This window comes from Haliotis cracherodii, unplaced genomic scaffold (assembly GCF_022045235.1).
Source record: "Haliotis cracherodii isolate W230 unplaced genomic scaffold, xgHalCrac1.p SCAF_8, whole genome shotgun sequence".
Classification (NCBI taxonomy): Eukaryota; Metazoa; Mollusca; class Gastropoda; order Lepetellida; family Haliotidae; genus Haliotis; species Haliotis cracherodii.
This window is the reverse complement of record NW_027266341.1, coordinates 30,313,036-30,457,214: the sequence shown is the minus strand read 5'-3', so window position 1 is coordinate 30,457,214 and position 144,179 is coordinate 30,313,036. Positions and strand designations below refer to the sequence as shown.

Sequence of the window (144,179 nt, the reverse complement as noted above, 5' to 3'; positions counted from 1 at the left end):
ATTGCTTCTTACATATGATCTGTGTAGTATCATCTGTTTCTGTAGTATGTGTGTAGTATCATTGCTTCTTACATAGTATCTGTGTAGCATCATTTGTTTCTATAGTATATGTGTAGTATCATCTGTTTCTGTAGTATATGTGTAGTATCATTTGTCTCTATAGTATATGTGTAGTATCATCTGTTTCTGTAGTATATGTGTAGTATCATCTGTTTCTACAGTATATGTGTAGTATCATCTGTTTCTGTAGTATATGTGTAGTATCATCTGTTTCTATAGTATAATGTAGTATCATTTGTTTCTGTAGTATATGTGTAGTATCATTTGTTTCTGTAGTATATGTGTAGTATCATCTGTTTCTGTAATATATGTGTAGTATCATTTGTTTCTATAGTATATTTGTAGCATCATTTGATTCTGTAATGTGTGTGTAGTACCATTGCTTCTTACATAGTATCTGGACATCATTTGTTTGTGTAGTATATGTGTAGTATCATCTCTTTCTGTAGTATATGTGTAGTATCATTTGTTTCTGTAGTATATGTGTAGTATCATTTGTTTCTATAGTATATCTGTAGTATCATTTGTTTCTAAAGTATATGTGTAGCATCATTTGATTCTGTAATATATGTGTAGTACCATTGCTTCTTACATAGTATCTGTGTAGTATCATTTGTCTCTGTAGTATCTGTGTAGTATCATTGCTTCTTACATAGTATCTGTGTAATATCATCTCTTTCTGTAGTATATGTGTAGTACCATTGCTTCTTACATAGTATCTGTGTAGTATCATCTGTTTCTGTAGTATATGTGTAGGATCATTGCTTCTTGCATAGTATCTGTGTAGTATAATCTCTTTCTGTAGTATATGTGTAGGATCATTGCTTCTTGCATTGTATCTGTGTAGTATCATCTGTTTCTGTAGTATATGTGTAGTATCATCTGTTTCTGTAGTATATGTGTAGTATCATTTGTTTCTATAGTATATCTGTAGTATCATTTGTTTCTATAGTATATGTGTAGCATCATTTGATTATGTAATATATGTGTAGTACCATTGCTTCTTACATAGTATCTGTGTAGTATCATTTGTGTCTGTAGTATTTGTGTAGTATCATTGCTTCTACATAGTATCTGTGTAATATCATCTCTTTCTGTAGTATATGTGTAGTATCATGTGTTTCGATAGTATATGTGTAGTATCATTTGTTTCTATGGTATATTATGATATTTGTGTCTGTAGTGTATGTTGAGTATCTTTTGTTTCTATTGTATATGTGAAATATTATTGTGTAATATCATTTGTTTCTATCGTATATATATATGTATATGTATATATATATATATATATATATATATATATATATACACATACATACAGAGAGAGAGAGAGAGAGAGAGAGAGAGAGAGAGAGAGAGAGAGAGAGAGATTCTTTATTTCCACCAGAAGTTTATCCGAAGATTATACATAATTAATCAAACGTATTCACACAAATTCATATTACCTGTACATCTATACAATATCAAACAGTAGCACCAGTGTCATGCCATTCACACAGTACAAAAGGTTAGATCAGATGACATAATCAAGGTAAGGCTTTAGTGTAAGTACATAAGCAGAACATATCAGTATAACAGATTGTTACTTTATCAATACATTGTGAGTGAGTATCAGCACCATAGAAAAATAACAAGATATCTTCGTACGTATGATATCATTTGTTTCTATAGTATATATGTGATATTAGTTTCTGTAGTATATGTGGAGTATCATTTGTTTCTACAGTATATGTGGAGTATCATTTGTTTCTACAGTACACGTGGAGTATCATTTGTTTCTGTAGTATATGTGCGATATCATTTGTTTCTATAGTATATGTGTTTTATTTGTTTCTGTGGTATATGTGGAGTATCATTTGTTTCTGTAGTATCTGTAGAGTATCATTTGTTTCTATAGTATATCTGTGATATCATTTGTTTCTGTAGTATATGCGGAGTATCATTTGTTTCTGTAGTATATGTGAAGTATCATTTGTTTCTGTAATATATGCGGAGTATCATTTGTTTCTGCAGTATATGTGGAGTATCATCTGTTTCTGTAGTATATGTGTAGTATCATCTGTTTCTATAGTATATGTGAAGTATCATTTGTTTCTGTAATATATGCGGAGTATCATTTGTTTCTGCAGTATATGTGGAGTATCATCTGTTTCTGTAGTATATGTGAAGTATCAATTGTTTCTGTAATATATGCGGAGTATCATTTGTTTCTGCAGTATATGTGGAGTATCATCTGTTTCTGTAGTATATGTGAAGTATCATTTGTTTCTGTAATATATGCGGAGTATCATTTGTTTCTGCAGTATATGTGGAGTATCATCTGTTTCTGTAGTATATGTGAAGTATCATTTGTTTCTGTAATATATGCGGAGTATCATTTGTTTCTGCAGTATATGTGGAGTATCATCTGTTTCTGTAGTATATGTGAAGTATCATTTGTTTCTGTTATATATGTGAAGTATCATTTGTTTCTATAATATATGTGTAGTACAATCTGTTTCTGTAGTATATGTGGAGTATCAGTAGTTTCTGTAGTATATATGGAGTATCATTTGTGTCCATAGTATATGTCTGTAGTATGTAGTGTATGTGTAATATCATTTGTTTCTATGGTCCATTTGTAGTATCCTTTGTTTCTATTGCCTATGTGTAATATCATTCGTTTCTATAGTATATGTGTAGTACCATCTGTTTCTGTAGTATATGTGTAGTATCCTTTGTTTCTATTGCCTATGTGTAATATCATTCGTTTCTATAGTATATGTGTAGTACAATCTGTTTCTGTAGTATATGTGGAGTATCATTTGTTTCTATTGCCTATGTGTAATATCATTTGTTTCTATAGTCCATGTGTGGTACCCTTTGTTTCTATTGCCTATGTGTAATATCATTTGTTTCTATAGTATATGAGTAATATTATTTGTTTCTTTAGTATATGTTTTAGATAATTATTTTCTATAGTGTGTGTAATATCAATTGCTTCTGTTCTATATGTGTAATATCATCTGTTTTCATATTATATATGTGTAAGACAATTGTTTCAGTAGTATATCATGGTTTATGTGTAATATAATGTGTTTCTATAGCATATGTGTAGTATCATTTGTATATGGTATACGTGTAATGTCATTTGTTTCTATGGTATATGTGTAATATAATTTGTTGCTGTAGTATATGTGTGATCTAATTTGTTTCTCTAGGATATGTGCAATATCCTTTGTTTCTATAGTTAATTGTTTATCATTCGTTTCCATGGTATATGTGGATTATATCTGTGTGTAATATCATTTCTTTCTGTAGTACATATGTGTAGGACAATTTTTTCTTATATATATGTGTAAAATCATTTGTTTCTATAGCATATGTGTGTTATCATTTGTGTCTATGGTATATGAGCAATATCATTTGTGTCTATGGTATATGTGTAATATCATTTGTTTCTATGGTATATGTGTATTATCATTTGTTTCTATGGTATATGTGCAATATCATTTGTTTCTATGGTATATGTGTAATATCATTTGTTTCTATAATATGTATGTGTGGTATCTTTCTGAAATATGTATGGATGACGATTTTGTTCTTACATAATATCGGTGTTGTATCATTAATTTCTTCAATATATATGCAGTATCATTTGTTTTTGCACATGTAATCTATGTTGTATCATTTGTTGTTTTACATATTATCTGGGTTGTATCATTTGTTTTTTACATGGAATCTATGTTGAATCATTTGTTGTTTTACATGTGATCTATGTTGTATCATGTTTTACATGTAATCTATGTTGTATCATTTGTTGTTTTACATAGTATCTGTGTTGTATCATTTTTACATGTAATCTATGTATTATCATTTGTTGCTTTACATATCATCTGTGTTGTATCATTTGTTTTTTACATGGAATCTATGTTGAATCATTTGTTGTTTTACATAGTATCTGTGTTGTATCATTTGTTTTTTTACATGTAATCTATGTTGTATCATTTGTTGTTTTACATAGTATCTGTGTTGTATCATTTGTTTTTTTTACATGTAATCTATGTTGTATCATTTATTGTTTTACATAGTATCTGTGTTGTATCATTTGTTTTTTTACATGTAATCTATGTTGTATCATTTGTTGTTATGATATATGTGTAGCATCATTTGTTTCTTTGATAGTTAATGTGTTGTACCATTCGTGTCTGTAGTATCTATGTATGATTAGTTTCTATGATATGTGTGTGGTAGCATTCGTGTCTTACACAGTATCCGTATTGTATCATTTGTGTCCAAGTTATCTTGTCGTTTTATCTGTTTCTGTAGTATCATTGTTGTATCATATGTTTCTACTATATGTGTACTATCATTGCTTTCTCGCATATTAGTTTTGAAGAGTCCTTTGTGCCTCCTGGAAATGTGTAGGAAAATACTTCTTGCCACTTATCTATGTCGCATGGTTCTTAAATATTATCATAATTCTTTACGTGTGTATCCACAGTATTTGTATGGTGGCATTGATGTTTTATCTCATCATATTTTTTTTACTCAAAAACTGGTATAAGTGTGAATTTAGTGTTTCAAAGTAAGAAAAAAGGAAAAAAAACATAATTATGTATTCATATAATATCCCCACGTGTTACATCATCCATAGAATCGCAAAAGTGCTTCGTTCAACAGCCTTGTTTATGCAAAAACCAAGGAAGTGGCACGTTAACATTAAACATCATACAGCTAAGGGAGCTGTGAGTTCTACTTTTGATGTATTTGTGGGATTACTGATTCAAAACTTGTCAAAAATGAAATATAATGTCAAGTGCAGTTTACTGAGAAAACAATATGTAAAATACTTGACATTGTCATAGATAATACCTGTGTGAAAGTTTGAGATAAAGAATTATGGCAAGGACAAGCATCTCACATAGGCTCCCCTCCTTGCTGATCTGTTTTGGGATGGCAAAGTCAAAACACGGCAATTTGGCCTTCGGGCATATCGATGACCGCATATCTGACACTAGCTTAAAAGTTGTTTTATCAGGGTTACAACAATCAAGGCATCATCATTTAGGTGCTTCTTACATACTAAATGTGGTGTATCGTACAGATGCTTCTTACATACTAAATGTGGTGTATCGTACAGATGCTTCTTACATACTAAATGTGGTGTATCGTACAGATGCTTCTTACATACCAAATGTGGTGTATCGTACAGATGCTTCTTACATACCAAATGTGGTGTATCGTACAGATGCTTCTTACATACTAAATGTGGTGTATCGTACAGATGCTTCTTACATACTAAATGTGGTGTATCGTACAGATGCTTCTTACATACTAAATGTGGTGTATCGTACAGATGCTTCTTACATACTAAATGTGGTGTATCGTACAGATGCTTCTTACATACCAAATGTGGTGTATCGTACAGATGCTTCTTACATACTAAATGTGGTGTATCGTACAGATGCTTCTTACATACTAAATGTGGTGTATCGTACAGATGCTTCTTATATACTAAATGTGGTGTATCAAACATATGCTTCTTACATATTAAATGTCATGTATCAAACAGATGCTTCTAAATAGAAACAGACTATATGTTGAGAGTCATACATTTGTTTCTTACAGACTATATGTTTTGAGTGATACATTTATTTCTTACAGACTATATGTTTTGAGTTATACATTTATTTCTTACAGACTATATGTTGGGAGTTATACATTTATTTCTTACAGACTATATGTTGAGAGTTATACGTTTATTTCTTACAGACTATATGTTGAGAGTTATACATTTATTTCTTACGGACTATATGTTGAATATCATCAATGATGCGTTGCTTACAAAGTGTCAATACACGGACGCAAATCCTACTTACATTTCTTAGTTTAAGTAATGTTTCTGCTTAATTGATCATGTATCTGTGTGGTACGTGTATACGTCTTTCTTTTACATTCAATTAATGTAGGCACATGTAGACGTCTCTATGTTACGCTTATGCTGCAATGCAGCAATATCAAGTATGTATTTATATCCACATTATGATACTGTAGTGACATGCTGTAGAACGCTGATAAGCTTTTACCACAACATATTCATATTCAATTTGGCCTAGAGAGACGTTAGCCTAGTGTTACCATGAATTCAGTGTTTCAATGCATTCAATGGATTTAGTGTTTCCATGCATTCCTTCTTTCTGGTTGTGTCTGTTAGGTAACGCGGTTCTATTTGGTTTCTTTCCTATTTTATATTTCTTCCGCGATGAATACAATACATATATTAGCAATCGTTAATTTGTCATGTTATTTAAACGTGCGCGTTGGTATTTGTAGTACGTGTTTTCAAATGGAACACGGTTCTTCTCAAACAAATTGCAATTCACAAACCATTTCCTAAACATAGGCGTGCAGCTTGGAACGTTAAAGTACAAGCCTCTGATCTGGGGTTTATGTCGGTGACGATCGATCCCTGAGCGTAAGAAGGGACCGCGAGGTAGCGACCGATTCTACCGGTACACCTACTTCAGTGAGTGTCCGCCAGATAGATGCCCCATATGTTCTGATAATGGTAATAGCATAGCGCAATCAATAGCATAAGGAGACATGTCACTACTCTCCAACTGATTATAAGAAGCATTGAAACATTATACATAATATACATTTCTTTGGAACGGCTTTGCATTAGGGACCTAATTATTGTAGACTGTTTTGAATGCGGAATTGTATTAAAGTGGTCGAGTTTCAATTTGTTTCTATATCCATGGGAAAAGTATATATCAGAACCAAGAAGCTGACAAAACCGAAGGGGCAAGAAATGTTGGAATAGAAGCGATTTGAAAAGATAAATATAGTTTTTGATAAAAGTGAGTGAGTGAGTGAGTTGGGTTTAACGCCGCTTTTAACAGCATTCCAGTTTCATCGCGGCGTGTCAGCTTAATGTGGGAGGAAAGCCCGAAGTGATGCAGGTCTCAGACGTTTACCACTTCGGTGAAACCCACGAGCACGGGTATTGATAAAAGTGGGTTGAATCCATTATGAAAACATTTTTTTATGATAGTTACTGAGATTTAGTATGAAAAAAAGAAAGAAAATATTTTAGTTTGTGGAAGTGAGGAGGATGCATGTTGGAAAGATAATGACCTTTCTTTACATTGAGTGGGATGTTAAATGGGATGCAGTACGTAGAGATAGCTACAGTTTTTGAGGTAGTGAGTTGGATGCATTGTGTGGAGATAGTTTCATTTTTTTTGTTCTAGAGTGTGGGATGCATGGGTGTAAAGAAAGATTTTTGCGATAGTAAGTAATATAAAGTGAATGAGTGAGTGAGTTAAGTTGTGCGTCGATGCAACGTTGTATCCGTATTGTAACACGGCGAGACAACAGGGCTGGGTTTTACACATTCTGCTTATCGGCAGGTATTTGTTTTGACAACTCAGGCGAAACATGTACATGCAAACGGAACCTTGACCTTTCTTTTGGAACGTTTTTTTCGAGAATGAAGGCTAGCAATTTATAAACGGAGAGTATACATTTGTGATGGGAGTGTATAGATATTAAATTGAAGCAAAGATGTAATTTTTATAAAAGTGGAAACGTTTCTGATCGAGTTGAAGTTTAATATGTGACATTTTAATGTCTGTGTGGCCAGAATCTAGCATAAGTGATTGTTTTGCCTCACTGAATGTCAATATAGTGGTTTAATTTATGGGTTTGTAGGATGTGAAATGATCTTTAATCTTTAACACATACTTTTTTGCCGTGATATAACTGTATTACTGTTCAAAGCGGTGTTAAACCCAACCCACTCACCTTTTGCTTCTGTTTGTAGCATTCAAACCAGTGTCTCCGATCCTGACCTCATGATCTATTTCAGTCAGCTCTAGCAACAAGCATAGTTTGCTGAGGACCAGTATCATAACATGAAATCCTCGAGGGATAAAAAAAACATAAACAAAAAAACATCATGACCATAAGATGATGAATAATTATAATAGTATTAATCAAACAACAATTAACCTCAAAACTGTTCTCTGTGTCATCCAACGTAGATAGAGTTAATTTGATATAACTCTCAGCTTCATCGTGTAAACGATATTCTCTTATATGACTGGGGAGAATCTAAGTGAAGCGTATTGATCAGTTATCGCAATAAACAATACTCAGAAACTGCTGAGTGCGGCGCTAAACAATAGACAAACAAACACTGGATCTACACCTGACATGTGCTCTGAACTGTGTACCAAAGTCCTTCCTTGCAAGAAACATTTATAAGAGAGCACGTGTGTTGCCTTACGTTTGAGATCATTTCATCGTTGATGTGTAGAAATGCGTTTCCTTATTATTTAATTAACGCTGCACACAGAAATATTCCATCTGTATGGCGGCTGTCTGTGAATTATCGAGTCTGGACCAGATAATCCAGTGATTGACATCATTAGCATCGATCTACGCAATTGGGATTCGATGACATGCATCAATCATGTCAGCGAGCCTGACTACCCGATCCCCTCTCACGACAAAAATGAGTTGCTGAAGTCAATATTCTTATCCGAATCTTTACGAAGGTTTGGATAATGGGAATTGTTCTCGTAAGACAAGCCGTGAAAACAGACGGATGTACCAACTGGTCGGTGATTTCAAACCAAAGGCTATCTCCCATAAGCGGTAGCGAATACTATGACTTGTGTTGATAAACCAACTTCTGGAAAAAAACATTCTTTTATCCGTGTCAAGTGTCATATTGATGAGAAAAGTTGTAAAATGTTGAGATTAGGAGTGTTCAGTAAAAGTGTTATTCTATCGAGGTACGTTTTGGTTCAGGAGAAGTGTCATATTGTTCAGTAACGCGTTATAATGTATTGATACTGTTTGGTTCAGGAAAAGTGTTAAAATGTTAAAATGCAGATACATGTATATGGTTTGGTCAGTAAAAGTGTTATGTTGTAGAGATACGATTTGTCCAGTAGAAGTGTTATATTGTAGAAATACGGTTTGTTCAGTAAAAGCGTTATATTGTAGAGATACGGTTTGTTCAGTAAAGGTGTTATTGTGTCGAGATAAGGTTTGTTCAGTAAAAGTGTTATATTGTAGAGATACGGTTTGTTCAGTAAAAGTGTTATATTGTAGAGATACGGTTTGTTCAGCAAAGGTGTTATATTGTAGAGATACGGTTTGTTCAGTAAAGGTGTTATATTCTAGAGATACGGTTTGTCCACGAAAAGTGTTATATTCTAGAGATATGGTTTGTTCAGTGATGTGTGATACTGTAGAGATACGGTTTGTTCAGTAAAGGTGTTATATTGTAGAGATACGGTTTGTTCAGTAAAGGTGTTATATTCTAGAGATACGGTTTGTCCACGAAAAGTGTCATATTGTAGAGATACGGTTTGTTCAGTAAAGGTGTTATATTCTAGAGATACGGTTTGTCCACGAAAAGTGTTATATTGTAGAGATACGGTTTGTTCAGTAAAGGTGTTATATTCTAGAGATACGGTTTGTCCACGAAAAGTGTTATATTCTAGAGATACGGTTTGTCCACGAAAAGTGTTATATTCTAGAGATACGGTTTGTCCACGAAAAGTGTTATATTGTAGAGATACGGTTTGTTCAGTAAAGGTGTTATATTCTAGAGATACGGTTTGTCCACGAAAAGTGTTATATTCTAGAGATACGGTTTGTCCACGAAAAGTGTTATATTGTAGAGATACGGTTTGTTCAGCAATGTGTGATACTGTGGAGATGCGGTTTCTTTAGTATGGTTTATGTTTTGTAGAGAAATGGTTTGTTCAGTAATGTGTCATAATGTAGAATTACGGGTTGTTTCAGTGGATGATTTTCAATGTGGACACACGGCGTGTTGTCAGTGACTCAGATATCTTACTGACTTTGCTTGAAACACGTTAAATGTGCAGTGAAACAATATGTTAGAGGATGGAGAACTTGCACCTTAAGCACGGGTCTCCGACATGACGAGCTACTCCCATTCACTAAGTTAGCGCGCTTTGGAAATGTTGTTGCCAATCACTGGCCGGTAGTTATTCAGCGTCCGGAATGTCTGCACAATGCCAAGTCTGACACTTTGTGGGCCTTGTGAATGGCATGTACGTGTCACAAAGACATCCATCCACGTCATGGTGGAACGATTATACACTCAGTTAGCAGGGTCAATCAATCAATCTTTATATCTAAACACCGAGAAGGTCATATGCCTATAGTTCATCTGTACAATAGAATATACATCAATAGCCATGGTAACTGTTAAATATCATCACGTCGTTGAGTATGTGCATGTTTTCATGGCATGGAAAATGAACATTGACACATTTAAATTGTAACAGTATTTTTGTCTTCAATAGTAAGTACAATTAGAACAAGTAAGGATCATTAAAAAAATAATATCATTAATGAATTGTTTTCTTGTGTCAACATAGAATGATAAACAAGTAAAAAGTGATATTCATATTCTTTATTATTAAAATGACACAGTTAACAGATTCTGTTTTCTCTTGAATTCTGCAGTGTCTCCCTGATTCAATAAGGAAATCTAAATCGGGCTAACCCCACTCGGAATTGAAACAAATAGTTAAACATTCAATTGAAACAAATAGTGCTCTATATTTAAGTTGTTTTGTTAACCGAATAGTGTTTCATTAACACGCGCACAGTCAACCGTCAACAGCCACATGTTCAACCAGTTGTGTAACCCGTTAAGAAAATCATGGAATTGGCGAACTCTGGAATCCCAATTCAACTTGAATTCAAGGCAGTATTGGCCACTAGGACACAAGCTTATTGCCAGAGTGGACCACAGTCGGGTAGCAGTGCGTGACCAGGGTCCCGGTCACGTTCGCGGCGTTACGACCTATTGTAACTACATAGTTCACCATAGTCTTACGAATGGCTTAGAGCTACGAACGCTTTGGGACTCTGGGCCCAGTTTGATTGCATTCGTCATGAACAGATGGCAAGGATCGTTACTCATGATTTCAACCATTTGTTTGATTTCCCTGTATCCAGTCGGGCGTTATAACAAATAGTTTTGGAATTGGGGTCGTACCGGAAGTACCCAGATGAATCCCTTGAAATAGGTCAAAATACTCGTTTCCTGTTTGCAGTCACAGAGGTGATACCCTGAGGATCTCAAAAATGTATTTGAAATTTGGGTGTTTTTTCGCGCACACGTCCGACAGCCTAAACGTATGCACGTGGACCTTTTTTCACTCTTTGCCCCATTTCCCCCTGGCCTTCTGTGTCTGTATTGCGATTGCTGCCCAGGGTCTGCTCTTTCCGCAGATATCATACTGTTCGGGGTTTTCCGCATTGGTCTTGAAGTTTAAGGGGTTACTGATAGACAGTTAAAATCATTGATATTTTAGATTTTTCAAATTTCAAATGGGTACAAAGTAATTATTTTGGTGGTTTTGATTTGCTTTAGTGATATTGTTAATACACCTTTCTAAGAGCGTTCCATATATCTTTAACACAAGGTATGGTTCCAAAAGGAGTCACTTGACCAACCCCTAATTCATTATGGTTGGAAACTACGTTTGAAGCCCATTTGAACGGTTAGGGGATATGTGATTATTTGCTGCCGTCGTGATGCAGTAGAAATATTGCTGACTGCGGATTAAAACAACTTTCATTCACTTGATGAACAATCCAGAAGAGTATTCAATGGGAGTAATAGTCAATTGTTTATATAATGCCGTAGTTGCTGTGCTGCGTCAGGCAACAAACAAACAAACACTTACTTTTTTATAAATTGTATGAATCGCGGGTGTTACCGGTAGAGCTGCCCATGACTTACCCATTTCGCGAAGACCTAGCGCCATCACTGATTTTCAGTGATCCATTCATATAATTTTCACCACTATTTTGCCTTTTACGCCGGATAATGGAAACTAATTATTATCGAGCGTTAATGTTTTCTATTTACTCTTGTGTGAGTATGCATTAGTACAAATAAAGAAAATATAGTAATAATACAAATCAGCATGAATACAAATGGCACACAAACATACAGATACGGTTGTTTATTTGTTGTACTTTATTTATTGCCTACCAACTGTGTTGATAAATAAATAAAAAAGGCGCTTTTATGTATGCAATATTTTCCCTCGCTATATTGGAAAACATATTTCTCTTTAACCGATGACAATTCAAACAAATCCTATTTTTGAAAAATGTGAATATATATAACCTAATTTGTCATAGAAATATAATAACACAGAGAGCATTTATATATCTAATGAATGCATAAATACCTTTGAATCATAAATGTTACCACAATGGCAGTGAATTATTTCATTGGAAATAATAACAAAATCAGGAAAAACATTTGTATGCATGCAATGCTGTGCACGCGTTTAACGACTGGGCTATAAATCTTAGTACCTTTCCAATAACACATTAATATGTTGACGTAATCCATCAATAAAAATGAACATGAAAGAATACGAAGCTTTTCTATTCTGTTCAATGACATCACTTATCCTATTTTCTATGACTAAACGTTCAAATGTCGCCTGTCAAGATCTATTCTGTCATTACAGTTAAAACAATTTCGTCATCATTGTGAAAACTCATTCAATGCCCTTTTCCACTGATGCCTTTCTCGACCATCAAGCAAATTTGACAAGTTGTAGCTCCTTTTAATACGTTTTACAGTTAGCGTGGCGAAAACAAAGTCCTTTTCAATTTGCAGTCGTAACCTAAAGCAATGCTAACTGATAAAAACAGCTCACAATTACATTTTTCACATCTTCAACGACGTTGCTGTCACACCTGGAAATGGCGGTATGATTGTCGCGGATTAAGAACTTTAAATCTCGTCATAACTGGTATTAAACGAGATAACGCGAGAGTGATTTACGGAGAGAGCGGTCACTGTGCTGAGGCTCGCCTCGGGTTTTACATAAATATCACTCAGTAATGACCCGCCATCATAAGAGGCCTTTATTCCAACCCTGAGAAAGATGAACAATTACTGCTTCTAATGAACCCCGAAAACCTTTCCCAAAGGAAACCTCGTTGGATTATTTTTCTATATTTTCGATTTAAAGCAGATTTGGATAAATTCTGTAGTTTTTCCGTCTCGCTACTTTCATTTTCTCCTTGACTTATTTTGTCTAATACCAACCCCATCTCCTGGGCGGCATAATGTGACTATGTAGGAGGGATTTGTGAGGATGAGAGCGTTAAGCCACCTTGGTTTCTGGCTAGGCGTCAGTTCGGACAACAATCAAGTCAAGGCGGTCGTCTTTGATCCGCCAGTATTCGGATGTCGCAAATAGCTCGATTTTTTAACCACATTTGTCTGCCGAGGCCCTAAGAGTTGCGATAATAAAGAAGTTATTAACTCCACACTGGTTCTAATGGCCGACGTCCTATACTCTGATGATAGGCAGGGGACGAAACGGTAAACAGCAGCTGACTGTCGTCACCATGCCATCATAGAATAGGCTATTGACAAGCTTAATATGGATCAGGGTAAACTGATGTCTGCGACTCTTCTTATAGATCGTGCATGTTCTGTGAGGTAAACGGAATATTGTTGCGATGAATGGCAAGTGGTTTGGTGTCATGACGATGTTTGTTTGTTTGTTTGTTTGTTGTTTGATGCCGCACTCAGCAATATTCCAGCTGTATGAAGGCGGCTTGAAAATAATCGAATCTGGACCAGGCAATCCAGTAATGGACATCATGAGAATCGATAAACGTATTCGCGATTTGACATGCATCAACCAAGTCAATGAGCCAGACCACCCGACCCCGTTAGTCGCCTCCGACGATAAGCATGGGTTGCTGAAGATCCATTCTAAGCGGAGAGGGTTTAAAATGAGGATCGGTTGGTTATGGTTTGTTGTGTGCCTTCGTGCCCCGACGGTGCTACGTTGCTCATAATATCAACCAATGGTTTGTGAGTGAGTGAGTGAGTGAGTTGGGTTTAACGCCGCTTTTAACAGTATTCCAGTTATATCGCGGTGTGTCAGCTTAATGTGAAAGGAAAGCCCGAAGTGATGCAGGTCACAGACGTTTACCACTCCGGTGAAACCCACGAGCACGGGTATGGTGCAGACAAACCTAGAAACATAATCGAGGCGAACCGGGATTAGAACCGACAATCATAGGTTTCTGGTGTGCCTAAGGGACGCAACTCTGCACAGCGAATTGCTAAGACGACTGGGCCACCCGTGCCCCCCCAATGGTTTGTGTGATCTTCACTCAATTACCAACAGGCCGATGTCATACAAGGAGAGGAATGGTGTTACGGTGTAAAAAAAACTTCACTAACTCATCATGAAATATCAGCAGTTGATGGCTAGTTCTAGTCCGGAAGCGGGCATGGGTGGCCCAGTCGTCTAGGGCACCGCTATTCGCTGTGCAGAGTTGCGTCCCTTGGGCACGCCAGAAACCTATGATTGTGGGTTCGAATCCAGGTTCGCCCCGATTATGTTTCTAGGTTTGTCAGCACCATACCCGTGCTCGTGGGTTTCACCGAAGTGGTAAACGTTTGAGACCTGCATCACTTCGGGCTTTCCTCCCACATTAAGCTGACACGCCGCGATATAACTGGAATATACTGTTAACACTGCGTGGATCAATGCCGGTGATATCTTGTGGAGACGCGATTATTGACGGACCCCCGTCATATAACTGGAACATTGCTGCGTGCGGCGTTAAACAACAAACAAACAAAACAAAGTACATATGACCCTCACTGTCTACAGAGTTATCACCCTTGCGAAAATACAGCGTATTAACCGTTTGACTGACAATACATAGCACATACACCCTTAGACACCCTGTTTAGTTTAATAGTTTCAGTTTGGAATGTGTTGCTATTTATTATATTAGACAAGGTAAAACAATGATAAGTGATTTTGGTCCCACTGGAAATGCCAAATTTCAAAGTGACTTTGGACAAGCCTTGTTCTTTCCAGTAAGTTTGGAATTCTGATATAATCAAGTACATTAATATAGCTACATGAGCGAAAAGTCCCTTTACCAGTGAGGATGTTTATACCATGTGCATGATCTGTCGTTATCAACATATTCAAGGAAAATCAGCTTTGGTCAACGACGTATGTCCAAATATGAGAAATAATTATAACGTGCCTTCTTTAACCTCATTTTTTACCTTTACCTTATGAAGTCCTTATTTTACCTCCTCTTAACGCCAGTTTACCTCGCAAGTGTTGAAAAGAACAAATTCTATCCTCATTCACACTAATACTGATGACTTTCATAGCCATTTCCAAAAGTGTTGTTTATTTCTGAAAGTATTCAGATCCTGTGGGTATTACCCTTCGTCTTGGTCTCCAAGGTTGTTGTTTTTATCAAATATTATTAACGCATACTCAGCTGTTATGATAACTACATTTATACGATTGATGCGTGCCAAGAAAGCCATATTTATAATTTAACGAGCGTCTATCTTAATGGACACTATCGGAGTCGACTAAAAGGGAAAATAGCAGTATGTTTGCTTTCCCAAGAGAAAATTGGCCTTTAAATCAACGACCGTCATTTGATATACCTAAGGGACGTAACTGCCTCGTGGTCAGTCAATTAGCATCCCTGAAGTATCCAAGGGGGCGTAACTGCGGCCATATCTTTGGCTTCGCGTCCGTCAGTTATAAATTATAGGTAGCCATTTTAGAGAATCTGTGGAAAAGAAGCTTCGGAGCGATGGATGGCATCGCGTGATGGATGCGGGACGCATGCGTATGTAAAGAGACTGTTAAACTAAATAGGGTCTAAGAAACAGAAAGTAGGACTTTTATTCACAGAGAATTGACTACCATCACTAACTGTGATCCGATCAGGGTGAAGCACAAACCCGAGGCTATTATCCAATGAAACGTAACCATTTGATCACGTGGTCAGATTTATAGCCCGATACTGCAATTAGTTCAAGACTGCATGTTGCACGTGCAATCCATGCAAAATGTGAAGTTTGGCCGTGACCTCACGACATCAGTTTTTGACAACGCTTAAGCTAGGTGATGTGAAATGGATGTAACGCCGGTTTCAAGATTATTGTACTTACATAGCGACATGCATTTTGGTTTGTTGTTTTATTACAGCTATATGACGGCGGTCTGTAAATAATCGAGTCTGGATCACACAATCCAGTGATTGATATCATGAGCATCGAGCTACGCAATTGGGATACGATGACACGCTTCAACTAAGTCAGCGAGCCTGACCACCCGATCCCGTTAGTCGCCTCTTACGACAAGCATCAGTCGCCTTTTACAGCAAGCAGTGGTTGCTGAAGGCCTATTCTACCCCGGATCTTCAAGGTGTGTGTGTGTGTGTGTGTGTGTGTGCGTGCGTGCGTGCGTGCGCGCGCATGTCCTAATAAAGACTAAAGTATAGTGCCAGGCCCACTGCGATACACAGTGCCAGGCCCAGTGCTATATGTTAACATGGATACCCCACCCAGACACGGTATACTGACTCCGAGCCGACCAGTATATTTATAACATAAAATAGTTTGTTAGATAGAAAGCATAGCATGTATTACTATCTGTCTCAAATACGGTTGCACGTTTCGAATATACACTACTCAACTTCCGATAGGGATATTTGTAGTGTCCAGTTTGAGATGCAATGTGACTGATTTCTGTGAGATGTATTCATTGATGGGACGAAAATGAGTGGTTTGGGTTTTACGGTTCTTGCAATATTCCAGCGCCATCGCGACCGAGAACTCTAATCATGTACCTATGTGGCGAAGCGTGAGTGAGTTAGTGAGTATGGTTTTTACGCCACTTTTAGCAATATTCCAGCAATATCACGGCGGGGGACACCAGAAATGGGCTTCAAACATTGTACCCATGTCTTCGGGTACGGCGTGACGAGCGAACACTTTTACCACTAGGCTACCCGACCGCCCCATGTGGGGAAGCGAACCCAAGTGTTCGCCATGATGACACTGTAACCTCTAAGCTACCTCACCCTTTGACTTAAGATATACACTTTGTCCCATATATGACAGGTCTTAGATGTCCCTACCCGTTAAGATACAGGGTAGAATAGGTCTTCAGCAACCCATGCTTGCCGTAAAATGCGACAATGCTTAGCGTATAAGGCGACAAACGGGATCGGGTTGTCAGGCTTGCTGACTTGGTAAATGCATATCATCGTATCTCAATTGCGTGGATCGATGCTCATGATATCAATCACTGGATTGTCTAGTCCAGACTCGATTATTTACAGACCGCCGTCATATAATTGCAATATTGCTGAGTGCGGCGTTAAACAACAAACAAACAAACAAACAAAACTTAGAAGTCCCGATGTCTAAACGTAGTTAAGAATATCCACATGTTTTTTTTATAGTGCGCTTTAAACATGTTCTTGTGAAGTAAATAACTCTAAACTATTACGATGTTGCTGTATTCATAGTCGCAAGGATATATTTGAAGTATATAGTAGTGAAAAAAGAACAATTGATATGTGAAACACATTCGAAATATCTTATTGAGTATTTAACAAAATGAACATTTTGTGATTTCGTAATTTTAAATATATCCTATCATTTAACCACAAAATGTATTTAAATCAATCAACTGTGTAGTGTCTCTATCATACAATAAAGAACATTATATATAATTTAATTAACTTATATGTTTTAACCGATAACCTTATTCTGACGGTCTACGCACAAAGGGAGGTAACTCTAAATCTCATGCGCTCTTTGTGGTTGGTTGGATGACATTGATTTGAAATTTATACGGCTAGACTATTGATTGGTCTTCGTGTATGTTGTGAGAAGGGGAGATATTTATATGCGCCGAGAGGAAGGGTCGTATAACACATCGTCAAGTTTGCTGACGTATAAAAGAAATATGCAGTTTAAATTTCAAGCTCTTTCACTTCATCATGGGAGAAAAGCTCAAATAAAATGCTGCAATTAATTACAAATAAAAGGCGGTGTTCTATAGTTCCCAATGTACCAACATTACAGTAGCACTGCAAGATGTATGATAAAGTCAGGGACGGGTATTGTTTCAAACACTAATAATATAAAACTGCTTTATCATAGAGGAGCTACTCTCATGGTGGAATTGTACGAGTCTGCATTTGGTTGGTTTGTTGTTTAACGTCCCACTCGGCAATATCGCAGATAAATGACGGCTGTAAATAATCGAGTATGGACCAGACAATCCAGTGATTGACGTCATGAGCATCGATCCACGAAATTGGGATACGATGACATGCATCAACCAAGTCAGCAAGCCTGACCACCCGATCCCTTAGTCGCCTCTTACGACAAGCATAGTCGCCTTTTACAGCAAACATGGGTTGCTGAAGACCTATTCTATCCCGGATCTATACGTGTCCACAGCGTGTGTGTGTGCGCGCTAGTACTAATACTGTTAGCCTTTAACGAAAAGCATGGGTTGCTGAAAACCAATTTTAACCCGGGTCTTCACTGTTACTACATTTGGATTAGTATGACTTCAACGCATGGACAGGTCGCATCTATATCGCTTTAAAATATTACAGTGTAACACCAGCCAATGAAATCTTCACTGAAAAGAATGTTGATAGTTCTACCACTGTGGCAGCTGCAATGACAGACCATATATTAAGTGTGTGATATGTGTATGTGGTTGGCCTTTAGATGTTGTGGTGGATACATCTATATTCGCATGTATACGACGCTTTACGACTGAAATATAGCTAATGTGACGTAAAATTGTACTCACTATAATCATGTTTATACGCACAAAAAACGCGGGGATTCCATTTGTCCCTAGCGACCTACGCTTGTCGTACCTGGCGACTAAATGGATCGCTTGGTCAGGCTCCGTGACTTATATAATGCTTATAATTGTATCCTACTTGCGTTCATCGATGCTCATGATGTCAAACACTGGATTGTCTGATCCAGGTTTGATTGTTGACAGTCTACCGTCATATGACTGGACGACTGCTGAGCGCATCATTAAACAGCAAAAGGTAACGGTAAATGCGTTAAAGGGGGCTGCACTCGAGCAAATTGACGCTCCCAGCAAAATTGATTTACTCTTTCAAATTAGAAGTTGATTATTACCCAAATTAGATAGACAATGTTTCTGATTAACGCATGGGTTGTATTACAATTAAGTGTCCAGAACTGGTAATGTGTACCAGACCGTTGACTACAGGAACAGTATAAATTATTTTGATGTAATATTATGTACTTAAAAAAGACGAGGCGAATACATAAGGTTTTGTATGATCGTTTGTTTTTTAACGCCCTAATCAGATTTTGTATGGCGGTCTGTAAATAATCAAGTCTGGACCAGGCAATCCAGTGATTAACGTCATGAGCGTTGGTCCACGCACCTAGTATACGATGACATGTTTCAACCAAGTCAGCTAGCCTGACCACCTGACCCCGTTAGTCGGTTCTTACGACAAGCATGGGTTGCTGAAGACTTACTCTAACCCGGATCTTCACGGGTTGAACAGAGAGTGCAGATAAAACAATTATTTCATTGAATCCATTACTGGGAGGAGATGAGACGTAGAAGCTGCATATGTGGAACTTGAAACCCAACGTTAACTGTTTATTTCCTGCCCTTTAGTATCACTATAAAAACTACTTCTGAAATTACTTGGAAAACATATGATTGACAGAAGAGCAGCAATAAACACAGCGAGCACTATAATGTGAAAATTATACAACGTGTTTCCAGTCGCTTACTCTTAACAAATACACGAGAAATTACTGATGTGACAAATGGGACACTTTAATGTATCACACATACCGACTAGAATACAGTACGGAGGTTGTTAAGTAAATAGGTAAGGAAGGATACCCTTAATTCTCTTGCATCACATATAGTACAAACAATTGATGCATTTTTTCAAACACTTTACACAAATGTCGGAACTCGTTCGCCCTTCTGCCTAATTCCATGATAAATCAAACAGAACTTTATTACGATATTGAAAAGTAGAAACCCCTTTTCCAGCTAGTGTCAATTTTAAGTGACCAGGGCAATGAATTTATTGACTCGCTGAACGTAGCTTAAGAGAGTTGACCAGATTTCGCATTCAAGTACCGCCAATGGCCCAAGTTGTGACGAGAATTGTCGATGTTTTGTGAAAAACAACACATTTATAGATTGGATTAGGAAATTGACAATTCATCAAGGGGTGATGCGTTAATCAACATTCCTCGCAGCAGGCTAGTGTTATTCTACCAACCATTCCAGATCGTTTCGGCCATTACAGATTCCGGAATGGCAACGGGACATTACAGAGATGGCTCTATACTCATTTAGCTTCGTTTCGTCCTCACAATGGCAATGGCGTCTGTTGTTTATCGCCCTGGGAAATCGTTGAATCCCTTTCTATCATAAAAATTAAATATTTCTCAAATTTGCGCGTCGTCACACGTGGTAATGGCGGACTCTAACAGGGATAATTGAAAAGAATTAGCCACCATCCCAAACCATATGCACTGCTTTGAGAAAAAGCCTTATAACTCAAGCGACCGATTTAGGCGCAGAACGGAATACACAAAATGGCGAAACGGGGCAATAATATAGAAAAATCTATTAAGACATAGGAGCGAAGTGCTCATTTTGACTGAGGCCTGGTGATTAGGTCTAACTTCAAGGGAAGACGTTCGTATTTTACTTCCATTTTAACAGTGGGAGGCCGCTTGCTATTGATCTGTAAATGTTTCAACTTTCATGGAAACGCTTCTATGCCGTCCTCCCCTGCAATACGCGGTAATCAAAGAGGCAATATTATTGGGAAACAAATCTGCCAAACCGATTCTCCAAAATATTTCATTTACGGGGACTCTGTCGGGATGTTTTGGTGAAGCAAATGCTTCGAAATGCTTCCAACTGGAAGCATTTAGTAGCAGACGCGTCTGGCATCAACATCAAGCATCAGCATCACCGCAGCTTATACGGCTGGTTAAATAACGTAATTATTTCGCAAAGTGTATTCAAACACACAGAAAAAGTCATTCAAAACATGAATAAAATCGCCTTCCTTTGATGGTTGCTATCATACACGAAAATACACAAGAGTTTTAGCCAATCAACACCGACTGGAACAGCGTCTAACAATAAAAGCATTCAATGATACAGTTTTCAAAAGACCAGGAATGTGAAAAAAACGTTTTATCACGAATGTTGAGAGGTCTCTCAAACGGTGGTCCTTCAGTTGTGATGTGAAAGAATTACACAAACGTTTTGTCAGCGTATTCTGCAATCAGCGGTGTGGAAAGTTAGCTCATTTGCATAATCCGCATATGAATCCCGCCTTAAAATGTTAGCCACGCCCTAATTAAAACATCTTTGTCAAACGTGTATAAAAAACGGTATTTCTTGTCGTGACATGAAACATATTATTTTCAACTTGGTATAAAAAGGGCATCTGTATATTCAATTATTCGCTTGTGTGTTATTTAATTATTCATTTATTAGTTTCAAATTCAGCTTTTCCATATTAGTTCAAATAATGTTATTGACATTTCCGAAACATTGATAGGAAAGTTTAAATGTCAATATACTATACATCAGGTATTTCCATTTGCATGAAAACTTTACAAGTGAGACACACAAGTTATAAAACATTAAGTAATTTTATTAGTCATGCATCATGACTGTAAACATGTGTATTCTGGATTTACGCAAAAGTAGGACAATCATGACTCATTATCAGGAATAAAAATAAGGAGAGAAATGTATCGTGTAGTAAAATATTTCACGGACTATATGTTAGTCTATTATCTCATTTGATGCATATATTATTCAAAACGTGCTGACACAAGAATCAGAGCAAATATCCTGACTCTCCATTAAAGAATGTCCCGAAGATTCTAGGATAGAATGTGTGTGTGTGTGTGTGTGTGTGTGTGTGTGTGTGTGTGTGTGTGTGTGTGTGTGTGTGTGTGACAGTTATATCGCGGCGTATCAGCTTAATGTGGGAGAAAAGCCCGAAGTGATGCATGTCTCAGACGTTTACCTCTTCGGTAAAACCCACGAGCATGGGTATGGTGCTGACAAACCTAGAAACATAATCGGGGCGAACCGGGATTCGAACCTACAATCATGTGCCGAAGGGACGTAACCCTGCACAGCGAATTGCGGCGCCTTAGACGACTGGGCCAGCCGTGCCCCTTCCGGGATAGTGACATGCTTACGGTGAGGAGAGACTATCCCCGCGGGGCTTCTGAGTTTGAAACGGTCCCTAGCAATACTGGCCGGTCGTAAGAGACGACTGAATTCAAGGCTGAATAGGCTTGGTTTCGTGTCATCGTACCCTGACGGCATGGGACGTTGCTCATACTACCAACCACCGGTTTGTCTACGCCAGACTCGATTTATTTATTTCACTATTTCATACCTCGAGGGATGTAGCCCTAGATATATACGTGTGAGTTCATGTTTACACTGACAGCCGCGGAATAAAAAGGTTCCCCCAAAGGAGAGGTGACACGACTTGATTTACAGAAACATGTGTTGTAGTTTGTTTACAGAAATTTGATTAAAAAAATATCATCATTGGGAGAGAAAGGCCTGTAATGAACCTGTGGAGGTTACATGTGTCAGTCATCATTGATCAGTTGGCCGATCATTGAAAGTTGCAGATCTGGCTTTTTTAAAAGGGACGGATTCAAAATATCAAAATGCTATCTCAGATAACTGAACTATGAACTGTTCTCGATACAACGATAGTGGATGTTCATTTCTACGTTTTGTTCATTTGGATGGGTCGTAGCGAGGAAATTGGTGAACGATCATCTAAAACGCTGAGTTCAAGATTAAATAGCCTAAATGTTTAGAAACAATGCTTATTCATGCTATCGTGCAAGGGAATTCCCAGGGGTTTCCCCAGGAATGTGGAAGTAGTCCTTCATTGTTTACGTCATTTCAAGAATACAGTCTCGTGAAAAACCTATAAACGTCAAAATGTTTCGTTCATACACTTAAGAAATTCAGTTTCGCGGTCATGTGACTGGTCTCTTTTCCAATGGAAAAGTCGTATATGGTGTAAACCGATTTACATGTGCTGCGTTGATTACAAACTACAACATTAGAGAACATTACTGTTCATATTAGAAATAACTTTGCCTGAATAACAGGAATCTGAACTTAACAAATTGTATGCCCCTGCTTCGTGAAGATCCGGGTTAGAATCGGTTTTCACAACCCAGGCACGTCGTAAGGCGACTAACGGGATCGGGTGGTCAGGCTCGCTGACTTGGTTGATGCATGTCATCGTATCCCAATCGCGTAGATCGATACTCATGGTGTCAATAGCTGGATTGCCTGGTCTAGGCTCGATTATTTACAAACAGAAAATTTCTGAGTGCGGCATTCAACAACAATCAAACAAACACACAAACACCCTCTCTATATATAATCACACATTAATAGGCAACTCCAGATTTAAGAACAAATGGCCCTGACATTTGAAATACATCCAATTACATTACTAATCTCCAGTTCTAATTATGCAACAAACGGTTAGATTACAAACATACCTTCGTCGTTTATCTTTGATTTCAAACACATCTTGCACGTGCTACTTCTTTAAACAATACATACGGACAAAAAAAGGGTTGTTTTTGTCTTAGTTGCTTGCCGATGATTCATATATAATTGGACTGGCTCGAAAAAACAACAATAAATCGTTCAATAACCGGTTCTGGATCTATCGTGTTGACGAAACGGCAAAGGAGGTTGGGAATTTTATATGGCCCAAGACATTTACGCTAATGATAAGTCTTACTAATCGCTGGCACGGGATATCAATTTCTTGCTTTCGTTTCTCTCACGTAACTCCGAGAAAAATGTGCTCTATCTATGAGGCATAGCAGAAAACCCTTACTTCTGTCATTTTTTATCAAACAAATGTTGTGTGAAAGTGAATTCGTGCCGCCATGAGGACCGTTCTAACAATCGCGCACGGATACACGGCACGTAGACAGTTTGACCCCTGACCTTAGAGCACGCGAGATCACGAGAACTATAACGGGAAACAATATATGGCACAACGACGGGCATTCTCCGTATTGGATGGGCGTTCTTATCGAGAAAGTGGCAGATGAAAATTAGAGAAATTACTTGAAAGAGGTCAGAATTGGTGGTAAACATGCCATTTCTATAACATTCAGGTCATTTTGGATAAAAAGCAGTAAATTGAGTGTCCGTTTCAATAAGTAGTTGCACATTCTGTATGCGAGACGTGGGGGCTAGTTGCCCCTTGAGTGTGACATTTTAAGGGCCAGAGGCACCGCCGTGTAAATGTTGAATAATCTGATTAACCGTCATTATGAAATGATTTATGAGTACCTTAGTACGATCACCTTAGCAGTAGTTGCACTTTGGATAAAAACGCTTAATAGGCAAATGTTTGATAGTTGGCCATTATTTACATTGATTCTCGTGAAATTGCTTTTATAAGATGAGTTTACCTCAACAATAATGTCAATGTAACATTGTTCTGTAGATAATTACATACACCAGAACTTTAGACAAATATTGAAAAGAATGATGAGGTAATTATTTTTATGATTACGTATTCGCTTTCCACCTTGCCGAGTTAGTGAGTTAGTTAAAATTTAAAGTCACATCGTCATTTTTTCAGCCATAATAGTGACTAGAACATGTTATTCATTAATAATAACACATTATGTGTATATAAATCCTGTCCACAAATGGTTGGGGGAGGGGTGGAGGGATGGGAAAGCGGTCGGGTTGGCTTGTCGTTATAGCCTTCGCTTGACACGCCGAAGACCAGAGTTCGATTCCCGACATGAGCTCAATGCGTGAAGCCCATTCCTGGTGTTAGCCATCGTGAATATTGCTGGAATATTGCTAAAAGCGGTGTAGAAACCAGACTCACTCACTGCCCACAATGGACAGTAAAGCAATTAGAGTATCACAGATTTGTATTTAAAACAAGCATGGAACGATAAAAAGATATGACTATACATAACAACACAAGATAATAAAAACGGGCTACAGACGCAACCATAGTTTGGCCGTCATACTAGAGCGAGTATGGTTGTACGCCGCTTTTAGCAATATTCCAGTAATATCACGGCGGTGGACACCAGAAATGGGCTTCACATTGTACCCATGTCGGGAATCGAACTCGGGTCTTCAGCGTGACGAGCGAACGCTTTAACCACTAGGCTACCCGACCGCCCCCCGTCATACTAGAGAAAAGTTATATAACACTTACGATGTCAAAATCCGTTGAAATCTCTGTGTCAAACCTTCAGAAGTGGCTAAAACTAAAAAACAACCACTTTTCTTGTCTGACGTCAATGCTCATTCTATTTTGCTTGTAATTATCGTTTTAATTTGAAAAACACATAAAAGACTGAATGAGTGAATTTAACACTGTCGAAGTTTTATAGTTATTGTTATAGACAATGATTTCAACAACAACATGATCAAGTACATAGGTATGGCTAACATGAGCGAAAAAGGGTAAGTTTTGCAAACTTCAAGAGACAATTTAACTACAAGTATGGCCCTTGCCAAAGATCAAGTTAAACCACATCCATTATTTACATCTCCAAAGAGAATCAGCTTGGTCAAAGACTTTCTTATGTTCAAATGTTCTTTTCCTTCGACACATTTTAGCCTTATAATACATAAAATATTGCCATACTTAGGCGAGAAATTTGTATCTGAGTAATTACGGTATTCGTTAATTACACGAATATATAAATGCGCCGAATTCACATAAAGTACAGTACACTACGGTTATATAACGAACTCAAAGGGACCACTGATTTTATTTTTTTATATCCGTCGTTCGTTATACGCACTTCGACCGTCTGACATCTTGGATCAAGTCATGTGACCACATCATGTTACTCGATAAATAACTCGACAATTAAGGTGCACTGTTCATGTACTATGTTTGTTCATCATAAATAACAATTATAAAAACATGTTTCAGTAACATACTGACACAAGAGTCACTTGTCTTCATGTACGTGCAAAGCGCTAAATTATCACTCCGGTCAATGGATCAGTGTGTACTCCATTTTCTATCTCCGCTCCCGGGGGAGTATACAAACCATGCTGCCTGAGAGGCGCTAGAAGGTTGACTTTCACATTACCATCGAATCCTAACGGGTACCCAGTTACTGCTTCTTGAATGGCGGCATATTTCGATCAAAGGGGACACCACAAGTGCTGCATGTGTTTCAGTGTGGGGCAGGAATGAAGCCCTAGAAACTCTCAGGAGTCAAGCTGCCGAACACTGCCACCCATCCACCTACTCTCCGCGACCAAAGTTGGTTAACTTCAACTGGTATGTGACCTGTGCCTTTTACACAGGACCACGGACAATTGCAGCTGACATTCAATGTAGGGTTTAAACCAAACGTGAAGAGGCCAAATTGGGCCCGAGCATAGAGCTCTCCTTCCAGCCATTAACCCCTTGATGTCTCCTGGTTAGAATTGGTCCCCAGCAACCTATGTTGGTCGTAAGAGACAACCGAATGGATCGGATGGTCAAGCTCGGTGACTTGGTTCGTTGATGGCGTGATGACTTGGATCGTTTGTCACAATATTAATCACTTGATTCTCTGGTCTCGACTCGATTACTGACAGGCCGTCGTTATATAGATGTAGTTTTGTCGTTGTCGTTAAACAACATTACTCCATTAACGACGCTGTCACACTTCTGAAAGGCGTTGTAAAAAGTATGGAATGGATATTGAAACGAGTTTGGATTGGAATACTGGAATGGAATTTGGAATGAGACTGGGAAAATACCCCATTTACAAACAAATCTCCAGCCTAATATGCTGAGACAGTTTATAAACGACTGTCACCGATATATGGAAGATAAGCACAGGGACGTGGGTGTTAGACATACCCAGACCAGGGAACTGTTTACAAAACTGTCAATTCAATTCACGTTATTGTAGCAACAATGGACTGCACGACTCAGGTTTTTTTTCATTGGGAGATGAGCAAATTCCATTTTTTCTCATTCCAAATTCCTTGCCATACTTTAAACTATGCCATTCAAAAATAACGCACTAAATAACGCAATATTTCACCTATACGGTGGTAGTCTATACATTAATCGAGTCTGGACCAGGCAATCCAGTGATTGCCATCATGAGCATCGATCTGCGCATTTGTGATGCGATGACATGTGTCAAACCAAGTCAACGAGCCTGACCACCCGATCCCGTTAGTCGCCTCTTCGATACGACAACCATGGGTTTCTGAAAACCCGGATTTTCACAGGGTTCCGAAATACCGCTGAAAGCTACGGGTGTATTGTGATTGATTCGGGCAACTGGTTATAAGAGCTGAGGGGGCGGTGGGGTAGTCTAGTGGTTAAAGCGTTCGCTCGTCACGCCGAAGACCCGGGTTCGATTCCCCACATGGGTACAATGTGTGAAGCCCATTTGTGGTGTCCCCCCGCCATGATATTGCTGGAATATTGCTAAAAGCGGCGTAAAACCATACTCACTCACTCACTATAACAGCTGAAGATACAAATGAGCTATAATGTGTAATGGATCCGCAGCTAATTTAATGGAAGTCGGTTTTTTTACGCATTGCATAAAACTGAGCCTCTGATATTCAGGTCATGCAGTCTCCCGGCTGATGTACGAGCGTACAAAGCTGTGCACCACTTCAATCCACAAGGCAAATTCTTTGTTTGTTTGTTTTTGTTTTACGCCGCAATATTCCAGCTATATGACAGATGTCTGTAAATAATCGAGTCAGGACGTGACAAACCAGTGATTGACATCATGAGCATCGATCTACGAAACTGCCATACGCTGACACGCATCAACCAAGTCAGCGAGCATGACAAACCCGATCCCGTTTGTCGCCTCTTACACAAGCATAGTCGCCTATTGCAGCAAGCATGGGTTGCTGAAGGCCTATTCTAACCCGGATCTTCACGGGTTTGAGATGTCAGCGTTACTAAAATTCCTTCAAGTTACAAGACTTCCTATTAAATAATCCCACAACACTACGCAGAGAACAAGGGTAAAATAAATGAAAAAGCGGAAAATTTCGAATCCGTCGATACACACCTTACATATGATGCTGCGCAAATCCTTTCTAGAACCAGTCTAAGTTTGGTTTCCTTGTAGCACGTACGAAAAGCTTTACGCTTTCGGAATAGACAAAGTGGGTGAGTATGATTTTACGCCGCTCTAAGCAATATTCCAGCCAGACCACGGCCAGTCTTATCTCATTGAAACAAGGAAATCGAACCCGTCTTCGGTGTGACGAGCAAAGCTTTAACCACTGACTACTCAATTGCCCCTAAAAGAACAAAGATATGTGTGTAAACTAATAATTTAACCAGACATAGAGACGTACAGAACTTATTTCATAATTCGTATGTGCAGGCCTCACATTTCTTCATCAAAATATGAAAAAACAGGCCACAGAAAACACATTCACACTGAAATCTGATCTTGCATCTTCAGAATACAAGTGATGAAAATGATTGCTCTTGCCTTGCAAGATGCAAATTGACGCCGTTATGAGGTCAGGGTGACGCAATATGATCCTGGTTAAACTGTAGCACTACCTTCAAGATGACGAAATAAGCTATAACAGCATTGAACGCCATTGAGAGTCACTTGTATAACCAGTGTTACGGTGTCACACAACCAGAGGACGGTTATTCTTGTAGTGAAGTTGGAAGTGCTCCATTGTCATCTAAATTACAGATGGCGTAAATATACTCTTCAAATAAAGAAACGCAAAGCCAGATTTGTGTGATGTAGGATATACATTTATACGAGGAACCGTACAAGGTATTGAGCCAAAATGCAGTGGAGAGAACACTTGGTGATTGTAGTCATCTCAGTTATCGGTACATAGGACAAGTCCAAGGTGAAGGTCAGCTACCATCAATAACGCGTATGTCCCCCGTTTGAATCGATAGCGGCCTGACATCTCCTGCCCATGGAAGAGACGAGAATGCGAATCACATCCTGAGGGAATGGTAGCCCACTCGGCCTGCAACGCAAAAGCCAACTGATGCAACTTCTGGGGTCGTGGTTGACGTCGGCGTCGCCGTCTATCCAATGCATCTCACAGGTACTCTATCGGGTTCAAATACAACATCAATGTTGTTGTTATGTAGACAGGCTCTTGTCGAGCGTTGTCCTGCTGGAATACACCGTTGCCGTTGGCTGCAATTGGGAGGACGTGTGGTAGAAGAATTTCGTTGATGTATCGTTGAGCCTGTCCCGCCATGATGAGAGATAACCTCCCAAATCATAACGCTACCCCCACTAAATCTGCCCACTTCCTGTACGCAGTTCCCAGCGTAATGTTCTCCCCGACGTCTGTAGACCCGTGCTCTTCCATCCCCTTGACGGAGGAGAAATTTTGATTCGTCGTTGAACCAGACATCTTTCCATGGCAGTTGAGGCCATACCCTGTGTTGACGACACCAATGCAGTCGTTGTGGACGATGTTGTTGACTCTATATGACGCGTCGTATTGGACGTCTTGCTCGTAAGCCTGCTGCTCTTAAACGGTTGCGTACGGTCTGTTCGGAGATTCTGCGCAGTCCGGATATTTGGGATGCGGTTGCGGTGGCTGTAGTCGTCCTTTTACGTAGGTGGCGCAGTCGGGTGTAGCGATCTTGGCCGGGGTTGGTTACTCTTGGTCGTCCAGACCTTGGCCGATCACATGTTTACCCATGCTGTTGAAACCGATCCCATAGCCTTGTGCTGGTGATGGGCGCTACATTGAAAACCCTTCCTACAGCTGAACGGGATTCCCCTGCCTGCAAGTGGCCTATGGCGTTGTTTCTTTGCACTTGTTCTGCAGTGCGTGCAGCTCCATGGCGCTTTTATTAATCCACTGGGTGCGTTTTTCTGAATCGAACGTGTTTCCCGACTAATGGTTTGCATGTCCTTGTTGTAATCATTTTGATCCGGGATATTTTGTCACTGACACTATAACACATTAAACCTCTTCATTTTGCACCTCTTGGTCCGCTTATTTTCCTTTTTTTGCCAAAAATATCCGTATTGAGATCTTTTTTTTTTAAAGAATATATATTGTATTATATGTAGGAGCAATACAGGTGGAGAGACATAGACACGAGGACATATCGACTTGGAGAAAAACGGCATGCCGATCAGATAACTCGCTGATAAACACGCAGACAGGACAAGTCGCTGACCCGAGAACAGATTCGTAGACAGACAGACAGACAGCTAGACAGACAAGGGTGAAGTCAGATGAGGCAACTCGCCTCAGTTGAATGGGTCGCTCATGCAGGCGACAACCGGTCAAAGGGAGATAACCACGCGAGTAAACGGGTTTCCGTCTTACCGTCATAATCGGCCTACCGTTGGGAATCACATGTCTTGAATCCTGTGTTAATTAAATTTACGAAAATAGATATTGTTTTAGACGTTAAGATTAAATAATTGAGTTTTCTATCAGTTATGCGAGCTACAGTGATTTATGAGAGGAAATCTGATAGGAATATAGCACTGCGATTGAAAAGTGCGTGATTTGAAGAGTAGAATGCGTCATGATGTACTGTAATGCGAAGACAACTGCGCTATTTTGATGTTTTGATTAAAACCCTAACTACTTATGGCCTAATAATTCTTCATCAGAATATAAAACAGGCCACCGGAAGCACATTCACACTGAAATCTGATCTTGCATCTTCAGAATACAAGTGATGAAAATGGTTGCTCTTGCCTTGAAAGATGCTCGCAGCAAATTGACGGCCGTTATGAGGTCAGGGTGACGCAATATGATCCTTGTTAAACTGGTGCCATTCCCTTCAAGATGACGAAATAAGCTATACACAGCATTTCCGTCCGTCCTTTGAAAGCCCCCTGTATAACCAGTGTTACGACATCACATTACCACTGGACGGCTTTTCTGGCAGTGAAGTTGGCAGCTAAATTACAAATAGACAGACATGTAGACAAGTCGACATGGAGATAGACAGACATGTGGACTTGGAGATAGACATGTGGACTTGGAGGAGGACATACATGTGGACTTGGAGATAGACAGACATGTGGACTTGGAGATATACAGACATGTGGACTTGGAGGAGGACAGACATGTGGACTTGGAGATAGACAGACATGTGGACTTGGAGGAGGACATACATGTGGACTTGGAGATAGACAGACATGTGGACTTGGAGGAGGACAGACATGTAGACAAGTCGACATGGAGATAGACAGACATGTGGACTTGGAGATAGACATGTGGACTTGGAGGAGGACATACATGTGGACTTGGAGATAGACAGACATGTGGACTTGGAGATAGACAGACATGTGGACTTGGAGATAGACAGACATGTGGACTTGGAGATAGACATGTGGACTTGGAGGAGGACATACATGTGGACTTGGAGATAGACAGACATGTGGACTTGGAGATAGACAGACATGTGGCCTATGAGATAGACAGACATGTCGACTTGTAGGAGGACAGACATGTGGACCTTGAGATAGACAGACATGTGGACTTGGAGATAGACAGACATGTGGATTTGGAGATAGACAGACATGTGGACTTGGAGATAGACAGACATGTGGACTTGGAGATAGACATACATGTGGACTTGGAGGAGGACAGACATGTGGACTTGGAGATAGACATACATGTGGACTTGGAGATAGACAGACATGTGGACTTGGAGATAGACAGACATGTGGACTTGGAGATAGACAGACATGTGGACTTGGAGGAGGACAGACATGTGGACTTGGAGATAGACATACATGTGGACTTGGAGATAGACAGACATATGGACTTGGAGATATACAGACATGTGGACTTGGAGGAGGACAGACATGTGGACTTGGAGATAGACAGACATGTGGACTTGGAGGAGGACATACATGTGGACTTGGAGATAGACAGACATGTGGACTTGGAGGAGGACAGACATGTAGACAAGTCGACATGGAGATAGACAGACATGTGGACTTGGAGATAGACATGTGGACTTGGAGGAGGACATACATGTGGACTTGGAGATAGACAGACATGTGGACTTGGAGATAGACAGACATGTGGACTTGGAGATAGACAGACATGTGGACTTGGAGATAGACATGTGGACTTGGAGGAGGACATACATGTGGACTTGGAGATAGACAGACATGTGGACTTGGAGATAGACAGACATGTGGCCTATGAGATAGACAGACATGTCGACTTGTAGGAGGACAGACATGTGGACCTTGAGATAGACAGACATGTGGACTTGGAGATAGACAGACATGTGGATTTGGAGATAGACAGACATGTGGACTTGGAGATAGACAGACATGTGGACTTGGAGATAGACATACATGTGGACTTGGAGGAGGACAGACATGTGGACTTGGAGATAGACATACATGTGGACTTGGAGATAGACAGACATGTGGACTTGGAGATAGACAGACATGTGGACTTGGAGGAGGACAGACATGTGGACTTGGAGATAGACATACATGTGGACTTGGAGATAGACAGACATGTGGACTTGGAGATACACAGACACGTGGACTTGGAGGACATACATGTAGACAAGTCAACATGAAGATAGACAGACATGTGGACTTGGAGATAGACAGACATGTGGACTTGGAGGAGGAGGACAGACATGTGGACTTGGAGATAGACAGACATGTGGACTTGGAGGAGGACAGACATGTGGACTTGGAGATAGACAGACATGTGGACTTGGAGGAGGACATACATGTGGACAAGTCGACATGGAGATAGACAGACATGTGGACTTGAAGATAGACAGACATGTGGACTTGGAGGAGGACAGACATGTGGACTTGGAGATAGACAGACATGTGGACTTGGAGGAGGACATACATGTAGACAAGTCGACATGGAGATAGACAGACATGTGGACTTGGAGATAGACAGACATGTGGACTTGGAGATAGACATACATGTGGACTTGGAGGAGGACAGACATGTGGACTTGGAGATAGACATACATGTGGACTTGGAGATAGACAGACATGTGGACTTGGAGATAGACAGACATGTGGACTTGGAGATAGACATACATGTGGACTTGGAGGACATACATGTAGACAAGTCGACATGGAGATAGACAGACATGTGGACTTGGAGGAGGACAGACATGTGGACTTGGAGATAGACAGACATGTGGACTTGGAGGAGGACAGACATGTGGACTTGGAGATAGACAGACATGTGGACTTGGAGGAGGACATATATGTGGACAAGTCGACATGGAGATAGACAGACATGTGGACTTGAAGATAGACAGACATGTGGACTTGGAGGAGGACAGACATGTGGACTTGGAGATAGACAGACATGTGGACTTGGAGGAGGACATACATGTAGACAAGTCGACATGGAGATAGACAGACATGTGGACTTGGAGATAGACAGACATGTGGACTTGGAGGAGGACATACATGTGGACTTGGAGACAGACATGTGGACTTGGAGGAGGACATACATGTGGACATATTGACTTTGAGATAGACAGACATGTCGACATGGAGATAGACAGACATGTGGACTTGGAGATAGACAGACATGTGGACTTGGAGATAGACTTACATGTGGACTTGGAGGAGGACATACATGTGGACATATTGACTTTGAGATTGACATACATGTGGATTTGGAGATAGACAGACATGTGGACTTGGAGATAGACAGACATGTGGACTTGGAGATAGACAGACATATCGACTGAGAGATAGACAGACATACCAACATATATTCACATAGTTGGAATATTGCTGAGTGCGGCGTTACACAACAAACAAACAAACAAACAAAACATGTGGTGGGAAGAACATGCCCCCAGACCAGAGTTTATATTATAGAACTGTCATTGCCTTTCCGGCGGAATACACAATACCCTGTTCTTGAAACTCGTATTTAAAAGATAACAATAATAATGATAATTTAGATATGCCCTTCATGGTCACAAATAACAACATCAGTCAGCGTACATGTGTCAACTGAAGGGGATGTTCTTCCCATTGACCATTACTCTATATCTACATGTTATTTTATTCGTATTTTAAAATCGCTTCGCCCAGTACGAGCATTGCTAAGAGCGGTGAAAAAGGTCATTAAACCAGCACGGCTGCACTTCCGTTAAAGTTCAAAATCCCATACACTACATACAAGTCATGATATTGTGATAAGCCTGTTGCATGCCGTGTGGGTTGTAGTTGGACATTTAGGAGGGTGACAGTTTAAACTTACTAGCTAGTCGTGAACGTATTTGTCAACTTAGAACAGGAACGTTTATGGCATAAGTAAGTGAGTGAGTGACTATAGCATAACGCGCATCAGCAATTAGTTTAAGGCATAAATAAAAGGAGTGAGTGAGTGAGTGAGGTTTTACGCCGCTTTTAGCAATATTCCAGCAATATCACGGCGGGGGACACCACAAATGGGCTTCACACATTGTACCCATGTCGGGAATCGAACCCGGGTCTTCGGCGTGACGAGCGAACGCTTTAACCACAAGGCTACCCGACCGCCCCCATAAATAAAAGGAACATAAATACAGGGAATATAAGGTATTACAGCTTCTATATTACTTGTACAGACACCGTTTGAGGGTGAATTGGGGCTGTAGGGTAGCCTAGTGGTGAAAGTGTTCGCTCGTCACGCGATAACAAGGTGGGAGAACATGACATACACATTGACGGACGCTCACGCACACACACGCGCACACGAAGCAAAATTGTAATTAGCCAGATGTGATAAGATTAAAGTTAATACATACAATAAGGAAAGAGTTGGCGGAGATGACAGTTGTTATAGACGAACTGATACAAGGTAATATCATAAACAAAATTTTGTAAATGTGTCTATACAGTATATCAAATGAGCAGTTATGGAGTTGTAGGACATTTATACAGCCAATAAAAATTAAATGTGACATGCACTGGAGACGAAATCTCCACGATCCATCATATTTATTGTCAAAAACATAGGATAACTCTATTATCATTAAGTCCAGTGAGTGAGTTGGGTTTAACGCCGCTCTGAACAGTTTACAAGTTATATCACGGCGCGTCAGCTTGATGTGGGTGACAATCCCGATGTGATGCAGATGTCCGTCGTTTACCACTTTGGTCAAAATGAGTGAGTGAGTGAGTATGGTTTTACGCCGCTTTTAGCAATATTCCAGCAATATCACGGCGGGGGACACAAGAAATGGGCTTCACACATTGTACCCATGTCGGGAATCGAACCCGGGTCAAAATTAGGTATATTATATATATACCCTTAATTACAGATTTACACTCTAACTGTAACAAAATGTTATTGTTTATTTATTGATGCATGACAGAAAGTTTGTATTTTGGTTAAAACATATTTAAAAAGTTTATATTGCGAACGCTGTTCTCTACAGTGGATCTAGACAAAGGTGCCATTACACAACAAACCTTAGTTTGTCGATTTATGGCCACATACATAAGTGTTTGAGAACACTGCGAAATTAATTTGCGAGCTGGTCTGTTTGACAAACAGTTGTCGACATAGAATCGGTGTCTATTTTCACCATCATTTTGGGCAACATTTAGTGTTTTCAAACTCGATTTTGACTTGTGAATTGTTGTCAAACATATGTCCAACCAATCAGAAACTGCGTAGTTGGCTCGTGATTTTAACTTACATGCGGGAGCTGAAACGTTCTGATCCTTTACATGAGGTAGCTGAAACGTTCTGTTCCTTTACATGCAGCAGCTGAAACGTTCTGATCCTTTACATGCGGTAGCTGAAACGTTCTGATCCTTTACATGCGATAGCTGAAACGTTCTGATCCTAACCACGACTATACAGAACACCCTTAAGAGTTTGCATGACGATTGTATTAAGTACAATACTGCCCATGCTTACAGGCTGCATTTGAATCAAACACACAACCAGACAGCATATGTCTGCAGGCATCAGAGTGACTAGGTATTCTCTGTTGATGAAAATAGACAATAATATTGGCTATGGCACTGTCATCAAGTATCTCCAACTGAAAGGGCGAAGTCCAGCATCCATCCTTGCGGGCATGGTGTCAGCTTGACGTGATGGTGCTCCTGCCCTTGCCACTGTCACGAGATGGGTAGTGGAGTTTAAGGGGAGAAGAGGGAGCCTCAAGATGATCCAAGATCACTAAGGGAAATATTGATAGAAACAGGACATGTATGTGGATGGTGAACGACTCATCACACGTCACATCGCCAATACAGTAGGCATCTCTGAGACTAACATTCTGAGGAATGAACTGGGCAAGACAAAGGTTCCAGCACAAGTTCCAGATTTCAACCTGTTCCCAAACTTGAAGAAAGACCTGTCTGGCAAGCATTATGCAAATGTGATGACGTCAATTCTGCTGTTGAGGACTGTTTTACACCACCAGGGGGTAGCCTTCACAGTGGGATCCTGATACTCCAACATCGTGTGTGGACCGCGGAGGGGATTATGTTGAAGAATAATGAGCAATCAACGATGTACATCGCAGTTGGGCTCAGACCTTGTCACCATCCCTCGTACGTTTGCAACAAAATGGCGTCTGCATTTCAGAGAAAGAACACGTGCTTGTCGTGTGAAAACTGCAACACGTTCACCAAGCTGTGTTTGCAAATTTATGTTGCATGTGTGAACCGCCTCGGGACAGGTTCACACAGTGCCGATTATGACTCCCGTTTGAGATCACGAAAAGTGAAAAAGTCGGATTACTATCCTCAGTGATCTGGAATGTCCTATCATTGTCTGAACGCAGCCGCATACGTTCGTAACAGTGTCCTACGGATCGGGTAAGGTCTAGAGAGGTCGGCCAAGCACTCCCGACAGTATGGTGCGTCGCGTAACATTCGGGAAACTCAGCTGATTTTGTTTCGTCGGATTACAATCGTGACTATGTCGTGAGAGATTCTGCTGTATCGGATCAAAATAGAAACAATGTCCTGTGGATCGGGACGCTGTCGTGATGAACGGGTATGAATTGTTCATTGTCGATTGAGTCCAGATTGCGTCCAGATCTTGCCGAATGCGAACCGCCTTTTTCGGTTCACTGTCCGGTCACTGTCTGATCTCTGTCGGAGAGAATCGGGACACTGTCGGGACAGATTCGGTCGTTTTTACCATGCGGTAAAAATCGGATCAGATTCGGATTGAGAACGGGAGAATCGGGACGAATTCGGCTGGAAACGGCTTAATCGGGACGCTTCTTGAACAATATCTGATTTTTTGTGAATTTCCCGCCACGAATCTTGATCAGACTTTTGATAAATTTTAATCGGAAATGGTCCAATCAAGGACGGCAGTAAAAATCCTGAATGTGTGACTGAGCCCTTATGGAAGTCATTTTCCATCGTTTCTGGTACAACAATATTTCTGATTGGTTAAAAACTGAAGTTCATCGCACTGATAAAACTATGGAACCAGTTGTGATTAAACTTCAAACGAACCAAAGCTCAACTTGTACGAAACTTCTCGCATGCATTTTAAAGCGATCATCCACGACAAGAATAATCTGAGGCGCACATAAAATCTCTTAAATTGACCAGACGCTGTGTCGTGGTATAATCAATAATCCCGCTCCAAATCGTGTCAACTTTTGCCGTTCTCCCATTGACTTCCACCCTTTTCACACTGCATCGATCTTATAGTTTTCATGTGCATTTGTTTTTTCTTTATGGTTAAAGAGTGGTGCCAAATATTTTTTCTTTAATTACTTTAGTCACTTTAATACTTTTGGGTCTTCGTTCTCGCTACCACGGTTTGATTTTAATGAGATTGGTATATTGTACACACTGCAAAAACATCTACGTGCATTTATGGTGCACACACACACACACGCACGCACGCACGCACGCACGCAAAGAAAATAGAAAGAAAGTCACTGCAAAGATGACAGATTACCACACTGAAGTTTTCCAAGTTTGTCTTGCAACTTCCGTGTTGATCTATGATCTCTACCACTACACGTCTTTAGTTGCTGTTCCAATTATACTGATACTAATCTAATACAAGTGAATGAGTGAGTGAGCATGGTTTTACGCCGATTTTAGCTATATACCAGCAATATCTCGGCGGAGGTCTAATAAAATTACAAATCCTGGTAAAGTACAATATTTGTTTCGATTACTATTTTCGGTGGTGATATCTGGTTTGGTGATACCGATTTCTGCAACAACTTGTCTTTTAAGGCCACGTGATAGCTAATAATGCTGACTGTGCATTTATCATAAAATGGTACTTACAGCCACAAACCTATTGCGATGGTTTGCTTCCAAAGTACACAATAACATTTTCAGTTCATGGTGCGTTCGCGTAGGTTCCATCTAACTGCGGATACCGTATTCCCTGCGATCATCGTTCAAGGAACATTGCTTATTTATGTCATTCCTGTGTGGACCGCCTCCGTGGTCTAGTGGTAGAGCGTCCGCCCGGAGAGCGGAAGGTCCGGGGTTCGATGCCCGGCCGCGTCATACCAAAAGACGTTAAAAGATGGTACTTGTTGTTACCCTGTCTGGCGCACGGCATTAAGGGGCTAAAACAGGGGCTGTTCGGATCGGAGTTAGTATACTGTGTCTGAGTTGGGTATTCATGTTAAACTGCGACATGATATCTCATCACTATAGCTAGCACTATAAATCGGCATCAGTCCGGACTAGTACAAGCAGCCACACACACACACGTGCATGCACGTCGCTATATAAGTGCAATATTCTTGGACGCGACGTTAAACCCAGTTTCACCTCACCTCACCTCACCTCACCTCACCTCACTACTGTGTGCTGCTCGTGGTATTAATCACTGGATTGTCTGGTCCAGACTCGAATATTTAGAGACCGCCGTCATATACCTGGAATATTGCTGAGTGCGGCGTTAAACAACAAACAAACAAACAAACAAAAAACATCCTGTGTGCTAAGGATGGTCCATTTACAAAACTCTACCAGTGTGCGCTGTTGGATTTACAGCCACTTTTACCGCTCTGATTTGCTTTAAATCATAAAATATATTCAAAATCTATATACCAATCTCTTCCTTAATCACTTACCTCCAAATTAGTATTGTTTAAGTGATTCCAAATCGAAAACCAATCGCAGTTACACCTCGATCCTATTATTTCCAGCTGCAATTTAAGTATCTATATATTTTCTGTGGTGTTTTCTGTTTATATAAAACATATTGTGAGTAACGTATATTCTCCTAAATCTTTACCACTCATGTAGTTTTCATACAGACCCTGAAACCAGAGACCATATAATAGATCTGTTATTTGGTCTCTGTTGAAACATATATATCCAGTACAGTCTATGTATCACAAGTCTAGATTACTTCAGTTTTTAGGGTGAAATTTTGTTGGCTCCTTATGATTATATTTTATTAAATAATTCAATTTATAAGTTTTCCTGCTCTTTAAATATGTTCATTTCAGTTACTAACTTTTAGTCTACCACTCATGTTAATGGCGACTTGACTCAAGTCAAGTTTGAATTGTGATGTAAGGGAAATAACTCTCTGTACATCTTTTCGAAATGAGGTAGAAACATCGTATTTTCGCTATGAGCTCTTTGCAGAGTTTTGTAGGCGTCGGTTAAGGGTGCAACAATAACAAAAGATATACGAGTAGTGTTTAGAGTTGTAGTGTATGAATTAAGCAAATCACATTTCTACTCGTGTAATCCTTCTGGCATATTCTTTGTCAGGATTAATTTCCCCTTTGTGTTGAACAGGTAATTGTGAAATCTGTAATTGTTCTGTAATTGTTATAATCTTTCACACAAAACAAAAGTCTGGCGATCAATTTCAGAACGCTACAAGAAAGAAATCGAACTGCGACCGTGAGTGTTGTGGCGGTGGTATTTTCGATTTTCACTTTCACCATAGTATACAGTATATGGCATATATTTATCTTTCTTGAGATATTCTTCTTGAGAAGGTATTCACAGGTATCACATATTTGCGGTTTAGAGGACACCAGAAACACAAGCAACAGTATACGCATCTGGTAATACATGGAACGGCTACGGTGATTTAAAAAATTTATAACCAACGTTTTGTTTCGGTCATTATTGTGTTGTGGGACCGTTTTATGTCTTCAGAGAAGAATAAACAAAACAACATTTGTTAGTGAAAATGATAGACGTATAGATCTTGATTACTGACCACGTTATTTACTATTTATATTAACAGTACACAACGTGTTAATTATGATGTGTTGCATATTTTGTATCAGTATCTGAATTGTTCGACTTCGTATGAGGAAGTCTGAGTTTGAATGTAATTGTTCCATTAGACAGCAATATTTATATATATTCAAACTTCTACTGCAAGCAAAACTAAACACCAAACACATGATGAAAAAAACACTTATATTATACACTTTGGCTTTGGACTAGTGAACTGTATTACAGTCTGTTGGAAATTATATTTGTTTGAAGTTTGATATTTCGGTAATTATGCCTTATACTAGACACCTCCGCCAATTTGAAAGGGGATGGGCAAGAGCTGCTTTTTTTATTTTCAAATGCCATTTTTGCCGCCCCCCTCCCTGGTAAATGGTTTCATAATGCTACCATCACAGCAAAGTAGTTCTTTCCCGTTCTACCCCGTTCTAAACAAAATACTAGAATAGGATGTGATCACAGTAGAACGCGTAGTTTGGCATAAAATAAGATGCTAGGTCGTTCATAAGCTGTCCTCAATACGTATGTCTCTTAGCCAGTCTGCAGTCCGTTTGTATCCAGTTCAGATCGTGTAAGTGCCCGTTCACCTCATCCCGACAATGTTTCGAAGCAGTTCGAGCACGTCCGCAGCCATTCTGAACCAGTTCAACCTCGTTCACAATACGTCCAAGCCAGTTCTAAATAATCATTAACCCAACCAACTCGTTCGCAGTACGTCCTCATCTCGTCCCAAGTACGTGTGTATTCGCGTCCTGGCCCGACTCCTATGGATACCGAGCACGTTGTAGCCAGTCTTCATTCAAGTTCAGGGCTCCGAGCTGTACACATCATGCCGGCAGAAGTCAACCCGGCATGGACGGGATAAAATTTTGAGCAGACTCAAAGTTCTAGAACAACCTCCCCGTCCGAGCCCGTCAATGAAATTCGTAAAAAGACTGTCAATAGTTGCTACTACGTCCACTACGTTCATACACAGTTCGAGCCCATTCGACAACATTTTCAGGAACGTATTGAGAACTAGTTTGGTGTGATGGGGGTATAAGTAAATGTAACTTTTAATTTCCAAAGTTAATATGAAATACAACATGTTTGTTGAATTGTGGGCCCCAATGGATGCCACTGATGAGGATGTTGCACGCCATTCGTGAACTTCTGTTTTCAAGTATCTGTTTATGTAAAATGTTTATGGATTGCTTTGATGTTCAGTTTTGAAGTTAATGATATTGAAGCTTACAAGTGCAGGCAGAGTCATTTTTTTCTGCTGATTTTGAGCTTTATCGTTTGTCATACAAATTATCAATTATTGACGCTGTCAAGTGAGGCTTTATTTATAGCATCAAACAAACATGGTGATAGGTGTTCGGAATAGGTGTATTTACAATGAAACTTTGTGTCTTGAAGCAGTCTTGTCACGACGTACAAGTTGACGTTACACATCCTTTGCAAACCCTACAGTCGACCGAAATCTGCACATTGAATTCCATGTTGTTTACATGATTTTGATTGGACTATGCATAGACTTAAGTATTCCAACCAAAATATAACTCCATAATTGCAGCCTAGTTCGGCAATGCTGGAAACTGGACTTTTACAGTCAGTTAACTCCCTTACCTTGTGAAGATGGGTTAGAATAGGGTTGTCTGTTCCAGACTTGATTATTTACAGACCAATGTCATATTTCTGTAATATTGCTGAGTACGGCATTTAACAACAAACAGAACAAACATCGGACAGTTGTGTTTTAGGATTCCTTTAACGCTATGTTTTGAGTCAAACTACCACCAAAATGAAGCTGTGCAGTTGAGAACAGTGGACCGTAGTGTTTTACAATTCAAAATATGTCCTAATGATATTTTCACATGTTGTAAGTATGTCATTGATTGCATGTTGATGAGAAATTTTAGTATTGATTAGGGATGTCACGATTCACAGTTTGTACCGTGCAGCAGTAGATAATTCTCACGATACGATACGAGATACATGTAAATTTATATCGATATCATTTTTTTATTGAAATCGGTATCCATTTGTTTGCATATAGATTGATTTTTTTTTTCGAATCGAAATGTCATACCTTCTGAATTTGACATACAAAAACTTGTTAGTGTCTGACACTTGTTTGAATAAACAGAAACAACATTTTCTAAGTATACTGATAGTGATTAGAACACATCATTGTGAATGTAATATGTAATTTAAAAAATTGCATCTAAATTTACTCATAAAACGTCGGTATTGCTGTATCGAGAGACATACAGTATCTTGACCTCAAAATCAAGATACGTATCGTATCGTGAGGTACCTGTATCGTGATACCCCTAGTATTGATACAACAAATCAAAACTATCACGATATATGGATTAATGATAAAATTAGCTATTCTGTATGTATATTGATTTGAAATGCTTGTACTTATCAATGCTATAAATGCTTCAAATTGAATTTTCTGTCTTCTCATAATTAGTCTTGATAAATATAAACATTCTTGTGGCAATGAATTGTTAATTTAGTTTTGATCATGTTGATACAGCAACAACATTATAAAATTATGGATACATCAATATCGCTATATACAATAACATCCCTGTGCTGCCTTGAGTTCGCAACATGAGCATGTGTCAAAATGCACCAGTACAAATGGTACAATGGTACACACGATACATAGGTGAATTGTTACATATGGAGGTCATCTAATTTGGCAATGTGGACAGCAGACTTTGTGAGTGGTCAAACTCAGTAGTATGCATTGTTCATACCTGACAGCACAAACCGTACCAGCTCTTGGATTATTATCCCCCTCCACGAAGTGGAAGGGGGATTCAGGAATGGGTGCTGTCCATCTGTCATGTTTCGTTTCCTGAGCAGTACTAAAAAAACATGAGGTATATCTTACCAAAACTTGGCACATAGATAGGTGTGGTGGTGAACTGGTGCCTTTTCATTGTTTGGGATTTAAAAAAATAAATATTTTTCAAGTTTCCATTGCAATGATTTTGACTTGGTCGGAAAATGGTGGTAGTGCTTGTTTCCAGAGGGCTAATGCTTACACAACCTGATATGTCATATTGGCGAGGTGTATGGGTGTTTCATGCTTGTTGTTCATGTAACTGTTGCAGGCATAATTCAGAATGGCTGACTCGTCAGAAAATCAGGAGAATGCAGGTTCAGAAAATACAGGAAACACAGGCACTGCTGGAGGAGAAGCCCCACGACAGGGAAACCAGGTGTTGGTGGGTATCAGGGTGTCAGGGTTTACCTAAACCTACAAAAGTGGGGGTTCAGGGGATCCCCAATAATGATTTTTGTGTGTCCTTACAGGCAATATGAGGGTCCTGTAAAGTAATGTAGAAGTGTAGTGTACTGTATGTTTAGATAATTACTTTGGAGCCCAGTCCTCTAAGCAGTGCTGAGGCGCCGCGATTCGCTGTGCAGAGTTGCATCCCTTGGGCACGCCAGAAACCTATGATTGTGGGTTCGAATCCCAGTTCCCCCTGATTATGTTTCTAGTTTTGTCAGCACCATACCCGTGCTCGTGGGTTTCACCGAAGTGGTAAACGTCTGAGACCTGCATCACTTCGGGCTTTCCTCCCACATTAAGCTGACACGCCGCGATATAACTGGATTTGTGTTAAAGCGGCATGAAACCCAACACTCACTCACTATGCCTCCCAAGAAGGGAAAGGGCCATGGGAAGAAGACCCAGCCATAGCCAGAATCTAATGTCGGGGAGATTTTAGCTGAGATTCACCTTGACCGGCTACGCAGAATGACCCAGTCTGGGACACACCAACCGAACAACCGGATGAAGGTGAGGCTGAAACGGTGGCCAAGAGGAACAAGATGTCAGATCTGGAGCCAGCATTAGAGCAGGCTGTCTGCAAATGGTTTGCCACCAATTGTTAGGTCATGCAACCAGTCGGGACAGGTCGTGACTGGTCGCACGACCGATAGTGAGGTCGTACGACAGGTGGTACCACCAATCTTCAGGTGGCAGGACCAGTAGCGCGACCAACCTTACGACTTCTTGACCCACGATAATGCGCGACTGGTGGAGCATCCATGCGCGACTGGGGGATTATGAATTGCAGGTCAGAAGTTTTGAACATGACCATCGACCTCCACGACCTCTGCGATCAGTCATGCACCTTTCATAAGATTTGCCGGCGATTGCAACATTTTTTGGTCGCAGCTAAGTCGTAACCTGGTTGCAAGCCAAGTGCGACTAGGGCTTTACAGACCGTCGTCATATAGCTGGAATATTGCTGAGTGCGGCGTTAAACAGCAAAGAACAAACATGAAAAACTAGTTCATGCATAGTGGATTTCTAGTACACTTGTCCCATTATTCTGTAAGATGTATGGACATATTTTCTGACTTAAATAACAAACAAGATATATTAAAGATTTAGTCAGTGATTCTGATCCCCAAAGGTAAAATTTAGAATTTAGACCTGATATATCTCAAACATGAGTCAAAAGTTTATTGAGATATATAAGATAGCTACATGATAAATCTCAAAGAACAATGAAGAATGAAGTGTGGTTCACTTAACGATAAAACATTGTTCTATTATCATGATTATGACGTCATTTTTGGAGATTTGAATATGCGCTTGCAACTTGATGACATCATATTTTGGACGACGTTAGTTTTGATTGTTCCCCATAGATGTAGCTGGGCAACGTAGATAAACGCAATTGCCAAATGATCGCATCCAAAAGTGGGAGAGATATGACAATTGGTATTAGGTGAAAAGGTATTGGTGATCGACGTTAGGATTGTGAGAATTATGCGGGAAATACCAAAATTTGTAAAATTGACTTGTCTGACATATTCAGGAAGTCATCATCAATAAAATTTGGGTAAATATTTTTAAAGCTTGTACATATTATCAACATCCTTAAAGAGACTGTACATAATGTTGATATCTCATATAAGAAATAAACGAATCGTAGTTGTTGTTTATCGTACAATAAAACACTGCAGGGAGGATAAACCATGAGGAACTGCGCAATGTTGATGTAGCCATGTTAGGTTGATTGGATTGGTTTATCGTATGAATAACTCTAGCCTTTTTTATGGTAAAGTTCAGTATTATCTGATCTGCTTCAGGCCCACATGATGGGGAACAAGGTGGAGGCTGCTCTTTGGTTCACCAGGATCTTCACAGTCATCTGCACCATCCTCTACATGCTGCCGTTCTTTGGGTAGGTCCAGGTTGTTCAAGGTCAAGACTGGCTCCCAGTAGTCCATGATTCACAGTTTCAAGGCTTCATGGCCAGAATAAATCTCTACTACCCCACGTCTGTCCATGGGGACAGGATGGGCCCCAAGTGCTCTATGATGGTCTATTGTGGGGAACCCTTTCCATGATACATCCCCAGTACCTCACAAAGGTGTTGGGAATCCTTTCCAAGATAGGTCCCCAGTGTTCCACAAAGGTCCAGTATTGGGAATCCTTTCCATAACAGGTTCCCTGTGTCCACGGTGGTCAACTGTGGGGAATCCTTTCCAGGATCGGTCCCCTGTGCTCCAAGATGGTCCGGGGCGGTCAGGTAGCCTAGTGGTTAAAGCGTTCGCTCGTCACGCCGAAGCCCCGGGTTCGATTCTCAATATCGGTACAATGTGTCGAGCCCATTTCTGGTGTCCCCTGGTGTGATATTGCTAAAAGCGGCATAAAACCATACTCACTCACTCACTCTAAGATGGTCCAGTGTGGGGACAACAGAGCTCAAGATAAGATGTGTAATTGTGGTAAATGCGCAAAATATGACATTGTTATCCAATTAATTTTTATTTGTTTCCGTAGACATACACCTAAAAAGACAGAAGTCAATCACTGCATGTAAATTTGAAACTGGAATAGTTATGAAAATCTCAATAATCTCCCCTTGCAGTGGCAACCCATACAGTTTTTACCAGAGGGCTCTCATCAGCAGCGCGGCATCCAGTGCACTTCGGCTCCACCAGCGTATTCCAACAGTCCAGTTCTCCCGAGAGTTCCTGGGACGGTTGTTCATGGAAGACAGCTGCCACTACCTCCTCTTCTCCATCATCTTCATCAATAGTTTCCCCATCACCAGTATCCTCCACAACACCAGATTCAGTCCACAGTCCAACTTTCATTATTTTGTTTCTCACACTACTTACTAAGACTGTATTTCCAAGTCAAGTGAGATTATGCCCCTTGTCCAGTTGTCCATCTGTTCAGTTCAGGGCATATGGAGCTGAAACTTTGTCAAGTGGGATTATGCTGTGGCCCCTTGTCCAATTGTCCATCTGTGTAAGCAGATTCCAACTACATCATTAATCACTATCAAATAGTGTGACCCATGAAAATCCGAGGTACAATAGGTCTTCAGCAACTAAGCTTGTCGTAAAAGGCGACTAACGGGATCTTGGTTGATGCATGTCATCGATCCCAATTGCGTGGATCGATGCTCATGACGTCAATCACTGGATTGTCTGGTCCAGATTCGATTATTTACAGACCGCCGTCATATAGCTGGAATATTGCTGAGTGCTGCGTAAAACAACAAACAAACAAAATGTAAGTGTTTACATTTTTTACATGTCCTCTAAAAGTTCAGGACATATGTAGCTGAAACTTTGTATGAATGATCCAAGCTATGGTGTCTGCCGACAGAATTCCAATCTGAATTTAAGCATGGCTGCCACAGCAGCCATATTGAAAGATGACATTTTTAACATGGCAGCCATGTTGATAATCAGATCAGGAATAGCTGGTACCATAAGAACAGTGTTAAAGTTTTGTAAGCCATGTGGATTCAGAGATGTCGGTTAAAGATTTACAGAAAAACAGGTAGGCGACGGACAAAGCGCCACTACATAACCTCACATGACTTTCTGTCAGGTTAGCTAAAAAGGGGTTAGTGAACGTCAAAAGATATAGCCTGATGAAAATTGAAAACATGCAGAAAGAATATATTATATGTTATACAGCATACCACATACTCACTGTACATCAAATGTCCTAACAATATTGTGCAGAAAGTTGAGTATATGGGCAAAAATGACATTTTGTCCATTGCTCAGTCGGGTTTTGGCGAAAAAAATTAATGTTTATGGACATGGTAAAACAAATGTTACCGTAAATTTTCTGAAATACTCTCACTAAGAGAAATCCTGTTATGGACAGATATGACATCATTCTGGCATGCTGTGGTTTCATCCTGGAATGTGATGACAGCGTGTTTACAATTGATGTGACGTACTTCTGTAATGAACCAGAACAATGAAACAAGCCAACTAAATCAAGTTGTTCCGATAAATATTGAACAAACTGAAAATTTAATTACCATTGTATCCAAATGTAACATTTTATATTGTGATTGAGAAAAATTGATACTTATAAAGAAAAGTACATACAAAGTCAGCAAAAATATCCAGGATCCAGTCCTATCGCATCATACACTCCTATTCATTTTACACTATGTGATCAGGCAGTGTGTCATGAACGCTGAACAATTCGGAGCAATCAATTGAAGGTGTAGACCCTGTTTTGTCTGGGTGAGACCCTATTCCATACTGGTTGCCATGATACGTGATAAATAATGCTGACTGCTGTGTAAACAGCATTTATTCCCAACTTACCAATTCCAACAGTTATTATTTCCTGACCATGTACCAGTGGCATTGTGTCCAGTGTTCCTGTTTGCTCTGCTGCATGCGTGTTCCTACACCAAGACAATCCTCAATGTAAGTGGACTCATCTTTGACTGATTCTGCTGTTGTCGTCATTATCATCATCATCATCATCATCATCATCATCATCATCATCATCATCACCTACAGATAGTAATGACAGCTGAATTTATTTAGGATTCCAAACTAAGTGCCCTTGTCAGTCAATCTTTTGATTTTTTGAAAACATTTTCCTCAGTGCAGAGATATTTAAAAATTGCATTCAACCCAACAATGTAAATCTAAGGCCTCTTTTACTTATTGGTCAGTGAAACACAAGTCACCTTTGCAAAGCCATAACATTAATCATAACTGTATTTTATCAACAGGATATTCTTCGAGTTTGGTTATTTTTATTGATCTTTGCTGAAGACTTTGACTAAATATCGGCCTCTGAGCAGGCCTACATGAATCCTTGAATAATGCTGACAACAGCACAAACACATTATTGACTTACCTTACTAGTTTCTAGGAAATCTGTCTGTCCTGAAACCAGTGTTAGAAATATTTCCAAAACCTGACATGACCTCGGCAGGTGACCCATAAATGTTGCCTGCACATCTTCACCTGCCCACATTCAGACATTATGAATATTGAAAAATCATGAAAAATGAGAGACAAATTGCATCTTGATTCATTTGAATTAATGCAAGCGATTACTTGAGAATCTACGATGTAACTGAATACGTAAGTAGTCTTAAGATTAATTCCCAGACAGTCAGGCAGGTGGAGGAAAATTTCATGCAGCCCAACAGAAAAGTGAGGGGCCAGAAATCACAAATGTAGTTCATGTGGACCCTGATTGCTTGCAAATAGAGATCAGTAGTTTTATCTCAGGAAGAATTTGGACACAGTCCCTGGCAGCCTGAAGTACTGTGCTCAAAGGAGTGGTTTTGTAAATATAAGCATCAAAACTTTTTCCATAATCAGTAGCAGTCTTTGCTTAAAGCAGAGTCCATAGTAGGATCCTGACTGTTCCGTAAGCATGATATATTGCTTAAAATATGTCTTCTTGCCAAGATGCTGTTTCAACTTTGTATTTGGCTTTACTTAAGAAATTTAACGATGAGTGGGAGTTGTTTATCTTACAATAAGTGGTGACTCTTGAAGAAGAGGTTGGAGTTTGTAAGTGCTGACCATACTGCCAGCATGAGCATCAATATTTAACCAGCAGTAACTCCACTCTGAAGATCAGTGCTAGAATTGGTCTTCAGCAACTCATGCTTGTCATAAGAGGCGACTAATGGGATCGGTTGGTCCGACTCTCTGGCTTGGTCAACGATTGTCATTGTGTCCCAATTGTGTAGATCAAAGCTCATAATGTCGATCACTGGATTGTCTAGTCCAAACTCAATTGTTTACAGTCTGAAGTCACATATTCAGAGCTCCAGATAACTTTCTGAGCAATTGAGTTTTTACTCTAGGGTTTCTATTTTAATTGGGTTATTACATTTTTCATTGGGTAACCAATATTTATTCTCTCATCGATTCATCACTCTATTGTGTTTTTCCTAAATTAGTGAACATTTTAAGATTTAAAAAAAATGAAAAAATGTTTTAGATTTATACCATGCATACAACTAAATATATAGGCTTGGCTCGGAAAGTAAATTAGCTCGTAATTGTGTTTGGGAAATAAGCTCCTTTGTATGTGTGTTGTAAGCATACTGAAAAAGCTTCATTGGGTATTTGCCTGTGCTGTTTTTATAATTTAAGTTTTTGCATGTGTTTCTGTATGCAAGTTAATTGAAAGTAATTGGGTTTTTAATTTTTTTGGGGGGTATTTAACGCAAATACGCTGCTTATCTGTAGCTCTGCATGTTGCTCTGTGTGGCATTAAACAACAACACCACTCTGTTGCAGCTCATGGGACCAAATTCAATGCAGTTTTTGAGAAACATGATTACCAAGCTGGAGGCTCAGCAGATCAACATTCTCCGCTTCATCGCATGTAACGAAATTTTCCTCATGCCAGCCATCATTCTCATGATCTTCAGGTGAGAAAGATTTTGACAGTGAAAATGCCATAATGTTGTAATATTGATAAGACATGCCTTTGATCAAGCTGATGTAACTAGATATCTATTTATCATATAATGGGTAGGTTGCTCGGCATGTTAAAACCAATGGTAAAAATATGGAATTGGTTTGGTCATTTATGAGTGAGTGAGTGAGTGAGTGAGTTTGGTTTAACGCCGCTTTTAACAGTATTCCAGTTATATCACGGCGGGATGTGGGAGGGAAAGCCAAAAGTGATGCAGGTCTCAGACGTTTACCACTTCGGTGAAAGCCAGGAGCACGGGTATGGTGCTGACAAACCTAGAAACATAATCGGGGCGAACCGGGATTTGAACCCACAATCATAGGTTTCTGGCGTGGCCAAGGGACGCAACCTTGCACAGCAAATCGCGGCGCCTTCAACGACTGGGCCACCCGTGCCCCAGGGTCATTTATGAATAAATATCTAAAAAAGTAAGGTGGTTACTATTTTAATGTTAACAAACAAACATGGCATCTGCCTTGTCTGTCAGCTATCAAGTCAGAAATGACTATAAGGGATCCAAAATTCCTGGGATAATTGTTATCATTATGAAAAGGGACGTAGCTGAATCCTCTTACAAGTATAGGTAACTTTGGAGATAATAAAAACTGTTCATAGTGGACGGAAGGAGTCACAGTTTCCATGCCTGTTCTTATAGCATGTATAGACCTCTTCGTCTGGGTGGTCCTTTCCATAATATGACAAAGTTGGATTTGGCTGAAAAGTTTTACTTTTTCATTTTGTGTCTGTGTTGGACATGTTACATGTAAGTTTGACCATTAGGATAATATAATATGACCAGGCAGACTCTAAACAAACATGATGCCTCATAGACTGGAGTAGTTTCCCCTGGATAAAAGGCAGTAGTAGGCAGACTGATGGATTGCTGAAAAACACTGACCAAGTTATTTTGTGCTTTGAAAAATTAACTTAAAAAATTATTTTTTGGTAATTGTGTTTTGGCTTGTATGGTAAAACTTGCCGATGTTTTTATAACAAGTTTCAGTTGGAACTAAACACTATATTGTTGATGTCATTCGAATCTTATTGTGACGTAAGGTCGGAATTAAATTGTCACGACTGAAGATTGTTGATGCCATTTCTTCAACAATGTTTGTAATCTGTACATTTTTCTAAAAGGGAATTCAAAAGAATTAAGATTAAATGGGTAATAATGATATTATTACACATACATTTAAGTCAGACTAATTTTACTAAATTTGTGTAAGAATTCTTGTAATACCCTCATTCTCATCCGGGAAATATAAGAATTCTGAAACTCTATAATAATGTCTGTATATATCATTTTCCCCTAAAAGACAATAGTATTGTAGACATGAATACATTTGGATGAATCTTTTGAAATTGTTATGTTATCAACATTTTCAACGTCTGAGTCTGCAATTAACTGAGGAAATGCCTGGAAAACAATTCTTAATGCAGCATGTTACTCTCATTTCCATTCCAGTGGCAAATCTAGCCTCATCCTGCCATTTGTGTACTACCGCTTCCTGTCGCTCAGATACTCCTCCAGGAGAAACCCCTATTGCAGGTAGGTCATGTGCCAGTGCTTCCTGTCACTGAGATACTCCTCCAGGAGAAACCCCTATTGCAGGTAGGTCATGTGCCAGTGCTTCCTGTCACTGAGATACTCCTCCAGGAGAAACCCCTATTGCAGGTAGGCCATGTGCCAGTGCTTCCTGTCACCGAGATACTCCTCCAGGAGAAACCCCTATTGCAGGTAGGCCATGTGCCAGTGCTTCCTGTCACCGAGATACTCCTCCAGGAGAAACCCCTATTGCAGGTAGGCCATGTGCCAGTGCTTCCTGTCACTGAGATACTCCTCCAGGAGAAACCCCTATTGCAGGTAGGCCATGTGCCAGTGCTTCCTGTCACTGAGATACTCCTCCAGGAGAAACCCCTATTGCAGGTAGGCCATGTGCCAGTGCTTCCTGTCACCGAGATACTCCTCCAGGAGAAACCCCTATTGCAGGTAGGCCATGTGCCAGTGCTTCCTGTCACTGAGATACTCCTCCAGGAGAAACCCCTATTGCAGGTAGGCCATGTGCCAGTGCTTCCTGTCACCGAGATACTCCTCCAGGAGAAACCCCTATTGCAGGTAGGCCATGTGCCAGTGCTTCCTGTCACTGAGATACTCCTCCAGGAGAAACCCCTATTGCAGGTAGGCCATGTGCCAGTGCTTCCTGTCACCGAGATACTCCTCCAGGAGAAACCCCTATTGCAGGTAGGCTCACTCACTCACTCTTATTACCACCACAATTTAAGGAACTCACTTTAACTCACTCATTCACTTTAACAACCACCTCCGTAGTCTAGTGGTAGAGTGTCTACCTGGAGAGCGTAAGGTCCGGGGTTTGATCCCTGGTCGCATCATACCAAAAGATGTTAAAAGATGGTACTTGTTGTTACCCTGCCTGGCACTCGGCATTAAGGGACTAAAACAAAGACTGGTTGGTTCGGAGTCAGTATACTGTCTCTGAGTGACCTATTCATATTGAACTGCAGGTTGGTATGTCAGTGGGCGAGCACTATGAAATCAGCATTAGTCCTGTCTAGTATAAGCACTCATGCACGCTGCTATATAAGTGCAATAATCTTGAACGCAACGTAAAACCCCATTTCACCTTTCACTTTCATTTTACTGACTCTCTTTAACTCGCTCACTCATCAAATTAACTCATTCCCATTAACTCACTCAGTCATTCTAAATAACTCTCTCTCTCTTGACCGCCTCCATGGTCTTATGGGAGAGTGTCCGCCCGGAGAGCGGATGTTTCAGGGTTTTTTACCCTGTCTGGCGCTCGGCATTAAGGGGCCAAAACAAGGACAAGTCAGGTCGGAGTCTGTATACTGTGTCTGAGTGGGCTATTCATGTTACACTGTGGCATGGTATCTCAGTGAGCTAGCACTATAAATCGGCATCAGTCCGGACTAGTACAAACAGCCACACGCACACGTGCATGCACATCGCTATATAAGTGCAATAATCTTGGACGCGACATTAAATCGGATTTCACCTCACCTCAATTTAGCTCACTCGCTTTTAACATTTTAACTCGCTTCCACTGACGTTTTCTTCCTGTTTGTCTCTCCAGGACCCTGTTCACAGAGCTACGTATGATGGTGGAGTACGTGTCTAACAAGCCCCAGTGTCCCGGCTTCCTCCGCAACGTCTGCTACAAGGGCATCGCTTTAGTCAGCCGTCTCGCACCAGCTACGGCCCCCGCTCAGTGATCCGCGTGTGTGCTGTCGTCGTCATGGTAAACAAGGGTCAATACTTGTATCTATGTGCGCTGTATAGATCTCAGTGAGATTGTGAACTGATTGGGCGTGTAATTTACAGTGTTGTGCAAGGTGCTTTATATTAGAAAGGAAATGATACAAAGCCTTAATTGGTCAATTACCTACTCTGTGTGAGATAACTGATAGAACTCCAGGCACAAACAGTTTCTACTGTAGCTAAGTGGAGCTTTAAACTAATATGTGGTCAAACATTTGCATTAGCGAGAGTCAAACATCATTATCTTGAACCTTGGGACTATGGCATTCAGACTTAAGCTACATCCGTGTCATGCTGTTTGTCACAAGGACAGAGATCGGTACTTTCTATGTGGATATTGACCCAACTTTGAAAGAACGGAACAATAGTATGTACTCAATCGGTAATTCATAATATTTACTTTAAGTAATCAGTTTGGCTAATTATGGAATATTTGTCATATCATTATGACAAGACAAATGGGACATGACTTGTTTGGACTGACTGGAGGTCAACTGGTTCCTTGATAGATACATGACACATCGTTGACTAGTCATTGCTTGATATATTTTATATGAGATAACGAAGTTCAAAGTATTGATGTTTGACTGCATATTGAAACACTGTAGAAACACACCACAAACTGCAATCTTTTCACTGATAATCTCCATATTTTTATTTAATGTTTAGCTGTTTCAAACTTTCACTTCTATACTGTTCAATCTGATACGAATGACCGCTACCAGTCCTGGGGTCGGTGGGGTAGCCTTGTGGATAAAGCGTTTGCCCGTCACGCCACAAACCCAGGACTGATTGTCCACATGGGTACAGTGTGTGAAGCCTAATACCGATGTACACCGCTGAGAAATTGCTGAAATGTTACTGAAAGTGGCGTAATACCATACTCACTCACTCACTCACACGACCCAGGGTACTGATACCAGGTGTGTAAACATGAACAGATCTATATCTCCAGGATTATTTTGACAACATGAACAGGTCCTGGACTACATGCATTTATTGGAAGTGTTCTATGATGGCTACAGGAAGAATGTATCAGTGACAGATTGCACTTAGATTTTGTTGTTGTTTGTTGTTATCAGCAATGCTGTACATTTCTTTGCCTGTCCTCAAGAGGCGTAACGATACAAATGTTATAACACCAAGAAAAATTAAATTAAAGTTTCACACATTTCTTTTTCAAGTTTTAGCAGCCGTTATGGAATATTTTCATAAAATATTTGGGCATTTTTGTATTGAAGACTATAATGACTGATAACAATATAAAACAGTTATGAAAATATAAATAAATACTGTAAAAGGGTAAAGACCTTGTCTGTATTGAGCACAGAGTAAACAGTGGTCTGTGGCCCTGCAATTCACTGTGTTTGGAGAGTTGTGTCCCTTAGTCTTGTCGGATCTGCTGATGAGTTTCATGCCCTGCTTATGATTCCCGGTTTGTTGTCACCCTGACAGGCTCATTAGTTTCACGGAAGGGGTAAATACATATGAAGTGGATCACTTCAGGTTCTCCCCCACAACATGTCTTGGTTTAATTAAGGAACTGTTCAAAGTGACTCAAACTTATCTCCCCAGTACCAAATTCGAAATTCAAAGACTTCGCATTTGGTATTGTTTGTACAATTATTCAAAATTGTGGAGCCCAGTAGCAAGGCTTTATATCATGATGCAATATTGTATCAATAGCTTTGTACCATGATACGATACTGTATCGCTACACCTCTCGTGAGACTTTTTGTGCCACCACTAACCACATCAGCATCTACTGTTACAGATACATGTAGCTGCACATCAGCATCTACTGTTACAGATACATGTAGCTGCACATCAGCGTCTACTGTTACAGATACATGTAGCTGCACATCAGCATCTACTGTTACAGATACATGTAGCTGCACATCAGCATCTACTGTTACAGATACATGTAGCTGCACATCAGCATCTACTGTTACAGATACATGTAGCTGCACATCCTTTCAAACTAAATTCTGCAGATGAAGTGTACAGACCCAATGTGCTTGGTTTTTGTGAAATGTAAAAATGTTTGTTCAAAGATATCCAATATTTAATATTTTTAAATATGTCAAATATTTAATTTGTTTTTACACATTGTTGCAAGATAATGTTTTCTTTTTTGCTTCACCCATTCATCTCAAGAGTATATTGATGGCATTTTGTCATTCATTCTCAGTAAACACATCAGGAGCAAATGTATCATTTTGTGAAAAAGAAATAATATCCATAGATGAAATGGATTTAAGAAGTTGTACCACGTGTTCCTTTGCCTTATTACATTATTCATTAAATTGGAATTTTAATTTGTGTAAAGTGAAACAAATGATATTTAACTTTTTTCCTGTAAGTAGTTTTGATTCAAAATCAAGTAAGGCACTTTTAAGCGTTTTGTAATTGTATTATTTATTAATGAATAGAAAATTGAAATTGCAAGTAAGTAATCTTATCTTATTGATAAATCATTTTTCAATGTAACAAAAATACACCCTGTAAAGTTTGTCATGCATAATCACACTGTTTTGCCGAACAAGTTCCACTATAAAACGACTTTGAAGCAATCAGTGTACACATGAGATACACATTTGTTGAATGTATACAAAGTTGACAAGTTTGTTAAAACTTACTGTTGTGTGTGACTTTACAAGATTGACCAGAATTCATATTTACTCAGAGTGAATGTTTTTCATATTTGTATGAAAGCTCTCCGTGTAAAACTTGTAACGTGTGGCAGTGTAAAAGATCGGGGAATACATGTTAACTCCCTTTGTGTCTGTCTGTAGTCATGTTTGTATGCAGATTTTCCATGTATCTTACCTTTTCTTTACCTTTTCCTTGGTGCCTGTGGACCATATATCTAGCATTTCAAATGTCACTTGCATTTTTAATCCTTGAAATAATCCTAATCCATAATAATCCATGGCCATCTTTTGAATTTTTGTTCCCTGAAAGGATTATCCTACATAATGAGATGTTCATATGTAAAGTTCTATATTTATTTTGTTAAATCCAGCCTTTTAAAGCATCGTGTTAATCCCATTCTTGACTCGTAGGGCGACTATTTGGCCCCAAATAGTCATGAAGCATCCATTGATACATTTGTCCATTTAAAAGTATATCCACCTAGGCATCTCATTCCACATGTTCACTGTAAGGCCTTTTTTTAAAGTTTTTTAAATATTTTTTTTATTTGGTTATGAGACTGACCGACCAAAAAAAACTGAAAGTAGAAAAGAAAATTAAATGCCTTTTGACAACAAAATAATCTGGCACACTTTTTGACAATTAGGAGAAATAAAAAAAGACAAACAAGATTTAACACAGCTGTTGGTAAGAAGTGGTGAATAATTCATTTAGAAATGTATTTTTATTGTAAAAAGAAACACTTATCTTTCTGTATCGATTCACCAGCATACTTTCTTTATAGTGCGACATACAAGCTTGATGAAGTTGAATTGTTTTTCCTGACCATCTACAAAAACATCTTCCAGAGGCAAGAGAGTTAACTGAGTTTAAAAGTCCAGTTTCTACTCTCGCCAAACTTGCCTGGAGTCACTGGTCTAGATAGTAGCGCCACCAGTGGCTATCATGAGTTATGTCCCTTCTAAGCCTTTCCTATGGACCACTCAGATTCCACCTCTCATATCACTTGCATTGGTTTCAAACAAAATGGTGGCACCCAGTCAAGACAATCTGATGGATAATCAAGATCTACATTGCGAAATGCATTAGATTGCGTGAGCACCTTCATTAAAGCATGAAAAGAGTTGGAAAATATCTGTTGACAACAAGTTGGCGGTCACATGCTTTGCAAATCCTGCAATCGACCAAAAGCTGCACGACAGTTTACGAACTTGATTTCAATCTCGTTGCGGGATTTTGATTGGGCAATGCATAGACTCGTTAATCCAGCCAAATTCTAACTCCATAATACCAACCCAGTTCAGCAAGGGTGGAAACTTGACTTTTATAGTCAGTTAACTCTCTTGCCTCGGGGAGATGGAAACAAAAGGCCTGAAGATGAATTATGTATGTGACCAGTGCGTGTATTGCCCTGTATCTATAAGCTGTGTTTTACCTGCCGGAAGAAGATCTCATGCTGCGAGTTGCTGTTGTTCTTGTTGGTATGGAGCTGTTAACATGCAGGATTGGATACCTGGTAGATATATATATGTCAGAATTTCAAGTTCCTTGTTAATTTTATATGCCTGTCTAATTACCAAGGGAGGACTTATTCAGAGGCTTCAAGAGTATGAAATGATGAAGCTTGATGAAGAAGTAACTCCCAAGCCATTCTATGAATGAAAAGTTGCATGTTGGTCATGTATATAAGTTTATTGCCTTTTTATGAAGGTATGTCAATGATTAAGCTCTTTACAGATAATCATTATTAACACAAACCCTGTTTCTTTGTAGTAAAGTAAAGTAGAATATATATCTGTTGTTTTTTGCCTTCTATCATTTCAGATCGCTCTTGTATTTTTCGGCCTATTGTCATGGTCAAAAGTTTACATATGTGTCTGTTACATTGCTGAATTAACTTCTATTAAAAATTAGCCCTAGATTTCAGATACCTGGTAGTGTATTTTGCTAAAGAAACTAATAATTATTTCTGAATATTATACAATTGATCATTTATCAACCCTGAATGGCTGGTTGTTATTTATTCTTGAGTAATGACAAAGGCAGATAACTTTGAAAAACCGATGAATAAAAACTGAAAACTCAACCCTGTGCTGGTCTGAAATATCGTTTAATATAGATAATTACACCCAATTTTATAGTTATAGTCTGTATTGTCTGGATTAAGATTTGTGTACAACTGGTTGGATATCATCAGTTTGTGATAATAGTTCAATAATATGGATATTGTGTCAACACAGGGCTCTACAATACTGATTGTGAGGATATGTTTATCAATAAAATGGATTCCAAACAAAGCATTGAGTTTTGTGATTCTTGAACTCACCTGGGCCATCTGCAGGTCCTTCGATCTCTCAGAATCTTTTAGCGTCCGCCCGGAGAGCGGAAGGTCTGCGTTTGACCCCGGGCCGCGTCATACCAAAAGACGTTAAAAGATGGTACTTGTTGTTACCCTGTCTGGCGCTCGGCATTAAGGGGCTAAAACAAGGACTGGTCGGCTCGGAGTCAGTATACTGTGTCTGAGTGAGGTATTCATGTTAAACTGCGGCATGGTATCTCAGTGTGCTAGCACTATAAATCGGCATCAGTCCGGACTAGTACAAGCATCCACACACACTATACATAAATGCAATCATCTTGGGCGCGACGTTAAACCCAATTTCACCTCACCTCAGAATCTTTTACATTTCCAACATCAATGAAACCACAAGGCCCGTTGATGCTGAATCTAAGTTTGCTGTTGTGTTTTTTAGCATGCCTACCAAACATGAATACAGATTAACATGTAGGTCTTAATATGAACACCACACGCAGGCCGGAGGGGAATGGTATGAAACCTAACGGGAGGACACATAAAACCACATGTACCCAGAGTGTTACAACGAATTTGTCTTACCGACATGTTTCAATCTGCCATTGTAACAGAATCATAAATTGAAAATTGATGGAAAAGAGCTGTTCAATTGAGGTGAGGTTAACTTGTAGTGTGCCATATGACCTTTATTGACTCGTAACTTGCTTCGTAGCAGGTTATTAAGGTTTTATATACACAAAGAAAAAGGTTAAGCACAGCCCTATTTCTGAACCATGACAAATGGCAAAAATCATGGGATGATTGACCACAGGAGCGGGCCGAAACCATTGTCATGTCATCGGATAGAACAAACATTTGACAACAAAGAAGATATTGGTGAGTTGTGATTGAAATTTACTGACAAAAACATCATGGTAACATAGATACTGTTTTTGACCTATGACAATACCTAAAAAAAAGTATGAAGCTGCAGGATTAAGTAAACGAGTTACGTTTGATGTTTCATGTGAAAATGTTCCTGAAAGTCTCTACTTGATATGACACGTGAAACAGATCAGTAGTGGGTATAACCGCCACGAGCCCGGATGACTCATTCCACCCTACGTATCATGCCTTCAGTCAGACGTTTGATCTGTTGATGGGTCAACAACAACCACTCCTGATGCAATGCTGCTTCCAATTGGCAGAAATCTTGTACAGGACGGTCTCGTGCCTGTATGCGCCCCAGAATATCATAAACATGTTCAAGGAGGTTCAAATCTGGGCTCATTGCTGGCCAGGGTAGAGTCGTTATTGCATTGGCCCTAATGTAATCCACGACCCCATGAGAACGATGAGGCCTGGCATTGTCATCCATGTACTGAGGTCGAGTAATAAGAGGGTGGTTGTCAAAATGAGGAACGACGACTGGCCTCAAAACGTCCCGGATGTACTGAACCCCTGTTAAGTTGCCCCTTATGGTGACTAAATCTAACCTGCAATCGTGAGAGATACACCCCCAAACTATTACCGAGCCCCCGCCGTATGCAACAGTCGGTTTAATGTTCCTGGGGCCGTGTTCCGGTGCCTCCAAACTCTCGTTCTTCTATCAGAGGTGGAGCAGAAAGCGACTTTCGTCTGACCAATGGATCCGTCTCCAAGTTCTCAGATTTCAGTTCTGTCGCGCAATACACCATGCTAAACGAGCAGCTTTGTGGTGATCTCTCAACAAGGGACGCTTTATGACTCGTCTAGTCCTCAGTCCTGCTGCTTTCAGCCAGTTTCTGGCGGTTCTGGTGCTGAAACGACGATTGGGCAACAACATCTGTTTCAGGCGAGCACTTGTTAAAAAGAGTTCTCGGCGTATGAGACGAAGAAGGTCCCTGTCTTCGACAATGTGTCGTCACAGGAGGTCTTCCGGATCTGGGACGGCCCTGTACATCACCGGTCTGAGCAAGTTTCTCGACTAAACGGCTTACGACAGTGTGATGATACCCCAAATTCCGACCAAAGGCATTACAAGATATTCCTGCGTTATGCATGCCGATTATTTGTCATCTTGTGGCGTTTGATAATCGCCTCCGTGCCATGATCACACAATGTCATGTAATAACTGTTTAAAACTGAGCTAAAGAAAGCAATTTTAACGTTTGCATATACTGCTTTTAGAGATACTCGAGGGTAGCATGCTGCACGGGCATACCATGCATGGCACGTGAGCTTTCGTCACGCATCACTGATTACATCATCTCGGGAAAACATAATTCTTCCCGTAATTATATCTTTCATGACTGTTACATTACACTTATTGCGACCAAACAATTATGAAATATATTAGGGTGTGCTTAACGTTTTTCTTTCTGTATATATTCTCCCGCTCACAAATCCATCTGTAACCTCGTGGCGGGGTATCAGGGATATATTCACCTGCTCAGAAATCTACGTGCAACCTGTTTTCTTCGTAGCGAGGTATAAGGGATTTATTCTTCCGCTAAACAAATGCAGCCTATTTTTTTCGACATACAGTGTCCTGCACTGCTGCATCCGGAAGACTACTTCGTGCTCGGCATCTGGCGCACCAAAAAAAGGGGGTAGCACCTTCACTACATTTATTGTAAACATGTCCGTCTATATGGTTAGCTTTTAATGTATATCAATAATTAATTTCATAAACATGCAGCGAGGATTATTAGATGTATAAATATTGGTTACTTTTCAGCATAATATTGTTTACCCAATTAGAGCGTCGCTTACCATATCGGGAAAGCGACAGTCGGAATGTGTTTTCTTATCATGCATCCACCAAAAGGTTATCACGGGGTGTTCCGAACGACAATTACGGGGTACGAAATCATCGTCGATCTCTCGCTTTAAAACATGTATACGATTTTGCATAGCCCGTGGAAAGTACTGCCATACAATCACGGCTATCTAATAGACATTCAAAATGTTCTTTTATTCAGTTTCACATTCTCAATCGAAAACTTCGTCAGAACTAGAACCAGAGCGAAGTCTGAGCGTACTCTGGAATGAAAGCCTCCAGTTTGAATCTGGTGCGTAAAGCTCGAGAAAGCTGCTTTCTAATTGCCTAAGGGGCGTTCGGGTAGCATATAGTGGTTAAAGCGATGGCTCGTTACGCCGAAGACCTGGATTCGATTCCCACATGGGTACAATGTGTGAAGCCCATTTTCCGGAGTCCCCCGCCGTATAAATTGCTGGAATATTGTTAAAACGGCGTAAAACCACACTCACTCACTGTAATTGCCTTATGTCGACTTCTTGTTTGTCAGTTTAGTTGCGCTATCATCAGATCTTTGTTCAGCGGATGGGTACAATGTGTGAAGCCCATTTCTGGTGTCCCCCGCCGTGATATTGCTGGAATATTGCTAAAAGCGGCGTAAAACCTTACTCACTCACTCAGCGGAAGCTAGCACTAAGATCTGATTTTAATAAGATGGAGCCCTATGGAGAGCTATACTGATACGGTCGCTTTGTATAAATATATTTTGTCATGCTCCTCACTGTTGTAGTAAGGAATCTATATATTATGCATAATAGTTTGTAAAGCGATCTGAAAGGCTTGTATTAGGCCAGCCTGCTCTTATTTTTTAACAAACGCGTTTGTTTACAAACAAGGGAAAAATCTGGTCACGTGATATGCAAATTTGCTTAGGTCATCGCTGCGCCGGAGCGTGTCTGGGTGTGAAGCGATCAGAAGTGGGATAAACATCGCAGAGAATTCTACGTATCGCATGCAACCATTTGTTTAATCGAAAAACAGTTAATGACAGCACAATGACTTGCACTCCTTGTGTTGTTTATTTTAACTCCGATTTACAATGTGCGCCAATGGGAGTGTTACTGAGTCGACGTCCGCCTGAATAGCTCAGGGTATAAAAGGAGTATCGGTAGGCTGTTGAGCCCACTACTGGTGCGCAACACGGGTGTGACCAGCCAGGGGGAGACGGTCGCGTTCGACAAACAGTGAGTCCTACATTTTAAGTTACTGGTGCATTTTGAAGATAAAAACTATTTGACGTGTGTCATTTTTGCTTTGATATCAACAGGTAACAATTCTTATTCTGATAACGAGGACAATATTAATTCCAGGTCAAGTAAATGAATGATGACACGAGTGTTGGATATGGGGTATATCGTTGGGAGAAAACATTTGTATTTTCGTGACTAAAACTGCAAGGCGGTTGTATCTGTGGGAGCTGATGTAACATATTTGTTTCCGGAACAGACATCAGTGTCCCGTGTTTGTAGTGAGATCCAATAGATGGTGTCAGGTGGCCGAGAGATATACGAGAGTCGGTATATGGTCGACATACGGTCTCAGGGTGGGCACAGTATCTTGTGCCTAGAAACAGTACTAGGGCTTAGTGTGTGTCTTTTCACTTCCTTGTTTACTCTGCATAAGAATAAAACTGAATATTTAGAGTTTAATAAGCTCAATCAAAAATGCGGTTCCAAATAAAATTTCTAAAATGTAACACGAAAATCCGACGAAGCATTTCTTTTCTCTTAGTTAAAACTTAAAAGTCAGACATCTGGGTAGACTGCTGTATTTAGGTCCCCAAACGAGAAGGAACATTATTATTCCGGGGGGGGGGGGGGGGGGGGGGGGGGCAGGCGTGTAATGGAAGGGTCTCTTATTTTCGTGCAAAAAGTCAATTGGTCGTTCGACCTTCGATGAAGGTCGAACATGGGATAGCAATAAATTCCCTTATCTCAACCTCCACGTCATAATGTTGAGATCGGATTGCTTCACGTGATCTTGATAACGAGACCCCACGTATCCAGCCTGGGAGAGAAATATACATGTTTGAGCAGGACCATAAATCCCTTATACACCGCCATGAAGCAATCAGGCTTTGCATGGCTTTCTGGGCGGGACAATAAATCTCTTGCACCCAATTACGATGCAAAATGGTGTACGTTGTTTACGAGATGATCAGTATGATGATATCACTCGACGTATATGTATGTGGTCTTATGGGTCCCGGGTGAAGTTTTCCGGCTCTTAGTGTAAAACCTAACGCGGGACTCATAAAACCACACATACCCCTATTGATACTGCCACAACTTGTCATGCTTATTACGACATCGGGGTAGCTTCCTTTGTCCTTTGTAGATTCTTTATCGATAGATAAACTTTATTTTTCTCGTGCTGTCCTGGGCTGAATGGGAGTGAACCTGGCTCCCTAAACAAACAGGTGGTATAATAACCAACCCATTCCCAAACTCGGGTTTATCAGTGTCTTGTGTTAAAACGGTGCATACTCATTCTGTAGTAAAACACTTTATAGCCATCCTGGTGAATTATAATATGCCTCTCCGTGGTGGGCCTAGATATGGAGGATTTATAACCCTGAACCAAAGGTACACCACCCAGTTAGGGCTAAACCCCCGAATCTGGGTTACAGAACGACAAGAAGAAAGTCATCTTTTATCTCCGCAGCCCAGTCTCCCTCCGGTATACAAACCAACCAAAACTGGAGATGGGACTTGCCCCAGAGGAAGGCACAGAACCCATCCAAGAATATCAAGGACGCACCAACTGAAGTTCACACTGCTTGAGTGTGTGAAAGCAACAAGGTGGCCAGAAATACCACGAGTAAATGGAAAATTAATGAAGCAGCATTGGGACAAAGCCATGCCAATGTATGCATGCCTGACACCGCAGAATATTCGCGGCCGGCTGCGGCCACTGAAGTTCTACATGCGCCGAATCTGATCTAACTGCCAACACGCGCTGTCAGGCATGAACCCTCAGTTCCAACAGTAGCAGACCCGAAATTGATCATAAACGTTTGCATAATTCTCCCTGAATTACCTGACGCAGTTGTCACTGATGTCCAACTCATGGGCTCACAAAATGAAATTCCTGATGGTGGCTTCGAAGATTTTGAGTTTTCTCCCGAATTCCGACCCCACCTTCTGTCAATGATGTTTCTGATGATTCCGTTGCATATTTTGTTAATGTCATCCTATAATCAAACCTGTGATTTACTGATCGTGAAACAGAGGCCGATTAAACAATTTCGCCAATTATTTCAACAGAATCAACTTCATAAATTAAATGACATTACTTCAGTTACTCTTATTGCGAACTGTTCTTTGCATGACATTAACTGTTGCGTATATGCTGCTGCTCAAACACTGGAGGAACTCCATACAGTTTCCAATGACAATGAACCACAAAAGGGTAATAAACAAAACCATCAAAAGAAAAGCCAGGTCAAATTAAAACTAGATGAAACAAGACAGAATATAATCTGGATAGAACTTAGCTTGAAATTACGTTCCTTAGGGCAATCAATGTTGAAACGCCAAAAGTCAATTTGGACAAATTTTAAAACAAAATACAAAACAACAAAAGAGAAAATTCTCAATCAAATTCTTGATTCTCTGAAGGCAAAGTTAAAGGTATGGACAGAAAGAAAAAGAGAGTGGGATAAGAAAAATAATTTCATGAAACAAAATAAAATGTTCACTTCTAATGAAAAAACGTTTTACAGGCAATTAAATGCATCCAATGGCAGTGATGAGACAACACCCACCATGTATTCCAGGGAAACAGTTGTGATTTATACCTGGCAACTGTAACCTTGAGGAACCATGGGTAGAGGACTGCAACAACAATGTACATGACAAAATAATTTAACCATTGTTGTGTTTCATAACACACGACTGCCTGAAAAAAAGTGTTTAAAAAGTCCAAATCTCATACTCGCCAGGACCTGATGGAATTCGTCACCGGTTTTGGAAACTGTTCCCTTGTGTCACCATTTCCTCACTGTTTTAATTTTCTTGTTGATTTGTTTGTTTGTTGTTTAACGCCGCACTGAGCAATATTCCAGCATATGTGACGGCGGTCTGTAAATAAATCGAGTCTGGACCAGACAATCCAGTGATTAATATCATGAGCATCGATCTACTAAAATTGGGATCGGTGACATGCATCAACCAAGTCAGCGAGCCTGACCACCCAATCCCGTTAGTCGCCTTTTACGACAAGTACAGTCACCTTTTACGGCAGGCATGGGTTGCTGAAGACCTATTCTACCCCGGAATCTTCACGGGTCCTACTGAATTGGTATGTAATGTCATCTATCATATAGTTCAGCGTGCTGATATCGTTAGTCGCCTCTTACGACAACAAATATACCTTTTGTATTGATATCACTGTACCTTTTAAAGACAGTATCATGTACATCATGACTAAAAAGCTTTTGTATATATGATCTATCAACTATTATCTGGAGCATATGTTTTTCCATTTGACTAAAATATCTTGTATTGCGCCTTTAATTTATGTCAGTTGAATTATCCTCCATGTAGCCAAGATAAACAAGTGTATTGATTTTATCCTCTTGTGTAAACTGTATTACTTAAGATAAGCTACACGCCCTAGCCAAGATAAATACGTCTGTTGAATTTCACGCAGTGTGTACAAGGTAGTACTTAAAATCAACCACACGACCGCATGCAGCAGACATTTTTTATCTTATGTTGCTAGGGTGTACTACAGTGGTGTGGGGATACACTGTGAATTCGTGGAGGAATTTATCATAGTTCAGTGCTATCAGTAATAAAATATGCGTTTGATTAAACATGTTTCCGTTGGTCGGTAGATACAATAACCGTCTCCGTGGTCTAGTGGTAGAGCGTCTGACCTGAGAGTGGAAGGTCGGGCGTTCGATGTTTGTTAATAGATGTGGTATTCATTTAAAGAATATTATAATTAGAGCAATTGTATTTCATGAAAATGTATGACAATATTATATTTTGCAACGAATGAAACAAATTTGGAAGATAGAACGTTTCCAAAAATATTTTAATCGACTTATTATTCGTAAAATGTTTTGAAAAAAGTCCATAGTAGAAAACAAATATATAACTTGTAATAGTGGTTGGGTACGAAAGCCTAGTAGGGCCACGGTGAATTTTGTGTGTCTAAGTATCTCCTACATAGGACTTATTATCTTCTACGTAGGACTTACTATCTCCTATGTAGGACTTCGTATCTCCTACGTAGCACTTACTATGTCCTACGTAGGACTTACTGTCTCCTACGTAGGACTTAGTATAGCCTAGTATAGCCTAGAATTACTATCTCCTACGTAGGACTTGTTATCTCCTACGTAGGACTTACTATCTCCTACGTAAAATTAGTATAGCCTAGAATCACTATCTCCTACGTAGGACTTACTATCTCTTATGTAGGGCTTAGTATGGACTAGAATAACTATCTCCTACGTAGGAGATAGGAAGTTCTACGTAGGAGATAATAAGTCCTACGTAGGAGGTAATAAGTCCTACGTAGGAGATACTAAGTCGTATGTAGGAGATAGTGTACTAGGCCATACTAAGTCCTACATAAGAGATAGTAAGTCCTACGTAGGAGATACATAGTCCTACGTAGGAGATACTAAGTCCTATGTAGGAGATAATAAGTCCTACGTAGGAGATAATAAGCTTTACGTAGGAGATACTTAGACAAAAAAGATTTCACCCTGGCCCTACTACGCTTCCGTAGTGGTGGCATATATTTTTAAAAGAAATCATGAAATTATATTCTTTTCTGGTTAAGTATCAATTTTGTCATAAATTATCAAAATTATATATTTTCGTTGAAATAATGGATACGCCTTCAATATTTTGTATGTGGCTTCAGGCAATAAATACTTACTTGTTTATGCAAAATGTGTGAATGGCGGGTGTCTATGTTTACCTACGCCCATATGTACAGTGCTTTAATCCTATCACGATAAGGCCTTACAATGGAACAAAAACATTATGTCCAATTCAGTGAAACAACATGCTGTGATGTCTCCTGTGACTCAAGGACGTGACTCAGGGACATGGCCAAGGACGCCCAAAGACCACCAATAAACCCCTGGATGTCATTTTCCCCCAACTCCTACTTTGGATCCACAGGTATCATACCAGTATGGTAAAGCAGTTCGACAGCCAGCAGAGAGCAACACTGCGCTACCTGCACAAGTTCCTGCTGGAAACCGACGACGCACCTTACCTGTGGCCTTGAACTGGAAGAGGAGTAAAAATATGATTTACATAGTTTAATTCATAAATAAATTCGAGTTATGTCAAATCAGTTATAGGATAGTCAACGAAAACAATTCACACCTGAAAAAAGCAATCTTCAGTTTACCTCGTGATACAAATAACACACCAAGAACAATTACTGCAACATCATCTGGTTAGATTGGCGACACTGGCAGTTGGTTTTGGTTTGGTTTGTGTTGTTTAACGCCGCACATACCAATAGTCAAGCTATATGACGGCGGTCTGTAAATAATCGATTCTGGACCAGACAATCCAGTGATTGATATCATGAGCATCGATCCACGTAATTGGGATTGATGACATGCAACCAAGTCAGCGAGCCTGACCAGGATATCCCGTTAGTCGCCTTTTATGACAAGCATAGTCGGCAAGCCTGTGTTGCTGAAGACCTATTTTATCCCGTATCTTCACGGGTCTACTGACAGATGGAAAGCTCTTCCACTTGGCTCCGGTTCGAGACGCACTATAAGGGTACACTTATGCACTATGGGGCTTAAATTCGGATTGATATAGCATAGGTTAATAACGGTAGGGGAGCTAGGGTATTACCTCGGACCTGTAATAGAGTATGTATGTGACTCACTACTTGCCTATCAAACTCTTTGAGTAATATGTATAGGTATATGTTTTTCGTTTATTTTGTAATGCCAAGATTATGATCTTCTCTTAGTTTGGGTTGGTTTTGAAATTAATGTATTCAGTTTTAAATCTAAGAATGTTAGGGGTGCCTGCATGTTATACTGCACACATGGAGTGTATCCATAAGAAGTCCGTCTGATGCAACCGATCCAACAGAGGTCCCCAATTATAGGTTCGTGGTGTTCACATCCAGATGGATGGGTTCTGTCTATTTGCAGGGATGTTTCAAACTTTCCTAAATTCTGGTTGTGTTTAAACCTGGACATTTTACGAGTCTGAGTGCTGAGCTCATACTATTGGTGAGTACTGGTTGATGCCCAGATCCACCCTACAATTTTGATGTGCATAAATGATTTCAGGGGCATCAACAAGATGGAACTCACTCCACCTGTTTCTTGGTGATGAACAACTAAGATGGCCTCAAATACGTTGACCACACAGGAAGATGACCTTGAAGACGAGATGTTGGAGGTCATCACATCAGGAAATCACGCTACGAGCCCCACTTCAGGTTTGTGTACTAAAGCAGCTAAGACCATCCGTTACCAGACACGGATGTGAATAGTATTCTTAATATTACGGAAAGCAATTTGCAAACTCTGTAATCATTATTGTCGCATATTTCTCAGGATAACCCGGAAGTGGCAAAAACACTACTAGTGATTAAGTAAACAATAATACCCCACTTCATTACTTCATCATTTAATGCACAGATAGACAGAAATTAATCAGCAACCATGACTGAACCACCAATAAAACTCTCTAACTTGTTTTTCTTGCGATACCTATCAATACTAAAATACATCCATGGTACGTAAATTAATTTTTTGTATCATCAAGTTATTGCTTTATGAATGAATCAATTTGACGTGGCACTGTTGGATAATCAATGACCGATCGCGTGATAAGAATCACCCCAAAGCAACGGAAGGACTTACGATTTTTAAATGACAACAGTGATTATACAGTTTATGTCATCTTTATATTGATACTTTAACAACTGAGGTTCGTTTCATGGTACAGATAACATTAATCTGTTGCTGTAAATAACAATGACCTGAGCGTTACCGACATGATAAACAAATAATTAAATAGATGTTAAATAATACGACTAGGTAATACAATTAACTATGAATACTAAGGGGTGGACAATACTATTTGATATTTTGTAGTTGGAGAGGTTGGGTTTTTGGGGTAAAATTTTTCTCAATCAAGATGAAGGTGACTTTAAAGCAGAACAATGAAAATAGTGGTATGAATGGCAGACAACCTGTCACCACCACCCACGAAAACAGTACATACGCATTCTCCATCTGAGGAATCATATTATCATGGTGACATCATCAGCAGTGACAGTCATCCTGTCAGTCAATGAACAGTGTCCATAAGACTGCATCGGTACTGGTCATGGAGGTGTTTTGCACTCGGTTGGTCCTTCAGGGTGGATGAGGAAGACAAAACTCAGGGATGAAGTTTAAGAAGACTTGTATATTGTTGATGGAGAATAACACTAGAAAAGGTACATGATGATTGTAATCACGTGACAGAACGCACAGTGGAACCGAGTGGCCAATGTCCCGTTGCGGAGACCCAATCTGGCACTTGCCGTATATGACCGCAGATAAGCCGACCCCGTAGATGAGAAGAGGTATAAACTTGACCATATCAACCAACAACGATATGGTGTATATAGAACACACAGGCAGGAAGTTGGACGGCGTTTCATCATTGTTGAAGTAGTTGATAGAGAGGCGGCAGCCTTGGCCGATGCTACGACTACCCATACATCTGTACTTCTGTTGATGATCTGGGTACGTCTCCTGATTGACCATGTCAGTGAGGTTTTGTCGGTTGGGGAATATGCACAATGTGGTGCAAGGTCAGTGACCCAAGTATATGTACTTACATAAGATCTGTCAACATAAGGAGGTGTTAACTGACATGTATAGATAGCACTGGGGAAAAAGGGAGCTGCTTGAAGGGGGTTTTGAGGGGATATGCTGAATGTTTTCTGTATACATTAAACAGACAAAAGGGATAGAATTTCATTGCGCTTTGGAAACATATTGAAACAATTTTAAAGAAAAGTGGTTTGCATGATTACAAAACCCTTGAGCGTCGTGCAGCTTTTGTTGCCCAAAGTATTTTATACAGTAGCGAAGCATACAGTAAAATGCATTTTTCCAATCAGAAGGATCAGTTTTTGCCTCAGATTGGTCAGAATTGAGGACACACTCACTAACATCATCACAACATAAAAACAGGTGACGCCAGATTTATTAGACTCCCTAGTCATAGGCAAAACGCATCAATTGGGAAAGAATGTTCTAGATAGGTGCAAGAAATGCTACTCTCCCGTTGTCATGGTAAGAGTGAGTGAGTGAGTGAGTTTGGTTTAACGCCGCTTTTAACAGTATTACAGTTATATCGCGGCGTGTCAGCTTAATGTGGGAGGAAAGCCCGAAGTGATGCAGGTCTCAGACGTTTACCACTTCAGTGAAACCCACGAGCACGGGTATGGTGCTGACAAACCTAGAAACATAATCGGGGCGAACCGGGATTCGAACCCACAATCATAGGTTTCTGGCGTGCCCAAGGGACGCAACTCTGCACAGCGAATCGCGGCGCTTTAGACGACTGGGCCACCCGTGCCCCCCTGTCATGGTAAGAAAACGTGACAGCTCTTACCGGTTTGCCGTAGATTACAGACGTCTCAATGCACTTACCAAGCCTATATTTTTCCCTTTTGAAGATGTTGCTGAGGCCATTGGTGACATCCATGCCAAAGTTTCTAGTGTCCTAGTTTGTGCTATTAACCTTTGGCAAATACCACCCCATCCAGATATAAAACACAAGTCCGCCTTCGTTACACCCAATGGTGTTTTGGAATGAAATGGACTCACTTTCGGCCTAAAACATGCTCCTGTGGCATATCAGCAAATCATTTCAGATGCACTAAAAGAAATGAATTACATACTAATGTATGAAGATGACATCATAATATTTTCTAAAACGTTTTCGGAACATTTGAATCACCTCAAGGCAGTATTCCAAAAGATCAAAGAGGATCCATGATACAAATAATTTGTCTCACTTTTATGTTTTAATATGACAGTGTAAAAGAAATCAAACAAACTCAAAATTGATAGAAAACAGCTGTTCAGTTTAGCTGAGGTAAGCTTGGGCTGTCATGCGACTTCCACTGACTGAGCTTCTTTTGCTTTAAAGCAGGGTATAAGGGGTGTACTTTGCCTCTCAGAAATCCACATGCATCCTGATTTGCTCGTGGCAGGGTATAAGGGGTTTATTCATCTGCTGCAAAATTTATTCCTCTCCAAGTGGGATACGTCGTATTTTATCACGATCACGTGGACCAATCAGATCTCATCATAATAATGTATGTTAAAATGAATTTGCTTAAGTTTCTGTGAAAACAAAGAAGCCCTTTTGATATCCTATTCTGATCAATAAGGTCTGTAATCTGGATATGCTACTGATGTAAATATGTGTAACCGAATCAAATGTCACTTGAATTCATCAATATAATTGTCAGTTTTAGCGGTAGTAGTGATATCAGTAGTAGTGTTGATTGTTATAGTAGTTGTAGCAGCAGTTGTAGTAGTGTGTGTAGTTGTAGTAGTTGTAGCAGTAGTAGAAACAGTAACAGTAGCAACAGTAGCAAAAGTGGTAGTAGTAGTAGTAGCAGTAGTATTGGTAGTTATAGAAGTAGTAGCAGCAGCAGTAGTAATAGTAGTAGTAGCCGTAGTAGTAGCAGCAGTAGTAGTATATGTAGTTATAGTAGTTGTAGCAGTAGTAGTAGTAGTAGTAGTAGTAGTGTGTGTGTAGTTATAGGAGTAGCATCATCAGTAGTAATAGTAGCAGTATTGGTAGTTATAGTAGTAGTAGCAGCAGTAGTAGTAGTAGTAGCAGTAGAAGTATTGGTAGTTATAGTAGTAGTAGCAGCAGTAGTAGTCGTAGCAGTAGACGTATTGGTAGGTATAGTAGTAGTAGCAGAAGTAGTAGTCATAGCAGTAGAAGTAATGGTAGTTATAGTAGTAGAAGCAGTGGTAGTAGTAGTAGTAGTAGTAGCAATAGAAATATTGGTAGTTATAGTAGTAGTAGCAGCAGTAGTAGTCGTAGCAGTAGAAGTATTGGTAGTTATAGTAGAAGAAGCAGTGGTAGTAGTAGTAGTAGGAGTAGTAGTAGTAGTAGCAATAGATATATTGGTAGTTATAGTAGTAGTAGCAGCAGTAGTAGCAACAGTAGCAAAAGTAGAAGCTGTGGTTGTAGTACTAGCAGTACTAGTATTGGTAGTTATAGTAGTAGTAGCAGCAGCAGTAGTAGTGTGTGTGTAGTTATAGTTGTTGAAACAGCAACAGTAGCAAATGTAGTGGTGGTGGCAGTAGCGGTATTGGAAGTAGTAGTAGTAGTAGTAGTAGTCGTAAGAGTAGTAGTAGCAGTAGTAGTAGCAGCAGTAGTAGTAGCAGAAGAAGTATTGGTAGCTATAGTAGTAGTAGCAGCAGCTGTATTAGTAGCAGTAGAAGTATTGGTAGTTATAGTAGTAGTAGCAGCAGTAGTAGTAGTATATGTAGTTATAGTAGTTGTAGCAGTAGTAGTAGTTGTAGTAGTAGAAGATGTAGTAATAGTAGTAGTGTGTGCAAATATAGTAGTTGTAGCAGTAGTAGTAATAGTAGCAGTAGTAGAAACAACAGTAGCAAAAGTAGAAGCTGTGGTTGTAGTACTAGCAGTACTAGTATTGGTAGTTATAGTAGTAGTAGCAGCAGCAGTAGTAGTGTGTGTGTAGTTATAGTTGTTGAAACAGCAACAGTAGCAAATGTAGTGGTGGTGGCAGAAGCGGTATTGGAAGTAGTAGTAGTAGTAGTAGTCGTAAGAGTAGTAGTAGCAGTAGTAGTAGCAGCAGCTGTATTAGTAGCAGTAGAAGTATTGGTAGTTATAGTAGTAGTAGCAGCAGTGGTAGTAGTATATGTAGTTATAGTAGTTGTAGCAGTAGTAGTAGTTGTAGTAGTAGAAGATGTAGTAGTAGTAGTAGTAGTAGTAGTGTGTGCAGTTATAGTAGTTGTAGCAGTAGTAGTAATAGTAGCAGTAGTAGAAACAACAGTAGCAAAAGTAGTAGAAGTAGAAGTATTGGTAGTTATAGTGGTGGCAGTACTAGTAGTAATAGTAGCAGTAGAATTATTGGTAGTTATACTAGTAGTAGCAGTAGTAGAAGTAGCAGAAGTATTGGTAGTTATCGTAGTAGTAGCAGCAATAGTAGTCGTAGTAGCAGACGTATTGGTAGTTATCGTAGTAGTAGCAGCAGTAGTAGTCGTAGTAGTAGAGGTATTGGTAGTTATAGTAGTAGTAGTAGCAGTAGTAGTAGTCGTAGCTGTATAAGTACTGGTAGTTAGAGTAGTAGTAGTAGTAGTTGTAGTAGTAGTAGTAGTAGTAGTAGTAGTAGTCGTGGCAATAGAAGTATTGGTAGTTATAGTAGTAGTAGCAGCAGCAATAGTAGTGTGTGTGTAGTTATAGTTGTTTAAACAGCAACAGTAGCAAATGTCACGGTGGTGGTAGTGGTAGCAGTAGTAGTATTGGAAGTAGAGTGAATGAATGAGCGAGTATGGTTTTACGCCGCTTTTAGCAATATTCCACCAATATCACGGCGGGGGACACCAGAAATGGGCTTCACATATTGTACCCATGTCGGGAATCGAACCCGGGTCTTCGGCGGGTTACGCGATTTCAATTTGACTATGCATAGACTCGTTAATCCAGCCAAAAGCTCCAAAATTCCAGCCTAGTTATAGTCAGTTAGGTCCCTTGCCTTGGGAAGATGCGGATAACGCTGTTACAAAAAGACGCATTTAGAGTTTCTATATTACATCAAATAGCAGGCTCGTAATGACTTCGACGCGACCTCCATTCTAATGGACGTCATTTTCAATTCAAAACTTGTTGCCAAACTGATGGTCGAAAATTAGTGGACCTTTGCACACGGTAAAGACAGTTGTTCAACACTATCTGCTATATTCCCGTTACTAAAAACATCACCACAATCTTAGTCATATGACTGCTATCCCGCCGATGGTTTAACAAGTTAACTGTCCCCAGTAACGGGGCTGCTGTCAATTCTTTGTTGAATTTGTTTTTGTTTGTCTAACTATACTCTATTCAGTTAAATTAAAGTTTACTTTTATGCAAGCCCCATGCATTTCACTACCCAAGAATGGGTATAAAAACATGTGCATTAATGGGATTCCATGTGCATTGTTTAGCATCGTGCTGACAACAACCACTCAGAAAAACAACAATTATTCACTGCCACGAAATGCCAAGCCTGTCCGAAAATGAGCGTCTGCGAGCCATTGGTACGCTTGAAGCAGGATCGTGCAGCAGTCAACGTGATGTTGCAAGACAATTTAACGTCCACAGAAACACCATTTGATGTTTATGGCAACGTTGGCAACAGACGAATGCAGTCAGAGACCATCCTCGGAGTGGCAGGCCACGCGTAACCAATAATCGACAAGACAACTGGATTCGAACAACACAGCTACAAAATAGATTCCAGCCAGCAACAGTGACTGCAAGAAGCATCCCTGGCCTTCGACGAATATATTGACAAACCGTACGTTGCCGCCCCAGAAGCGCAGGGATTGTTGCCAGAAGACCCGACAAACGTCCCATTTTGACAGGAAACCACCGTCAAGCACGTCTACAGTGGTGCAGACAGCGTCTACGCTGGACGGCCATGCAGTGGGGGCAAGTTCTATTCACTGACGAGTCTCGTTTTCACCTCAGCCACAGCGATGGACGGATTCCAGTGTACCGACGTCGAGGTGAACGTTACGTCAATCATTGTGTCATGGAAGAACATCGGTTCGGGGGCGGCAGCGTTATGGTATGGGGTGGGATTACAGCAGGACAGAGGACCCGTTTGATAGTGATAGGGGGCAATCTCAATAGACAGTGCTACCACGACGAGATCATCGGCCCTGTTGTTCTACCATTTTAGCGTCGTCATGGCCTTTCAACATGACAACGCCCGGCCTCATATTGCTGTACTTGTTCAGGATTCTCTTCAACAAAACAACGTGAAGGTCTTCCCCTTGCCGACTCGCTCCCCTAATCTCTCACCAATCGAGCACATGTGGGATATGATGGAACGGCGCCTTCGACGTCAACCACGTGTTCCACAGACACTCCAGGAACTTCGAAACATGCTCCAGCAGATATGGACAGATATCCCACATGACTTTGTGCGACGCCTGGTCCATTCCTTGAGACGAAGATGTGTTGCTTGCATCGCAACCGGAGGTGACACACACGCTATTGATTTGTAAATTGACATTTTGGCATGATCATGTTTTTTTATTTTGTTTTATGAAATCACGCATTTTCTGAAGTCAGTATGGCAAATTAAACCATTTGAACACTTACAGGAGTCTTTAATCTTTTGAAAACCGAAATTGTTTCAGATTTGGTAAAAAACATAACTTAAATCTTATTCAATGTCACAGGAACGTTTGTTGTTCATTATTTAATAATGCCATGTCTTGTAGGTGGCTACTAAAATGTACACATAATAATGCCGTGTCTTGTAGATGGCTACATAACTGTACATATAATAATGCTCTATCTTGTAGCTGGCTAGATAAGTGTACGCACAGATACGAAGGATGATGATTAGGGGTGTGGCCAACGTCCATTATGCACAAATATCAGCCTAAAACTGTCAGTGTGGAACTGTGAAGGTTTCAAGAGATTACTACAAAAGAGTCTTTCTTTAGATTTTATCAATAAACATCATATAGCATGTTTCGTGGAATCCTGGTTGAATAAAGAAGATAAAGTAGACACATACAGCAAAATACATACAGCAAAACCAGAACTAAAGCAAGTGGTGCTATCAGAAACTCAGGCGGGATACTCACATTCGTGAATCAAGACATTTCATCTAACGTCTGTGAATTACATGGCTGTACTAAAACAGATAATGTCCAGTGGATAAAACTTCAGTTAAACATTACTGTGGTGATAGGCACTGTGTATTACTCTCCAGAAGGGTCAACCAGCTCACACTCAAAGGAACAATTGTTTGATATTCTAGAAGAGGATATTGATACGTTTCGAAGTTCTTTTCCTAAATTGTGAATTCATTCTACATTGTGACTTTAACGCCAGAACTGGGAATTTAGCAGACTATTTAGAAAATGATGATACCACCTATTTGCCAATTGACGAAAATATAAACTATATAATGGATGAACCCGCCCCAAGAATATCTCAAGACAAAAATGTAAACAAAAGGGGAAAGTCATTGTTAGACTTTTGAAAGAAAAATGAACTCCGTATCTGCAATGGTCGTTTGTTTCAAGATAAAGACATTGGGAAAATAACTTGTGTTGTGAATGAGGGCCAAAGCGTTGTAGATTATGTTTTGTGCTCAAATAACATATTTCACCAGTTTACCAGTTTCAATATTTGTAACGAAGTTGAATCCACACACTTTCCTATCACATACTCTGTCTTGTTCAAGGGATATAGATCACCTAAGTTGACCAACGATACATTATCTAAAAAGTCAAGATATGTCTGGAACGAGAACAAAATGGTAAATTACACTGAAAATTGGAATTTAAAATCGGATCATTCTATCCAAGAAATAACAACAATAGCAGCATGTGGGCGTGTCGAGGAAGTGGCTGAAACATTCCACGATTTGCTACTGTCATGTTCAAAGGACTTCAAGAAACCGTCTGTATCCACAGTCAACAAGGGACATAACTGGTGTGATGCGGAATGCTACCAAGCCAGGTGTGACGCACGCCGTAAATTTCGTGCATTTCATGCAACTAACTGTACACGCGACGGCCTCACCTATATCGAAGCATGGAAATCATACAAACATTTATGTCACCTGAAATGTACACGTGCTCTCAATATGAAAAAGGAAAAACTTCAGGAGAGCCTTCTTAATAGGGACAACAAACTATTCTGGTCAATTCTAAAGGGAAAACGACAATTCACTAACCCAGTTATTACACCTGCTGAGTGGATAAGACATTTTGAAAGCCACTTTAATAGCATAAGCACTTCACCTGATGAACAATCCTTTTTTGAAAGCATAATGGACTTTATTGACTCAATCACCGATGATTTGATAGATACAACTGTAAATACGAATGATTTAGATAGAGATATTAGTTATGATGAAATTACTGCTGCTATTTCAGGTATGAAAAAGGGCAAAGCTCCAGGATATAGTTGTATACCAATTGACTTTTTCAAAAATGCTCCATTTGCTTGCGTTAACCTATTACTGACTTTATACAATGCAGTATTGAGAACTGGTATCTATGTGGTCACTTGATGCAATACTTCCAATTCATAAAAAAGGAAATGTTAACAATCCTAAAAATTATCGCCCCATAACTTTATTGGAAGTTTCTGGTAAAATATTTGTTAAAATTATATGTGACAGACTGACCAAATTTGTTGAAACTAATGATATTCTTATCCCTGAACAAGCTGGTTTTAGACATGGATTTCAAACACTGGACAACATCTTTATTTTAGATACATTGATCGCTAAATACTTTGCTTTGTATAAAAGTCGATTATATTGTTGTTTTATTGACCTTAAAGCTGCATTTGATTCAATTAATAGAAAAAGTATGTTATATAAGATTTGGTTGTACAACATAAAAGGAAGTGTTTTTCGCCTTATTAGAAATATGTATTCCAATTTTCAGTCATGTATTTCACTGCAGGATGGTTTTACAACTGCTTAAATGGTGTGAAACAGGGATGCCAACTATCTCCACTACTTTTTCATTGTATATTAATGATATTATAGATTTTTTGAATGTAGATGAGGACAGATGTATAGAACTGGGCATTTGTAATATTTTTATGTTACTGTTTGCAGATGACATGGCACTCTTCGATAGCACAGTAAAGGGTCTACAAAAAAGACTTGACAAATTATCTGTTTATTGTAAAAAATGGAGCCTCTGTGTTAATGTTGAGAAAACAAAAGTAGTTGTTTTAAGAAAAGGTGGTAGACTTAGGAACTATGAAAAGTTTTATCTCGACAATAGACCATTAGAAATAGTTCCTTCCTATAAATATTTAGGTGTTCAGTTCTCTATCAGTGGTTCCTGGTATAAAACACAGAAAACTCTGTCTTTTCAAATGTCCAAGGTTTTGAATACAATGCGCTCCCAATGTAATGATTTTAGAAATTTATCATTGCCAGTATTGCTGAAAAACCAAAATGTTAATTATACCACTTCTTTTTTGTCAGAGTTTGAAGAGCGTTGTAAAGAGATTGATTACCAAATGTGGTTTGAGGATTTGTCAAAATATTCTAAATTGAAAATGTACCAGTCTGTTAAGACTCTTTAAATTTGAAGAATACCTATCACTTGTCATTGTACATCCTTATAGAAATGCGCTGATTAAATTTAGATGTTCAAACCATAAACTTATGATTGAATACGGACGTACACTTGGTATAAGTGCGAATGAAAGATTCTGTCCATTGTGTATCGTACCTTGTGTCGAAACTGAATACCAATTTTGTATGATATGCCCATTCTATAATGATATAAGAAGTCTATTACCGAAATACTATGTACAAAACCCAACTCTTTTTAAATTCCAACATCTACTGTCATCACAAAATGCCTACACTGTAAATGTCTTAGCGAAATATATTTTCCTGTCAATGAAAAAAAGATGTAAACAACTCAATATTAATTAATTGTCACTTTGATTGACCAATGTATAATATTGTATGGCGCTCAATTGAATTGAAAAAATCAATGAAATATGTATTGTATAATGGGCCGGTGGCCCCTTTACTGCAATAAACTCTCTCTCTCTAATAATGCCGTGTCTTGTAGCTGGCTACATAAGTGTATGCATAATAATGATGTGTCTTGTAGCTGGCTACATAAGTGTACATATAATAAAGCCGTGTCTTGTAGCTGGCTACATAATTGTACGCATAACAATGCCATGTTTTGTAGATGGCTACATAATTGTACATATAATAATGCTCTATCTTGTAGCTGGCTAGATAAGTGTACATATAATAAAGTCGTGTCTTGTAGCTGGCTACATAAGTGTACACATAATAATGCTGTGTCTTGTAGATGGCTACATAAGTGTACATATAATAATGCTCTATCTTGTAGCTGGCTACATAAGTGTACGCAAAATATTGCCGTGTCTTGTAGCTGGCTACATAAGTGTACGCATAATAATGCTGTGTCTTGTAGCTGGCTACATAAGTGTACACATAATAATGCCCTATCTTGTAGCTGTCTACATTAGTGCACATATGACAATGCTCTAAATTGTAGCTGGTTACATAAGTGCAAACATTGTAATCATCCCAACAAATCCCAATATCAATATACCTCAAAACATATTGAGCTATCTCTTTTCACTACTACCGCCTCCGTGGTTTAGTGGTAGAGCGTCCGCCCGGAGAGCGGAAGGTCCGGGGTTCGATCCCCGGCCGCGTCATACCAAAAGACGTTAAAAGATGGTACTTGTTGTTACCCTGTCTGGCGCTCGGCATTAAGGGGCTAAAACAAGGACTGGTCGGCTCGGAGTCAGTATACTGTGTCTGAGTGGGGTATCCATGTTAAACTGCGGCATGGTATCTCAGTGTGCTAGCACTATAAATCGGCATCAGTCCGGACTAGAACAAGCAGCCTAACAAACACATACACGTACATGCACGTCGCTATATAAGTGTAATAATCTTGGACGCGACGTTAAACCCAATTTCACCTCACCACCTCTTTTCACTACTCCCTCATTAAATCTTCTTCCTTGGTTTCAGTGATTGGTATGATGGGCGGACACGCAGAGAACTGTAACATTATTGGTCAGGTTATACATGAATGTGGTAAGTAAAATTATGTGCGTTTGATGATGCCATGTTTTGCAACTTCGCAAGGTCCACAGGTTCAGAAACTCGACTCTATTAAGTTACATAAAATTTGAAGAGTGATGGTGTGCTGAGCTAGCCATTTATACTTATCCTGTCTCACACATTACATTTTGTCTCTTTTTCCGCATAAAATATAAAAAAAAACTTTGCAAGCAAACACAACAATTTGCAACTTGAAACACCCACCCAAATGTGATTTTGCTCCACATTACACTTCATCACGAAACAGAGGACCGACCTGGATAAGCTTGCCGCTGGCCAACTATGTTGGTGTTTTTGACATTTTATCAACCTGTATTTTGCTGTAGATCAGTATTCTACCAGGGCCAAAGTGAGTTTTACTCCATGCTTCACTTCTACAATAACTGACGACCTGTCCAACGCCTCAACCCAGGACGTATGAGTCAAGAAAGCTGTTCTACCTCATATGTCGCCATATGATCCTAGCCTGAAAGGACAGAGTCGGCACATATTTTATGCACGCTTTATGCTTTCTCGCTCTTTTGGACTTTACAACAGTTGACTGTTACCTCAACTCCTCTACCCAGAGGCCGTTCCCGTACCCAACGAGATGCATGTCTATCTCCATGGGACGCCAGTCAGCCTCGACGTCATCACCTTGTGCAACCACCTGTATCGGGCAAGTACCTTCCCACCCTCGTGTGTATTTGCTGTCTCCCTCTTTGGCAACACCGCCATGATATTGCTGGAATATTGCTAAAAGCGGCGTTAAACCATACTCACTCACTCTTCGGCAACTACGGCTTATTGTTCCTCTCCACTTGTAACACAGACGACCTGCTGTTATCGCACTCCCTCTCCCGTTGAGACAAGATCCTTCGCCCCAGAAAAGGATCACAGTAATGTGGAGTCCATAGGTTGCCTTTGTTAGATGGTGTCCCAGCTCTCACTGGATTCACCTCAGAAGATGTGCCCTTCTTCGTCGATGTTTGAAATGCTGGGTGATGACCTAAACACTTTAAGGCTTCCACCAGCGCCTGTGATTGGGTCCACTGCATCTTCCCCGGATAAGTCCTTTCTGGGACTAAGGAAATCGACTCCCTGAAAGTGCCCACCTTCGATGTCATGCCCTCTGACTGCGGTCTTTGGCTCCACAAGTTGATGATGATGCTCATAAGTTGGGTAATCAATCATCCTCCATTCCTGTGGATGACAGGGATCTGATTCCGTTGGCACGATTCCGAGGACGGAACCAGGGACAGAAGACAAACAGTGCCACCCCTATGTACTTGCTCTCTTGTGCTGCACAACTGGGACTTTTCTCCTGCTATCTTCCGGCTGTTTTGGCCCAACTTGACCATCCTGGGCAACTGTTTGTTACGTCCTTCCTGAAGAAGGGGTGTTTGCTGCTAATAACAGAACCACCCCTCGTCATTCATTATTCTCATGCCAGTCTACCAATTCTCAGAGACGTCATACAAAAACTGGTCAAGAATCATGCTGTTCAAGTCTTGGACTCCATCATCCACAACATCTTCGCACCGATATTCAGTGCCAAAGAAGAATCCACAAGTTTGCATGATGTACAATATGCAGATCTTCAACTCCCCGTACCTGGAACGTCCTCCTCACTTCTGCAGTGTCTCTGTCAGCGGACTCTGCACCATGTTTTCGCTGATGCAATTTATTGTGAGTGGAGATCTAAAAAATATCGTTCTGCATGTCCAAATAAATTCATTACACTGCAGTTACTTCTGGTTTACTCCCAGGGACATTCCCAGTGGTCGGTCCTGCCATTTGTAATTTCCATGGACGGGTTTCCTTTAATCTGGATCACGAAGCATGTCATTGCCTTCCTCCACCTGAGGGGGGATCAGATTCAAACTGTAACTGGACGATTTTATACAGAGCCATGCCCAGCAGTAGTTGTCTACATCAGTCAAGGACCGCTCAGGATTTCAGGACCAAGATGGCCTCCAAGATGGCGTCGCCTCCGTTTCCGGTGGCGTGCGCACCTCCAAGAGGGCTGCGCCTCCGTTTCCGGTGGCGTGCACCTCCAAGAGGGTGTCGCATCCGTGTCCGGTGTCGTGCGCACCTCCAAGAGGGCGTCGCCTCCGTGTCCGGTGGTGCGTGCACCTCCAAGAGGACGTTGCCTCCGTTTTCCAGGGGAGGAGGAGGAGGAGGAGGAGGAGGAGGAGGGAGGGAGGGAAGGGGGAAAAAACCCCAGGGAAGCGGTCGTAAAAGGTGAACAAGAAAAGAGTTTTGTTGTTGTTGTTGTTGTTCTAAACATAGACGTGGTGGTGGTGGTGAAGGGAGGGTGGTGGTGAAGGGAGGGAAGGAGGAGGCGGGTTCATGGTGTGGGGGTTTGAGGGTCGTCAAAGCAAAGGATGAAAGCGTTCTTTCGGGAGAGATGGGTGGCAGTGGAGCAGTGGAGCAGCATGGCCCATGCGTTAGTCACTTTGTTCAGATGATCTATCTTCTTCATCCTCTACTTCCATCTCATCCTCGGACTGAAGGTGTCGTTGGCGCTTTGAAGCGTGTTTTCTTGAGGGGCTTCTGTTCCGTTTTCTTTTCTCTAGACGAGGTGTGATGCCTGCACGGAGTTGTGTGAGGCATTCTTTTAGGTCTTCTATGAGATGAAGCACTTGTGTCACGGGTGTCACGGGTGTCACGGGTGCCATGGGTGCCACGGATGCCACGGGTGTCGACGTGAACGGTGTTGCTGACGTTTTCTTTCGACTAGGTTCTGGGCAATCTGCAGTGAAATGACCCACGACTTGGCAGTTGTAACAGGGGCGCTGGGGTGTCTTCTTTCGACTGGGTTCTGGACAATCTGCAGCGAAATGACCCATGACTTGACAGTTGTAACAGGGGCCCAGGTTCTGCTTCTCTTGACTGTTCATCTTCGGACAGACATAGTGACGGTGACCTTGAGCGTGACACTCGAGGCATGTCACTTCAGGGCAGTACAGGTAACTGTGACTGTCGGTCTGGCACTTCATACAACTGTATCGAGCTGGCATGGTTGGTTTCATAGAATGCAGTGTGTGAGTGGCTTCGCTCTTGTTTTGTTTTTATAGGAGAGCCACTGACACCCTGCTTCCTGATTGGTTCGCCAGGCAGCACCCCCGATTGGTTCGTTCCGGTGCCTGACCTACACCTCGGTTTTCCAAAACGGACCAACCCCTGTGTTTCTTTTCCATAGGAAATGGATTTTACCATAGGAGAGAAAGCACAACCCAGGTTCGGCCAATCAGAGCCCAGCATGGTCCGAGCGCGGTCTCTGATTGGTCGACAACCCAGGCTTTGGATTGGTCCGATTTTGATCCGGTTTTTATGGGGGTGTGCATTTCGATCCTGTTTTGTTTTTTCTTCATCCTACACACAACATAACACTACTATGGGTTCAACTTTTTTTTTAATCCCCCCTGATCACATGAACCAACACAACAAAACAAAAGTCACAGGATGAGGGGGGGGGGGGGGGGGGACATCCCTGTGATTTTTGTGAACACGAGGGGTGACCACGGGGGTGACCACGAGGGTATGAACGTCTGTACACTTTGAAAAAAAGAAACTTTGTCACTTGGGGTGAACAAGACACTCAACTCTTCTCTTCCGTGCTTCTTGGGACAAATACGTCTGTATTTTTCGTTCACTTCTCCATCAGGACAAAACACACACAAGTATTCGCAGGTGACTTTGGCGTGCTTCAGATGTTCTTTCCAGGGTTGGTCTGTGGCTTCTCATTGGCAGAGTGTCACACCGCAGCAATAACAGATAACACGGTCACCTCGTCCTGGATAGAAATAGCCAGCCATGGCCATGTCATAAGGGGTCTGGGTCATCTGTTTAGGCCACGTTTGAAAAGACCTCAGACGTTCTTGAAATGAATCATAGTTGGGATGAGAAGGATGACACAAGGTGTAAGAAGGAAAAGGTATCTCCAGAATGTCACTGAGTCGCCATGTGAGTCAAGAGTGTATCGTCCATAAAGAGTGGGCGTTTTCTCGCTTCTTGTTCTCCCGCCTTTTCAGACTCCCACTTGGAATCGGTGACAATATCTCGGGAGGATGACATGGCATTCATAGAACGTCTTTGCTCCATGATAACTGTGACTTCACTGAAAGAAGGTCTGAGGGTTCGCCTGCTTTTATGAAACTCTCCACCCTACCCCCTTCAATGGAAGGTCATGACCTTAGCCTCCACCTCCTCCACCTCCTCCACCTCATCACGTGACATCATCCTGTGTTTGGGCTGACTGACACACGGCATGATAGATGACATGACACATGACATGGCACACGGTGGTAGTGGTGATTTGTACTGGAATGACTGACACCAGGCAGCTGATCTTTCAAGCATGGCCTTTCTCTTTTATCTATTTATACTATATAATCAATCAATCACTGTTTAATAATGAGCAATCACAACCAGATACATTGGAAATACGAAAAGACAATGGAGGAGGGAGTGCTTTGCATGTCCCTACAACAACAACAACAACAACAACAACGCGACAACGTTTCCTCTTCCATCTTCAAGCTCTTCTATCTTCAAGCCCATAAGATGTGGTCCTCCATCAAACATGTGAGAGGTCCATCAGTTAAACAAGTACAGTCTATGACCTCCCTGAAACAGACATGCCACATCACTTGACCACTGTTGCAGCTTATGTGTTGTAAAGCTCTTCGAGTGAAGATGGGGTCACCATAACATGTGGTCCTCCATCAAACAGTCCCAAACAGGTCCCAACCATGTTTGGTCCTCAGTAGAACAGGTATGGCCTCCCTGAAACAGACATGGCACATTACTTGACCACTGTTGCAGCTGATGTATCTTAACATGTTGTTGTGTCGGCAGGTACTACATTCGCGTTGTAGGGGAGTGAGTTGAGCTTCTCCATAAGGATCGTCGTCAACGTTGTCATCATCATCATCATCATCGTCGCAAACCATGGGCATACCTGAGGAGAGGACATCTTCCGGTGATGCTGGTGACCAAGAAGCATCAAGCAGAGTGGGTGTGTCCAGATCCATGGAAGGGAGAGTTGCCAGCTTGAGCGCTTCATGATCATCACTGTCACCGGGCGTCATCATCACAGGTGCATTCGGTGAATAGGTTGGCTCCCGAGGGGTTTGTTCCCACCACTGTTCTAGCACGGACTTGGCTGAACTGACATCAGGGGTCCTGTCAATCATAGGACAGACTCAGTCATATGAATAGTCATACTCACGATCAACATCGACATCATCATCATCATCACATCAAGAATGACTGAGACAAAGAAGAGCATGGTACTTACAGTTGTTCTTGATGAGAGATCTTCAGAGACAATTTCTTCCGTGGTCGTCGTTTTGCAGGCGTTGCAGGTGTAGCAGGTTTAAAAAAGGATGTCCCCTTCGTTTCGGTGTCTGCTGCTGCTGCTGCTGCTGTGGTGGTGGTAATCGCTGCAGCTGCTGCTGCTGCTGCTGGTTTGCTTGTTTTTATCTTCTGGGTCTTCATTATCTTCGTCTTCGGTGCTACTTTCTTGGGGTCCTTCGATTGCCTTATCCTCGAACGTATCATGTCGCACATCACTTCGTCGGCCTTCGCACGTAACTTGGCGTATACGTTGTCGGTCTTTATCTTTGCACACATCACGTCGTACACTTCACCCCACAGTTCAGCAGTCATTTCACCGCTCCCATCTCCACTGCTTCCTTTACCACCCATGTCGCTCCGTGTCTTGGCATTCAACCGTTTCGACATGATGTCCGGATTTTCTGTTCGTTGTTTTTTCTTTCCAAGTCTTCACGGATGTGTGTCAACACTTGATGGTACTCTCTCCAAACACGTGTTTCTTCCAGATAAAACGCCAACAGCCAACACAACGTGAGGAACATCAATCAGAGGGACGATGTTGTTGCTTGGTCCGTTCAGTGAAAAGTAATGACCGGAGAGCATTGGTCGTATTAAAAGGCAGGGAGGTCCTGCTTTCTGATTGGTCCATTCCGGTGTGTGGTCTGAGTCTCAATTTTTCCAAACTGGACCGACCCTTGTGTTTCTTTTCCATAGGGTTAGGCTTGTAGTGTGAGGGAGTAAGCACAACCTCGTTTCAGCCAATCAGAGCCCACCATGGCCCGAGCGCGGCCTCTGATGGGTCGAAATCCCAAGCTTCTGATTAGTCAGATTTCGATCCGTTTTTTTCTGTAGGGGTCCATGTTGATTCAGTTTCGATCCGCTGTGATACCCCAATGGTATGAACTATTTATAGAAAGTCGTCTCTGTACCCAAAGGGGAGCGTGTCTACAGGCAGCCCTGTGGTTTCGTCGTAGACGAGACGTGCTTGTCGTACACGGTAGTCTTTTCGGATGGGTCGGGTCACAAGAGGGTAATCCAAACTGATTTCTCCCCCTCTTTCCCAGACCGTTATCCCAGTATCAGCCCTTTCATGGTGTCAAAGTTGAGATGTTGTTGGTTTCTGTAATTCAAAGTGAACCCTCGCACTTTGCAGGTCGTGCGCGTTACATCGGGTCTGGGGTTCATTAACTCATAGCCATAGTTTTTGGGACCTCCTGACACAAACGTCTTGATGGTGTTTCGGTCCAGTTCGTCTGTAAACTCGCCCAACGAATGTCCCAGCTCTGGATTCGCGTTGTGGGGTCGATGAATGTAACTGACGCTGTCCGTGTCAAAGTACAAGACCCTGCGGCCCACCAGGGCAAGGGTCTCGTACAGCTTGAGACGTGCTTGTGCAGTGACCCAAGCAGCGATGGCAACATTGAAATGAGAATGAGGGGTTTGGAATTCTTTCTGCTGGGTATAGGTCACTTCCACCATGTGTTCGTTGACAACGGTAACATCCTCGATGGTATTGCGTTCATTCCTCCACAAGGCAAAGTACTGTACTGGATCGTTCATATAGATGTTCTGACTGTCCAAACTTGCCCCAGAACGAATTCAGTTGCTTCTTGGCAATCGTGCGACGTCCTGGATTTTTTTCGATGCGGTCCTTGTCCAACCCAATGCCTTCTTTGTCGCAGATCTCCTGGATGTAAGCGTCGTGATCCGTACAGCCTTCGGGGTATCCGCTGGCTTCGAGCTTCTTCTTGAAATGACGATCGATATAAGTGTCAAAGAGTACTACTTGCTGGGTGTCGGGGTCATGCTTTGCAAAGGTGTCAAAATGCCATACGTCGTAGATCTGAAGCACCTGGTAATCATACTTCTTCACGGCTTCCTGGAGTTCTACGGTGGCGTACGTGCCCACCCATGACCTCTCTTCGGTCGTGTGCTCGCAGGGGGAGTCTGACCTGGTATCGGCACACGTACGGCACAAAGGACAGAGCAGTTTGCCACCCGATCTGTAAGGCGGATGGTAGAGTCGTTTCAGGGGTAGGACACGGCATTGGATCAGGCCTTTCAGTTCAAACAACATGTCCACAGGTGGTTGATGGAGAAGGGTCGGGTGTCCCGTGGGAAATGCTCCGGTCTTACAAATGTATGGATAAAGGGAACAAATATCGATGTACTTGATGGTTTCACCTTCTTGGGCTTCGTAGCATAATCGTGTGGCATTGGTGCGTCCTCCATAGAAGGCGTCGCAAGGGTTGAGCGGCCCAGGGACGTCGATACATTGGGACCCCTGCAAGAAAGCATGCAGAGCGGAGTCCCCCTGTTGCATTTTTGTAAACTCCGTTTCACCTCAGGGCGTTGAGTCAAGAGACTCAAGCGGTAGTTGGTGTCGGTATAATGGGCTCCCAACGACGTGCCCAGGACGGGATGAGGTTCTCCACGTTGGGTCTTGTGACAGGCCTGGCACCCATGCCAGAAACAGCCCAGGAATTCGTAGATGGTGCCTGTCGCTGGATCGTAGCCATCCACACTGTACCGATGTTGGCCCTCTCCACACGTGAACTCTTTTTCACCTCCATTCCTGGCGTGCTGGAGGTGCAGATGGGGGTCCGTTTCCATTAGATAATGGAGCTAGTGCATACTGGAGTCTTGCATGCATTCAAAATCGTAGAAGATGTATTGGACATTGTCTCGTAGGTGATGTTGTTCCTCCTCCCCCCTGTTCCCCCTCTTCCTCTTCCTCCCCCTCCTCAGCCTCGTTTTCTTCACGGAGAGGTGTCATGTAACAACGATGGTCTGGGGTCATGGGTTCTCGGCACACCAAGCAGGGATGTTCTTCATCTGAGCACTCGTGGTGAGCCATGGGAGTCTCCAAGACGTGGACCAGCTGAAAACAGGTCGGGCACCTGTGAATCAATTGACAGGCGCTGGGTTTTCCCTCTGATGGTGACTGGAGATGTCGTGTATAACACTGTTGATTTGGGAACCAACGTTGACATGTCAAGCAAGGGATCCCATGCTCTTCCTTGGGTCCGCAATAGCTAGAGTGGAGGCAGCGGTGACAGCGGTATTCCTTGGTGCAGGGATGTTTTTCGGGATGGTCGTAACGGTGGTCACAGCGTTCGCAGTAATGGTTAGACCCATAAAAAGCTGGCATGGAAGTGATGACATCGTAGTGTTGATCATGATGATATACATGCAGCACGGTGGCGTGGGGTGGAGCCTCATCACACTTGTACAACAGTCTCTGGTAGAGGCATCCGTACAATGCACTTTTTGCGTGTTAAAAAGGCTTTCAGTCGGGGAGCACCACTGCCCGATCCTAGCCTGTCGGGATCTGCTATGTGTACTAAAGTCACAACCATGGTGGCATCGATGTTCAGGGCTTTGTTGGACTGTTGGACGTTTTCCACGGCATGTAAAATATTAAGCCCATGGAGATCTTCAAAGCGACAAAAGGGAATCCGTATGGGAGTGTTCAAAGCGGGATGATCGATACCTAGACCAATACGATCTCACTTCTGACCTGACATCTGTTGATAAAAGTCATCGATCACTCTGTCAAATAAAGCTGGCAGTTCCATGAGAACGCAGTCCAGTGGTACGGTGTCCAAGTAGTCTGGGTTGAAAGTCAAACAATACATATGATTAGCAGTTCTTAACCGTCTGGAGCAGGTGGTGTCTTTCCTCTCCAAACGATAGGGCGTACTTTGGTTGCTCGTCATGATAGCGATGCGTGTCTGATGAACGTCTGTACTCTAAGATGGACTGAACGTCTGATTTATGGACAACCCTTCCCCAAAACAGGATCGAAATCTGACCAATCCGAAGCCTGGGTTGTCGACCAATCAGAAGACAGCACCGACCAATCAGAAGACAGCACCCGAGCCGAGTTGTGCTTTCTCTCCCATGGTAAAATCCATTTCCTATGGAAAAGAAACACAAGGGTCGGGTCGTTTTAGAAAACCGAGGTGCAGGCCAGGCACCAGAACGAACCAATCAGTGCGTTGCGTTTTGGACCAACCAGGAAGCAGCGATTTTCAATCCGGTTCTTCTCCTATAAAACAAGAGAGGATTCGAGTGGGTCAGTGTCACTTGTAAAATTTATTTTATAAAATCAAGAATGGCTGAAACAAAGAAGAGTGGTACGACGACTCGTGACGGAGATGTGGTGATGGGTAGTGCAGATACTCGTGGATGTTGGAGTAAGAGTACGCATGCTGAGGATGCGATGTCACTGCTCAGTCACACGCCATCGCACTATTATCTACGCTTTGAAAGAAGGCTCGCTTCGTTTGAGGCGTGGCCAACGCAAATGTATCAGACTGCTGAAGAGATGGCCCATGCGGGCTTTGTCTACACTCAGGGTGCCGATGGTGTGTGCTGTTTCCAATGTGGTGTGCGGCTGAGACAATGGGCGTCCCACGACGATCCTTGGGCGGCACATCACAAGTGGTCCCAGACTGCGACTACCTCAAGCTACCAGGTCTGGTGAAACACAAGAAGAAGCTACAGCTACACTATCTCTGCGAAGAGAAACAGAGGTACACGAATAACGTAGCACGGTCGGCTGCCTAGGAGGACGTTTCCCGTGTCCTGTGTTCCTGTTCAAGTTCCCGTTCAAGTTCCCGTTCAAGTTCCTGTTAAAATTATTTTATTTTATTTGTTGGACCCACAAGTGGTGTCACGTAGGGCACCCAGATGACATACCCAGATGGCTACAAGTACCGCTTCGACGATCCTTGTCTTGTCATAAGCTTGGACATGATGATTCTTCTTGGACAGCAGCAGAAAAGTTTTTTCTTCCCCAAAAGGCCCTTTTCAGGGCCACCCATCTCACCCAAAAGACAACTTTCATCCTTTGCTTTGCCAAACCCACAATCCAAAACAATCCCTAGGTCTCTTGGAGGCATACGTCTACGCGTGACACCACCATGGTACGTCTCAAAATAAAATAAATAGATATAAATATATATAAATATATAAATAGAGACACGTAGTACACCACGTGTGAATGGAGACACGAGTCAAACAACACGTGTGCATGAAAACACGTGTCAAAGTACGTCTGTAGACCTACACGAGTGTCAACACCTCGGTATCATTAAATAATATTAATAATAATTTGAAGTACACGACACGAAGTACATCACGTGTGCAAACGTCACGCATGTGTATCGATCTTTCTCTATCCATCTCAATACTTAATCAACGTTTGTAGTCACACAAACACATGACATCACGTTTTGCCTGACAACACGCGTGAAACACCACGTGTGTCTGGCAACATGACGTAATCGCGTAGGCATGGTATCATCATTCTATGGATCAACGTTAACGTCTGTTTGAAGACATTCCCCCACGTTCATGCCTACCTATGACGGTCCACCTTTAGCATTCAGACGACCGTCTACCTAAAAAAAAAACAAGGCTATCCAAGAAAAAAAACGGATCAAAATCGGACCAATCAGAAGCCTGGGTTGTCGACCAATCAGAGTCGGCGCTCGGACCACGCTGGGCTCTGAATGGTCGAACCGGGGTTGTGCTTTCTCTCCCATGGAAAAATCCATTTCCTATGGAAAAGAAACACAGGGGTCGGTCCGTTTTGGAAAACCGAGGTGCAGGCCAGGCACCGGAACGAACCAATCGGAGCTGCTGCCTGGGGAACCAACCAGGAAGCAGGGTGTCAGTGGCTCTCCTATAAAACAAGTGTGGATTCAAGTGAATCAGTGCCACTTGTAAAAAGAAATCATCATCATGAGCAGCAACAGCAACAACATGTCTGAAAACTGGGATCTGGAACTGATTTCTACTAAGATAATAACATCCCCACCATTGTCTCCATCATGGCAATGTGGTAGATGCCAAGGGTGCCTGCCCGTGTACGCCCTTGGTACAAGGGCATGGGATCGGACTTTCAAATGCGTGTATTGCAGCACTGTGCTGAAGGACACCTACATGCGTCGTTTAACGCACACCAATAGGTGTCCTGTAAGACGCCAAATGACTGTCCACCCGTGCCTTTGTACCGTTGCGTGCACCTGCATGTAAAGAAGTCATCTTCTTCAAAACGGCCCTTTTCAGGGCCACCCATCTCTCCCGAAAGAACGCTTTCATCCTTTGCTTTGACGACCCTCAAACCCCCACACCATGAACCCGCCTCCTCCTTCCCTCCCTTCACCACCACCCTCCCTTCACCACCACCAACACGTCTATGTTTAGAACAACAACAACAACAACAAAACTCTTTTCTTGTTCACCTTTTACGACCGCTTCCCTGGGGTTTTTTTCCCCCTTCCCTCCCTCCCTCCTCCTCCTCCTCCTCCTCCGGAAAACGGAGGCAACGTCCTCTTGGAGGTGCACGCACCACGGGACACGGAGGCGACGCCCTCTTGGAGGTGCGCACGACACCGGACACCGTTGCGACACCCTCTTGGAGGCGCACGCCACCGGAAACGGAGGCGCAGCCCTCTTTGAGGTGCACACGCCACCGGAAACGGATGGGGCGCCCTCTTGGATGCGCGCGCCACCGGAAACGGATGGGACGTCATCTTGGAGGCGCACGCCACCGGAAACGGATGTGCCGCCATCTTAGTCCTGAAATCCTGAGCGGTCCTTGACTGATGTAGACAACTACTCCCAGCACAATGTACTTCTACAGCTGCTGTCCACCCCGTGGCAGTCGCCTTTTGGTTCCATACTACCTTCTCCACGCTTAAACTGATGCACATTTACCATCTCCCATTACCAACAATCGGCATGAGACGTGTGCAGTCGTCTCTACATTGACTCTGCATCATAAATGCTACCATGGCGGGATGCTTCTGGCATCGAAGACGTTGCTGATCTTCAACAGTTTGGACCCTAGGTACTAGGGTTGGGAAGAGTCCAAATTTATTACCCGGGTACCCACCCCCCTATTACCCGACCCTACTCGGGTACCCGCTGTAGGTCTCAAGAGGTAGGTACAAACTGTCCCATTGGGAAAAGTTTGACCGTAGCTCTGGTAAAATGTGTTTAGATACATGTATAAAATGACACTGAAGTTTTATTTTTATTCAAACATTTAAAAGTCAGACTGACTGACGGAGTATGGTTTTACGCCGCTTTTAGCAATATTCCAGCAATATCACGGCGGGGGACACCAGAAATGGGCTTCACACATTGTACCCATGTCGGGAATCGAACCCGGGTCTTCGGCGTGACGAGCGAACGCTTTAACCACTAGGCTACCCGACCGCCCCTTAAAAGTCAGAAGGAATGGGCGTAGTAGTCAGGAAGAACCATGGGTCCAGATAGTCCTTTACCTACACGACCCGAGTACCCGAGTTACCCGTCCCAGCCCTACTAGGTACTGCCACTGCCAGTAAAAATCTAGTCAACAAAGATGAAAATTTCCTCCTGAATGTTCTACCTGTACACTACAATGGTTACAATTAAAGTCTTGATTGTCAGTCATGCTGTCCATACCTTGATATAACTGGAATAATGTTAAAAGCAGCGTTAAACCCAACACACTCAGCCAGGCATGAGGTCTTATTGACGTACATGGTTATTCTCATCTGAGAATTATTGTAGTCATTGGCACAGTTATATGATGTAAGACTATTTCGTCGTAGTCGAGGCTGGGTACACATAAACATTACAATGATGTGGTAAATTCAACAGAAACTGTAAAAGTTTCCGTCCTGTGTGACACCATGACTGACGCTAAATCACGCACAACGACGACAGTAGGTATCTGCATTTCTGACTAATTCTCTTTGTTTCATTGGAAAACATGGTAAACAAATAACTATACGAGGAATGTCAGAATGTTTCTGATTACTTTCGGGACACATTTATGTATATGATCCCTCAATCAACGAGAATACTCCTCTGGTAATCCCGCGTGCTGTTGTCAGTGAACACGCCATTTTGTAAAAGTCGGTCACCGGTTGTGATGTCATACGGAAGTAAACATTGTTGTACATTTTTGGTAATTTCTTTGAGGTGTAAACTTTTAACTCGGCATCCAGCGTGTTCTTTATTTTGTTTGCATTAATATCATCATCGCCATTGATTCGATGCTACAAAGGTGCGATTTTAGGGTGTGTAAGAAACAGGTTACTGCACTCGTGCCTGTCAGATACAATTGATCCTAAAACTTGCTGTTACAAAGCGAAATTGGTATTATATTGGAGATTGTTTAGTATTATATAGTTATTACTCATCCGTGAAGTGATCACCCGTTTAATACACATACAGCGGTATTACACATTGTTTAGTAACATCACGTGCACACAGAACTATTTTTGGACGGCCACATCACATGACCAAACAAAATGGCTACTGTCAAAATGTACCGATTCTCACCAGGGCGTGATTACAAATACTTTTTGTTCACATAAATTATTATGAAATCGAAAAAGTAATATGTTCTAAATATTACGGATGAGAAAATATTCATTAATTAGAAATAATAAACGACATGAAAATTAAAGACGATGAATCTATAGTCAAATGAATGATCTTATCACAATGGCAACTGAAGCTATAAAAGTAAATGATTGTGTCAAAATTGATGGTCAACTGAAGGGACGGGTGCTATCGGTTGTTCAACCTTTAGGGACATAGAGCATGTTCAACGGTAAACTGGATGATGGTTCCATGAAACAGGTTACCTCGCTATCCAATGCAACGAATTCCGGAGACAGTTTCGGCCACGTTACCCCCACCCACCTTTGTTGATAATGACTACAGTTTGTTTGATGATCTTAATGATCTATTCAAAGATGACTTTTTCTATATTGTGCCTGTGCCTCAAAAGGGGGATGAAATACCTTAATCTTTATTCATGGTACTTATGAGGCCAAAGGCCTATAGTACAATGTGTGGGGCGTGTTACAAATTTATACATTTTCTTAGTTTCATGGCATGATAAATGAACATTGATAGATTTCTAATAGTCTCTGTACAATCACAAGTCATTAATTTACAATGGGTTGCGGTAGAAATAGTTATTTAGATATTTTGCTCTTAAATCTTCATACACTGGACATACACATAAAAAAGTGATATTCATCTTCAGTACAATCAGTTTTACAAATCCTACAAAGTCTGTGTTCTCTTGCAATACCTTCATATCTGCCTGTTTCAATAAATAGATCATGTGATTGGTCCCTAAGTCAGAACGACATAGACACATTATGGAAATCCGGGGAATTAGGTCTGGAAACTCCCGAGTCTACTTTGGTGGCATAACACTACACATTTTGGACTGCGCAGCGTTACTCCCCATAGAAATATGCGCTGGGGAGCCGTGATGTTAAATCAAGATGGAAATGGCATGGAGTATCTGCAGTTTGATGAGCGGCAAACCATAACACGCACTGGTGTAAACATCCGGGATATTCAGGCTGTCACGCCAAAAGCTTGGACAACAGGTGACAATCGCTGCTCGGTCCTTGCGTATCAGCGCTATGCTAACCTTAGACCAAATGGTTTTAGTGGCCATGACGTACCTTTCTACTTGGCAACAAATTCTAAAACTGCTCCCGCTCCGACACATCCTTGGTTTAAGTGACAACATGTTGGCATCAACAAACTTGGGTCCATAATGAAATGCATGCATATGGCAGCAAATGTAAAACTTGAGTCTACCAAACGGTGGATGAGTCATTCCGCCCGAAAGTATCTTGTCCAAACTTCCTTCTGAGAAAAATGTTCCACCTACTCAGACAATGCAATTCAGTGGCCATAGAAATGTGCATAGTGTCAATAACTATTCAAATATTTCTGAAGAGCAGCACAAACGCATCAGTACATTGATTGACAGGCCTAGTGATTCTTGCACTTCACAATCACTGCTCTGTGTTCCGACTTGCCAGCCGTCGACCGTCTCTGCTCCATCCCAAACTTTCAATATGACAGCTAGCCAGTCTCGCACACTCAGCTCTATCTTTGCCGGTACAATCACCAATTCTGTGATAAAAGTAAAATTTCTTAACCAGAGCACTGACCATGCTGACAAGTCATCAGACACGAATCTCCAGTAATGGAAAGTTTGAAAACAGACTGTCATCGGGGGAATCCCCCTGCCTGCGGTCATGTGATGTTGTGACCTTGGCCTTGTCAATGAATGATTAAACTTGTTTTGTTATTGTTTTCGAAACATCCTCGCAGTTTCGCAGGAAGTTCATTAAAGTAGATTTGTTGTGGAAAAAAAGAGTCTTCGGGTGTTTTCTCCATTGGAATTGCTGAAATGTTGATATTATAGTTGCACTTGATGATGACTATTTACATGACTTTGTATACTTACTCATGACCTGATTTGAACTCGGGAAGCGACTTACGGAGTCAATCAGCTGATTTTTACATAGGTACAAATGACGAGTAATAAATAAATTCTGAACTCGCTCCCGTGTAATACCAACTTAGCTCTGTTGGTTTGTTTGGCTTGTTTGTTGTTTAACGCCGCACTCAGCAATATTCCAGCTATATGACGGCGGTCTGTAAATAATCGAGTCTGGACCAGACAATCCAGTAATTATACCCCCGTTTACGAAGTAAATCGGGGGTATAGAGCGTTCCGTTCGTCCGTCCTTCCGTCCGAGCTTTTGTACGGCCCATAACTTTTTAACCATGCACCCTAGCTTCACCAAACTTGCTACACACATTTACCACAATGAGTACTTGTGCCTTTTGCTAGTTTGAAGATTCTGAATTTTTTAATTTTTGCCGTTTCCATGGAAACATTAGAAACTTAAACTTTTAGGGTGGGGTGTTTTGTACGGCCCATAACTTTTTAACCATGCACCCTAGCTTCACCAAACTTGCTACACACATTTACCACAATGAGTTCTTGTGCCTTTTGCTAGTTTGAAGATTCTGATTTTTTTTATTTTTGCCGTTTCCATGAAAACATTAGAAACTTAAACTTTTAGGGTCGGTGTTTTGTACGGCCCATATATTTCTAACCATGCACCCTAGCTTCACCAAACATTCTACACACATTAACCACAATGAGTACTTGTGCCTTTTGCTAGTTTGAAGTTTCTGATTTTTTTTATTTTTGCCGTTTCCATGGTATCATGGTGAAACATAAATTTTGGGTAGAGTTTTTGTACGATCCATGTTTACAATATTATGTATCCTAGCTTCAGCAAACTTGCTACATTAACCGCTATGATTGTTTTTCATCTTTTATAAGATTCCGAAAGTTTTCTCTTTTGCTGTTGATGGAATTTAGAAATTTTGATTGGTTTAGTATAGCTAATATATTTTCCAAAATTGTTTCCACACATGTAGATCATCATAAGTATCTGTGCTTTGTGATAGTTTGAATTTATGAATTCTTTACCATATCTGTTACGGCTTGATGGAATTTATTGATTTATTGATTTTCTTATATGATATTGTTCCATTTTTTATGTGTTTTTACATCAACAATTTTTTATCCTTTTGGTAATTCTTCTTATGTAACTCCTCAATCAATTTTTTATTCAAAGGTGTTCATGGTGATCTACTTCCTCGTAGTGAACACTGGTAACATGGGAGATTGGGGGGGGGGGGGGGGTGGTTCAATTGTCACTGGAACTCAATCTTAGTTTTTATCAGTTAGAAATATGTAATATTTCATTAATTAACAAACTATTTACTATTTGTTGTTGACCAGCAGGGATAACGGGGGTATGTGAGCTTTGCTCACTTCTTTCTTGTTGACATCATGAGCATCGATCCACGCAGTTGGGATACGATGACATGCATCAACCAAATCAGCAAGCCTGACCACCCGATCCCGTAAGTCGAGTCTTACGACAAGCATAGTCACCTTTTACGGCAAGCATGGGTTGCTGAAGACCAATTCTACCACGGAATCTTCACGGGTCTAATTTAGCTTTGTAACGAGTTGTAAAATCAATGGTATCTGACAGGCACGAGTGCAGTAACCTGTTTCTTACACACCCTAAAATCACACCTTTTTAGCATCGAATCAATGCATTTTGTCTGTTCTCATGATCGCAGTAGCGCATTAATATATAACACCACTGTCATAAGTGACGTCATCATATGTACTGCTTACTACTAATAAATAATGTGACCCTACACAAAAAGGTTTCCGCCATATCCGAAGATTATCAAGGTGATGATGATATTAATGCAAACAAAAAGAAAGAATGTCTGGAGCCACCCATTTGAGATAACTGGTATCAAACATTTGTATGAGATCAAATTCCATGCCAGTGATTGGCTACTCCATGGTGATGACCTGAGGTCAGATTATGACAGACTACTTTTCAGATCGTAAGTCATTGATAAGTTGCTTGTGCTTCAGTCGAATGTCCACCTACGTCTCTGTCGAACGTACTAGTTTTAGAGTGTAAATAGCTTTATTCCCGTGTTATGGGTTTTCGGACGCTATAGAGACATTCGCTGATCACAAGAACCGTAAAACATCTCATTCACAAGACAGCTTTATCTAAAAATGAAGCCATCATCTGAGTATTTACAATGTCTGTTGACACCACAACCCTCATTATAGCGGGAGTAATTCGCGATAAATGTTTGATGTCCGAAAACAAATGATCCGACGATATATATGTCTCTCCTCTTTAACCCTCACTTCGAAGTTGACTATCATAATTCGAAATACATCACGCACATTAAAAGTTTGAATTCTGTTGGAAATTCCCCCTTCTGTGATATCACCCACTGTCATTTTAGGCAAAGCAAAATTAGATCTACTGTGTGTTTAGAAATCTAACGGATAATGGACATTTAGTCGAAGGATTGATTTCAAAAATAGAACATTAATGATCACGGGAATCTGTTTTTGACCAAAACACCAATGATAATTCTGAAACGTCGCCGAGGAACCTGGAATCGTTTAGAATGTTTTGGAAAATATTCAAACACGAACGCCGAAGTGCTCTTTCCGCCATAATGGATAGTGTTGACAAATATCACGTTATGTGTAAGAAATAGAGATTACTACACGAGTGCCTGTCATATACCATTTATCTTACGAGTTGTTTCAAAGCATATCTAACAAGTTCTCTTTCGCCCGTTAGATACTTTTTGAAACAACACGTAAGACAAATGGTATCTGACAGGCACGATTGCAGTATTCTGTTTCTTACACACGCTAAAATCTCACCTTTTTAGCATCGAATCGATGCATTTTTCTGTTGTCATGATCCCAGTGACGCTTAAATACATAACACAACGGTCATGAGTGTCGTCATCCGATGTACTGCTTACTATTCACAAATAATGTGACCGTACACTCAAACCTAAACGTTTCCACCATCTGTGTATTACAAAGGCAATGATGATAATGCAAACTAGATGAGATCAAAGAACCCGCATGGTGCCGATTTAAAACATTCACCTCAAAGAAATTACCAAATATGTACAACAATGTTTACTACCGTATGACATCACTGCCGGTGACCGACTTCTACCAAATGGCAGGTTCACTGACAACAGTACGCGGGATTTTCAGAGGAGGATTCTCGTTGATTGAGGGATGGTATATACATAAATGTGTCATGTAAGTAATCAGAAACAATCAGACAATCTGCGTACTGTTATTTGTTTTTATGTTTTCCAATGTAACGAAGAGAATTTGTCAGAAATGCAGATAACAACCGTCGTCGTTCTGCGTAACTTTGTGTCAATCATAGCGTCACACAGGACTCACATTGTTGTGTTTTTTGTCTTTTCACCAAATTTGTGCAGTACATCATTTTCCCCCTTCAAATCAATCCCAATTAATGAAGAAAACAATTTTTGTATTAATATTGTAAGGATATCAGCAGATATTTACGATTTTACAACTTTTGTAATTTATATTTTGACAGAGTATATTTCCTTTTATGATGTTAAGTTAATTCCGTAATAACTTGATCATACCTTATTCGGCGAACTTGAATGAACACAGTAATCAGTCCATGACAGTGTCTGAGAGAGTGTATGGAGAGAGAGCATTCGCCTTCTTTTCTTCCTCTAAGAGAGTGTCTCATCCCATTTGACAACCAGCCAGGAGAGTATGTTTCAATCATATGATCTCTCACCCTACCGATGTCCTTATTGTACCAGTTGACTTGCATATCTATGTTAACATCGAGGTTTTCCGATTTTGTTTAATGGATGTAATTGAATATACTCTGTACGGATTGTTATGCAGCTATCGAATCAAGTACAAAACCGGAATGGACTTGTCTTCCGGATTTAGAGTCAAGCCAAAATTGATGCAACTGTTTTGTGGGGGTTTTCAGCTTACATAACTGGTCTTATATGTGGCATTATATGTCACTTTTGACAAGTTCTTTGATCAAACAAGTAAGGCAATGATGCTCACACAGTGGAAAGTATAAACCTGTCATGTAGGGCATCCAGACTTTGGATAACAGCTGTCTGGGACAGAATAGTTATATTTGGTTTTAATTGGTGCATTCTACCAATGAAAACAACACAAACACCGAATTTCCCCACTCTGAAAAGCATTCTACAAGTTTATCTTCTCTATTTGGCCACTTTTGGGCATACGCTGCGTCATCATTCATATTTATTTAAAGCTGTGACATCAATTGGTAAAGTGTTTGCCATATTTGAAAAGCTTTCAACGATATAGGCGACATCTTTGATTATAAATTATCAAGACACAAGAAGTGGAGTTTTCATCATGAAGCGCCAACGTAAGAAAATGTTTACCCGTATTTGAAGAAAAATGTTATAAATGTGAACTCAAAGTGCATATAGATAAGACAAAGGATCTAATAGTGTGTAAACTGTCGTCCAATAAGGTAAACCCATGTTTTTGTGTTTAAATCAGGCATTGAGGGTCATGTATACAGTGGTTCAAACAAAATTCTCAAATAGACTTTTTAGAACTGCTTATCAATTGTCAGCTTAAACGTTTTTCACTAAATGGTTCAGTCTGTATTGTTATATTGTTCAGAAATAGGAGCTTTGAGAAAACAATACTCTTGGAACATGTACTTTAAAATGTATTAAACATATTGGCGTACCTAAGTTATAACATTCAACGCGTACGCGACATGTACAGGCTAACTGGGGAAATATCCTCTGAGCATGTACACTACAGTATGATCTCGTACTGGTGAAAATTATTACCATCTGATAACACTCTCTCAGATAGTGCTTGCAAATTGATGTTTCATTTACCTAATGTAATCAAGACTACAACTTTCCACTTCTGAATGTCATGTTTGTCATGGTTAAAACAGTTCTGATTGATCAGTTTGTCTTCGTGAAACAAAGGAGAACTCTCAACACTTATCATTTGTAATATAATGCCATTTAAATTGATGTGAAATAAACTATTTTTCGTTTTCGTTTTCAATAATGTACCTTAATATCCTTACTTCTGCTTTTGATGTGTGACATTTACCATCACCTAATTTCCAATGTTCTTCTTGAAGTCAACTTGTTCTGAATCGCAAAGCTTTTCAATATCATCTATACCCTTTTCTACGTATTGTCGCTTGCTTTTGTTACATACCTATCAAAACACTTTCTCTTTGGGACACCAGAAATGGGCTTCACACATTGTACTCATGTCGGGTCTTCGCCGTGACGCTTTAACCATTAGGCTACCCGACGACGAAATCAGGTTGTCTATATTATTGCCCTAGAACATCAGCCTATTGAAGATCATGGCAGTCTGAGATATTAGAGTGAATCAAACCCTTATTGACAATACGCTGAAAAGGCTTCGAGACTGTTAAACACTATTAACTAGATCCCACACTCTTCTTGTTATTGTATATTTCATGTTGCTTGCATCAAATCGGGGATTTAGTAACACCTAGCAATCACATCATCAAAGTATGTGAAACAATTGTGATTTTAATTTGTTTCATAAAGTCAGATACTGGCCTGTCACATGCCATCAACTATTGGCTGGTCCAGCCTTAATTACTTACAGACCTCAGCGGTATAGTTCAAATGTGTGGGTGTCGCGTAAAACAATATACACTCACTCACTCATTTCTCGGTTGTTATGACAACCATGGGGACCTAATGACCTACACTGTCCAGAAATCTCCACAACAACACTTCCGGGTTGCGTGCCATGAAGCCAATCACAACTCATTGAGCACTGAGAAGGCATATGGGTCACTGGCATATGACGCTAAGGTCAGATTGATGAAGACTTTTGAACTTGACTTTGAGAAGTTTCCTTATGATCCTGTGCCAGACTTCGTGTTTGTGGAATGCCAGAATGATGACAATATTGATTTGTTTTATAACAAATACACCTGACCATGGAAAATAGTGGTGTTCATACAAAGTTATAGCTTATGAGCTTATTAAATTCATGTTGAGTGACATGGAAGAATCACAGGTCTATATATTAATCATGTATGACATGGGGCTTCCATATTAGAAATGATCGGTACTTATGAGCATGTTGATGGTATGTTATTGTGTTTGTATGTAGTAGTTATGTTTGTTTGTTTATTGTTTAACGCCACGCTCAGCAATATTCTAGCTTTATGACTGCGGTCTGTAAATAATCGAGTCTGGATCAGACAACCCAGTGATTGATATCATGAGCATCGATCCACGCAATTGGGATACGGTTACAGCGAGTCGCCTTTTACGACAAGCATGGGTTACTGAAGACCTATTCTACCCCAGATCTTCAAGTAGTTATGAAAAGTTTTCCTTTCACTGCTTGTAGATAACGGCAATACAATCATATGGTGAAAGACACATTTGTTCTACTATTTATGGTATGGTCTCTTGGCAGCTGTAACTTTATTTTCGGCTTAGACTGTAAAACAATTATAAGGTCTTGTTAACATTAATAAGAAAGGGCAATTTTTGGTAAAAACCTTTTTCACAACAATAGATATTTTGTAACATGTAAATAAAATATTATGCTCATCCCCTTTTGCACCACCATCACAATTTGTAGATATTCAACGAGACCCGTGTAAAACATATACCCTTCAAATGAGGTACATTTATAGAATAACCCACGAGGTACGAGTGATTACGGGAAATATGTCTGTCATTTGAAGGCATTCTGAGACTTCAATAGGCGTTTATGATATAGTCACGACTCCTTTGCATGTGTTACACTATTGACGTGCCATGAACTTAGGCACACACTGAGTCACAATGTCCGATACATTGTAGCACCCACCAGTGATGTCCTGCCACTTCATGAGGGTCACAAATTATTGGTCCCTTTACAATATACCCCTAATACACCACACTTCTGTAAATCTCTAGATTTTTTTCAGATTTATATAAACCAAATTGCTGAAGGTAATTTCAGTCGAAAAGGACATGACAAACGATATTCATAGCAGTTTATGACAAATACCAGTAACCCTGAACTGTTTTATATGATTATATGGCAGTAAACATTCAGTTGTCTGCTATTCTGACTCTCGGGAATTCGCTGTATCAAAACTTAGGTAACTAATATTGAACGATGTTAAAATTGTTGTCAAACCTTAGTTTTGGTCTTCACAAATGTCTAAATACAGTACTTTACAGCCTTTTGTATGCACTCCCGCAGTGTCAGAAACGTAGTTCATCATTATAATGATGAGACATGTTAATATTAACAGCAACTGAATTCCATATTATTTAGATATTATTTCTCTCCTAAAAATATACTTCTGTCACAATTATGCTATCCTGTTGAAAAGAGGATTTTTTTCCAAAGTACCAGGACGGTGTCAATTCTTTGTTGAATTTATTTTTCTCTGTCAAACTATACTTTATTCAGTTAAATCCCTTACCGTTGTGGACTGTTTTCAGGTGGAGTCCCTCAAGCCGTCACTGTGGTCGGGACGCAGAACATATTTACTGGACCGACCCCTGCAGGGACTGTTGGTGAAGGTAGGCACCGTCAGCCATGATTCAGGTTATTCTAGTTGTGTATTTGGAGCTAACACGTATGGAAAGAAAACATATGATAATTTATAATCTAGAAGTGAACTAGTCTATGACATATAAATATTACCCATAATGGTTGTATTTTCCTGTGTAATTACTTTCCCATATTTGCACATGTGCATTTAAGCGATTTTCGATGTTAAGTCGTCAATTAAAGCCATATGACGTCAGACCCGTGAAGATTCCGGGGTAGAATAGGTCTTCAGCAACCCATGTTTGCCGTAAAAGGTGACTATGCTTGTCGTAAACGGGATCGGGTGGTCAGGCTTGCTGACTTGATGCATGTCATGGATCCCAATTGCGTGGATCGATGCGCATGATATTAATCACTGGATTTTCTGGTCCAGACTCGATTATTTACAGACCGCCGTCATATAGCTGAAATATTGCTGAGTGCGGCGTTAAACAACAAACCAACCAACCAAACCATATGACATCATCCACTGTTAACGTCACAAATTCATTTCATTAAGTCATCTGAACAATAGGATGCCTTCAGTGAAATTTGTCTGTAGTGTTATATGTGTTTCTTCATGTTCTCTCTTAAAATAACAATTAGTAATATAGAGAATAACCTACTCTAAACTCGGAATTACAGATTATCTTTACCCCTTGACAGAATGCTGTAAGAACACCATTTATACACTCGGGACAGATAATCGGTTATTCCCCATAGGTCGTTTATTATTCTATATATGTAATTTATGATTTAATGTCAATTTCATCATAAATTGAATGTCTGTTTTTCAACTTGACAATGTCACAACATCCCGATTACCCTTAACGTGCAGAACTAGGATGGACAAAGTGATAAGACCATGGCGCTGTATGAGAGAGTGTCTGGAATGAGAGAGGATCAGCTTTCTTGAAACAGTGTCCTATACCATGTTACTGCTGAAAAAACGACAGTATTTTTGAATGTTAGAAATCATCCCCTAGCCAACTTCTATTGTGCCAGTATATCTGATTCAGTTAGTGGATGTAACGTCCCAGCGGACTTGCAGACCAAAGTTTTACATCGAGGTTTTCAGAAAAGATTCAATGAATGTAATTGAACATAATCTGTACAGATGTTTATGGACCTTTGGAATCCAGTACAAAAGCTGAATGGACTTTTTTTCAAGTTCTAAAGTCAAGCCAGAAGTTGATGCTTCTGTTGTGTGGTTTTATGAACTTTCTTCCCCAGTGGACATACTGGTCTTATATGTCGTGTTATATATATGTCACTTTTACCAAGTTCTCTGATCTAACAAGAAATGACGGGATGCTTACATATTGCGGTAACGTTAAATTGCGGCCTTGTCAGTGGGATCAAGTACTAATGTTTCACGTAGGGCATCCATACTTTGGATGACAGCTGACTGGGACAGACTAGGTTTAATGGGTTTACAATTTGTGCATTCTATATTTGCCAACAACACACACACCGAATTTACACACTCTGTTGGACATTCAAAAGGTTCATCTTCTCTATTGTCCATTTTGTGACACACGCCTACATCCTTCAAACCTACATACTAATAGATATTTTAACCTTCATGTCTGGTTCGTCATATGTACACGTCAGTGAATAGGGAAAAAGGAACTTGAGAAACAATATTATAAATTTACTGAATAGTTAAGAAAAACATAAAGAAAACATAGATAGATATTCAATCTGTTTGGGAGATGCAAGGATATATCAAAGTATTATTTCAGTCAAAATGGGGTCGATATTTGTTAAATAATGTGCTAGTGGCCATAACACCATTTAATAGACAAACAAATTTTAAATGTTCTTCCAAGCAATGAAAATTACAAAATCAATTGCAGAAACTATATTCTATATGAGCTTACTTATTTCATCTAGAGATATTCATTTGTTATGTCTACTGTTGGTTTGGAGTGGATTCGTGGAACAATCCTTCTTTAGAATACCAATAGTACTTAAAGCAACTTGCGAGTCTGGCACCATTTGGGATTATGGGATTGTCCTGGCAGAAGCTGTTGCCTACTTTAGATTTTGGGATTGCCGAACACTCTCTTACCAAAACACTTTCTCATATGGCAGTCCCTTCCTATTATTTATAACAAAGTAGTTTGAAAACGACACATCATTAACATCTCTAATTGTATTACTTGCATGAAAGATATAATGATTTTCTGTTTTCATTTCAAGCTACCCTTGACCTACAAATAAGTGACGCAGAAGAAGTCTTTGTTGAAGCTAATGCCTTTAGAACTGCAAAAAGAAACTTGGAGGAACTTGGCCATGTCACCATCTGTGGTGCTTCAGGAGAAGGGAAAACCACGACAGCTCTCATGTTGGGCTCACAGTACAGAAGAAACGGGTACAAGCTGGCGTTTGTGGACAGGATTGATCAGTTTGACTTGGATAGCTTCTTGAGTTCATCACCTAGAGTATTTCTTATCATAGACGATATGTTTGGATCGGTTGGACTATCTACAGATGTTTCCCAACTGAAACTATTTTTGAGTAAGCTTCTTCCTCACTTACAGCGATGCAAGAAGGATTTAAGGAAACAACATTCACTCAGAAATCATCCAGCTAAGAAAAGAGGTGAAAAGGAGGCTAGTGGAGTTTCTGACCCAGCACAAAAACCTTCGAAGGATATCCGTGTTGTGTTCACATCCAAGACCTACAACTTCCATGATGGGCTTGCCCAGATGCAGTATGAGGGGTTCTCGTTGTTCAAGGGACAAACAGTGGTGGATATAACAAAACAAACGAAACAAAGATATACTCAAGAAGAGAAGAAAGCAATATTTGAGAAACATAGGAACCTCCACAAAAAGTGTTCTCATGAAGGTAATGAAAATGACAAAGATTTTGAAGACATGGTACAATGCGCCCCGTGGGACGTCGATTCTGTGTTTGGATTTCCACTTACTTGTAAACTATTTTTTGAATTTTCATCTTTTTCCAAACATATGATGAACTTTTTCAAGGAACCACTGCTTTATCTTAGATTAGAACTTAAAAGCTTACTGGGATCAAAAACTGATCGATCAGCCATATTGGTTCTTATGCTACTGTGTGAGGAGAAGTTAGATTTGGCCAAGTTGGAATCGGCAGGAAAGGACGAGGCACTGGACAATATGATTAGAACTGTGTTAGAATTGTTCCCAAAAGCTTCACGTGCAGGAATATACGAAGCAGCAAAGGGCTTCAGGGGAACATTCTTCACAAGCGGAGATACTGTAGGATTTGCCCACTCTTCGATCTATGATGCCTGTGCTTGTGCGTTGTATGACATCAGCCCAACATTTGTGCTGACTCATTGCAGTGACAACTTCATATATGAGAGAGTACAACCCCGGCCAGTATCAGAAACCGAGATTGATGAACACCTTCATGTCATCTACATCTCAGAAAGTTACTATGACATTCTGACCACACGGCTTGCAAAATCAATAAAAGATGGGCATTTTTCCAAATCAGTGACACACCCCATTCTCCGGCAAGACAAAATAGTTCTCCAACTTCTTGAAAAGCTCCAGCCTGATGAATCCATGGAAGAAAGTTGGTTTCACAAAAGAGACATGGGGAGAAGTATCTTATATTGGACTGTACTTGGACATAGTTCAAAGTTTGCCAAAGGTATTGAAAAAGAAACTGGTGAAAAATTTACACAAATAGAAATCACAGAATCCTTTGAAGGTTGTGTGTTTAAAAACAATGTGACATTGTTAAAGTGGCTTTTCTCTAGATGTGAACATCCAGTCGTTGGTATCACCTTGCATCGCCTGCTTTTGCTGTCTGCTGTGCATGGAAGTTCTGAAACACTTTTGTATCTCTTAAGAGAAGGTGGCGATACAGTCACTACTGCTGGAAATTACAAGACCATCATACATAAAGCGTGCAGGACAGGACAGCAGAAGATACTAAATGTGTTACAAGAACACAACAGCGACCTCTTTAAGACTGTTGTAATGAACTCCGTAGATGATGAAGGCATGACTCCACTCATGGAAGCAGCAAACGCAGGATCCAATGACTGTTACCAGATTTTGAAATCAATATCAAACAAGAACATTAAGGACAAGTCCGGGAATGCAGTAGTACACTATGCATCTTTAGGTGGTAACATTGTTATAGTACAAGACATCGTGTCATCTTCTAACATCAATACTAGAGGAAGTTATGGATGTACACCAATCATGTTAGCAGCTTATAAAGGACACCAAGGTGTGTTTGATCTCCTCGCATCAGAGGAGGCTGACCTGACACTGCTGAATGACCATGGTGATAGCTTACTCCATCTTGCCTGTGATGGTGGTAACACAATCATAGTACAACATGTTGTGTCACCTTCCAACATCAATAGAAGAGGACAAGATGGATGTACACCAGTCATGGTAGCAGCTTCTAAAGGACACAAAAGTGTGTTTGATATCCTATTTTCAGATGAGACTGACCTGACACTGCATAATGACCAAGGCTATAGCTTACTCCATCTTGCCTGTTATGGTGGTAACACAGCTATAGTACAACATGTTGTGTCACCTTCCAACATCAATAGTAGAGGACAGGATGGCCATACACCGGTAATGGTAGCAGCTTATAAAGGACACAAAAGTGTGTTTGATCTTCTCGTATTAGAGGAGGCTGACCTGACACTGCTGAATGACCATGGTAGTAGCTTACTCAACCTTGCCTGTATTGGAGGTAACACAGCTATAGTACAACATGTCTTGTTACACTTTAACATCAATACTAGAGGACAACATGGACGTACACCAGTCATGACAGCAGCTAGTAAAGGACACAAAAGTGTGTTTGATCTCCTCGTATCAAAAAAGGCTGACCTGACACTGCTGGATAACCATGGTAATAGCTTACTCCATCATGCCTGTATTGGAGGTAACACAGCTATAGTACAACATGTCTTGTTACCCTCTAACATCAATACTAGAGGACATCCTGGGCATACACCAGTCATGATAGCAGCTTGTAAAGGACACAAAAGTTTGTTTGATCTCCTCGTATCAAACAAGGCTGACGTGACTCTGCTGGATGAACATGATCACAGTTCACTTCATTTAGCCTGTCGAGGTGATAACACAGCTATTGTACAACATGTTGTTTCACCCTCTTACATCAACACTAGAGGACGTAATGGACATGCACCTGTAATGACAACAGCTGCAATGGGAGAACAAAGTGTGATTGATCTCCCCGTATCAGTGAAGGCTGACCTGACACTGGTGGATGACCATGGTTATAGCTTACTCCATCTTGCCTGTATTGGAGGTAACACAGCTATAGTACAACATGTCTTGTCACCCTCTAACATCAATACTAGAGGACTTCATGGACATACACCAGTCATGGTAGCAGCTTGTAAAGGACACAAAAGTGTGTTTGATCTCCTCGTATCAAACAAGGCTGACTTGACTCTGCTGGATGAACAGGATGACAGTTTACTTCATTTAGCCTGTCAAGGTGGTAACACATCTATTGTACAACATGTTGTGTCAGCTTCTAACATCAACACTAGAGGACGTTATGGACATACACCTGTAATGACAACAGCTGCAATAGGAGAACAAGGTGTGTTTGATCTCCTCGTATCAAACAAGGCTGACCTGACACTGGTGGATGACGATGGTTATAGTTTACTTCATCATGCCTGTATTGGAGGTAACACAGCTATAGTGCAACATGTCTTGTCATCTTCTAACATCAATACTAAAGGACATGATGGATTTACACCAGTTATGGTAGCAGCTGCAGCAGGACTCCAAAGTGTGTTTGATCTCGTATCAAAGAAGGCTGACCTGACACTTTTGGATATCCATGGTGACAGTTTACTTCATTTAGCCTGTGCTGGTGGTAACACAGCTATAGTACAACATGTTGTGTCACCCTCTAACGTCAATAGTAGAGGACAGAATGGACGTACACCAGTCATGGAAGCAGCTTGTAAAGGACACAAAAGTGTGTTTGATCTCCTGGTATCAGAGAAGGCTGATCTGACACTGCTGGATGACCGCGGTGACAGTTTACTTCATTTAGCCTGTGCTGGTGGTAACACAGCTATCGTACAGCATGTGGTGTCACCCTCTATTGTCAATACTAGAGGACGAGTTGGACGTACACCAGTCATGGAAGCAGCTTGTAAAGGACACCAAAGTGTGTTTGATCTCCTCGTGTCAAAGAAGGCTGACCTGACACTACTGGATGACCATGGTGACAGTTTACTTCATTTAGCCTGTGCTGGTGGTAACACAGCTATCGTACAACATGTTGTGTCAGAATCTAACATCAATAGTAGAGGACAGGATAGACGTACACCAGTCATGGAAGCAGCTTGTAAAGGACACAAAAGTGTGTTTGATCTCCTGGTATCAGAGAAGGCTGATCTGACACTGCTGGATGACCGCAGTGACAGTTTACTTCATTTAGCCTGTGCTGGTGGTAACACAGCTATCGTACAGCATGTGGTGTCAGAATCTAACATCAATAGTAGAGGACAGGATGGACGTACACCAGTCATGGAAGCAGCTTGTAAAGGACACCAAAGTGTGTTTGATTTCCTGGTATCAAAGAAGGCTGACCTGACACTACTGGATGGCAATGGTTATAGTTTTCTTCATTTCGCCTGTGCTGGTGGTAACACAGCTATCGTACAACATGTTGTGTCAGAATATAACATCAATAGTAGAGGACAGGATGGACGTACACCTGTAATGGTAGCAGCTGCTTCAGGACTCCAAAGTGTGTTTGATCTCCTCGTATCAAAGAAGGCTGACCTGTCACTGCTGGATAACCAACGTTGCAGTTTACTTCACTATGCCTGTTTAGGAGGTAACACAGCTATCGTACAACATGTTGTGTCAGAATCTAACATCAATAGTAGAGGACAGGATGGGCGTACACCAGTCATGACAGCAGCTGGTGAAGGACAACAAAGTGTGTTTGATTTCCTCGTATCAGAGAAGGCTGACCTGACACTGCTGGATGACGATGGTAATAGCTTACCCCATATTGCCTGTATTGGAGGTAACACAGCAATAGTACAACATGTTGTGTCATCCTCTAACATCAATACTAGAGGACATCATGGACGTACACCAGTCATGACAGCAGCTGTTGAAGGACAACAAAGTGTGTTTGATTTCCTCGTATCAAAGAAGGCTGACCTGACACTGCGGGATGACCATGGTAATAGCTTACTCCATCTTGCCTGTGCTGGTGGTAACACAGCTATCGTACAACATGTTGTGTCAGAATCTAACATCAATAGTAGAGGACAGGATGGGCGTACACCAGTCATGACAGCAGCTGGTGAAGGACAACAAAGTGTGTTTGATTTCCTCGTATCAAAGAAGGCTGACCTGACACTGCGGGATGACCATGGTAATAGCTTACTCCATCTTGCCTGTGCTGGTGGTAACACAGCCATAGTGCAACATCTCTTGTCACATTCTAACATCAACGTAGGTGGGCATAGAGGTTGGACTCCAGTTGTGTTCGCAGCTCTTCGAGGCCATCAAAGAGTGTTTGACCTCCTGGTGTCTAGGAATGCTGACCTGACACAGTGGATATCATTTGTGATAGGTCGCTTCGTCCTGCCTATCGTGAGGTCAAGACAGCAATAGTATGGCTCCCCGTACCACCTCCGTACAGTGGTGGCTCAAGGAATAAAAGCTGCTCACATTACATTATGAACCACAATTGTAGCGCATGTTTTCAAAGCAGAAAAGCTGTCAAATATACGTTTTAGCTGCAGACAGGCGTCTGAGCAACATGTAGCTCGCAGCATTCAGTCTCTTAGTACATCATAAGCACGTGTGAAAGTTTACGCGACTGTTCCCGTCACAGTTCCACCCACCCCAACAAACACGCACGCACGCACGCACGCACGCACGCACGCACGCACGCACGCACGCACGCACGCACAAAAACACACTCACACTCTTTCTTAAAATGACATTTCTGGGAACATGTGTAGCTGTTTAATCTGGTTCTAACCATATATTCTCAACATGTTTGGTAGTTGCCTTCACATTTTATTAAAACTGCCATCGGCTTCATTTTTCTTTTGAAAATAGTTTAGTGAAAGATATATTAAGTGTTTTCTTAAAATCACACATCAAATTAAATGTTTAGAACCGATTTTACTACCTCGGTTTATATACTTCCTGCTGGCTAGAATGATGTGGTTGAGGAGTGAAGAATTCACGACCAAAATATATAGTTCTGAAGTTGAAACTGATTGTTTGTGATGAGAGGTAGTTTAGACGTTTTGCAGTACCATCATCTGATTGACAATGTTCTATTCATAGAAGACATGAAGAATACCTACTCCTTCCATCTTACAAAACGAGGATTTATTTGTACTGACTAACTTCATTCTCAGGGGTTCTTTTAGCATAATAATGTGAATGAATCTATATTGGAAATCCAGAAGTGTAACATGCTTAGTACTTATATTTTGTGTATACATATGTTTCCAGTTAAGATCTTTAGACATAATCTATGGAGCAACCCTTGTAAAAGTATGTTTTAAAGTTGTGTTCGAGTAACTGGGTCACAAAATACTGTGTGTTGCATACTTTCAGCGCCTGGCAAATAGGCGAGTGACGTACATGTATTACGATGTGTCAAAAACTGTTTGTGCAAATATAACGCCATATTTATTTCATTATCCGGGTTTCCGTATTTCAGATTGACAACCCACTCAAAACAATGGACTCAACCAAAGCCGCTTCACTCAATGTCTTTGCTTAGAACAAAGAGTTCTCGTTTTATTTTGTCATGGTTGAATTGACATAACGCAGCATGTTAGGGTCCAAATTCAATTTAATCTTGCAAAACTGAAAACACGGTATGTTTATTATCTCCTAAATGAAGTCATCAGTCACACCGAAATACAACTTAAAACTTTTCTTTGTATAGTTCGCTTGTAACTGATACCCTTGTTTATGGGGTCATGTACAGTGACAACATCATAGAATATTGTCTGATAATAATCCACACCTATAAGATAACAGTTATTCTACCATGAATTTAGAAATTACTCGATTCTCGCTATTAAATCACAATAAACCCCCTCTGAAATAGCTGATTTGACGGCCGCATCACCGCGTTAGCTAATAATTATAGAAAAATACTTTTTTGCAGTCATTGTTGGTAGCATATTTAAATCGTTATACCTACAATTACAGAGTACAAATGGAATTTGGTGCTGTACTATACACGACTGTGGCGTCATATCTTTTGCGTCACAATGAGCGATATGACGTGATAATGGTGACGTGCGGTGTAGAACGAATGACGTTCAAAGTTTGGTCAGTTTTCTTTAGGGATGCCCACGTCATGTTAGCTTACAAAGTTTTAGTGCATATATGCTTTTAATGCATGTCATATATTCGAGTGAAGTATAACAGTGTAAACAAACTGCTTGAACATATACAGTGCCATATTTGGCTTACAGCCTGTTGTCAGTAATTCCGTAATTCAGATAGACAACCCACTCAAAACATTGGACTCAACAAAAGAGTTCGCGGTTTATTTAGTCATGGTAGAATGGTGATAAACATACTGTGTTTTCAATGCTGCGCGTTCGGTTCCAAAATCTAATTAGCGCGGTTAAATCTACAGGTAACCTAGCTCAACATTGTTTATCTCCCAAATATCCTTTACACTGTTCAATGCTTATGTGGAACAACTTGAAACACAACTGATATCGCCTTCAGGAATGCATTTCAAAATCCGATAACATCAGGAGGTGCATCCCTGAAATACATTTTCAGACAGAAAAAGAACCATTTTGTAGATGGTAAACAGTAGTGGCAGTTATTTTATAGTTATTTCTTGATACTATGATATCCCTCTTGACCCGCCCCTGACTTAGCGTATATCCTGTAGTATACTGTTTTTATATTGTACAGCTTGCCCAAATAAGTGTATATCCTGCAGGATACTGTGCCCGAATGAGCGTATATCCTGCAGGATAATGTCACACATTGTATGTGTTTTATTTTGTACAGCATGCCCGAATAAGCATATATCCTGCAGGATAATGTCACACCTTGAATGTGTTATATTTTGTACAGCTTGCCCAAATAAGCCTAAATATTGCAGGATACTGTCACACCTTGCATGTGTTATATTTTGTACAGCTTGCCCAAATAAGCCTATATATTGCAGGATACTGTCACACCTTGTATGTGTTATATTTTGTACAGCTTGCCCAAATAAGCCTATATATTGCAGGATGCTGTCACACCTTGTATGTGTTATATTTTGTACAGCTTGCCCAAATAAGCCTATATATTGCAGGATACTGTCACACCTTGTATGTGTTATATTTTGTACAGCTTGCCCAAATAAGCCTATATATTGCAGGATACTGTCACACCTTGTATGTGTTATATTTTGTACAGCTTGTACGGCTTACCCAAATAAGCCTATATAATGCAGGATACTGTCACACCTTGTATGTGTTATATTTTGTACAGCTTGCCCAAATAAGCCTATATATTGCAGGATGCTGTCACACCTTGTATGTGTTATATTTTGTACAGCTTGCCCAAATAAGCCTATGTATTGCAGGATGCTGTCACACCTTGTATGTGTTATATTTTGTACAGCTTGCCCAAATAAGCCTATATATTGCAGGATGCTGTCACACCTTGTATGTGTTATATTTTGTACAGCTTGCCCAAATAAGCATATGTATTGCAGGATAATGTCACACCTTGTATGTGTTATATTTTGTACAGCTTGCCCAAATAAGCCTATATATTGCAGGATGCTGTCACACCTTGTATGTGTTATATTTTGTACGGCTTGCCCAAATAAGCCTATATATTGCAGGATACTGTCACACCTTGTATGTGTTATATTTTGTACAGCTTGCCCAAATAAGCCTATATATTGCAGGATACTGTCACACATTGAATGTGTTATATTTTGTACAGCTTGCCCAAATAAGCATATGTATTGCAGGATGCTGTCACACCTTGTATGTGTTATATTTTGTACAGCTTGCCCAAATAAGCCTATATATTGCAGGATACTGTCACACCTTGTATGTGTTATATTTTGTACAGCTTGCCCAAATAAGCATATGTATTGCAGGATGCTGTCACACCTTGTATGTGTTATATTTTGTACAGCTTGCCCAAATAAGCCTATATATTGCAGGATACTGTCACACCTTGTATGTGTTATATTTTGTACGGCTTGCCCAAATAAGCCTATATATTGCAGGATACTGTCACACCTTGTATATGTTATATTTTGTACAGCTTGCCCAAATAAGCCTATATATTGCAGGATACTGTCACACCATGAATGTGTTATATTTTGTACGGCTTGCCCAAATAAGCCTATATATTGCAGGATACTGTCACACCTTGTATGTGTTATATTTTGTACAGCTTACCCAAATAAGCCTATATATTGCAGGATAATGTCACACCTTGTATGTGTTATATTTTGTACAGCTTGCCCAAATAAGCCTATATATTGCAGGATAATGTCACACCTTGTATGTGTTATATTTTGTACAGTATGTCCGAATAAGCATATATCCTGCAGGATAATGTCACACCTTGTATGTGTTTTTTTTTTGTACGGCTTGCCCAAATGAACGTATATCCTGCAGGATAATGTAACACCTTGTATGCGACTTATTTTGTACGGCTTGCCCAAATAAGCCTATATATTGCAGGATACTGTCACACCTTGTATGTGTTATATTTTGTACAGTATGTCCGAATAAGCATATATCCTGCAGGATAATGTCACACCTTGTATGTGTTTTTTTTTTGTACGGCTTGCCCAAATGAACGTATATCCTGCAGGATAATGTAACACCTTGTATGCGACTTATTTTGTACGGCTTGCCCAAATAAGCCTATATATTGCAGGATACTGTCACACCTTGTATGTGTTATATTTTGTACAGTATGTCCGAATAAGCATATATCCTGCAGGATAATGTCACACCTTGTATGTGTTTTTTGTACGACATGTCCGATTGAGCATATATCCTGCAAGTTAAAGGTACATACCAAACAGCTGGCCCTTCTGCCACTCCTGTAATTCTACAGACTTGTACATTGTACTGTGCACATGTATTGACCGTATTTGTATACCTATGAAGCGTGTGTAGTTTTGACTTTATATACAACGAATACATCAACACTTCTGCCCATATAATATTTCCTGTTGGTGTAACATATGTCAACCTAATCCTTGACAATTGCTTTCTCCCATTGAATCCTGGCTTGTAGCTTAAATCAAGCCAATCAATAAAAAGTAAAGCTGTTAAGCTGAACCTGGCATTGAGGGGCAGACAGACAGAAACTTTATTCTCGTCTCACCTCCATACAGTCCTTAAAAATACAAAATTATAATACATTATACATACAGTGTATTGAGCCACTCTTATTGAGTTATGAGAGACGTAAAAGTCAGTAAAATTTATATTTCTTTTACTTTCTGGTTAATTTGTTCCCGTCTGTATTGACTAACTGGCTACATGTACAACCTTTCTCTGATCGTTTTCTGTCAGCGAAGCGCAAGCCGGGATCAGGAATAACTACTCAACAATTTACAATGTGGTTATTCTGAATGCGCTGAGACACTTTTACTCTACCAGATAACGCATGTTTCACATAATTGTTTTGTATTGGTGTACAATAAGGTAAACATTTTGTTCAAAGTCTAAATAACATTATTATTGAATTCACTTGGTCTGTACTAAAACTATAGTGATATTATATGGTTTGATATGCTGAAGGATTAAACTTCAGATCGTCTGAGAAAATGTTTAGCTGTATTTGAAGAATAATGTAATCAATAAGTCAAAAGGATGTAATATTGTCAGCAAATAAGGCATGTGTTTTTTGTGTCAGACACCCGAAGAATGTGTAAAGCTCAGAATAGACTGACAGATCAGGCATCGAGGACTATGTATAAATTGTTACAAACACAATAGGCTGTTAGAAATGCTTATCGATTTTCAGATTAAATAAATTTGAACCAACTGGTTCATTCCATATTGCTAGATGATTCAGAAATAGTGGGCTTTGAGAAACCAATACTCTTGGAACATGTACATTTAAAATGTATTAAACATGTAGGCCTACCTTAATTATAATTCACTGAACATGTTCACTAAATCTCGTACTGGTGTAAATTACCATCATCTGATGACTCCTCAGATAGTGTTTGGAAATTAATGTTTCATTTACCCAATGTAATCAAGACGACAACTTCCCATTTCTGAATGATTTCACAAATGATATCTCTTGTTTGTCATGATTGCAACAGTTTTGATTGAACCGTTTGTTCAAAATAGGAGACCTTCCAAAGTGAATTCATCAAAGGATATTACTTATATTTATAAAGAGATACCTTCCTTGGAGCCATAATTGACATTATAACCCTCTAACCTACGTATATATCTAACACGCTTCAGAACTGCTAAAATCACAGGTCAATTGTTGAAAATCGGAGATGATTGACTGTTTTTTTTATAAAGGAGAGAAAATGTACATTATGCCAATGTTTGACGATTTGATTTAGATGAGGGTGGATTAAAACTTAATTCAGGGTTTTGCAGACAGACAGACAGACAGACATGCAGTTAGTTTATTTGATTCTCACCTTATTTTTACTTATATATATTATATAATGTGCCATAAAATTGAGCCACTCCTTTTGGGTTATGAGAGACTGAAGGTATGTACAAAGCATATTTGAAAAAGACCGATCTCCTAAATATTAATAAGAACTTTAACAACATCACTTTAATTGCTTTAATTTCACCACACTTCATTACATATATTAAGTAAACACTGGCGAACACCATTATACATTGGGCAGTGTAATAACCGTTTGTTTGTATACCGTCCAGTTTCCAATCGAATAGGAGCCATCCAGCTCCTAAAAACTGCTGGCTATTTACCATTTAATGTAGACATTGCAAATTGGTTGAAATGCTCCACACTGTGTTCGCTCGTCAACTGGTTGTACAGACGTAGTTTGTTTCCTCCGTTACCCCTTTAACTGTTAACTTGGTTTACTGATGCAGTAAAGTCTCTTTTGTACTTCTCAAATACTTTCTCTTACTTGTTTACTAATATGACGATAATGAAAACCATAATCCGTTGAAATGAAGCTTCCAGTACTAAGTCTTTATACTTGGAATGAACTGTACGAATCCAGTTTCTCTTCTTATCCATCACGTCTGTTGACCCACATAAAACCTTTCCTTCGTATTCTGTGTTGAAGAGAGATAATGCGTTCATATAACTTAGGTACGGGCTCCAACTGTCGTATTGTTAAAGGTACCCTTCCCAAGTCTCCTGATTCAAAATTAGTTGGAGCAAATTGTCTAAGGCCCATAAAAGTTTCACAGCCTTATTTTGAATTCCATTTATACACGAGAGGTAATGGTTTCCCAAGACTTCTGCTCCGAGCTGGATTGTAGACCACACCATGGAGTCGTACAGTTTAGTGTACGTATTATACTTCATGCCACCGAGGATTTAAAACTTGGAGATCAGGAGCCCTAGTGCCATGCTTGATAATCTAAATGTTCTGTGACTAGCAATACTAAATGGTTGTAACTGATGGCAACTTCAATAGGCGTTGTTCCACAAATAATTTATTATGCATGTGGTTCTGCGCACAGACGGATTTCTGAAGTGGATTGATCTTGATTTTGGTGCATTGATAGTCATTTTACTTTCCAGGCACTACATTAAGACAATCTAGTATTAGATTCATATTTCCTTCATTTCCGCGATTAAAATGTTGTCGTTTGCATACAACATAACACTTGACATACGTACATAGTGATGTAAACTGCATAATGAAACAGTCCATGAATACCAATGTTTCCTATTTTGACATACGTACATAGTGATGTAAACTGCACAATAAAACAGTCCATGAATACCAATGTTTCCTATTTTTTTTCCATAAAATATTTATTTCTATACAGTCATATGCTTTCTTGGAATCTACGAAGGTGACAAAGTTGACTGTTCAAGACCGGTTTCTATAATGGAGGGTAAGGTTGACACATGCTCTGTAGAAGATCGTCCGCTTCTAAAGTCATTGTGGCTGTCAGACAAGAGGTCGTTAAGTTGAGCGTGTTTGGGAAGTTGGTTGTTCAGGACACAGCAGTGCATCATGTAAGTTGAGCGTGTCAAAGCAATACCTTTGTACGAAAGCAAATCTCTTGGGACTGCAGTAGAACTCTTTGGTACAGCGTTAATTGTACCCTTTACCCACACGAAGAGCATTTTCCCTAAACGAAAGCACAAGTCAAACAGTTTCTGAATAAAACTAACACAGTTTTCATTTTTAAGCCCCTCTGCTGGTATTTTGTCACACCCTGAAGATGTGCCATGCTGAGCCTGTATAATAGTGTGGAGTATAGAACAGTGTTAAGCGCGGTATATTCTTCACCTCAAACATCACAGTCGCCTTCATGTCTGCCTTCACTAACATTAAAGTTTAAGAGGGCCCAATATGCTTCCTTCTAAACCCCTCACTTGATATTGTTCAATCCGATACTTGAACTTCAAATGGTATATTCTCAGTCACCTAATTTCCAGTGTTCTTCTAAAAGTCAACTTCTGAATCGCAAAGCTTTACTATATCATCTATAGCCTTTTCTGCGTATTGTCGCTTAGCTTTTGTAACATACCTATCAAAACACTTTCTCTTTGCAACATCCACTGCCTTGTACTGGCGCTTCCTTGTCCATTCTGTGTACTCCGTTCCCTCTCTGCATCACACATCATACACTTGAATTGTGTGCAGTACATCGTAGCCCACATGGTGTATGTAGGATAGCCTCTAATTGCGGCTGATATGGATTCAACGCTAACGGCTCAGTACTGTTGCGTTGACATTCATACCATTCTCGAGGAAGTCACCAACACACAAGTGCAGTCAAGCTGCTCCACTACAAGGGCAGATCCTCTGACCCTCTGTACACTGTACCTATGTACTTATAACTTGTATGTATGGTACTGTAGGAAATCATGTTGCCTATATTATTGCCCCAGAATATCAGCCTATTGAGGATCACAATAGTCTGAGCTATTAGAATGAATCAAACCCTCATTGACAATACGTTGAAAATGCTTTGAGACTGTTAAACACTATTAACTAGATCCCACACTCTTCTTGTTATTGTATATTGCATGTTGCTTGCATCAAATCGGGGATATTGTAACACCTAGCAATCACATCATTACATTATGTGAAACAATTGTGATTATATTTTTTTAATCAGATTGTGTCCTATTACATGCCATCAACTATTGGCTGTTCCAGCCTCAATTACTAGTATTTACAGACCTCCGCGGTATAGTTCAAATGGTTGGGCGTGGCGTAAACCAATACAGAATTCGAGTGACAGTAATGTATTATGATGTATTCCCAGCTTTAGATAACTTGACAGAGTGGATATCAATTGTAAAAGTTAACTTCGTCCTGGCTATCGCGAAGTCAAGAAGGAAATAGTAAAGCTATCGGCACCACCTGCGCATCGTGGTAGCTCCTGGAATAAAAGCTGTTCAGACTACTTTACACGCCATAATTCAACCCTCCAGCGCATGATTTCAAAGACAAAGACTGCCCCTGTGATCTTGTGGATTAAGCGTCTTCCTAGAGAGCGGAAGATGGGTCGTTTGATCTCCGGGCACGATTTAATAAAGAGACGTTAAAGATGGTACTTGTTACCCAGCATGCCCCTTTCCATTTAGGTGATAAAACAAAGACTGGTCAGCTCCGGGTCAGTATACTGTGCAGCATGGTGACTCTTTCTAGCACTATAACGACCGCGTTAGTCCGGTCTGAAACACATATACACACAACACTTAGCAAGACTTAAATAGTTTAAGATCAGCAAGTTATCTTGGGAAAGGGGGAACGGGTGGCCCAGTCGTCTACGGCGCCGTGATTCGCTGTGCAGGGTTGCGTCCCTTGGGCACGACAGAAACCTATGATTGTGGGTTCGAATCCCGGTTCGCTCCAATTATGTTTCTAAGTTTGTCAGCACCATACCCTTGCTCGTGGGTTTCCCTTGAGACCTGCATCACTTCGGGCTTTCCTCCCACATTAAGTTGACACGCCGCAATATAACTTGAATACTGTTAAAAGCGGCGTCACACATATATACTATCACTGATACAATTACAGCTAATATGCCTATGATATAAAAGTAACGATATAATGTCAACGCCAGTGAATAATCAGTCTGAATTATCCAACGAAACACATTCCATTGGGCGTTAAAGCCAAAATAGTGGTGAAAATTATATGAATGGATTAAGGGATGAGGTTTTGCGAAAATAGTAAGCATGTCCTGTCCTACCCGTAACACCAGCAACTAACTGATTATGCATTGAAAAATATGTGCTTGTTGCCTGAAAAATATATCTAATCTAAATAAATTTGCAACATCATATCAAACCTTGTATATGCTCTATTGTGTTAAATACTTCTAACTTAGAAAGCCAAATTCCACAATATTGTCTGTACCTTGGAGGTTGCACCATGTACCATGTACTTCTGCACGAAGAAGAACTGAGAATAATATACCTCACATGGGTAATGTGAAAACATATTCATGTATTACTGTAAGAACATGCCTATGTGCGCACTGGCAGTGACCGCTGGTGAGGACGATAATTCCTGAGGTATATTTATGTCCTTTCTTTTTGTTTTCAATGTCATATGCATCCGTCCAGAATTCATGTCCACTTTGAACAAATGAGGATAATATGTGTCTGTAACTGTCAGCTATTTGACTGAACATATGCATGTAAGACTGTATGTGCGTGCTTATGTGCGCACTCGCGTGAAGTACAACAATTATAATATCTATGAAAACTACAAACAGCAAACAAATCAATAACACATTGTTCAAAACAAAATGGCTCTCTACCTGCCTCAGTAACATTCATTTGCATGTAATGCGCACACACACGCGCGAGGCGAAGACACATACACACACACACGAAGACACACGCACACGAAGATACATATACACACACACACGAAGACACACACACATACACATACGCGAAGACACACACATACACACACACACAAATTCGTATATACGCAAATCATCATTTTACTTAAGCATTTATACCAGGCTGGGATAAGGCATGTGTACAATGGGCAGCAATAGTATATTTCACTTTGCATCTCTTCCGTTTTGTCGACATTGCTGTGTGTTTGTGTGAATATAGTTTTTAGGCTTTCATTATACTGAATCGCAAAAGAAACATCACCCCAAGGAACATTGCATAAAAGTAATCCTTTAAATATCTGTGTAATCTTTGTCAAAGTTTCTAAAATTTAACATTACCTCGTCCGGAAATATTAAATTTGATGATAAAAAAAACAAAGCAGATGACAATAAAACCGATCGCCCAAACGCATCACGGCAACAGCCATGGTAACCCAATGCACGTGTGTTCTGTGCGTTACCCCATTTCTTGCCCTATAAAAATCCACCCAGATCGGAAAACATTCATTCGTTATTGAATTGCTACCACATGCCACGATTGACAAGAAATCAGCGACACCAAGCCTTTGGGCGATTGCAAGCTGGACAAACCGCCCGGCAAGTTGCCAATGCATTTCAAGTCCAGTTAAGGGCCATATACAGGCTCCAGCAACGGCACCAGCCCACCAACACTACAGATGACTAACAACGTGGAGGAAGACCAAGGGTCGCCACCCGACGTCAGGATCGTCAGATTGTGCGACAGCATCTTCAAGATTGCTTTGTTACTGTTGCTGCGGAAACTGCTCGACAGACCATGGGGACACACCAGCGACACATTAATGCGGACACCGTGCGTTGACGATTGACGAGCAGACACATCCACTCTCACAGGCGACACAGAGGACCCATTCTGAAACCACGTCTTCGCCGGGACCGTCTTCAGTGGGCCACACAGCACCAGCTCTGGCGCCACCAGCAGTGGAGAAGAGTCCTCTTCTCAGACGAGAGCCGTTACCGTATTTCATGTATTTCAGCAGATGGCAGAGAGAGAGAGGCTGACGACGCCGTGGGATACGTTATTCGCATGCTTGTATTGTTGCGAGAGACTCATGGGATGGTCCGAGCATCATGGTGTGGGTTGGAATTGGTCTTGCACAGAGGGTCGGCCCTGTGGTCTCTCAGAACATCGGTCCAGGGAGAGGCAATGGTGTCACAGCAGCTCGGTACATCGATCAAGTCTTGAGACCACACGCCATACCTCATTTGGCACGTCGCCGCAACCACGAGTTTCAGCATGGTAACGCCCGTGCCCACACTGCGAGAGCAACAAGAGACCTTCTCCAGCAGAATAGCATCAGAACCATGCAGTGGCCTGTCCTCAGTCCCGATTTAAATCCCTTTGAGCACCTGTTTGACGAGATTCAAAGACAGCTGAATGACGTCCGACCAAGGCCGACAACTGCAGCTGAACTGCGTCAGGCGCTCCTCCGAGTGTGGGCTCAAGTGCCTATGGCCTTCATCAACCGCCTCATCCATTCTATGTATCGGCGTTGCACGGCCGTCATCAATGCACATGGCGGACACACGAGATGCAAACTTGTGGTGCCATTTTCTCAGAGACTATTGTTGTGTTTCACTTTAATTTCAACCTTGATGATCAGTTTTGCCAAGTTTCATCTTTTAAATATGTCTCAAAGTATGTTTACAGTTTTTGGACAAATAGGGTTTCTAATATATCTATCCATGGTGGCGTTTCTTTTGCAGTTCAGTATATATAACAAAGAGTCCACGTGGAAACGATTAAATACATCATGTGTTCTTTCCAAATAGCATGTTAGCACTGCAAGGAAAATGTTTACTGGTAGGACATCCATTTGTAGGGTGTCTTCAAAAGAATGAGCAGGAGGTAGACTGACCCCTCAAACCAGGTTGAACATCAGTGAACCGTAGTCAGGGATTCTTGAATACAAAAATAGAAACTTAGACTCGAGGCTATTGGTATTAACCACAGACACTCATTGCAAATAATGTCTCAAGAAAACACAGTTTTTGCAACTAAATTCAATGCTTTCAGTGTGATCACCTATCAGTAATGATGTTTCCTGAGGTTTATTATTATGTTGTGTGATTTAGAGACTTCAAAGTCTGCATTGTACTAAGAGTAGGTGGATCACCTGGCCATATTGCAGGGGATGTGGCGTAATATCACGCTAGGAAATCGTGTACAAAATTGTATACGTCAAGCCTGTGACTCATGAAGCTGCTCTCCGAGACACACCCACTTCAAGCTGGTATCATTTGGGCCATCTGTGCCGTGTTGGTTTCAATGGAGCGAATGAGCTGGCTATCGATTGACATTATGTCGTAGCAATAAAGTATTTGGTATTCTCATGAATATCATTGATTTGCGTTTCAATAATTTGGCTGGAGAAACAGTGACAAAGACTAGCGGTGTTATATGGAGTGTGTGGCCTTGAGTCTATTTATACAGAGGGCATTCAAATTAAACAAATGGATCAGCACGTTGTTTAAGCGATATTCTGAGTGTGACAAGCGAGGGAGCGTCAGCTTGAAGATGTTCCAGGTATTACAAGCAAATTAGGGATGATGATCTCGCTTGATACACAGTAAGTCTTACTCTTTTAATTTCCGATGCATTTTGAGGATAATAATTGTTTGATATGAGAAACAGTTCTTGTTTTTAGGCCTATCGTTGATAGAAAACATTTAAGTTTTGCGGGTCTCAAACCGTTCTGTGGAAGTTTAGAACTGGTTTAGAATTGGTCTTCAGCAACACATCTCGTAAGAGGCGACTTTGCTGTTACAAGAGGCGACTAACGGTATCAGATGGTAAGGCTCCTCGATTTGGTGGATGCATGCCGTCGTATCCTAATTGCGTAGAACGATCTTCATGACGTTACTGAGGATTGTTTGGTCCAGATTCAATTATTCACAGAAAATAGTCATATAGCTGTCGTTAAGTAAGAAAGAAACAAAAATAGGTATTTCTGGAACACGGTGTCCCGTGTTTGTAGTGAGATCCAATAGATTTGGTGGCAGTTTGTCACATTGGCTTGGGAGTATTACGAGTGTGTGTCTTTACACTTCCCAGCTAGCACTGCCTAAATTTTTTTTAAAAACATTTTTAGTGTAATAACGTCATGCTTAAGCATTCGGTTCCAAATAAAATTTCTAAAATGCAAGGAAACACGAAACTATGAAGTGAAACTTGAAAGTCAAACGAAATCTGAATAAGATATGCATTATTGATTTCGTTTGTCAGGTGCATCCTCACGTGGTAGTTTCGTCTGTGTGTTAATTGTTGATGTGAAGGACTACAATGGCCACAAATACGTTGACCACTCTGGAAGATGACAGTGAGGACGAAATGGTGGAGGTCATCCCATTAAGAGGTAACCAGACGAGCTGAAACTATATGTCATTTTCATTTTTTACTGTCCACTCCTGAGCATTAAGAGGTCAATGAACGCTAACAAAAGGGGATGTCAGAGGTCACATGTAGCACTAATCATAGTTAGTGCTCGCTGATCTAGCATTGCCACATTTTCAATATTATGTACGGGAGATTGGAATCCTTTAAAATCAAAATTCGAAACATATTACAACACAAATATTCACCAATCATGTACTATCACGTCTATGATAAGCTCCATTCCACTATTGATCGGCTTAGGAGTCACTCAGTTTTATAAAAGACGCATTTTGAGTTGGTATTTGTATATATATTTGAGAAAAGTAATGACGTCAACACGAACTCCATTCAAATTGGCTTTGTTCTCAATTAAAAACTTGTTTCGAAATGGCGGAGACAAAGTTTCTTTAAATTCACAGAAAGTATTTGAATCAAGTAGAATTAATAGTCACAGTCACAGGAATTGCCTTATGTTTTTGCAATATCAGAACAGATGAAGTTTAATTCCTTCAAATGTTTTGCTTTTTTAACTTTGTACTTTAAACCCCTCATGACAAACTCAAGGGAAAACTTCATTCATAATATGAGGGTAACGAAGTGTGGGTCAGTATACAATGTACACGTCATACACCACAACTTCAAACGAAATGCAAACGAGAATTCATATCAATTCATGACAAATTCCAGTGGCTCTTAACTGTTGAGAACATGTGCAGCAAACTGTCCGGACTAGTAGAAGCAGTCACACACACTCACGTGCATGCACGTCGCTATGTAAGTGCAATAATCTTGGGCGTGACGTTAAACCCAATTTCACCTCACCTCTTTTCAGATGGAGCCCCTCAAGCCCTCACTCTGGTTGGGACGCATAATGTATTCACTGGAGCGACCCCTGCAGGAACTGTTGATGAAGGTAGGCACTGTCACCCTTTATTCTGATAATTGGAGAATGTTTGTCAACTGTGTAGTGGAATCTGATACGTATGAAAAGAAATGCATCATATAAATATGTAGCCTGCATTAAACTGGTGCATCAAATATCAATAAAAACACTGCAAAAAAAGAAACGCAAAAAAGATTTTAGATGTATACTTTATGTATCGTAAAAACAGCAGATGGTAATCGAATGTTCAAAATTTGCATACATCATTCCCATTGACCCAGGTTCCATATGGCACACATGGAACAGTAGATTTTTAAGGTAAAGGTCGTCTACCGAAGTATATCATTCGTGTAACGTTGTGCCGTTAAATTCCTTGAACTTGCACTAAGTCTGTCCCAACAGTGTAGGAGATGGCTGCACAAATCATCACACGACCACCAGTAAATCTGTCAACGTTTTGTATACAGAGTTTTATGCATTAGCCGCGACGCCTGTAACACGACGTCAATCATCCGCACGGCAAAGCATAAAACGTGGCTCATCACTAAGTCAAACTTGTCTCCATGGCAGTTTTGGCCATACTCTTTTGACTTGACACCATTGACGTCGCAGGCGACGATGCAGGTCCTTCCAAATGACCCCTCGAACTGGTCGTCTAGCGCGAACACCTTCAGCGTAAAAAACGTTTCCTCACTGTCTTGTCGTCACGATTTGGATGAAATATTGCCGATGTGACGAAAAGCATATAAACTCACTCCTGGTGTTGCTGTAGGTGAAGAGTGGACCGTGGTGGTTCGTTCACATAAGTGACGTGTGTCTGATAACGGTTCCACAGTCTTGTAATGGTCTTGCTTCCCCGTAGAAAAAAACTGGCTTCAGTTGGCCTGTATGCAGTCGTTGATGCGTTGGGCTTCCGTCAGTTGTGTCATATCTTCGGTACATGCAACTGAAAACCAAAGGTGTGTGTGTGTGTGTGTGCGTGCGTGCGTGCGTGCGTGCGTGCGTGCGTGCGTGCGTGCGTGCGTGCGTGCGTGCGTGCGTGCGTGCATGGTGTGTCTGTGTCTCTGTGAATATTGTATGGATATCGGCAGATATTTGATATTTACGATTTTACTACTTTTGTAATTTATTTTTGGACAGAGTATATTTCCTTTTATGATCTAAAGTTAATTCCGTAATTACTTGATCATCTCTTATTCGGGGAACTTGAATGAACACAGTAATCAGTACACGACAGTGTCTGAGAGAGTGTCTGGAGAGAGAGAGAGCATTCGCTTTCTTTTCTTCCTATAAGAGAGTGTCTCATCCCATGTGACAACCCGCTTGGGGAGTATGCTTCAATCATATGATCTCTCATCCTACCGATGTCCTTATTGTACCAGTTGCCTTGTATATCTATGTTTACATTTAGGTTTTCATATTTTCTTCAATGAATGTAATTTAGTATATACTCTGTACGGATTGTATGCAGCTTTCGAAGCCAGTACAAAACCGGGATGGACTTGTCTTCCGGATTTAGAGTCAAGCCAAAATTGATGCAACAGTAAAATAAGTTTTGGGGGTTTTTCAGCTTTTTTCTTCAGTTAACATACTGGCTTTATATGTGGTATTATATGTGAATTTTACCAAGTTCTCTGATCAAACAAGTAATGCAGTGATGCTCACACATAGCAGTTACGTTATTTGCGGCCTTGTCAGTGGAAAGTATAAACCTGTCATGTGGGGTAGCCAGACTTTGGATAATAGCGGAATCGTTTATTTGGTGCATTCTACCAATGAAAACAGCACAAACACCGAATTTCCCCACTCTGAAAAGCATCTTACATCAATATTATCAAAGTATCAAAGTAATCATGACAGTACATAGAATATAAATTCCTGACAAAATATCAGGATGTTGACCATTCCATCGACTAAACTGAGTGATTACTCAGGAGACAATTACAAAGGGATGTCTTGGTTTTTTTTTGCTTTATATTTTCGCTAGGATTACTACCAGGAATGTAACAGTAAATTGAAAGATATGTCTTTAAGCAAGGAAGAAGAATTTCCATCTCTTGCGTTATTTCACGAACAAGACAATATTGTAAACTATATAGAAATAGATAATGAGAATATTAAATCATTTGTGTATATTTAGAAACAATTCATGATCACAAGCAAGAAAACAGGAACTTGAGAAACAACTGTATATATTTGCTGAATAGTTCACAATCATTTCAATAAGAAAACATACTTAAATATGAAATTTGTTTCGGAGGTGGAAAGATAAATCAAAGTAATATTGTAGTCAAAGAATTGTCAATATTTGTTAAGTAATGTTTTAATGGTAATGCAACCATTAAACCCATTGCTTCATACGGGAATACACACACACAGATTCAGATTGTTTCAGCAAGGACAATTACAAACCTCATGGTCCTCTTCTGTACCATGATGTGGATTATGCTTTAGGCCTCCTCTGTACCATATCCTTTTGAGAAAGATCGATATTCGTAAAACTGCATTGCTCTCCAAGTGCTTATGTATCATGTGTAATGACTGAATAAAAAGTTGAAAAAAAAAGAAAAAAAGGACAATTACAAACTGAATTATTGTTTACAGAAACTAATATATATATGTGTTAACTTATTGCAATCAGAAATATTTTATTTTTCAACTATAGGTTTGTAGTGGTTTCCCGGAACCACTCGGGAACAGTTCTCTTCTATTTAAAAGGCAAATATTCTTATACATCTTGTGACTCAGTCACTGAGTGGTATTGACCTGATTTAGAATTTAGGGATTGTCGAACACTCTCACCAAGACACTTTCTCACATGACAGCACCAACCTTCATAATCAAAGTAGTTTCAAAAGCAACAACATTAGCATCTTTTATATTATAACATGCATGAAAGATATAATACTGTTCTGTTTGTGTTTCTAGCTACCCTTGACCTACAAATAAGTGCAGCAAAAGAAGTCTTTGTTGAAGCAGAAGCCTTCAGAAGTGCAAAAAGAAATCTGGAGGAATTTGGCCATGTCACCATCTGTGGTGCTCCAGGAGAAGGGAAAACCACGACTGCTCTCATTTTGGGTTCACAGTACAGAAGAAGGGGGTACAAGCTGGCGGCTGTGGACAGGATTGATCAGTTCGACCTGGGTAGCTTCTTGAGTTTATCACCTAGAGTATTTCTGATCATAGATGATATGTTTGCAGATGTTTCCCAGCTGAAACCATTTCTGAGTAAGCTTGTTCTTCACTTGCAACGGTGCAATAATACATTTGAGAAACATTCACTCAGAAATCAGCAAGCCAAAAGAAGAGGTGAAAAGAAAACTAGTAGTGTTTCTGGTCCAGCACAACAACCCACAAAGGATATCCGTGTTGTGTTCACATCCAAGACCTACAACTTCCACGATGGGCTTGCCCAGATGCAGTATGAGGGGTTATCGTTGTTCAAGGGACAAACAGTGATGGATATGACAACACAAACGAAACACAGATATACTCAGGAAGAGAAGAAAGCTATATTTGAGAAACACAGAAAACTCCACAACAAGTGTTTTGATGAAGATAATGAAAATGACACAGATTATGAAGATATGTTACAATGCGACTTGTGGGACGCCGATTCTGTGTTTGGATTTCCACTTACTTGTAAACTATTTTTTGAATTTTCTTCTTTTTCCAAAAATATGATGAATTTTTTCAAGGAACCACTGCTCTATCTTAGATTAGAACTAAACAGCTTACTGGGATCAAAAACTGATCGATCAGCCATATTGGTTCTTATGCTACTGTGTGAGGAGAAGTTAGATTTGGCCATGTTGGAATCAGCAGGAAAGGACCAGGTACTGGACAATATGGTTAGTACCGTGTTAGACTTGTTCCCAAAAGCTTCATGTTCAGGAATGTACGACGCAGCAAAGGGCTTCAGGGGAACATACTTCACACGTGGAGATACAGTGGGATTTGCCCACTCTTCGATCTATGATGCCTGTGCTTGTGTCTTGTATGATATCAGCCCAACACTTGTGCTGACTCATTGCAGTGACAACTTCATATATGAGAGAGTGCAACCCCAGCCAGTATCAGAAACCGAGACTGATGAACACCTTCATGTCATCTACATCTCAGAAAATTACTATGACATTCTAACCACACGGCTTGCAAAATCAATAAAAGATGGGCATTTTTCCAAATCAGTGACACACCCCATCCTCCAGCAAGACAAAATAGTTCTTCAACTTCTTGAAAAGCTCCAGCCTGACGAATCCATGGAAGAAAGTTGGTTTCACAAAAGAGACATGGACCACAGTTTCTTATGTTGGATTGTACGTGGACACAGTTCAAAGTTTGCAAAAAGTATAGAAAAGAAAACTGGCGAAGAATTTACGCAAAAAGAAATCAAAGAATCGTTTACAGGTTGTGTATTAAAAAACAACGTGACATTGTTAAAGTGGCTTTTCTCTAGGTGTGAATATCCAGGCATCATCTTAATGAATAGCCTGCTTTTATTTGCTGCTTTGAGTGGAAGTTCTGGAACATTACTATATCTGTAAGAACAGGGTGCCGATGGAGTCAGTACTACTGAAAATTACAAAACCATCATAAATGTAGCGTGCATGACAGGACAGCAGAAAATACTAGAAGTGTTGAAACAACACAACAGAGACCTCTTTAAGACTGTTGTTATGAATTCTGTAGATGATGAAGGCAGGACTCCACTCATGGAAGCTGCACGAACAGGATCCAATGAATGTTACCAGTTATTGCAATCAATATCAAACAAGAACATTAATGACAAGTACGGGAAATCACTACACTATGCATGTTTAGGTGGTAACAAAACAATAGTAGAACATGTCATATCGCCTTCGAACATCAACACTAAAGGACATGATGGTATTACTCCAGTCATGACAGCAGCTGGTAAAGGACAACAAACTGTGTTTGATCTCCTCGTATCAAAGAATGCTCACCTGGGACTGCTAGATGCCTATGGTAATAGCTTACTTCACCTTGCCTGTGCTGGTGCTAACACAGCTATAGTGCAACATGTCTTGTCACCTTATAACATCAATACTAGAGGACAGGATGGACAGACACCAGTCATGGTAGCAGCTGGTAATGGACACCAAAATGTGTTTGATCTCCTTGTGTCAAAGAAGGCTGACCTGACACTGGTGGATGACCAGGGTAATAGTTTACTCAGTTATGCCTCTCAGGGAGGTAACCCAGTTATAGTACATGTGGTTTCACCTTTTAACATCAATACTAGAGAGGAAGATGGACGTACACCCTTAATGATAGCGGCCGTTGCAGGACACCAAAGTGTGTTTCTTCTTCTCGCATCAGCATCAGCTGACCTGACTCTGTTGGATAAGCATGGTGATAGTTTACTTCACTATGCCTGTATTGGAGGTAACACAGCTATAGTACAACATGTCATGTCACCTTCTAACATCAATACTAGAGGACGTAATGGAGATACACCAGTCATGGTAGCAGCTTGTAAAGGACACCAAAGCGTGTTTGATCTCCTCGTGTCAAAGAAGGCTCACCTGACACTGGTGGATGACGATTGTAATAACTTACTTCATTTTGCCTGTGCTGGAGGTAACACAGCTATAGTTAAGCATTTGGTGTCACCTTCTAACATCAATACTAGAGGACAGTATGGATTTACACCAGTCATGCTAGCAGCTGGTAAAGGACACCAAAAGGTGTTTGATCTCCTCGTGTCAGAGAAGGCTGACCTGACACTGGTGGATAACCATGGTAATAGTTTACTTCATCTTGCCTGTATTGTAGGTAACACAGCTATAGTACAACATGTTGTGACACCCTCTAACATCAATATAAGAGGACAATATGGACGAACACCAGTCATAGTAGCAGCTTGTAAAGGAAACCGGAAGGTGTTTGATCTCCTCGTATCAAAGAAGGCTGACCTGACGCTGGTGGATGACCATGGTAATAGTTTACTTCATCATGGCTGTAATGGCGGTAACACAGCTATAGTTCAACATGTCTTGACACCCTCTAACATCAATACTAGAGGACAGTATGGATATACACCAGTCATGACAGCAGCCACTAGAGGGCACAAACGTGTGTTTGATCTCCTGGTATCAAAGAAGGCTGACCTGACACTGTTAGATGACCATGGTTATAGCTTAACTCATCTTGCCTGCACTGGTGGTAACACAGCTTTAGTACAACATGTCTTGACACCCTCTAACATAAATAGTAGAGGATGTAATGGGAAAACACCAGTCATGACAGCAGCTGGTGAAGGACACCAACGTGTGTTTGATCTCCTCGTATCAAACAAGGCTGACCTGACACTGTTAGATGACCATGAATATAGCTTAATTCATCTTGCCTGCACTGGTGGTAACACAGCTTTAGTACAACATGTCTTGACACCCTCTAACATAAATAGTAGAGGACGTAAGGGGAAAACACCAGTCATGACAGCAGCTGGTGAAGGACATCAACGTGTGTTTGATCTCCTCGTATCAAACAAGGCTGACCTGACACTGGTGGATGACCATGGTAATAGCTTACTTCATCATGCCTGTATTGGAGGTAACACAGCTATAGTACAACATGTTGTGTCACCTTCTAACATCAATACTAGAGAACAAGATGGACATACACCAGTCATGGTAGCAGCTTGTAAAGGACACCGACGTGTGTTTGATCTCCTCGTATCAAAGAAGGTTGACCTGACACTGCGGGATGACCATGGTAATAGTTTACTTCATCATGCTTGTGCTGGCGGTAACACAGCTATAGTACAACATGTCTTGACACCCTCTAACATAAATAGTAGAGGACGTGATGGGAAAACACCAGTCATGGTAGCAGCTTGTAAAGGACACCAACGTGTGTTTGATCTCCTCGTATCAACGGAGGCTGATCTGACACTGATGGATGACCATGGTAATAGCTTACTTCATCATGCCTGTATTGGAGGTAACACAGCTATAGTACAGCGTTTGGTGTCACCCTCTAACATCAATACTAGAGGACAGTATGGATTTACACCAGTCATGACAGCGGCTTGTGAAGGACACCAACGTGCGTTTGATCTCCTCGTATCAAACAAGGCTGACCTGACACTGCGGGATGACCATGGTAATAGCTTACTTCATCTTGCCTGTATTGTAGGTAACACAGCTACAATACAACATGTCTTGTCATCCTCTAACATCAATACTAGAGGACAAGATGGACATACACCAGTCATGGTAGCAGCTTGTAAAGGACACCAACGTGTGTTTGATCTCCTCGTATCAAAGAAGGCTGACCTGACACTGCTGAATGACCATGGTAATAGTTTGCTTCATCTTGCCTGTGATGGTGGTAACACAGCTATAGCACAACATGTTGTGTCACCTTCTAACATCAATACTAGAGAACAAGATGGACATACACCAGTCATGGTAGCAGCTAATAAAGGATACCAATGTGTGTTTCATCTCCTCGTATCAAAGAAGGCTGACCTGACACTGCGGGATGACCATGGTAATAGTTTACTTCATCATGCCTGTACTGGCGGTAACACAGCTATAGTTCAACATGTCTTGACACCCTCTAACATCAATACTAGAGGACAGTATGGACGAACACCAGTCATGACAGCAGCCACTAGAGGGCACAAACGTGTGTTTGATCTCCTGGTATCAAAGAAGGCTGACCTGACACTGTTGGATGACCATGGTAATAGCTTACTTCATCTCGCCTGTATTGGAGTTAACACAGCTATAGTGCAGCATTTGGTGTCACCCTCTAACATCAATATTAGAGGACAATATGGACGAACACCAGTCATGGTAGCACGTTGTAAAGGACACCAACGTGTGTTTGATCTCCTCGTATCAAAGAAGGCTCACCTGACACTGGCGGATGACCATGGTAATAGTTTACTTCATCATGCCTGTAATGGTGGTAACACAGCTATAGTACAACATGTCTTGTCACCCTCTAACATCAATACTAGAGGAGAGGGTGGATATACACCCTTAATGACAGCAGCCACTGCAGGGCACAAACGTGTGTTTGATCTCCTCGTATCAAAGAAGGCTGACCTGACACTGGTGGATGACCATGGTCATAGCTTACCTCATCATGCCTGTATTGGAGGTAACACAGCTATAATACAACATGTCTTGTCACCCTCTAACATAAATAGTAGGGGACGTAATGGGAAAACACCAGTAATGGTAGCAGCTTGTAAAGGACACCAACGTGTGTTTGATCTCCTCGTATCAACGGAGGCTGATCTGACACTGATGGATGACCATGGTAATAGCTTAATTCATTTTGCCTGTATTGGAGGTAACACAGCTATAGTGCAACATATCTTGTCACCCTCCAACATCAACTTATGTGGAGAAAGTGGTTAGACTCCAATTGTGTTCGCAGCTCTTCGAGGCCATCAAAGAGTGTTTGACCTCCTGGTGTCAAGGAATGCTGACCTGACACAGTGGATATCAATTGTGATAGTTCGCTTCGTCCTGCCTATCGTGAGGTCAAGACAGCAATAGCATGGCTGCCCGTATCACCTACGTATAGTGGTAGCTCAAGGAATAAAAGCTGCTCACATTACATTATGCATCACAATTCTAGCGCAGGTTTAAAAAAAAGAGTCAAATGTCCGTTTTAGTTGTATACAGGCGTCAGAGCAACATGTTGTTCCAAGCGTTCAGTCACTTAGTATACCATAGGCATGTGTTCACGTAAACGCTCTGAAGGATTACGCGAAAAGGTGGTTCCCGTCACAAACACTTTTTGCAAAGCGTTAAGCAGCAGTACCACCAACCCCAACACACACGCACGTGTTTGCGCGCGCACGCGCACACACACACACACAGTACATTTCTGGAAACATATATTCTCCAAATGCCTTTGCATTTTATTAAAACTGTGTTCGGCATCATTTTGTTTTGTAAATAAAGCTTCAGTGAAAGATATATTTAGTGTTTTCTTAAAATCACCCATCAATTTAAAGGATTAGAACCAATTTTACTACATCGGGTTATATACTTCCTGCTGGCTAGGATGATGTGGTTGAGGAATAAAAAAATCCCAACCAACGCATACATTTTTACAGTTGATACTAATTGTTTTGATGTGAGGCAGTTAAGATGCTTTCCGGGAACACCCAGATATGATTGACAATGTTACATTCATAGAAGACATGAAGAATACATTCTTCTTTCATCTTACAAAACGAGCATGTTTGGTACTGACTAACTTCATATTCAAGGGTTCTTCATACATGGTATTTGGTGAATATATCTTTATCTTAAATCTTAAATCTTAAATATGTTTAGTATCTCCTAGATGAAATCATCTGTCAAACCGAAATACAGTAGACAGCAGGACACATAATCTTTAAACATTTCTTTGTGTAGTTTGCTTGGTAGCTGATACCCTTGATAATGAGGTGATGTACAGTGATGTAGGTCTCAGACGTTTACCACTTCGATGAAACCCACGAACACGGGTATGGTGCTGACAAACCTAGAAACATAATCGGGGCGAACCGGGATTCGAACCCGCAATCATGGGTTTTGGGCGTCCCTTGGCAACCTTGCACAGCGAATCGCGCCGCTTTAGACGACTGGGCCACCCGTGACCCCTATATCCTGTAGAAAAAAATCAAATCTTGTATGTGTTTTATTGTTTGTTTGTGTAAGGCATGTCTAAATGCACTTATATCCTGTAATATAATGCCAAATCTTGTATATGCTTTATTGTGTACGGCATGCCGTCATGAGGGTATATCCTGCAAGGTAATGTCATACTTTGTATGTGTATTATTTTGTAGGGATTGCCCGAATGAGCTTATGTCATCCAGCATGTCACACCTTTGTGTTTTATTTATTACAACATGCCCGAATGAGCGTATATCCTGCAGGATAATGTCACACCTTGTATGTGTTTTATTTTGTTCGCCTTGCTCGAATGAGCTTATATCCCGCAGGATAATGTCACAACTTGTATGTGTTTTACTTTGTACGGCATTCCTGAATGAGCGTATATCCTGCAGGATAATGTCACAGCTTGTATGCGTTTTACTTTGTACGGCTTGCTCGAGTGAGCTTATATCCTGCAGGATAATGTCACAGCTTGTATGTATTTTACTTTGTACGGCTTGCTCGAGTGAGCTTATATCCTGCAGGATGATGTCACAGCTTGTATGTGTTTTACTTTGTACGGCTTGCTCGAGTGAGCTTATATCCTGCAGGATGATGTCACAGCTTGTATGTGTTTCATTTTGTACGGCTTGCTCGAAGGAACTTATATCCTGCAGGATAATATCACACCTTGTATGTGTTTTACTTTGTACGGCTTGCTCGAGTGAGCTTATATCCTGCAGGATAATGTCAAAACCTTGTATGTATTTTATTTTGTACGGCAGGCCCAAATCCAGTAGGATATCCAGTAGGATAAATGTATATACCGGACTGCTGGTCCTTGTGTCACACCTGTAATTCTACAGCCTTGTACGTTGTACATATGCATAGGCCGTACTTGTATACATAAAAGGATTTTGTAGTTTTGACTTTATGTACAATGAATACATCAAAAGCTCTGCCCATGTAATAACATGTAATACTGCCTGTTTATGTAAATGCCTTCTCTCGTTGAATCCTGACTTGTAGCTTCAATCAAAACAATCTATAACAAGTAAAGGAAGTTTAGCTGACCGTGGCAGTGCAGGGGCAGACAGACAGACAGAACTTTTATTCTCGCCTCACCTTTATAGATTTCTTACAAATGCAAAATTATAATTGTAAATTATATACACAGTGTATAGAGCCACTCTTACTGAGTTATGAGAGGCGTAAAAGTCAGTGATAGTTTATACATTTTTCACGGCTGTATTGAATAACTAGCTACTTGTGAAAGCTTTCCCTAATTGTCTACTCTCAGCGAAGCGCAAGCCGGGATCAGGAATAACTACTCAACCATTTACAAAGTGTTTATTCTGAATGTGCTGAGATACTTTTACTGTACCAGATAACGCATGTTTCACATAATGTTGATACAACGGATTGTTCCTTATTGGTGTACAACAGGTGAAAATTTTGTCACCTTCTTATTCGCACTGTGCCTAGACGACCTATAAACGTTTCTATCTAAAATGGTTTTAATGAAGTGCAAAGTGTATATAACATTATTATCGAATTTACTTGGATTGTACTAAAACTTTAGTGATATTATATGGTATGATATGCTGAAGGATTTAACTTCAGATCATCATAGAAATGTTTAACAGCATTTGAAGAATAATGTAATCAATAAGTCAAACGGATGTAATATTGTCGCCAAATAAGGCATATGTTTTTGGTGTCAGACACCAGAAGAATGTGTAAAGATCAGAAAAAACTGAAAGATCAGGCATCGAGGTCTATGTATACATTGTTACAAGCACAATAGACTGTTAGCAATGCTTATCGATTTTCAGATTAAACTATTTTGAACCACCTGGTTCAGTACATATTGCTAGATGATTCAGAAATAGTGGGCTTTGAGAAACCAATACTCTTGGAACATGTACATTTAAAATGTATTAAACATGTAGGCCTACCTTAATTATAATTCACTGAACATGTTCACTAAATCTCGTACTGGTGTAAATTACCATCATCTGATGACTCCTCAGATAGTGTTTGGAAAATAATGTTTCATTTACCCAATGTAATCAAGACAACAACTTCCCATTTCTGAATGATTTCACAAATGATATCTCTTGTTTGTCATGATTGCAACAGTTTTGATTGAACCGTTTGTTCAAAATAGGAGACCTTCCAAAGTGAATTCATCAAAGGATATTACTTATATTTATAAAGAGATACCTTCCTTGGAGCCATAATTGACATTATAACCCTCTAACCTACGTATATATCTAACACGCTTCAGAACTGCTAAAATCACAGGTCAATTGTTGAAAATCGGAGATCATTCAATGTCTTTAAAGGAGACAAAATGTACATTATGTAAAAATGCAATCGGTGATGAAATGCATTTTTTATAGGAATGCCCCTATTTGCCGGATAATAAAATTTTGTTTGTTTCTGTAAATATCCTTCCACTGTCTAAGCTGGTTGTTTTGTCTTTGTAACTACCCTCCATGTGTGTGCAGGTGCCGATGTTGGACGATTTTATTTAGATGAGAGGGGATTAAACCTTAATTCAGGGTTTTGCAGACAGACAGACAAACATGCAGTTAGTTTATTTAATTCTCACCTTATTTTTACATATATAATATTATATAATGTGTCACAAATTGAGCCACTTCTTTTGGGTTATGAGAGACTAAACGTATGTTTGAAAAAGGCCGATCTCCTAAATATTAATAAGAACTTTAACAACATCACTTTAATTGCTTTAATTTCACCACACTTCATTACATATGTTAAGTAAACCCTGGCGAACATCATTATACATTGGACAGTGTAATAACACATGTATCTCCCCCTAAATGCAGCTGTTACAGATAACACACACACTCTCATCTTGATGTACGTTTGTATACCGTCCAGTTTCCAATCGAATAGGAGCCATCCAGCTCCTAAAAACTGCAAGCCTTGTACAATTTAATGTAGCCATGGCAAATTGGTTGAAATGTTCCTCACTGTGCTCGCTCTTGAACTGGTTGTACAGACGTAGTTTGTTTCCTCCGTTACCCTTTAACTGTTAACTTGGTTTATTGATCCAGTAAAGTCTCTTTTGTACTTCTCAATTACTGTGTCTCTAACTTCTTTACTATAATGACGATAATGATAATCACTATCCGTTGAAATGAAGCTTCCAGTACTAAGTGTACTGTACTTAATCCAGTTTCTCTTCTTATCCATCACGTCTGTTGACCCACATAAAACCTTTCCTTCGTGTTCTGTGTTGAAGAGAACCAAAGCGTTTATATAACTTACGTACGGTCTCTAACTGTCGTGTTGTTAAAGGTACCCTTCCCAAGTCTCCTGAATTACTTGGAACAAATTCTCTAAGGCCCATAAAAGTCTCACAGCCTTATTTTGAGTTCCATTCATACACGAGAGGTTGTGGTTTCCACAGACTTTTGCTCCGAGCTGGATTGTGGACCACACCAAGGAGCCGTATAGTTTAATGTACGTATTATACTTCATGCCATGGATTTTAATTAACGGTGGTAACCATAATTTGTTCCAAGCACCTACGGTATTCGATAATAACATCAGTTTAAATCATAAGTCCCAAGCACGAGAATCTGATGGCACACAAGTTCAGTAGCGTGTATGGCCACCATGTGCGTTGACAACTGCCACACAACGCCTCCGCATGGACCTTGTGATGCTTGTGAACACTTGATTGGGAAGACGACGCCATTGTTGCTGCAAAATGGTGCCAAGATCTTGCAAATTCTGTGGTTGGTTCTGCCAAGAGCATTCCAGACGTGTTCGATGGGATTGAGGTCGGGAGACCTTGACGGCCAGTTCATAACGTTGACTCCTACATTCTGAAGGAAATTCCTTGTCAAAATTGCTGTGTGGGGTCTGGCATTGTCGTGTTGGAAGATCAAACCGGGTCCATGTGCTGCCATAAAAGGCAGAAGTTCTGGTGCCAGTACCTGGTCGCGGTAAGCAGCAGCGTTGAGGTTGCCACGGATGACGAGAAGCCTGGAACGTGCATTGCCACAGAATGCACCCCACACCATGACACTTCCGCCTCGAAATCTGTCAACTTCCTGTACACAACACTGGGCGTAACGTTCATGACGGCGCCTCCACACCCTCGCCCTATCGTCAGCAAATCGAAGATTCAATCGGGATTCATCACTGAAGACGACTTGATTCCAATTCCTCTGAGTCCATCGTAAGTGTCGCTGTGCCCACAAGTGACGTTGATGTCTGTAATTGAGTCAGAATCGGCCCGCTGTATGGCCGTCGTGCTTGAAGGTGAGCAGCTCTCAGACGGTTTCGAAAAGTTTGCGTACTTAGTCTACCCCTAAACAGTCCTGGTTTTCTGGTTGATGTAGCCGTCAAAAATCGGTTACAGAGGTGACGTAAGACAATCTGACGATCCTCTGCATGTGACGTCACACGTGGTCGACCTGGCCGAGGGCGATCAGCGGTGGTACCCGTTTGCTGTAGACGCGTCTGTAAATCATAAACAGTCCATCGACTACAACCCATCGTTCTTGCGACTTCAGCTACGGACGTTCCCGTCTGCAACATGCCGATGGCACGTTCACGTTGCACATTTGAAAGGCGTGGCATGACAAATGGCCGTAAAGACTTTTGTTTTCTTGTGTTTTTCTTTTTTTGTTAATGACTGCTAACAAGTATGGCTGAAAACACGTGCGGTATTATGGCCACGTGACCAATTGCACGTGAAAAAACACTTTTGCCACTATAGTGCTGTGCACATGATTTTGATCGATTCACCTGCACAAAAACGTGTGTTATCTGAAGACAATACGTGGACATTACTGTTTAAATACACAATAAGGGCCCACAATGATAACTGGTCAAAATGTTCAAATTTTAGGATTGTGAAGTTTTTAATTTGGTTCAGTATATATGCTTGTGGTTCTGCACACAGACGTATTTCCGAAGTGGATCGATCTTGATTTTGTTGCATTGATAGTCATTTTACTTTCCAGGCTCTACATTAAGACAATCTAGTATTAGATTCATATTTCCTTCATTTCCGCGATTAAAATGTTGTTGTTTGCATAAGCTCAAATGTTGATATTATCCTCGTCGATTTCCACTCCAATAGACATCTGATTAACACACATAATAAGATAATTAATGTATAGATTAAACAGACGGGGAGATAAAAAAAACATTCTTGTTTGAGGCCACACTTCACGTCGAACCAAGGCGTAAACCGACCGTTTAATCTAACACAACACTTGACATACGTACATAGTGATGTAAACTGCACAATAAAACAGTCCATGAATACCAATGTTTCCTAGTTTTTTCCAAAAAATATTTTTTTCTATACAGTCATATGCTTTCTTGGAATCTACGAAGGTAACAAAGTTGACTGTTTAAGACGGGTTACTATAATGGAGGGTGAGGTTGACACATGCTCTATTAGATCGTCCGCTTCTAAAGCCATTGTGGCTGTCAGACTAGAGGTCGTTGAGTTGAGCGTGTTTGGAAAGTTGGTTGTTCAGGACACAGCAGTACATCATGTAAGTTGAGCGTGCCAAAGCAATACCTTTGTACGAAAGCGAATCTCTTGGGACTGCAGTAGAACTCTTTGGTACAGCGTTAATTGTACCCTTTACCCACACGAAGAGCATTTTCCCTAAACGAAAGCACAAGTCAAACAGTTTCTGAATAAAACTAACACAGTTTTCATTTTTAAGCACCTCTGCTGGTATTTTGTCACACCCTGAAGATGTGCCATTCTGAGCCTGTATAATAGTGTGGAGTATAGAACAGTGTCAAGCGCGGTATATTCTTCACCACAAACATCACAGTCGCCTTCATGTCTGCCTTCACTAACATTAAAGTTTGAGAGGGCCCAATATGCTTCTTACCAAACCCCTAATACCGTCTCTCTATCACTTGATATTGTTCAATCCGATACCTGAACTTCAAATGGTATATTCTCAGTCATCTAATTTCCAATGTTCTTCTAGAAGTCAACTTCTGATCGCAAAGCTTTTCAATATCAGCTATAGCATTTTCTACGTATTGTCGCTTAGCTTTTGTAACATACCAATACGTTGAAAAGGCTTTGAGTCTGTTACATACTATCAACTACATCTCACACACACATACCATTCTCTTATGCGAAAATCCTCCTCTGAAACTTATATTTACCTGCAAAATAGGAAGGCGTCGTGATGAAATCTTCCAACGTTTTATTACGATACTATGAACATGGCGCAAGGACGTTCAGGCCGTAGCCAATTAGAAGGCTGCATACTGCTATCACGTGAAAGTGGCGTGATCCCTTTGACCGTATTCGTCATTAAAGTGTCACAAAGAAGCGTTCCTAAAATCCATGCTGAATGCACTCGAATCTAATTCTTTGTTACACTTGCATCAAATCGGGGATTTTGTAACACCCAGCGATTACATCATCAAATTATGTGAAACAATTGTGATTTTAATTTGTTTCATAAAATCAGATTCTGTCCTGGTACATGCCATCAAACATTGGCTGGTCCAACCTCAATTATTGACAGACCTCCGCGGTATAGTTCAAATGGTTGGGTGTGGCGTAAATCAATATTCACTCACTCAATATGTTATGACAACCATGGGGACCTGGGGACCTACACTGTCCAGAAAATCTCCACAATAACACTTCCGGGTCCATCAACGTATCCCAATTGCGTGACTGCACATGAAGCCAATCACAACTCAATGAGCACAGAGACGGGCATATTGGTCACTGACCTATGACGCTAAGGTCAGATTGATGAAGATTTGAGTTTGAGAACTTGAGTTGGAGATGTTTGCTTATGATCCTGTGCCAGACTTCGTGTTTGTGGAATACCAGAATGATGACAATATTGATTTGTTTCATAACAAATAGTAGTGTTCATACAAATTTAATGAAGTATATTTACAGAATAACCCACGAGGTACGAGTGATTATGGGAAATATGTTATATTTGAAATTATTTGAGCTAATTTCACTGGTGACATATTTCCTGTAATTACTCGTACAGATTGGGTGTATACTATTTATTACCAAAAATAACATCGAAGACCTGTTTCAAGGGGGGGGGGGGGGTTGGGAACCTGTCACCGATCAGGATTCAGCTGTTTGTATCAATCCGCGTGTGAAAAAACACTGTCCACGCACTCAAATCGAATGACTCAGTGCTGTGTTAGTACGCATGAAAAATATAGTTATGTTAAAAAACTTTAAAGATTACATTTCTGTCTGATTTACACAGCGTACACTATCAGGACCACACTATCTAGCATTGATAAAGAAGACAAGTTTCCAAACAGTTTCTTCAGGTTTTTCAATCAAGGCCTGTTTTGACAAGATCTCGTCACTGACAGACAGCCGCCGCCGTGCTTCAGAAGAGACACAGATTTCACATTGAGAAGAGGAAACACGGACAGGAGTTGATTTTTTTATGTGATTCATTAATGGTCGAATAGCGGTTGATCGATAGTCACGTTGTCCAATGAAAAGTGATCAGCCTCTCATTGTTTATTCTTCCTGCAGAGTTGTATTGTTCCATAAACAACTCTCACTTGTCGTATATTTCTTATATGAGATATCTACATTATGTGCAGACTATTTAAGGATGTTGATAAAAATATTTACCCACACTTTTAATAATGACGACACCCTGAATAGAATCCGATATCGGAAATATCGGACAAGTCCATTTTACGAACAGGTGGCTTAAGTTTGGTATTTTCCGCATATTCTCACAATCCTCACGTCGATCACCTTTTCTCCTAATACCGATTGCCATACCTCTCACTCTTTTGGATGGAAGCGTTCGGCAACTGCGTTTATCTGCGTAGCCCAGCTACATCTATGAAGAACAACTTGCTAGACACTTCCCTCTCAGAAATACCGTCGTCCAATGTATGACGTCATCAAGTTGCGAGCATATTAGAATCACCAGAAATGACGTCAAGATAGAAACAATGGTTTATCTTGAAATAAACCACGCTTCGTTCTTCATTGTTCTTTGCGATTTATCGCATAGCTATCTTATGTTGCAAGATGCACCGGCGAAACAATGTCATGTGACGTCATCCTGGCAACAGGTTGATTGGGTCATCGAGTGTGCTTAAGCTCCTCTCAGTGATCTATCATCTCAATGTCCTTGAATAAATCAAGGAAGTTGAATATTTTCCATATTTATTATAGAAATTAGTTCCCGCAGTGCATAAGTACGTGCTTTGGTTTTGAACACTGTGCGATACCCACTTATTGTAAGTAAACAGTGGCATCTTCAAAGGACGAGTAACAACACAATGAAACGCTGACCACGCAACGACGAACAGTTTGTTTTACTGTTGCAAGTGTTTATGTATCATTAGGTACCACGAGATATAGGCCCAGACAGTGAAGACATATAGTATATACATCATCTTGTAAGGAAATGTTTAAGCCTTCCGACGACACACCCTTCTCGTGCGGGTCTGATGTCGGCAATATGTTTCAACGTGGCGACTGGGCCGGCTTTAGTCGATATTATTTCATAGTGAGTGAGTGAGTGGGTGAGTGAGTGAGTGAGTGGGTGGGTGGGTGAGTGAGTGAGTGAGTGAGTTGGGTTTAACACCGCTTTTAACAGTATTCCATATCATATATATCATTCATATCACGGCGTGTCAGCTTAATGTGGGAGGAAGGTCCGAAGTGATGCAGGTCTCAGACGTTTACCACTTCGGCGAAACCCACGAGCACGGGTATGGTGCTAGTAGTATATAACGGGTCGCCAGAAACTTGTTTTGGTTGAGGGAGGTTGAGGGAAAATAGGGAAGGTTATTGGCTGATCCAAGTCACGTGATCGGATAGGATGACTCATGTATCAACAGCACGTCGGGTAAGGGGGGGGGGGGGGGGGGCGGGAGGGGGGGGAATGAAAGGTGTGTGTTTATAAGGCAGAAAAGAATTCATAAGAAAACAAAAGTAAAGGGTTATGAATAGAGCTATGTGTATAGCGTGCTACCCTAAATACCCTAAATAGACACACCGCTTGACAACTCACGTGG

General features: G+C 40.6%; 5 protein-coding genes across 6 annotated transcripts; 4 read left to right on the top strand and 1 right to left on the bottom strand.

The window, feature by feature from the left end:
- Window positions 1-30,741: 30,741 nt before the first annotated feature.
- LOC139450932 (DNA topoisomerase 1-like) lies at window positions 30,742-31,995 on the top strand. Its single transcript, XM_071232757.1, has 3 exons — window positions 30,742-30,794; window positions 31,032-31,227; window positions 31,504-31,995. The coding sequence occupies exons 1-3, from the start codon at window positions 30,742-30,744 to the stop codon at window positions 31,993-31,995; spliced, it is 741 nt and encodes a 246-aa protein (XP_071088858.1).
- A 7,694-nt stretch (window positions 31,996-39,689) lies between these two features.
- Window positions 39,690-53,544, top strand: LOC139449742 (transmembrane protein 33-like). Of its 2 annotated transcripts, none has more exons than XM_071231262.1 (8): window positions 39,690-39,778; window positions 43,348-43,461; window positions 45,344-45,438; window positions 46,129-46,313; window positions 47,883-47,950; window positions 49,799-49,932; window positions 51,445-51,528; window positions 53,093-53,544. In XM_071231262.1, the coding sequence occupies exons 2-8, from the start codon at window positions 43,360-43,362 to the stop codon at window positions 53,229-53,231; spliced, it is 807 nt and encodes a 268-aa protein (XP_071087363.1). In that variant the 5' UTR covers window positions 39,690-39,778; window positions 43,348-43,359; the 3' UTR covers window positions 53,232-53,544. The 2 variants fall into 2 exon arrangements, with proteins under 2 accessions (XP_071087363.1, XP_071087364.1); XM_071231263.1 differs by lacking the exon at window positions 39,690-39,778 and adding an exon at window positions 39,791-39,886.
- A 14,830-nt stretch (window positions 53,545-68,374) lies between these two features.
- Window positions 68,375-110,756, top strand: LOC139450049 (serine/threonine-protein phosphatase 6 regulatory ankyrin repeat subunit B-like). Its single transcript, XM_071231683.1, has 6 exons — window positions 68,375-68,471; window positions 103,014-103,094; window positions 105,310-107,295; window positions 107,881-108,036; window positions 109,009-109,764; window positions 109,960-110,756. The coding sequence occupies exons 1-6, from the start codon at window positions 68,375-68,377 to the stop codon at window positions 110,754-110,756; spliced, it is 3,873 nt and encodes a 1,290-aa protein (XP_071087784.1).
- On the bottom strand, window positions 84,446-85,640 carry LOC139450199 (uncharacterized). The gene is made up of 3 exons (XM_071231875.1): window positions 85,196-85,640; window positions 84,677-85,089; window positions 84,446-84,517 (listed from the first exon to the last, which is right to left on the bottom strand). The coding sequence occupies exons 1-3, from the start codon at window positions 85,638-85,640 to the stop codon at window positions 84,446-84,448; spliced, it is 930 nt and encodes a 309-aa protein (XP_071087976.1).
- Window positions 110,757-122,518: 11,762 nt separating the features above from the next.
- Window positions 122,519-134,015, top strand: LOC139450931 (uncharacterized). The gene is made up of 6 exons (XM_071232755.1): window positions 122,519-122,852; window positions 128,401-129,744; window positions 130,165-130,656; window positions 131,272-131,433; window positions 132,637-133,611; window positions 133,894-134,015. Exons 1-6 carry the CDS (start codon window positions 122,519-122,521, stop codon window positions 134,013-134,015), a joined length of 3,429 nt encoding a protein of 1,142 aa, XP_071088856.1.
- The last annotated feature ends 10,164 nt before the right edge of the window (window positions 134,016-144,179 follow it).

Bases quoted from the DNA above. Each gene is read 5' to 3' on its own strand.
- LOC139450932 (XM_071232757.1), top strand. From the start codon at position 30,742: ATGGTTGCTCTTGCCTTGAAAGATGCTCGCAGCAAATTGACGGCCGTT. The intron at 30,795-31,031 runs GTCAGGGTGACG...ACTTGGAGATAG, and splicing joins AAATTGACGGCCGTTATGAG to ACATGTGGACTTGGAGGAGG. The intron at 31,228-31,503 runs GTAGACAAGTCG...GTCGACTTGTAG, and splicing joins ACTTGGAGGAGGACAGACAT to GAGGACAGACATGTGGACCT.
- LOC139449742 (XM_071231262.1), top strand. From the start codon at position 43,360: ATGGCTGACTCGTCAGAAAATCAGGAGAATGCAGGTTCAGAAAATACA. The intron at 43,462-45,343 runs GTGGGTATCAGG...GATCTGCTTCAG, and splicing joins GACAGGGAAACCAGGTGTTG to GCCCACATGATGGGGAACAA. The intron at 46,314-47,882 runs GTATCCTCCACA...ACCATGTACCAG, and splicing joins CAATAGTTTCCCCATCACCA to TGGCATTGTGTCCAGTGTTC.
- LOC139450049 (XM_071231683.1), top strand. From the start codon at position 68,375: ATGGCCTCAAATACGTTGACCACACAGGAAGATGACCTTGAAGACGAG. The intron at 103,095-105,309 runs GTAGGCACCGTC...TTTCATTTCAAG, and splicing joins TGCAGGGACTGTTGGTGAAG to CTACCCTTGACCTACAAATA. The intron at 109,765-109,959 runs GTGGTAACACAG...ATGCCTGTTTAG, and splicing joins TCTTCATTTCGCCTGTGCTG to GAGGTAACACAGCTATCGTA.
- LOC139450199 (XM_071231875.1), bottom strand. From the start codon at position 85,640: ATGTCGAAACGGTTGAATGCCAAGACACGGAGCGACATGGGTGGTAAA. The intron at 85,090-85,195 runs TGTAAGTACCAT...GAGTCTGTCCTA, and splicing joins GATCTCTCATCAAGAACAAC to TGATTGACAGGACCCCTGAT. The intron at 84,518-84,676 runs GCCATACCTGTT...TGTTTCAGGGAG, and splicing joins GCCATGTCTGTTTCAGGGAG to GTCATAGACTGTACTTGTTT.
- LOC139450931 (XM_071232755.1), top strand. From the start codon at position 122,519: ATGCAGTGGCCTGTCCTCAGTCCCGATTTAAATCCCTTTGAGCACCTG. The intron at 129,745-130,164 runs GTTGGTTTCACA...TGAATTCTGTAG, and splicing joins TGACGAATCCATGGAAGAAA to ATGATGAAGGCAGGACTCCA. The intron at 130,657-131,271 runs GTAATAGTTTAC...CCTGTATTGTAG, and splicing joins GACACTGGTGGATGACCAGG to GTAACACAGCTATAGTACAA.